The 144,179-nt window shown below is 37.0% G+C and overlaps 1 protein-coding gene across 1 annotated transcript; it reads right to left on the bottom strand.

Annotated features, from left to right (window-relative positions):
* Window positions 1-704: 704 nt before the first annotated feature.
* Window positions 705-98,122, bottom strand: LOC131151751 (7-hydroxymethyl chlorophyll a reductase, chloroplastic). The gene is made up of 19 exons (XM_058103153.1): window positions 97,825-98,122; window positions 97,649-97,751; window positions 97,364-97,448; window positions 89,200-89,311; window positions 67,110-67,194; window positions 66,982-67,023; window positions 66,779-66,857; window positions 51,912-51,963; window positions 51,756-51,818; window positions 48,591-48,688; window positions 38,312-38,347; window positions 38,174-38,235; window positions 30,811-30,838; window positions 2,704-2,783; window positions 2,430-2,499; window positions 2,287-2,344; window positions 1,240-1,304; window positions 1,058-1,152; window positions 705-978 (listed from the first exon to the last, which is right to left on the bottom strand). Exons 1-19 carry the CDS (start codon window positions 97,901-97,903, stop codon window positions 888-890), a joined length of 1,383 nt encoding a protein of 460 aa, XP_057959136.1. The 5' UTR covers window positions 97,904-98,122; the 3' UTR covers window positions 705-887.
* Window positions 98,123-144,179: the final 46,057 nt, after the last annotated feature.

The following is a 144,179-nucleotide window of genomic DNA, read 5'->3' on the forward strand; positions in this document are numbered from 1 at the left end:
ATATACACCACAAAGACTTGGCATGATCACATAAATACCAGATGTGCCGTCTGCCCCTTCTAGAAGGGACGCATGGAGAGCAAGTTCAGAGGTTGACAATTCACGAGGATCACAAGTGAAATTAAAGGTTTCCCCAAAGCACACGATATACACCTAATGCTGCATAATCTCTGGATGATCACGTTAAGTTGGTAATACATCCATGCTCGTATGGCATATCAACCACAGGCTAGTGCTGGGGTTGCTTGTTAGTACATATCAACCTCGCGAGGTTTAAAAATTGTTTAAGAGGATATTTCTTGAATTCAGGTTCAATGCTTGCAATTGAATGATGAACTTTCAAATTTATGTAAATTTTAAAGTATCAAACTCCATGCACATTATGAATAATTCTGATGGTATGTTACCCAAAATAGTGTAGCTTGCGAACAATCTTCAGATGGGGCATATCTACGTGCACAAAGTTGAGCAGGACTGCCAAGTGCTGATCCAAAAGAGTAGCAATTTGAACAATAGACCTAACTTGGTTATATCAGCTGGCTGGGTGGGAGTGGAATTTTTGAATTTTGTAATTTTAAGGTTTTTCTTTTCTTGAAATTTGAACACTTCGCAGTTTAACCTTTTTTGCCGATTGTCTTCTTCTTCATTGATCTAACAGATTTTCATTTTATATGAAAATATTACATATAATTTCAAGACAACAGTTAGTAAAAAACTAGTGGCAGATTAAGATATATTATATCACATTACAATATATAAATTCATACACAAACCAAACTCTGTCATAATCGGTGTTATGAAGACATGATTATTTGAACCATGAAGGAGAATATTCAAAATTTTACGTACATGACAACACCTTCCTGCATCTTTACCATACACTGTAATCACCTTCTGGATAGCATCTGATCAATTTTGCCATTTTTGTTGTACATGTCGACAATTTTCTTTGCATATGAAGGGATGTGCAAATCAGCTCTGTATTTACCAACATTTCAAATATTAAAAGCAACATCAAGTTCCATACTGAAAAGGGAGACTAGTTGTTGCAACATACCTTCGTTTTCCCCATGCGCGATTTACATGCAAATAGTTCCGGATGGTATGGTAATCTAGTGAATAACGGGCGAATTCTAAACCCTTCGGGCCAATCTGAGCAAAGAGAAATTCCAGTCAGAATGAAAAATCTGTCATTGGCTTTCTTTTCATCATCAAATGCATCATGAAGAGAAAACTCACCAAGTTTAACACAAAGGCTATCAAATTCCCAATAAATTTTGGGGCAGGCTGGGAAGTGCCGTTCCCTGGAGTGGAAAAAAAGAAGAGAAATTTTAGAACAGTGGGCTACTATGCAATATTGAGTTTCTATAGTATCTAGTCATTAACTAAAATGTAAGATGCTCCTAAGTTTAATATTTGAACAGTAAAAAAAATTTCCAATCCTATAAATAACATTTGTGGACACAGGGATATGGGATACACATATATAAACACAGGAACATATATCATTGAAAAATTAAGATACAATACAACAGGGATATATTTACACACGCATGCTTAAATAAAAGATGGAACATGACATTGTAGAGTAGCTAGCAGTGAAAATATGTTCTATTTCTTCTCCAAACCTCATATAGATTTCTTTAATTACCAGGAAAGTAAATAATTTCTCCTCGTGCAAAAGATGATGACATACTAATATATGTTGTTCACTGGATGCATCTCCATGAACATTTTGATGCATTCTTAAGTTGGAATATTCTATACAACTAGGAATTTTACATACACCCTTCGAATTTTCGGCCAACATGTGAAAGTATCTAGCATGGGAAATTAAGTCAGGTGGGGCAACTACAAACTAATCTCCCCCACTCCCAGGTGAGGCCTCGTAGTTACCCACCAGGTGATCGTTTGGTAGCATTTGTGCATTATTAACTCAACTCTAGGAGAATATATGTCTATACTAAAGAGATCAACAAGGTCAAAAATAAAATTGGAAAAAAGGAATATAGAATATAACAATAGCTCATTATTTTAAAGAGTGAAAATTTTAACAGAATAGTGCATAACAAAATAATCCAAACCTTCGGATAGAATGACAATATATTGTGATTTCTTTAGCACTGCATCTAGCTAGTAGACATCCAATACTATTAAACCACGTCTAATTAAGAAGCTGAATCCATGCTTAGAAACTGAGGCTTGCTATTCATAGATTTTAATATATATATATATATATATATATATATATATATATATATATATAAAGAATAGGACTTCACATACCCATCTTAGCATTATCATCTGCTTTAACTGTCTCCATAACAAAAGGATGTCGTTTACCCTGAAAGAAGAAAAGTCTTCAAGCTCAGATTATCTATTTAAGAAAATTTTCAAACACTCTGGAAGGATAGAGCTGTGGATTTTACACTACTAGTTGTCGGAGTAATCTCCAAAAGACTTTCTACCAGATTAAGCATTTCTCTTCCGCGCTCATTTCTATCATTTGAGGGGGCAAAAAGAACACAAATATTTTTGCTATTAAATATATGACAAGTGTCAGAATTAATGAAAAGAAAGCACAGCATGAATTTATATTTAAAAAAGATACTGGAAAAATTGGAGCATGTGAATTCTAACAATCCATCTGTACAGTACATATAATCCTAGTGGTGTAATAGATAATCTCAGTAGTGGAATTACCTGACTGTAACATATTGTGGATGTTGCGTCATGCTGAGTCCAGTATACTTTGGTACACCCATGTATCCCACCACCAAGTCCTAAAATTTCTCGGACAAAAAGGAAATGATTGTGTGAAGTGAAGCTACGTTGACAGTAAAGTTCCTATGTTTGACTCTAAAACTTCATTGCAGAAACTGGAAATCGAGGTACAAGGCTGCAAATGAACCAAGCTATTCATGAATGTATATGTGGCTCAGCTCAATAAAAGTTCATTTAAGCTCATTCAAGTCCATAAACAAGCAAGTCTAAAGTATGATTTTGAAAATCTTAATGAATGAAGCAGCCTTGAACAAGGTAGAACTCAGCTAGTTTCGACTCAAAAGCCAGCTTATTTAGCCCCATTCATGGGCTTGTTTATCAGCTCTTTGTGAGCTCATTTTTTGCTTGTAAAGGCATGAATTTTTTTTCTCTCTACTTTCTTTTCTTTTGCTTTTATTTATTTATTCTAAATTTCTCCCCTCTTACCTTCTTTCTAAAGCGTACAATGTGAATTAGGTCATTTGTCAAAAGCTTATGTTGGTTTGGTAAAGCTTGTTTATTTACATCAATGAGTTCCAAGCGTAATTTTAAAGCTCATTTAATAAATGATGAAAGGTAGGAAGTTTGAGCAAGATTGCATTTGGCTCAGATGAACATAAATAAGACTGAGCTTGACTCCTTTAGGCTCACTTAATAAAAGAATCAAGCTCAAGCTTAATTTTGAAGCAAATTTAATAAATGAGCAAAGTTTGAGCATGTTAAAATTCAACTTGGCTCAGTTCAGCTTGATTACAGTCCTATCAAGGTATCAACTAGCATTTTGATTTATTGGATGCACACAACTAGACAGAACCATAGAAACACAAAATGATAATGAAAGCAGTCAACTGTGACCCTTGACCATGTTTCTCATAGGTAATAGGAAGGGTACATAAAATCGGGTGAGAGAGAGCCAAAAAAAATGCATGAGGAAGATTAGGGAGGTAGGATACAAACCAGAAAAAGTTTAGAAAAGAAAGGCAGAATTCAGCAGAAAACAAGGATTGGCAAAACATACTAACACTAACCACGTTAGGTTTCTGAAAATATAGAGACCAAACCAACAACAAAAGTTGCAGAGTATAGATGCTCCAATTTACAATTTTACCCTAATCTCAAATTTATCCCATTAGGGCTCACATTCAAGTAATTATTGTGCAATTATCAATTATCCCATATATTACACTTTTGCATAAAGCCAGACACACCACATGCCCCCTGGGATTGGTCTTGGGATGAAGGGTAGAATCAATTCAGGGATTTTCTTTGGAACCACTTATGAAGAAGTGCTTTCCATAAAATGTGCTGAATTTAATAAGTGTTGATAAGATGTGTTGAACTGGAAAATTGCTGAAATGGGTGTTTGGTTGTGTTTAAAATAAGTGGTATTTGAATATTCACTTTTATTATGGACTCTATAAATTTATATTGTTATATTTCAGTTAATATGTTATAATATATAATAAAATAATATATAATAATTATATTTAAATTTAAAATTTTAAAAATTTTTTGCTAAACAATTTAAAAAATAATTATGTTAATTATTTTTAATTAAATTTTAAAATTCTATTAAGTAAAATAATATAAGATTAATATTTTTAGTTACTAATAATGTTATTATTAATGTATATTTATAACATATGACTATCATATTAATTTATGTTAAAAATAATATTAATAATTAAATTAAAAATTTTAATTTTTCAATGTTAATTTAAATTAAAATAATGTGATATTATATAATAAAATAACATATGATTATCTTTAAATATATTTTAAATAAAAGTATTAATATTTTATAATGAAAATTTTAATTGAAAATTATATTAATTATTTTTTAGTTAAAATTTCTATAAGACCCAATCATCTCAACACACCTTGAATAACTCCAAGGAAAGAAGTCTATATGGAGGTCCTCTGAAATGTTTCGGCAAGACACCACCAGACAGAGGAAGTAGGATAGTATATAACAGCTATCACCCCACATGTCCTTGTATAAGTGAAATCTAAATTCCTTTCCTTTAGACAGCATAGTCCAGTAGTTATCCCTTGGAATATAGATTGGTCCATGACCATGCCACAAATTTGTGTTGCCCTTTTGAGCTACAAGAAGGCAAGGCTCCGTGATGCATTTCATCCCAATAAATTTTGTCATCAACTATGAAAGAATTTCATGATACAAGTATAACCGATTCTATACAATCCCCAAATAGAAGGATCAAAGTGCATAAATGACCTTTTGCCTTCTCAATTGCAATGTGAGGACTCCTAGACTCACCCTTCAATATAGACACCCAAAATAACATAAAGGGAGAGATAATAAACTAGGAATCCCACCAACTTATGCTCTCCCCATACTCTAGCATACGGACTACTTGTCTTTCTTCTCGTCTTGCGACTTGTTGAAGAAAAATGCGAAGGTTAAATTTTGCCTTCATGTCATCAGTGGGCATTTTATTTATACGACTATTTAACGAAGCTTTGGAAAGAAGAGATTGTACCTAGTCCTCTCAACAAATACCTATCCATTCCGTACTCCTTGCTAAGCATTCACTTTGCCTAAAAGCTTATGCTTTTAGGTTGTGGGCAAACAATGTATATCAAGCCTTGACACTCGCCTGCACATGCAGCCCAATTGTGTGTGGAGAAATAAACAAACAATGAATAGAACCCACCATCACAAACAAAATACATTTTTTCTCACAAATATTTAGTAAATGAAGGCAACAAGAATAGTACATACAACCCAGGGCCTCAAGTTAACCAGGATATGATACTATGTCGTAAGCTTTTAGGTTATGGGTGAACAATGTATTATCAAACCTTAATGCTCCTGTCCCCTCTCAACATCTCCATGCTGCTAGATACCTTTCACAGTTTTAAATTTCAATAAAATTGTGGAAGTATTTTTTTTAAAATTTCAACTTTCCACTACCCTTGAAATTGAAATGATGGTCAATTTTCATCTTGCAGAATTTCCGTCAAAATTTTCATAAATCATAAAAACTGATTGAGATGTATTCCATAATAAATCTTCTTTCCTTATGGAAAATAAAGATTACTACATGATGGTATGAATGATAGCTTTCATACTTTTGAAATTTTATACAAAATTGAGCTTATAGCTACAACACTTTATCCTACCTGTCCAAATTAGTTATATTTGCCTAATATTAACTGATTCCAATTTTTTTTTATATTAATTGAACATGTTCACTATGGTTATTGCGTTATAGTTATTATGCCTTGCACACCATATAGCTGTCATTGATTATCTTATATAAATATTTTAGTTATAATATTGCATTGTAATGTCAATTTGCAATTTCTAAAGCTTCATTTAAAAAGAAAAAAACCCATGCTTTACTTCTAGTTTCATCATTGTTTAAAATAAATGTCAAAATCGACACAAACATTGAAATTTCCTTATATTTGTAGCCTTGGAATTTTAGTCAAAATTGAGATTTAAAACCTTGATGCATGCCATGCAATGTGATGCACCTAGCCTCTCTACCCAACAAATGTCAAGCCTGACATCCAAATTTAAGTGTGGAAAACTGGAAGGTTCTCTATCTCCATTCCTTTTTGAGAGTAAAAGAAAATTTATTAAAGAGGAGGAAAAGAGATTACAACTATTGAAAAGTCAGATACAGAATACAGAAGAACAAGAGAAGTGAAGAAGGGAAGAAAAGAAGAAGACAGCAAGAGAAAGAAGGTGGCAGTTTCATGAAAACTTGCATTTAGCTCTAAGTCTGCCCTTTAGACATTACTAATGAAAAGCATGAAAGGCAAAAATACCCCCAGTTACACCACATAATTACTTAAAAAACCTATATCTTCTAACACTCCCCCTCAAGTTGGAAGTGTATAAATATAACCTAACCTCAGCTTGTTACAACCACTAGACAAGGTAGGCTTCAATAAATCATTTGCAAAAACATCGCCTAACTGATCCACATGTCACAAATGCAGTCCTTATAACCTTCTTCAACACAAAATCCCTCTCAAAATGAGGGTCAACTTTAATGTTCTTTGTCCTTTCATGAAGCAGTGGGTTGCTCTTTATAAAAATGGCATCTTGATTATTACAAAAGAATGCACAATCAAAATACCATATCTTTGAGTGTAGCCCTTTGGCAACCAGTCAAGCCTTAAGTCGTTCAATAGACCAGTTAGGAAGCGATTTGACAGTGTAGACCCAATGACACCTAACAAACTCCTCACCGAGGAAGATCCATCAAATCTTATGTCCCTTGAGTGGTTAAGGCATCCATTTTTACACCCATTGCATGCTTCCACCCATGGTTAGAAAGTGCTTCAACATGTGAGGAAGGAATAGAGATTGAGGTCATTGACAAGACAAAAGAATGCATAAGACTAGGAATGTGTTGAAACAAACAAAATGAGCAATAATACAAGCAATTAATGACTACAGAGTACATGCTTGAGTATCTTTCTTATGTGCAATTAGAAAATCCAAGTCACATTGGTCTGGATCTTCAGACTGGAAGTCGAAACAGTGAAGGGCAGAAGAGGTGGTTACAGTGGTAGCAATGCTTAATTGTTTATTTGGGTCGATAATTATTGGATTTGGAGGAGCCAAAGTTTTCTTTAGAGGGATAAGGGGGTAGGGATAGGAGGATTAGCGTGTGATGGGGAGCTAAAAATCATATATGGACTCAATATTTTCATCCAATGAGGGCCCATCGCTAGAGAAATAAGGTGTCCCCTCAAAAAAGGTAAAATTTGCATTAACATATTTCCTGTAAGTGTGGGTATCATAACATCTACATCCTTTCTGAATTCTCAAGTAGCCAACAAAGACGCATTTAACAATAGAGATATTGTCCTGACCCATATGTGAGACATGAACAAAAAAATGTGCACCCAAATGCACAAGGCACAATAGAGAACATGGACGTTTATGGATACATGACAGCAACCCCCCGACACACTGGAGAGCATCCTATTAAGCAAAAACCAAGCTATAAGAAGAGCATTGGTCCAAAGGGTTTTAGGAACATGCATATGAAAGAGTAAAGACCGTCTTATTTCAAGTAAATGTCTATTTTTCTGTTCAGCTACTCTATTCTGCTGAGGGATGTGTAAACATGATGTTTGATGAATAATTCATTCAGCCATGCAAAAAGTTTGAAGCTCATTTTGAGCAAATTCAAGTGCATTATCAGATTGAAAATATTGAATACAAATACCAAACAGGGTTTTTATTTCCTCATAGAACTAAGTAAATAGATTAACCAAGGAAAATCATCCACAAAAGACACAATATTGATGACCAATCAAATTATTGACTCTACATGGACCCCAAGTATCTTAATGAATAAGAGAAACAATGATTTACTACAAGACACAACTCTAGATAGAAAAAAATTCCTAGTGTATTTTCCTAAATGACAAGCAAAAGGGAAAACACTCAAAACAAGAAATAAACTTGAATATAGGAAGCACTTGTTGCAATTTTTGAAGCAATGGACAACCCAAACGAGAAGAAACACCATGGGTAGAAATTAAAGAAGCCAAATGACAAGAATTGGATCTACCATCACCACGATCCAAATAGTAAAAACCATGCTTCTCAAGCCCACCACCAACCCTTTTCTTTGTCTGAAGATCCTTAATAACACAATAAGAAGGAAACGTCATAGAAAAATTATAAAAATTTTGTTAGCTGACTATTTGACAGGTTCAAGGGAACTTTAGGCATATATAACACAAAGAAAGAGGAATAGAAGGAAACAAAAGAATATTGACAAAATTAGAGACTAGTGTAACCGAACCATTAGCAAGAGTTACCTTGGAGTATAAAGTAGTTTTATGGAATGCAATAAATTAGGACTACTTGTCATATAGGAGGAGGCCTTAGAGTCAATAACCAAGGTGAGGAGGATGAAGTGGCAAAAAGCCCAGTTATACTTGAATAGGGCACAATATGAGTAGATGTAAAAGAATAGGTTTAAAGTTGTTGAACCATGAGGACAAGATTGTTATGCTCCTTGGGGACATTGGTAGATGATGTATTCAACTCCCCAGTAGAGTGGCCGCATGCAATTGATGTGTCAATGGTAGAATCACTCTTAGTAAGAGACTTAGTGGCCCAATTAGGTTTCCCATGAAGATCCCAATACCTCACCACAATGTGTGCAAATGCAAGAATTGCCATGACAAACTCCTAGTCCTGATACACTACTTTTGTCATGATCGCCGTCCAAACCTTGTCCTCATCCTCTTAACACTTCCTCGACCATGGTTTAACGTATTACTAACAATGGCTATCACATAAAGCTAAGAAGAAGATTGAGAGCCTGTAGAATAACAACACCAAGATTTGTTTTGAAGAAACAATTGACGAGATAACACAAAGTTTTATTACAACAATCGGATTACAACAATATGTCTAACCATGCACTCACTAAATCAGCTTCAATGGCAAAGGACAACAAATAGAAAAACAAAAGAGGACATGATCTTGTAGTTGAGATGCGTGTAGTGCTCTGGTGGGGGGGGGGGGTCTTATTTATAGCTTCTGGTCCGTGGAAGAAGCACATGGGTGGCTCACCTACCATGGCCAACTTTGACATTAGTGGCCGTCTTTGACACACCGTGCCCACCGTTCACACTGGATAGGTCATACCGTCTCGGGGTTCGTTGCCCTCATACCCCCCACCGGGGTGCTGCCCCCGGACCCCCATGTTTCAGAGGGGAACGTCTTCTTTCTTCGTAATACCATTGCGATCTACCACTTCGACCTCATCTGAACCATACGTCAGGTAAGTGTGCCAATTAACTCGTGGGAGGTGGGCATTGCACACATATAAACCAACACCCCCCCCCCCTCCTCAATGTCCACCTATGCTCTTGGACCAATACCAAGAGCATCCCAATGCTTGTGGAAGTCGGAACTACCCAATGCTTTGGTGAAGATATCTACATGATTATCTTCTTTTGAGCAATACTCCATCTCAACAACCTCATCCTTAATGAGCTCTCGTATGTAGTGATACTGAATCTTAATATGATTGGTTCTTGCATGGAATATTGGGTTCTTACTGATAGCTATGCAACTTTGATTGTTACAATGAATCAGAGTTGCGGCATTTATCGTTATCCCAATATCAGTAAGAAGTCTTCTTATCCAGACAACTTCACATGAGGTGAGACAAGCTGACTTGTACTCGGCTTCTGTGAATGACAGCGACACTGTTGGCTACTTTTTGCTTGTCCAAGAGATGATTCTATTCCCAAAGAGAAAAGAATATCCAGAAACCGACTTTCTGGAATCAATATCTCTGCCCAATCGGAGTCACAATATCCAATTAGGGAGTTCCCTAATGAGATGCCAAAATGAGGAGTCCCTTTTATATACTTAAGGACCCTCATTCCAACCTTCCAGTGAATTTCTCGTGGCTTATTTGCAAATATACTCAGAATACCAACTGCAAAACTGATATCAGGCCTTGTGTTGCACAAGTACACCAAACTCTCAATTAGGCTTCTGTACCTTTTAGTATCAACAAGTGGAGAGGGATCTTCAATGGAGAACTTAATGTTTACTTCCATTAGAGTAACCACTGGAGTGCATTCTACCACCCCAAATGCCTTCAATAACTCTTGAGCATATCGTTGCTGAGAAATAAAGATTTCTCCTGGATGCTGCCACACTTCAATGCCTAAGAAGAAGTGGAGTAGCCCCAAGTCTGTCATCTCAAATTCTGAGCATAGGCCTTCACGGATTTTGTTGATCTTCTCCTCATGGTCACCTGTAAGCACAAGATCATCTACATATAGTACAATTATTACATACATCCCATTCTCCTTCCGTACATATAAATTTGCATCAGAGGTACTTCTACAAAATCCATAATTGGTGAAGAAAGAATCAATCCTCTGGCACCAAGCTCTAGGGGCTTGTTTCAGCCCATACAAGGCTTTCTTCAACCTGCACACTTTGTTGTATGAATTTAGCTATTCAAATCCAAGTGGTTGCATCACATAAACCTCCTCTTTAAGATGACTATTGAGGAATGCAGACTTCACATCCATTTGAAATAGCATCCAACTTCTGTGTGCAATAGTAGCCAAAACCAGAAGGATTGCTTCCAGGCGTGCTGTTGGTGCAAAGGTTTCAGTAACATCAAAACCTTCCACCTGAGAAAATCCTTGTGCTACAAGGCGAGCTTTGTACTTCTCTAAAGTACCATCGGCTTTATATTTTACCTTCCATATCCACTTCGTTCCAATTACCTTCCTATGAGGGGGACGATCCACAATCTCCCAAGTATCATTTTTCATTATACTTTCACATTCAACTTCCATAGCCGTTCTCCACTTTGGATCAACAAGCACTTCATCTAGGCTACTTGGTTCCTTAACTGTACTGATTATATCAGCCATTAAGGCCATATTTACCAAGTGTTCTGCTGATCGATGTTGTTCCTCTATTCTCTTCGACCTTCAAGGCCCATTAGGTTGTGAACTTTGATTACAGGTTCTGGATTGCCTTCGTCAAAAAACTGTTATACCCACTTGGGGTGTGGCTTCTGAACAGGTGCTACTAGTATAACAAGCTGGTTTTGAATTTCTTCATCATTCACCTCAATCTGCTGCTCTGAGTGAGGCACATGATGGTTACTTTATCGGTTGATGATAAAGTGGGCCGATGTCTATCTCCCACTGAGTGTGGTCCTTCATCAAATACCACATCTCGTCTTGTGACGATCTTCTTTGCCTCTACATTATACAAACGATATACCTTCGATTCTGTACTGTATCCCAAAAAGATGCACTTGCGACTCTTGTCATCTAACTTCCTTCAACTGTCATCTAGAACATGCACAAAACATCTGCAACCAAATGTTCTAAGATGAGAAACGAAGGGTTTCTTACCAGAGTAAGCCTCGTGAGGTGTTTTGTTCCGCAAATCTTTAGTGAAGCATCAGTTGAGGATATACACAGTTGTATTAATAGCTTCTGCCCAAAACAATTTTGGAAGGTCTTGTGCCTTCATCATTGGTCTGGCCATCTCCATCACAGAACGATTTCGCTATTCCACAATGCCATTCTGTTGTGGAGTTTTTGGTGCCGACAATTGACGCATGATGCCAAATGCACTGCAATAATTGTTGAACTCCCCTAATGTGAACTCGCCTCCTCAATCTGTTTGAAGTTTCTTTAACTGCAAACTTGTCTCATTTTCAACAAGTTTATGCCACACTTTAAATTTTACAAAAGCCTCAACCTTACCACGAAGAAAGTACACCCACAGCTTTCTACAATAATTGTCAACTAACAGCATAAAATCGAAAGATCCTCCTAGTGCAGGAGTAGTCATTTTACCACAGAGATCTGCATGTACTAGCTCTAGAGGAAGCTTTGATTTTTTGTTGCTCTCTTGTAGAAATGACATACGATGTTGCTCTCCCAACATGCAAGCTTCACAAGGCTCTGTAGTATCAACTACTACAGGTAGATCAACCACCATTTCACCACCATTTCCTTTCTTTGCATCTCCTTCAAAACTGCATAGGAGATGTGTCCAAACCTTTCATGCCAAATTCTTCTTGTTGTATCTCTAGTTGTTGTGGCAAGTGTCACAAACTCATACAGGTTATTCTTTCGAATACCTTCGCCCACAATGCTGTCATTTCTATCAATGATCTTAGCTTTTGTTTTCATGAATCGTACTTAATAGTCACGGTCAGTGATAACAGCTATAGATAAAAATTCCTCTTAATTTGAGGAACATAAAGGACATCTAAAAGAGTTTTACCTTGGCCATTCGTGGTTTTTAAGTAAATGGATCTAGCGCCCTCTACTGGACACTTTGCATTATTTCCGAAAATCACATTCATAGGTTCATGTAAAGGCTTAAGGGAACCATAACAATCCTTTTTGCTGGTCATGTGTCGGGAAGCTCCACTGTCAAGTACCCATGAGCAATCTACTGGTACTGTTCGAGTAGTTGAGCACATTTCTTTTGTAACCCTGAAAAGATCTAATTTTGGTTCAGCACAATTTGCTACCTGTCTAACATTCCACGTAGGCTTCAACGTGCCGTTCTTTTCATCGTGGATACGTTTTCTGCAATCCTTAGCTGCATGCCCCTTTTTTTTATAGTAGTAGCACGTACCATAAAATCTCTTCTTATTCTTTCCCTTCTTCTTTTCAACAGTATTGTCCTTGCCTTTGATCTGCATGGTGAAAGCACAACTGCTTTCATTTTCTCTGGTTCTTAGCCTCATCTCCTCCTCAAGCAGTAAAGCACAGAATCCCTCAAAGGTTAGTGCAGGAGTTCTAATTTGCGTGTTAAGAGCAGTTACCAAACTGTCATATTTTGATGGCAACACTCGAATACATCTTCGAGCTAACTCCTCACTGGTCTTTGCTATGCCCACTGCCGCCATTTGATCACATAGATTTTTTATTTTGGTGATGAATACTTCTGCCAATTCTCCGTCATGTAGCTTTTCTGCAGCAAGTTGATTCTCCAAGTTCTGAATGCGTGTCTGGTTCCTTGTTTCATATTGATTCTTCGAACCATTCCAAGCATCTGTAGCCTTGGATGTATGCTAGATCAACGTAAGTATAGAATCGGATACATTTGTGACAATAGCACAAAGTACATCTGCATTCCGCTCCTTCCATGCTTTGACAAGGGCAACATCTCGAGGGATGATTACCTTAGGATTGGTGGGATCAGGCGTGCCAATCGGTTCCTGGATCCATACCTTGAGTTGTATCAAGTAGTTCATATGAATCCAGAATAGCACTCATCTTGAACTTCCACAAAGTGTAGTTCGTGCCGTCTAGCTTTCCTTCTGTGAATGCTGGTGGACGAATCCGAAGTGCTGGTGGAGATGCAGTAGCAGAAGATGAAGTTCCTTCCATTGCAACGTCTCAACAATTATAGTTGTTTCTTCTTAGTAGCCTTCAGCTCTGATGTAGAATAACAACACCAAGATCTGTTTTGAAGAAACGATTGAAGAGATAACACAAAGTTTTATTACAACAGTCGGATTACAACAATCTGTCCAACCATGCACTCACTAAATGAGCTTCAATGGCGAAAGGACAACAAATAGAAAAACAAAAGAGGACACAATCTTGTAGTCGAGATGTCAGTAGTGCTCCGGTGGGGGGGGGGGTCCTATTTATAGCCTTTGGTCCATGGAAGAAGCACATGGGTGGCTCACCTACCATGTAGGTGGTGGTAGCTCACCTACCATGGCCAACTTTGACATTAGTGATTGTCTTTGACATACAGTGCCCACCGTTCACACTGGATAGGTCATACCGTCTCAAGGGTTGTTGCCCCCATAACCCCCACCGGGGGCGCTGCCCCCGAACACCCGTGTCTCTCAGAGGGGAATGTCTTCTGTCATCGTAGTACCATTGTAGTCTACCGCTTTGACCTCATCTAAACCATACGTCAAGTAAGTGTACCAATTAACTCGTGGGAGGTGGGCATTGCACACATATACACCAATAGAGCCATCATTGGTGATCCAATAGATTATAGAAAATGCTTCATTCATAAATTAAATGGATTCACTTGTAAGAATCTTATTGTGGATGGATTAAACTCTAGACTCAACCTAGCCAGAAACTTGGCAGCCAAGAACTCTACCCTTTGCCCCTAAATCATCTCAATGTCGGAACTAACTAGATGATAAATAGTGTGTTCCTCCCATATACCCTTCAGAGAGCTATAATACTCACCAATAAATTTCCCTTCTTGGTTATATAGAAAAATTTCCCACATAGGTCAAAAACATGTTTGACTTTTATCTTGTGAAAAGCTTTGACAGAGATCATCCCATATGGCCTTGGCTATTGTATGAAACAACATGTTCGCAACAAGCCATGGCTCCATGCTATTCGACAACCACACAAGTTATATGTCATCTCTCTTTCATCGAATCTTCATAGTACTTGGAGTCCAGAGGCATAGGAAAATGCAACAAATATTTGGACTTTCCTTTCACGTTAATATACACATGCACTACTTGAGACCACAATGGATAGTTGGAGGATCCAACCAATTTGAAGATTGTGATTTGTACAATAACCGTATTAGTCAAAGCTCGCTGTAGAGGTCCCAAAAACCACCCCCAATACGCTAAAACAAGTACATGTCAGTACCAGAAATGAACAAAACAGCAACAAAGTGAAATCAGGCAGCACACACAAGCACAGAGCATAACTTCAGAATTTCAAGAGGGCTGCTCTGAGCATGGAACATAAATTAAAATATCCTATGAGTAATTACTTGACCATGCAAAAGTGGCACACCAGAACAAGCACCACAGGCACTTGATAAACAACCTGGCAGCAGCAGCGACAGGTGTATTGGCTGGCAGAAACTAGAACTGAATGCTGGCAAAAGCAGGAAATAACATCATTGAACATTAATCCTAAGCACCAGCAACTGATACAAGGTTGCAGCAATCAATCACAAATACACAGCATCATCATGCCACAATCAACCAGTGAACAGCAACACAGCAACAGCAAATATCAGAAACAAAACATCACTTCATATTAGCAAATCACCATGAGCACACAAAGCATCCTCCCAAGGATGCTGCACAAACTGAGATGAAAATGAGATCTGATAGCTGAGGGGAAATTAAGAAAAGAAACCAAAACACAATGTGCAGAAAAAAAAAAAAAATCAAAGAATCAAATTTAGAGGAAATTGATGCTCTGATGCCATGTTGTATAGTTTGAGATTGAGGAGAGAAGAAGAAAAGACGAGAAGAAAGGAAGAAGAAAGGCACTTGAAAGAAGGAAGAAGCAGTTTCCTGTAGGCTTGAGTTCAGCTCCAGGCCTGCCCTCTTATATATTAATAATAAAAATCTTGAAAGACAAAAATACCCCAACTTGCACCACATAATTATAGAAAAACCTATCTCTTCTAACAATAACTTCAGAGAGGAAATGAAATCCTAAAAAAAAAAAAAAATCAAAAAATAAAGAAAAAAAGTGAAATAAGAAGGAAAAATAACTAACAGAAACTAATTACGAGACCCCTGCCCTCATTCACATGACACTGCAAGTTTTCTAATTCTCGCTGGCCTTTCTTCACCTGGTAGCACAGCAGCGACAAGTATGATCACAGGCAGAAACTAGAACTGAATGCTGGCAAAAGCAGGAAATAACATCATTGAACATTAATCCTATTCACCAGCAACTGATACAACATTGCAGCAATCAATCACGAACACACAGCATCATCATGCCACAATCAACCAGTGAGCAGCTACAGCAAATACCAGAAAAAAAACATCACTTCATATTAGCACATCACCATGAGTACACACAGCATCCTCCCACGGATGCTGCACAAACTGAGATGAAAATCAGATCTGATAGCTGACTAGGGGAAGATAAGAAAAGAAATGATAAAAACAGAGTGCCAGGGAAAAAAAAAAAAAAAAACTCAAAAAATCAAATTTAGAGGAGATTGATGCTCTGATGCCATGTTGTAAAGTTCGAGATTGAGGAAAGAAGAAAGACGAGAAGAAAGGAAGAAGAAAACAAAGAAAGGAGGCAGCAGTTTCCTGTAGGCTTGAGTACAGCTCCAGGCCTGCCCTCTTAAATATTAATAATAAAAATTTTGAAAGACAAAAATACCCCAACTCGAACCACATAATTACTGGAAAAACCTATCTCTTCTAACAATAACTTCAGAGAGGAAATGAAATGCTAAAAGAAAAAAGTCCAAAAAGAAAGAAAAAAAGTGAAGAAAGAAGGAAAAGAACTAACAGAAACTAATTAAGAAAAAACCACACTTTAGACCCCTGCCATTGTAATTCACATGGCACTGCAAGTTTTCTAATTCTCGCTGGCCTTCTTCACCTTTCTTGTGCACCATCCAGATGAACTTTGTTTCCTCTAGGACCAGACAGCCATAAACCCATCTTATCCAATAGTTAGGCTTCTAAATCCTTCCCATTAATCTCTTCCGCTGAATAGGCAAAACCCCATTCACACATGGCTGCTCTTTACCCAACCCATCTTCCTCAACATTAGAACTCTCTCTAATCCTTTCATCAGATATAATGGCACATACAATAAATCTCCAAATAAATCAGAATATTTACACACATACCCATGTTGCTCCCGAAAATCATCCAATAACAAACCATCATCACTAGTATACTCACTAGCAACATCACTATCATCATCCAACATATCTCCCCATTGCTTTTCCTTCTTCCCCCACTAACTTTTTCATCAATATCCCCCTTTCAAACATTAACACCCAACTGCACCACTATCGGACAAGAATAAGCCTTACATGCCCCAAGCCTTATCACAACTATTTTCCACTGCCTCCCCTACAACACCATGCTTGCCCTGAACATCATCCCCACAAACCTTCACAGTCCTTTCCCCATCAATGGCCATCAAAGGATGCTCAATGGACAATCTCTCATCATGAACACAGTTCTCACCCATTAACAAATCAGATGCATCACCTAACTCCTAGAATTGCCTAAATCTTTTGTCTTTTATTGGAACTTGACATCCAAGCATCATGACCCATTATATCTCGCTTGCAATGAAGATGCAGCTGACCACTACTCCAATTGCGGAACAACTCTATTAGGGTGGCTGGAACTTCCAATCATCTGCAAGCCCTGAGGAGCTTGGCCTCATCCGATTACACAATCGTTTCGCATAGATAAACTCTTCTTTAGCTTGAAAGAGCAAACCTTGGGCCCAAAACCTTGAGTTAGTGACTTGGGCAGATTATGGGCCTGAATACTAGTCGAAACAATGGACTGCATGTGCTTTGGGCCTATAGAATGGACTAACTAAATCATAACTATTTATCTTTGTTGGATCTAACTTATGAATACCCAAGCGCTGGCCTAGATTGAGTGTTGTAATATTGAGAATACTTGGCCTAGCCAACTCCAAGCCCATTCCATTGATCCACCCCCCTTGGACTCATAGGCCTCATTGTTTGCACAACCCAGCCCATTTAACCCCATCTTCTACACACTATCATCCACCAGGAAAACCCTAGATGCATGTGAACTTATCACTATTTGCCAAACGTAGAAGATTAATGATCAATGATGCATGACCATGCATCACGACTGCATCACATCCCCTCATCGATTAGAAGTCTTGTTGCTCCCTACCGTGTCATGGTCCCACATCAGATGTGTACTATGGAGATCTTGAGTTTCTAATGATAGTTTGGGCTCCACCTATGTGAGGCGTCTTTTATAGGACAAAACTGTGAGTTCAGTGGGGCAAAGTAAACAATACACCACAAAGGAGTTGGGCTAAGACCTTTACATTTTGTATTAGAGCCACTGTGGGGGTATTATCATGTGGATGGATCCTACAAAAAGGTGTGGACCACTCTAATGGGGGCATCAAAGATCGGTCAGGGAAGCATGTCATAGTCTCACATTGGACTTACAGAGATCATGGGTTTATAAGGGTGCTTTGGGCTCTAAGACTAGAAGCGCCTTTTATAGGACAAAATCGTGAGGCTAGCGAACCAAAGTAGACAATGCCTCACCGGAGTTGGGTTGAGACCATTACAAAACGTCACGACTAAGGGTGCAATAGGATCTCATTGGTTAGGATATACACCCCAAATCGACAACCAAACCAAAATTATCAGTCTATAAATTTCCAAATAAATACCGAACTAATAATCGCGGTTCAATAATAAATAGTTAACTTGGTTTACCAGTTCAGTTTTTTTTTTTTTTTTTTTTTGCAAGTGGTTAAAAATTTTTTTTGAACTCATAGAAAAAAAATAACAATTTGGGCTTAAAGGGGAATTCAAACTTTCTCAAAGTGGGCTTAGGAAATCTCTACATTCTTTTTCTTCATTCTTTAGGGAAGATGTATACTCTTAGATTCTTTTCTCTGTATGACTCTTCCACTTGGTGAGGTAACCCGGCATATAACAAGCTCAAAAGGACTCTTCGTGGTTGTTGAGATCTTTTTGGCATTGAAACAAAAATAAAGTTGAATCAAAGATCTACGCCCATTATTCTAATCAAAATTGATGAAATGGATGAATTACTACTTTAGTAGCCCATTGAATGTCCACTTGGCCATCAATATGTGTGTGTGATAACTCAAGGAGATGTCAAGCTACGAATAAGGATTCTAAGAAGTTCTAATCAAAGGTTTCCAGTGGATCTTGTATTAAGATATGATGTCGAGAACACCGCAATATTCAACAATGTTCTTGAAAAGAGGTTGTGTTATCTCCTTGGCCAAGCAATAATTCAGCGCCAGTATAAACATCTTGTATTCCGAAAACCTATAGATAAGTGCAAGCATAGAATTGTATCTCTGATTGTAGGCAAGTTAATTATGAAGTCAATTAAGACACTCCCACGGTTTGATTGGCGCTTGAAGAGGCTTTAGGAGCTCTACTATCTTCTTTAGCTCGACTATGCCTTGCTAAGAGGTGAGATGTGTTTGGGTACACTCAACGAACTCATCTCGATGAACAATAGTCCTTCTGCTTCAACAATGCCAAAGTCCGACGTCATCCTGTGTGGCACAGGTCAAGCACTTCACATTGTGTGAAAGGTCGTGTGGCAATAGTTGTAGCAACACATAAATAAATTCCCAAGCATCGAATACAAATTTAATGGAAGCAAAAAGTAATCATCAAAGTAAACATGAGTGAAGTAGTGAACCATACAACAGCATAATTCATATTATCACACCTTTTTTGGCAACGTATGTTTTATGAGGAAGCCAAGTTACACATGTTTATAATAGTTGGTAATTTTTTTACAATATTGGTGAACACTCACCCTCCCCATAAAGAGCTTTTTATGAAAATCTAACTCTAGCAAGAGGAACGTTACTATGACTATGGAGTCATACTCCCTTTTAACATTAACGCATTATTTTACCAAAGAATAAAACCTACACTAGTATGCACATCATGCTTACCCACCCAAGATTCTTCTTAATGCACTCCTGTAGTGTCGTGGTAACCTTGCTTACTTTCAAGTGTGTTACCATTTGGAAGGCCACAAGCTCAACCTTCATGCTCAACGCTTAAGCAAATTGATTTGTTCACCTTACCTTATGCTCAAAGAAGAAATATAACTGCTCCAAAAATTCCTAGCCAGCTAGCCTACTTGGTGGATTGTCTAACGATGTGGCTAATAAAACAATTATCCATCTTTGCCACGAACTTCGACCCAAGAGGTAATGCCACCACACTTGAAGATATAAATCACAACTAAATCTCCTTTTGAGTTGTCTACTTTGTGCAGTCTCTTGTGTGCAACCAGGTGATGTTCTTTTAACAAGATACCACTATGGATAAGTAGTCAAGTTTTGAATATGGAAGAGAAAAGACTTCGAGGGTTTCATGATATATAGAAGAGTAAGTGTTGAATCCTTCATTGTGACTCCTTGGTACTCCCATGTCAAATTCCACCTATGACGCTTCTTTAGCAATTCAGTTAGTGAGGCAGTCCTCCTTGAGTACCCTAAGCAAATTTTGAGGGAGCAGTTGGCAATACAAGAAATGAATGCAGTTCCTTAAATCTCATTGAGATCTTCTAGTCTCAAATAGCTCTCACCTTCTCAATTTCAGTTTGTAGACCATATTTGCATGGCCAAGAAACTTGTCACTCTTTTGTGTAAAGAAGCATTTCTCCTTCTTGACATAAAGGTTGTCCTTTTCTACCCAATCAAACACCTTTTGTAGTTGCTTTGATGTTCTTCCAAAGAAGAACTGTAGACAACAATATCCTCGAGATATTTCACAACTCCATAGCAAACTTGTCTAGGAAGCCATCAAACACATTATTCATCAGCATACATAAAGTCACTATCGCATTCATTGATTCAAAGGGCGTCACCAAGAACTTGTAAGTCCCATACCATGTTACACGCATAGTGTTCGACCTGGCACCTTCTGTTATCCTAACAGGACTGCAAATTTATTATGGCGAAGTGCTTGGCATGACTAAGTTGATCACATCAATGAGAAGAATAGGATACTTGTTGCACACATTAGTTTTGTTGAGCGTAAGTTATCCACACATAACTGCATCTTTCCATCATGTTTCTTCTAAAACAATGTCAATGCTCCATATGGTTCTTTAGAGGATCGTATATAATCCGCTTCCAACAACTCATCAAGTTGCTTCCCTAGTTTTCTAAAGGCACCATCACCCTTTGATAGTGTGATTAACAATTCGATCTCATGCTCCATATTTTTGACACAAAGGTAAATTGCTTGGTAACTTATGTAGCATGACAAACTCCTTCAACACATCTTGGATGAGAGCATTCGTACGTCTTCCTCCATTAAGCAAGGCTGCAGCTGAATATAGTTAGATTGGTAGTAGCCACAATATTTATTCATTGTTCTTATCTAGGTGTCATAATTATGGTCTAGTCAAAGTGTTTCATTTCCAAGTCCAACTTCATTTACCAAGCTCATTTATGAGTCTAGTTTTAAAGCCATTTAACAATTTTTTGAATCTAGAGAAGTCAAGTCAACACTAGTCATTTTCTTAAAGTGCCTAGGTTGTCCTGTACTTATATTTATCCTAGTCCTATAATGAAAATATAGCACATAATTTTCCCTTTCTATTTGTCCTATCAATTTTGATCTGCTCAAAATTTTCTTGAGATATGGAAGTGTAGGTTGAGGATTCACCCAATGGGTCCTTCTATAGTTCTATAGCCTCCACCAATACATCTTCACATGAGAGGATCTCTCTTTTGCCACTATATAACCCCATTTTATCCTAATCTTCTGGATTCTTAATCAAACACATTCTACAGTTAGTGTTTCCAGCATGCAGCATCAAGTGTTGAAATATTGCATGATTGTCATGAGTGGTTTTAAATAGCAGTGGTGGGTACCGTAGCATAACAATAAGACGGGAGTATTGGATGTTACATAACAGGAAGCAGGTGCTACAGCCGTGATTTTTTTCAAGCATGCACAACCTTATGTGTATTGGTATATTTGCATGTTGTAAGCTCATAATCCTTCTCATAAAGAATTATTTTAGCATATTTTGGATCCTTTAGTTCAACTTACTAGAGAATAGTAAGGGCAACAAATTTTACATTTGTTCTAAACCAATATATATATATATATCCTTGGCACGCCCTCATGTTAGGCAAGCCTCAAGTGCAACAGCTACCACACAACCTCTTTTTCTATCATTTTCTTTTCAAAATTCAAATTGAATAGGAAATTCTTATGTTTTCTAAAGTAAAAAACAAAATATTTTGGCATAGAAAACACGAGCAATCATAGTTGTCAAATTGAGATTCCAATCATGAATCGAAGTTCCATATTTTTGGAATCGGGAATCAAGAATTGAATAAGCAAGGTGAAAAATATTAATTAAAAAAATGAGCTCAAGACAGGATGGATCTATTTCTTCTTTTATTGTGGAGCCGGGTGGTCATTTACCTTCTTAGGATTTTCACTTCAGGAGACCCTTGAATGAAAGGGAGATGGAGGAGTTATCCTCCTTGTTAGTCTTGTTGAATAATTGTCAAGCCTCTTTGGAAGCTGATAGCTGCTCTTGGCTTTGGATCCCTCAGTGTTTTATTGCTGCAAGTCTTTTTGTGAGTTATTGACTAGCTCTAATTTTTCTTTTCCTCTATAGATCTATTTGGAAGGCCAAATACCAATAACATGATACAGATTAGGTGATCGTTAAAGCTCTCTCCCCAGATGTATGTGTACTTTATTTTAATAGCCCTGAAACTGCTCTGCATCCTTTCATGCATTGTGATTTTTCTTGGAGGATTTGGAACAAGCTATTTGATTATTTTGGGGTATGATGGGCTCGTCCAGAGACAATGGAGGAGTTTTTGGGAATTCATTTTGTCGGTTTTGGCAGGAAAAAGAAAGGTAACAAGTTATTGAATTGCCCTATTTTCTGTATTTTGGGATCTGTGGATGGAACGAAACACGTGCATTTTCTTAGGGAAGAAGTCATTTTTGTTGGCTTGGGAGAAGATTCACTATTTAGTTTCTCTTTGGTGTGTGGGTAATGGGAACTTCAAGGGGATGTGCTTTTCGGATATTCAGCATGATTGGCTTTCCTCGTTGAATTGATAGGGCACACTGATTATTTTGGGTCGTTTCTAGTGCTTTTTGGTTTTCCCTTTTTACTTTTTCGGGGTTAAACCAGAGTTTCAAAAGGATATGTCTTATTCTCCCATTTATACATTGCTATTCTATCAATGAATTTCTTTTGTTCTCAAAATATATATATTAATAAAAAATGAACTTTATGCTGTTTAAGAGAAGGAATCAAGAAAAATAAAAATAAAAAAAAGCTAAACTTTTGGTGTTTACCAACAATTAAAAACTTAATATTTCATGCACATTCCTTCTTGACTTTAGCCGACAAGTGTTTTGTGCCTTTTCAATGGCAGAACACTACAATCCCTCAAAGAGTGAAGAATGGTTTTGTGAAGGCAACATAAGATCTAAAGTGCTATTTTTAGCACAAAACTAACGTAAACAAGGAATGGGAGGTAATTGTGTAAAAATAAAAGCAATAAAAAAAAGTTTGTTGTTTTTGGGGTTTTAAACCAATTGGATCTGCTAGGATATGAATCATCTGAATCAGAGGATTCAGGTCAAATCATTAGACTTACGAGGTCAATCGATAGAATTGGCAATGATTCAATTGCTTTTAGATTTGTTAGAAAGATTCAAATCAATTTGGTGTGGAATTGATATGAATCGTATGAATTGAGTCGCAAATCATAAGATTCTAACAACTATGCATGCAATTAGTATGCAATTGAATAAAAAATAATTTATTTTTTTTCTATGGATACCTTAACACAAGAATCGAATGCGGGTTTGAATCTCCTCTCCCCATATACAGTTTTATTTGTCCATGAAGTTCTTACTCCCTTAATATATAGAATTTCGGTAAGTACTTGGAGATTAAGATTGGAGATTCATCTCCTTTTTTCTCTTTTCTCTTTTAAATACATTTACTTTATCACCTGATTATACCATAATATCCAAGTTGGTATTGCCTGAAAAATGCTGCTTTTTGCAGATTTGAATTTAATTCCCTATAGGAAAAATATGGGATACTTTACATTTTGGCCAACTCTTTGGAAATCTATTCTCAAACTTTGTTCTGCTACAATTAATACTTTTAATGCATGCAAACTCCTTATTCAACCAAATGCCCATGCACAGGTCAAATGTGGATGCTTCAATTTACAATTTTCTAAATCTTGAATTTATCCCAACTTGGGCTTGCATTCAAAGTTTCAAAGTAATTATTGTGTGATTGTTGATTCTCATTTTTTACACTTTTGCAGAAGGCAGCCGCAGCATGCCTAGCATGGCCATGGGACATGCGAGATGGTCTATGGTCAATCATGCCTCTTCAAATGTTCTAAAAAGTTTTCACCTGATAGGATTGAATCAATTCCATTAAAAAGGCTCAGGCCCTTAATCCATCCTTAGTTTTCATAGTGTGCGCCACATATCATCTAGTGTCAATGGAACAGCAAACAGCAAAGCAAAAGATTTCTTTCCTTACTTCAGCCCACATTTATTTCCTTATATTTCAATTCATTATTTTGTACAGTTAGCATATATTTAGTTTACATGTATATGGCTTGACAGATTATAGTTTACTTGTATAGGACTAGAATCATACTAGACCTTATTCCCTTTCCACGTATAGCATTCTTGTAAACTCTATATATAATATACAGAACTCAAGGCCAATTCATTCGGCCATTCACAAAATATTTGACATGGTATCAGAGCCAACTGACTACTAGGTTTTTTTTCCCCTTCGATTGTCTGTCTTCTTGGTTTCGTGGCTGTTGGGGTTTTGTTTTCTCTTATGGAATTTTTTCTCTGTTCTTTCGGTACTTATATGGCTGCGTGGTTGTTGGCACAGCAGGTTTCTGGGTTGCCATATATTCCTCCAGTTTATGTCCTTGAGATTCTCGGCAAGCAGGCAACAGTTTTTTGCTACTGTTTGTGACTTTCGGCAAGCAGGGACAGCAGGTTTCTGGTTTGCCACTTAGTTCTCCAATTTCTGTTGCTGTTTGTGACTCTCGGCAAGCAGGTTTGTGACTATCGGCAAGCAGGCACAGCAGGTTTCTGGTTTGCCACTTATTTCTCTAGTTTCTGTTTCTGTTTGTGACTCTCGGTAAGCAGGCAACATCTATTTGTTGCTGTTTCTGGCACTTCTCTTCTCGGCACATCAAGTTTTTGGTTCAAGATTTAATTTTTAGTGTAGGGAGGTTGTTCTTGGGTTTTTTTTTTTTTTTTTTGTACCTGCATTGTTTATTTTGGGCTTCTAGATTTTCTGGTGGCCTGTTTCTTTGGGCACAGTCTGTTTTTTTGGGTCTTCTCGATTTTCTCCATTATTTAGCATGGACTCCGCACCTATATGAGCCAAGTTTACGGGCACCAATTATTCTATGTGGGCTTTTCAGTTTGAACTTTTCCTGAAGGGAAAAGATCATTGGGGTCATATTGATGGCACGGATTGTGCACCCAATCCTAATAAATCCAAGGAGTCTGCAACTTGTCCTTCATGGACTGTGCTTGATGCTCAGATTATGTCTTGGCTTCTTGACTCGATTGAGCCACATATTATCCCCAACTTGCGACGTTGTCGCACCGCTCAATCCATGTGGACTTATTTAAAAACAGTATATCATCAATATAACGGTGCCTGTCGTTTCAGTTAGAGCATGTGATTGCCATGTTTCAACATGACAATCGTTCCATCCAAGACTATTATTTGGGGTTTTAGACTCTTTGGAATGACTATCTGATCTTGTTACTGCAGATGTTCCTATGGCTTCTCTTCCCATTATTCAACGTATTCACGAGACTAGTCGTCGTGATCAATTTCTTATGAAACTCCGCCCCGAGTATGAATCTATTCGCTCGTCTCCGCTAAATTGCTCTCCTGTTCCTTCTCTGGATGTTTTTTTTGGTGAGTTACTTCATGAAGAACAATGGCTTAGTACTCAAGTTACTATGGCACAATCTCATGGTAGTTTCGGGTCTGTCCCTGTGGTTTATGCTGCCTGCACATTCTAGCACTTTGCAGTGTTTTTTGCTGCAAAGAATTTGGACATATCGCTGCTAATTGTTTCAAGAAATTCTGCTCTTATTGCAAGAAAAAGGGTCACATTATCAATGAATGTCGTATCCACCTGCAGAAACGTCAGACCCAGGCATTCCAGACTTCTGTTGGTGTACCCCCACAATGACGTTTGCGGCTCCTAGCTCTTCTTCAGGTGACTTCTTTGTTCCTGCACCTCCTCCAACGAATTTCTACACACCCGAAATGGTGCAACAAATGCTAATTTCAGCATTATTAGCAATGGGGCTCCAAGGTAACAATTCTACTATGTCTCTGGTAAGTGGACTCGGGTGCCTTGAATCACATGACGAATAATCCCACTACCTTGTGTCATGTTCGGCCCTACGCTGGTCAATCTACTATTCATATTGCCAATGGTAGTTCTTTGCCAATAGCTGCTGTCGGAGATGCCTCTTCTAAGTTCACTAATGTGTTTCTTGCTCCTCAACTTTCCACAAATCTTATTTTTGTTGGTCAATTAGTTGATAACAATTGTGCTGTTAATTTTTCTGGTAATGGTTGTGTTGTGCAGGACTAGGTAATGGGGGAGCCAATCGCAAAGGGACCTAAAGTGGGGCGCTTGTTTCCACTACTTTTGCCTGCTCCAGCACGTTCTCTAGTTTCTTCTATTAGGTCTTTTGCTTGTAATAATGTTTCAGATCTTAGTATGGTGTGGCATCGTCGTTTAGGCCATCCCAATACTCAGATCTTATCTCATGTATTGAACTCTAGTTTACTTGGTAATAAAGAACGTTCTTCTTTATCTCTTGAGTGTGCCTCTTACAAACTTGGTAAAAGAAAAACTCTTCCCTTCCCTTTGCATGCTAGTAAAACTTCTCAGTGTTTTGAGCTTATCCATAGTGATGTTTGGGGACCTTACCTAGTTAGTTCACTTGAAAAATTTAAATACTGTGACTTTCATTGATGAATCATAGTAGATTTACTTGGGTCTACTTTCTTCGCTCTAAATTTGAGGTTTTTCGTACTTTCACTGAGTATTTAGCATATGTTGACAATATTTTTTCTGCTTCTATTAAGACATTATGCACAAATTGTGGTGGTGAATATGTGTCTATTGAGTTTCAGGCATTTTTTGGCTTCTAAAGGCATTATTCATCAATGTCCATGTCCTCCTTTTCCCTAACAGAGTGGAGTAGCCGAACATAAAAATCGTCATCTCCTAGATGAGGTCCGTACTCACTTGCTGGAATCCTCTGTTCCATGCTTGTTCTAGGTTGAGGCTCTAAAAACTGTTACTTACTTGATTAATCGTTTACCTTCTCAAGTCCTACTCATGGAGTCTCCCTATTCCCGTTTAGTTACTAAGCAACCTAGTTACGATAACCTTCGTACCTTTGGTTGTGCATGTTTTTTTCATTTACCTCCTCATGAGCGACATAAATTATCTGCTCAATCTATTCGATGTGCATTCTTGGGATACAATGTGTGTCAAAAGGGATTTGTTTGCTATGATCCCACATTACATCGTACACACATTTCTAGGAATGTTATTTTCTTTGAAAATCAACATTTCTTTCTTGTGTCCTCTGTACCCTCCTCTCCTACTGTGATTCTCCCCTCCTTTAAGGAGTCGTTGTCAGATCCTCATCCAATCAGTTCTCGTTTTAAACCAGGCATTGTGTATACGCGGAGCCCCGCCCACAGTCTCTTCCGGTAGCTCATCCAATATTTGATCCTACCATGCTCCAGATACAGTTAGTTGCAGCACCTACAGAGCCTTTGGTACAGCGCTCTTCTCAAGTGTCTATACAACTAGACAGGTATGGGTTTCCCTCTTCAAGTTCTGGTACCTCTGTTTCAGCTCTTACTACTACATTGTCCACTTTAGATATTCCCACTTCCTACTCACACATTGCGAAGCATGATTGTTGGCGACAAGCTATGCAGAAAGAAATTGCCGCTCTAGAGGCCAATCACACATGGGACATTAAGCCTTGTCCTCCCACCATTGTTCCTCTGGGTTGTAAATGGGTTTACTCAGTCAAGGTCCGATCTAATGGAAGTCTGAATCGTTACAAAGCTCGCCTTGTTGCACTTGGGAAATCAGGAAAATGGTGTCAATTATGAAGAGACCTTTGCTCATGTGGCTAAGACAACTACTGTTCATAAGATTCTGACTATTGCTGCTTCTAGTGAGTGGCCACTACATCAGATGGATGTCAAGAATGCTTTTCTTCACGGGGATCTTAAAGAGTGTATTTATATAAAGCCACCCCCGGGTTTGTTTCCCTCTCTGACTTCACATGTGTGTAAGCTTCGTTGTTCTTTTTATGGTCTCAAACAAGCTCTAAGGGCCTAGTTTGATAAATTCCGCACCACTTTATTACAATTTTCATTCAAGCAGAGCAAGTACGACACTTCATTGTTTCTTCGTAAATCAGACATGGGTATTGTTGTTCTTTTGGTTTATGTTGATGATATTGTGATTATTAGTTCCGATTTTGCTTTACTTGCTCAGCTCATGACTCATCTCTTAGAGTCTTTTCATATGAAAGATCTTGGGTCTCTCACATATTTTCTTGGTCTTGAGGTAAATCGTAGTCCCTTAGGTATTTCACTTAATCAACATAAGTATGCTAGTGACTTGGTGGCCACAGCTGGCCTTTAGAAGGGTACTTCTGTTGATACTCCCATGGAATTAAATGTCAAGCTTTGCAAAGAGGAGGGTAATTTACTCGCTGATCCCAGTTTATACCGGAAGTTGGTGGGTAGTCTTGTCTATCTCACCATTACTAGACTAGACATTTCTTTTGTTGTACAGCAAGTCAGCCAGTTGCATCATACTCCTCATCATCTTCATTTGGCTGCTGTCCATAGGATCATATGCTGTGTTCAGGGCACTGCTGCCCATGGTTTATTCTTCCCTGCAGACAATTCTACTCGCTTTGCTTCTTATAGCGATGCTGATTGAGCTGGTTGTGCAGATACACATCGCTCCATCACTGATTGGTGTGTGTTCTTAGGTGATGCATTGATCTCTTGGAAGAGTAAAAAGCAAGATAGAGTTTCCAAGTCATCGACGGAATTTGAATACCGCGTGATGTCTCTTGCTTGTTCTGAAATTATATGGCTTTGAGGCTTGCTTGTTGAGCTAGATTTTTCTGAGACCGATCCTACACCTCTACATGCCGATAATACAAGTGTTATCCAGATCACGGCCAATCCTATCTATCATGAGCGCACGAAGCATATTGAAGTCGATTGTCACTTTATCTGTGAAGGATTTGAAGTTCGTGTTATCATTCTTCACACATTTCCACTGAATTACAAACTGCAAATATCTTCACCAAGGCTCTCACTCGTCATCGACATTGCTTCCTAAGTAGCAAATTGATGCTTGTTGATCAATTTGCATCAATTTGAGGGGGGCTGTCAATGGAACAGCAAACAGCAAAGCAAAAGATTTCTTTCCTTACTTCAGCCCACATTTATTTCCTTATATTTCAATTCATTATTTTGTACAATTGGCATATATTTAGTTTGCATGTATAGGGCTTGACAAATTATAGTTTACTTGTATAGGGCTAGAATCATACTAGACCTTATTTACTTTCCATGTATAGCATTCTTGTAAATTCTATATATAATATACAGAACTCAAGGCCAATTCATTTGGCCATTCACAAAATATTTGACATCTAGTTTGTGCCTTCTTGCTCTCCCTCAATTTGGCCTTGTCTTATTACTTTATTTGACCTACAATCATTCCTTTTCCTTTTGACCATTACATAATAGGCATACTTCTCTCCTATTGGAGGATGACAGCACACATCTAGCACTATAAATACCCATTTTCTCATTCCACTTAGGGGCTTTTGAAAACTTAAGAGCTGATTACAACTTGTCCCCTCTAGAAATCGCACACACTTTCTACAATCCCCCTAAATTTGCATTTCCATGGCGTCCAGAATCCCTTCAGGCTTCAGCAATCATTGGTTTGAACTTCTGAAAGATTACTTGATTCTCCTTTTTGACCCTCTCTATCTCACCCTTTTACTTGAGCATAACACGATATCTCCACCAAAATCCAAAAACCCTTTTACAAAAGAAACCAAAAAAAGAGATGGTTGATAAATTTCTACAGAAAAAAAATCCACTTTGAAAAGGGATTTGTGCATATAAACAGGGGAACCAAGTACAGCAGAATACTACTAAAATGATATGTGGATTCAACACCACTAGAAAGGTATGTTATGTACTATGTTCAGTTGGTAAGGCAAGTTCATTAAACATGAATTTTGATGTCTATATGGCCAGATGTGCATTTACTTATTTTTTATTTCCTACAAATAAATAAATACAAATCTATTGTGTATATATATGTTTCTATTTGTATATATATAAAACAGAAATTTCCTCGCATATTTTGCTTTTGTATCCAAAATCAGCTAGTGCATTTATAAATAGCTAATGTCCAAATTCTTCATAATTAAACATTCAACGCAAAAGATGCCTGAAATCTGCTTGCATTTAAAATCATCAGCATTTTAAAATTTTACACAACAATCAACTTTTGACATTCAACACTGTTACTTTAATCAGGTTCTTTGGAAAAAGATTGCATAGTCTAGCAGGCGTGTCAATATATGAAAACAACTAAATAGGTAAATATTAAAGTATCACAAACACATAAATGGGGCATAGTCATTGACCCGTAAAATTTCTTTTTAAATTTCCCCCTCAAGTTTGTTTTTTCTTTTACTCAACACCTATCAGTAAAAGACAAACCAACTTAATATTTTAAGAAATGTAATAAGTAACTCTCCGCCCACAACACATAAAGAAAAAGGTGATAAATGAAAAAGGAAAATAGTCCTTGAAAATTATGATATGACATACTAGTTTACTCAAAGAAGATGGAACTCACCGCCAATGCATTTGTGTAGTCAAAACAGCTGTAGAAGTTTTAAAAAAAGAAAAAGAAAAATGTAAGAACAAGATTTTAAAGCAAACAAACACAGCACATGGTTCCAGATATATCCCAAAGATGCAGAATTACTACTTGAACCAATCTATGGAAATTAACAAGATGGATAAACACAACAATAATAAACAGTGACAAAACAGGTACTTTGAGGATTAAGTTGTTGTGACTAGAAATTGTCTTATTTGCTGAACTGAAATTCACAGCAGTCATCTCTTTATTATTGTTGAAATGTGGAAAAGAAAACTGAATATTCTACTCACTATGAAAAAGATTACATTCCTTAAAATAGATGATAATTCTCATCTAATTACTAGGGATATTTACAACCTACTGAAAATAGAATATCCTATTTAAAATGGAAAGCAGTAAAACTGGAAAGACTATCTACAGAATCCGGTAACATGCTACCCAAATCCCCTAGGATCGTGGAACCAAAAATAGCTAACAAATCAACAAATTTGTTAGCTGTAAATCTCCTAAAGATCAGCCTTTAATAAAGGCTGACAGATATCTAATAATTCTACACTCCCCATCAAGTTGGGCTGTAAATATTGATTAGGCCTAGCTTGGAACTCAGATCATCAAAAATCTTTCTTGGCAGAGCCTTAGTAAGGATATCGGCTGTTTGGAGACATGTAGACACATACAACATCTTGATTATTCCTTCCTCTATTTTTTCTTTCATGAAATGTCGATCAATCTCCACGTGTTTTGTTCAATCATGATGCACTGGGATATTTGCAATGCTGATGGCTAACTGATTGTCACAGAACATCTTCATGGGTTCTTCACCTGAAATCTTTAATTCCTTTAGAAGCCTTCTTAGTCATATTCCTTTAAAGATGCCGTGTGCCATTGCCCTGAATTCACCTTCTACACTGCTTCTTGACACAACTGATTGCTTCCTACTTCACCATGTAACCAAGTTTCCCCACACATATGTGCAGTACCCAAAAGTTGACCTTCGATCATGTATTGATCCTGCCCAATCTGCTTCACTAAATACTTCAATATCTCTTCTTTGATTCTTCTCAAAAAATACCTGGTGTTAGCTTCAGATATCGTACGATTCTATAAACTGCCTCCATATGTTCTTCAATGGGATTGTTCATGAATTGACTCACCATACTAATAAAGAAGCATTATCAAGTCAGGTGTGAGACAAATATATAAGTTTTCCAACTAGTCTTTGATATATGCCTTTATCCACTGATGCACTGTCTTCCTTGGCTCCTAGTTTGGTTGTTGAATCCATAGGAGTATCTGCTAGCTTGCTTCCGAGCATCCCAGTCTCTTTCAAAGGATCTAGAACATATTTCCTTTGGGAAACAAAGATTCCCTTCCTTGAGCATGCCACTTCCATGCCTAGGGAGTATTTAAGATTCCCAAGGTCCTTGATTTCGAATTCTTTAGCTAGAAGACTTTTGAGTCTACTCATTTCCTCATAATCTCCCATTAGAATGATGTGGTCCACATATACAATGAGGATAGAAATTTTTCCTTCAGGATAGTATTTAACAAATAGTGTATGATCTGATTGACATTGAGAATAGCCATAGTGCCATACCTCCTGACTACCTTTGTGAATCTCTCGAACCAGGCTCTTGGGGATTGCTTGAGCCCATATAAAGATCTTTTGAGTTTGCAGACTTTTTTGTGTGTAGCTTATGTCTTGAATCCAGGAGGAATTTCCATTTAAACTTCTTCAGCTAGGTCTCCATTGAGGAAGGCATTCTTGACATCTAGTTGGTGAAGAGGTCAGTCTAAATTTGTTGCCAAAGATAAGAGGACCCGCACTGTATTTAACTTAGCTACAGGGGCAAATGTCTCTTCGTAGTCGATTCCATATGATTAAGTGAGTCCCTCTGCTACCAGCCGAGCTTTGAATCGGTTAACACTTCCATCTTCATTGTCTTTCATAGTGAATATCCATTTGCAACCTACTGGACGTTTTCCAGTTGGTAATTTTGTGATCTACCATGTTCCCATTCTTTTCTAGTGCACTGATTTCTTCCCAGATAGCTGACTTCCATTCAGGTGTACCAAGAGCCTCTTGTATGTTATTAGGAACCTAGATTTTGCCAAGGTTGGCAACAAAAGATCTAAAATTCGATGACAGCCCCTGATATGACACAAAAGTGTTTATTGGGTGTTTTGTGCATGATCTCACACATTTTCTCACAGCAATAGGGCAATCACTATCATCATTAGTTAACTCATCATGGGAAGTCTCGAGATTAGAGTTACCTAGTGGATTTTCACTTGATCTAGGGCTCATATCAGACTTGGATTTGCTCAAGGGATGCTTGCTGTTCTATCTCCTTTTGGTTCCTTCTCCTTCGCGAATATGTAATCAGCTCATCATTTTCTATTGGTTGAATAGTGTCCAGATGCTGATGTTTCACAGGATATTCTAAGAAGGGATGTGAAGGAGAAATGGAGTCAGTAGTTGGAATAGATTCAGAAATTTGTGATAAGTGAGAAGGGCTAGAATCAGAAGAAGGGTGAGATAACTATTAAATATCCCAAAGAAAATTCTTGATCCTAGATGGCCCCCACACAACACTATGAATCATTGAAAAGGGTTGGGAAGCTTTGTAGGGTCAGTTGGGATAAGAGTTGCAAACATGTTTTGAAAATTGACACATCTCACACTGAAATCATTGGGATTTTTATAATTGAATAATGAAGGAAAGAGTTTCTTGAGATACAAGAAATTTGGATGTCCTAACCTATAGTGCCACAAAATAATTGCACTATCATTATTAGAACGAATGACAAAAAAATAACTTTGGCTTCTAGACACTAAACAATCGGATTTGTGAGTTGTTCCTCGAGGAGGATCATTAACCTCGAGAAGATAGAGCCCCGAACACGTCTTAGCACTGCCAATCATCTTTCGTGAATCCAAGGCCTGAAATTCACAAATATTTGGGAAAAATTTAGTAACACAAGTGAGATCTCGAGTGAGTTTACTAATAGATAGTAAATTGCAATCCAAATTTTGCACTAATAGAATTGAGTTGAGTGTAAGGTTCTCTGAAATTTTAATAGAACCTGTACTAGCCACTTTTGAGAGTGAACCATTTGCTATCCTGACTGTTAAAATTTCATAACAAGGACTGTAAGTAGAAAAAAAATTTCTACCTCTAGTCATATGGTCAAATGTTTTTGAGTCTATAATCCATGGACCTAGCTTCTCCTTTTTAACATTAAGAGCACTTAAAAAATTACCTTTGTGTGCCAAAGAACCGATACCGACCACAGTAGTAGGGGCTACTGAAGATTGGCTGAACATTTTCTACAATAATTCTAGTTGCTCCTTGCCGAAAAAGACTAGGCTCTGATGGTGCTGGTTTTTCATCTACCGAGATGAAATTTCCCCGTACTTCTCTGTCGTTGGCAAAGCGGGAAGGTTTCCAATCTGCGGGTTCACCATGGATTTTCCAACAGGTGTCCTTGGTGTGACCAAGACGTCGACAATGGTCACACCACGGTCTCCCTTTCTTCGGTCTACTGTCACTGTTGTTATATGGATTTCCTTGAACCGCAAGGGCCGAACTCTCCAGGTTTGTTGCAGATTCTCAAGGGCCCACCATTATCTTCTTTTGACTCTCCTCTCGGCGAACTTCTGAAAATGCTTCTCAGATGTTTGGCATTGGTTTGGATCCTAGGATTCTTCCTAGTACTTCATCAAGATTTTTATTTAATCCAATCATAAATTTGTATATTCTTTTGTTTCCAACAATTTGTTTATACTTGATTCCATCTTCAGGAGAGCTCCAATAGTGCTCCTCGAATAAGTCCATTTATTGCTAGTAGCGGTTGAGGGTGTTGAAGTATTGGGTCACTATCAAATCTTCTTGGCGTAAGTTATGGAGAACACTTTCCACCTCAAATAATTCAGAAGTATTCTCATTGTTAGAATACGTTTCCTTGGTAGCTTCTCAAATCTCCTTCGTTGTTCCGAAGAGAAGAAAATTTTCTCCAATGTTGTCATGGAATTAATGAGCCATGACATGACCATGTTATGTTCCTATTTCCATGTTTAGAACTCCGCATCATACTTGCTTGGTTGGGCTGCAACTCCTGAGAGATAATCATCCTTTCCCTTTCCGCATCTCCAAGTTTGTTGCAGAGTCTTGACAGCCCACCATTATCTTCTTTGGACTCTTCTCTCAGTTAACATCTGAAAATGCTTCTCAGATGTTTGGCATTGGTTTGGATCCTAGGATTCTTCCTCATACTTCATCAAGATTTTTATTTAATCCAATCAAAAATTTGTATATTCTTTTCTTTCCAACAATTTGTTTATACCTGATTCCATCTTCGGGAGAGCTCCAATAGTGCTCCTCGAATAAGTCCATTTATTGCCAGTAGAGGTTGAGAGTGTTGAAGTATTGGGTCACTATCAAATCTTCTTGGCGTAAGTTATGGAGAACACTTTCCACCTCAAATAATTCAGATGTATTCTCATTGTTAGAATACGTTTCCTTGGTAGCCTCCCAAATCTCCTTTGTTGTTCCGTAGAGAAGAAAATTTTCTCCAATGTTGTCATGGAATTAATGAGCCATGACATGACCATGTTATGTTCCGATTTCCATGTTTAGAACTTCGCATCATACTTGCTTGGTTGGGCTGCAATTCCTGAGAGATAATCATCCTTTCCCTTTCCGCATCTCCAGGTTTGTTGCAAAGTCTTGAGGGCCCACCATTATCTTCTTTTGACTCTCCTCTCGGCGAACTTTTGAAAATGCTTATCAAATGTTTGGCATTGGTTTGGATCCTAGGATTCTTCCTCGTACTTCATCGATATTTTTATTTAATCCAATTAGGAATTCGTATATTCTTTTCTTTCCAATAATTTGTTTATACCTAATTCCATATTCGGGAGAGCTCCAATAGTGCTCCTCGAATAAGTCCATTTATTGCCAGTAGCGGTTGAGGGTGTTGTAGTATTGGGTCACTATCAAATCTTCTTGGCATAAGTTATGGAGAACACTTTCCACCTCAAATAATTCAGATGTATTCTCATTGTTAGAATATGTATCCTTGGTAGCTTCCCAAATCTCCTTCGTTGTTCCGTAGAGAAGAAAATTTTCTCCAATGTTGTCATGGAATTAATGAGCCATGACATGACCATGTTATGTTCCGATTTCCATGTTTAGAACTCCGCATCATACTTGCTTGGTTGGGCTGCAACTCTTGAGAGATAATCATCCTTTCCCTTTCCGCATCTCCAGGTTTGTTGCAGAGTCTTGAGGGCCCACCATTATCTTCTTTTGACTCTCCTCTCAGCGAACTTTTGAAAATGCTTCTCAGATGTTTGGCATTGGTTTGGATCCTAGGATTCTTCCTCGTACTTCATCAAGATTTTTATTTAATCCAATCAAAAATTTGTATATTCTTTTCTTTCCAACAATTTGTTTATACCTGATTCCATCTTCAGGAGAGCTCCAATAGTGCTCCTCGAATAAGTCCATTTATTGCCAGTAGCGGTTGAGGGTGTTGAAGTATTGGGTCACTATCAAATCTTCTTGGCGTAAGTTATGGAGAACACTTTCCACCTCAAATAATTCAGATGTATTCTCATTGTTAGAATACGTTTCCTTGGTAGCTTCCCAAATCTCCTTCGTTGTTCCGTAGAGAAGAAAATTTTCTCCAATGTTGTCATGGAATTAATGAGCTATGACATGACCATGTTATATTCCATTTCCATGTTTAGAACTTCGCATCATACTTGCTTGGTTGGGCTGCAACTCCTGAGAGATAATCATCCTTTCCCTTTCTGCATATAAACTCATTGTTAGAATACGTTTCCTTGGTAGCTTCCCAAATCTCCTTCGTTGTTCCGTAGAGAAGAAAATTTTCTCCAATGTTGTCATGGAATTAATGAGCCATGACATGACCATGTTATATTCCGATTTCCATGTTTAGAACTTCGCATCATACTTGCTTGGTTGGGCTGCAACTCCTGAGAGATAATCATCCTTTCCCTTTCCGCAAATAAACATCATCACGGAATGGGACCATTGGAGTTATTCCCATTAATTTTGTGTCTTTTAGTGGGCATGAGGCAGCTATTTGAACTGCTGCTGTTGCCTAAGACCATGGCTTCCTAATTGGTGGTGACGTCTGAGATTGAAGAGGTGGAGTCGCGTCTCCCAGTGGCCATACTGTATTTGGTCATATGGGAAGATTAGGGTTCAGAGGATGCTCTGATACCATGTTGAAATGTGGAAAAGAAAACTGAATATTCCACTCACTATAAAAAAGATTACATTCCCTTTAAATAGATGATAATTCTCATCTAATTACTAGGGATATTTACAACTTACTAAAAATAGAATATCCTATTTAAAATGGAAAGTAGTAAAATAGGAAAGACTATCTACAGAATCAGATAACATGATACCCAAATCCCCTAGGATCGTGGAACCAAAAATAGCTAACAAATCAGTACAAATCAACTGGTTTGTTAGCTGTAAATCTCCTAAAGATCAGCCTTTAATAAAGGCTGACAAATATCTAATAATTCTACAATTATTTTACAGATTTACTAGTTATTTGAATCCAAAAAGGTCGCAAAAACACTATCCTGAAATCTCATTCTTTATCTCCGAATTTCTTGTTTTATTTCTACACCTATTTGCATCATATATGTGCTAGGGCATGACAGAAAAATCTCTTAGAACGTCCGCAATCTGGACAAGAAGGAGAAATGAGAATTTGTTGTTAGAAATAATGGGCCTCCTTAATAAAATCTCTTCTTTTTTATCAAAAAAATAGCAATGGGAATGGTACTGTGATGGTTTTGGGCTGAAATATTTATAATTTTTGAATTAAACTATGACTATGAAAGAGCTGGTTTTGGGTAGAAAGTGGGCAGAGCACCGTTGGAAATAAAGGAAGGTAGCCTACAGTATAAACTAAGTATAAAATAGGGCTATCTTATCTCACTCTTGATGTAATTTACACAATAGCTGATTTTTTAAGAGCAGAAAACATAATAACATAAAAATTTTCATCATGAATGGAATTATTGGCAAAACCAGTCACCATTTTTAGTGGTCTACCAACAGTAACATTTCGGCATTTTTGTTAATCCTAAAAAGAAAGGAAAAAGAAAATCATGTGATCAATCTTTCTGGCACTAGAGCAGGAAGGACTTGGATAAACAGCATGAGCAAATGATGGAATTTTATACATTTTCTATGTAAACTAGATTTTCTCATTTGCGGTGTGTAGCCTAATTAATCACTGGACAGAATGCACGGTAAAAAACTAAAGAGGAACCAAGTACCTATAGCAAGATGGTGCAATAACATCAACTAACTCATTTGCTGGTAGACAGAAATAGGGGACCTGCTTTGATAAAGTTAAATTAGAAGCATCATGCTAGTGTGACAAAAAGGAATGGAAAATCCAGCAATCATGTCACCTCTTCAATATGGCCATCCAAATGCTTCAAGTGTACCTATAAAAAAAATACATAACGTTTGATCATTAGAATACATAAATTATACACATATATATACATGCTATAATATATACATACATACATACATATATATATATATATATATATAAAAATACACAACATCGTGATCATTAGAATGCATAAATACACATCTATGTACATGCTATATAATATATGTACACACACACACACACACACACATATATATATATATATGATACAATCAGAAGAAATATCACACTCACTAACATTAGAAGTTATCAAATCCCACATTGCGTGCATAATTGGAAAAAGTTTAGCCATGTAATGATGGTCTAGGTTTCAACATTGTGAGGTGCCTTTTATGGGACAAAACTGCGAGGCTCAATAGGTCAAAGTGAATAATATCTCACCAAAGTTGGACGATGACCATTACGATTGATATTAAAACCACCCTATGGTACTGCCATAGGAAGAGACCGACAAAAAGGTGTGGGGCACTATGATAATGATGTTAGAAAATCACTGGGGGTGCCTGTCATGGTCCCACACTAGGTCTGTGGCATGTGCCAAAGAGGTCTTCCTAGGGAGATATTGTTCATATAATGATGGTTTAGGCTTCAACCATTTGAGGCACCTTTTATGGAATAATCATGAGGTTCAATGGGCTAAAGCAGACATTACTTTGCTAGAGTTGGGCCAAGATTGTTACATATGCATCAAAGCTTGCTAGCAGATATCTGAACATGCAAAATTTATGAAGGCCAGGAATTAGTAAATAAAAAGGCATCCAATTTTTACAATAGAAGTAATAGTGCACCATGGCTTGAAGGCATAGACCACAATTCACGCTAATCATACATTTTCCACACCTGCCCATAAATGAATAGCAACTTATTTCTCAGCTTGTACATCATCACTGAGAAAAAGAACATTGACCATGAGACTGCCACATTCTCGCTTTCGCCCTCACTCTTCCTTTCATTCTCACTCTCTCATCCAGGTTTTGTTGTTCGTTCTAATGGAGTCCCTCATTAATAGGTATGAAAAATGTGATAACCATACCCTTTAGACCACGGAAAGTTTAAATTACTTTCATAAATTTGCATGGCGGTTGAATATCATGGCATCGAAGAAGCAACCTGGGAATTAAAAATCAACATGGCTGAAAGATATCCTCATTTGTTTGCAGCCTAAGGTCATATGAAATTTCAAGGACAAAATTTTTTGAGAGGATAGAGCTGTGATAACCATACCATTTAGGCCACAATAAATTAGCATGACTTTGCTTTGTTTTCATTAAAAAAGTTCATACTAGCCATGTTATTCATTAATTGAGTTGTGTTAACTGATATTGGGAATTCCATTTGACTTATTAGTGGTAGGAGGGGCTTAGATGAAAGGAAATTATAAGGTATATGCTAAAACATAAACAACATAAGAGTTAAAAGAATGGGGCCTGCTGAAACCAGGTGCACCTGGCAGCACTACAAACCAGCAGCAGCCACCTGGCAGCTCTGAAGACCAGCAGCCAACACCTAGCACACGGATGGCAGAACTGCAGGGCCCTTGTTGCCATCAGCTGCCGCATCTGCCATGTTTCCAGCCTGGAAGGAGACACTTGGCAACCAGCTGGCAGCAAGTAGCTGCTGTCAGAACAACCTCAACACAGGAAGAAAAAAAAAAATACCGCAAACTCTAGCCCAGGAGAGAGAGAGAGAGAGAGAGAGAGAGATAACTGCAGAAAATAAGGAAAATTCAGATAAAATCAGGAGAAAATACATGAAATTGAGAGGGAAATTTAACCCTAGGTTTGAAGAAGCTAAAAATTAAGGTAGGCTTTCTTAATTTTCATTTATGCACCTACGGATTTGGGTATTCAAAGGAAATAGAGGTAAAATCATGCATGGAATTGAATTACTAGCTAGAAAGATTTAAACTTGTTATTTCTAATTACTTGATATAGCTACATATATGTTCTCTTTGGACACAACTTATAATAGCTACATATTTTCTTTAGTTGGGAAAATTCATGTGATACATATTCATCTTGTGCGGATGATGGTCTTACTTGCTATGGCATAGCTTGTTGTGTATCCAATGAATTGCTATTAAGTAAAATAGCTAGCACTTTGTGCATGGCTTGTGGCTGTGAGTTTGTGGGATTTGAGCAAGTAGGGATCGTGTCTCCTTTGGGTGAAAGGCCCTAAAAACCTTCAGAGGGTATTTCCACATTAAGCGGTGGTCGATCAAGCTAAAATTTGGCACTTGTTTGAGATAAAATATGCACTTATTGGGACAGTGCTGCTATGTTGAAAAAAAAAATTGTAAATGCATGCTATTTGGATGTTTTGTGATGATAATTTTAGAGGAGGAGATTGCTTAGAATAAAGAGTGTTTGTGCATATAACCTAGAATAAAGAGTGTATTCCTGCACCTCATGATACGTGTTAAGTATTGAAATCCTTGTTTGAATAAGGGGGGAATTACGAATGTCTATTGAGCTTGTGGTTGCACACCCTATTCCTTAATTTCAGGTTTGAACTGAAGGAGAGCTCCACTTGTTAAGTTCTCCAGGAGACTGCCATTTTTTACACATATTACAGATTGGCATGAAGACGATAGGGATGCTAAGCATGTATTCAGTTGGTGTTTATGTATGTAGACTAAGAAGTGTGAAAATGTTGTATGTAAAGTACAACTCAATGCAAAAAATCTTGTCACTGAAATTAAAACGTTTTTAGTTGCTTTATGAAATATATGTATGTATCTTGTGTTTTCAACAAATATTCACTCTTAACTGGTTTCTAACTTGTTTTCAAATGACAGTTTCGCAAAACAAATTCTTGCCTAGGCCTAGTGACTCCATTGGATTCTAGATGGAGTCATGGCCAGTCATGAACCAAAAATAGGGACGTGATGGTATCAGAGCCATGGTTGATGGGAGGTCCTGCGTTCTAGACTTGTTGCCTGCATTTTTTGTTTGTTAGTTAGGTATTATCTTATGCCCTGTGACGAATTTCCAAACTGTTTTCCTAAGGACTCATGAAACTCCCCACTTGCTTCCTCACAGAAACACAAGATTTTCTTCCCACCGCTCTACAACTTCAATTTTTTTTTTCCTTTTCTACTGCTTCAACTTTTCTTTTTGCAGCAGAAAGACTATTTTTTAGTTCTTGTGAATGCAGATGAAGGATGGTCCAGGGGGAAGATGCAATGACAGGTAATGATGGTGCAGCAACAGCAGCAGTAATGATTTCTGATCAGAATCTTCTCGGATACCAAAACCGATGTAGGGTATGCACTAGACTCAACCAGAGGCAACAGAATTAAATTGGTGCTGCTAAATCAACATTAAAGAGCCCAGTGCTTGATTAGAAGGGAATGAGTACAAATAAATTTAATTTGAAAATCAACTTCATCCTCAAGATAATACACAACAGGAAACCCTTAGAAGCTTACAATGCTTGGAGAACAAGTAAAATAATCCAATAAACACACATAAACTAAAACATTTTTTCTAAATAATAAAATCCTCAAATCTAGAAGACATTACCCAAACAAAGCATCCCTAAATAGATAAACAAAATAGTCAAAAATACAAAGATAGTTCTGCTTGCCTTTTGCATCTAGTTCTCAGTAAAGCAACATGAAATACATTTGACGTAACGCTTATATGTTTACTGATTACAAACTCCGAAAAAATTTTCTTTGCCAGTTTATAATAGGTAGACTAAATTGCCAGCACCTTTTTGTCCATAATACATACGCTAGTTACTCTCTTCACTAAGTCAATTTTTTTCAATGTTTTTTTACACACTTTTGATTTTTTCTTGCCTCAAGAATTTTCTTCAGTTCATTACTATCCTATATCACAGTTTATCATCATTGTGCAAGCTTGCACTGCCAATACCAAGTCATATTTAAGCCTGCTTATGGTGAGATAGATAACAAGACTGTGAACTAAAGATATCGCCAAACTGATGTACGATACAAATAGCTTCCTTCTTCATTGTTTTAATTAATATAGATCCCAGAAATATCAATTTCATCATTATACTCTATCTATAGACCTAGCCAATTAACATGAATGCCATAAAATCATCTCCAACAATATTAAACGAGGTGATTTCTGTAGTTTTTCCACTTTAGAATGCTGAAATTTTTGTAGTAGTTCCCCTGAAGCTTCGTCTTTCATTTTTGGAGTTATCCCACTCAAATTTAGCCATTAAATCTCCATTAAGCTTCAAAATCTTGCTTCCTTCTCTCGGTATAGCAGATTTAACCGAACCATTTTCCCCCAAATCATGCCTAGAACAAAGATGAGGGCAAACAGGAGTCAAACCTCAGGTAAAGATGATTCCAAGGCTATTCAAAGGTGGCTTGTCTCTTCGGCGGCAAAGAAAATGTAAACCGAGCATATAAGATCTACCGAACCAATCCTTGGTAAGATTTTGGATCTTTCATTTATGCAAGGGAGTTTCCCCAACATCCTTCATATGTTTAATGTTTTAGGATGGGATATATTTATTTCATATCAGCCAAGGGGAATTTATCCAAACTTGGTTAAATTGTTTTATCCAAACATGGAAAGGGGTGAAAACAGGTATACAACCACAGTCATGGACAAAGCCTTTGCACTCACCCAACAAACTATTGCCACTAGATTTAGGATTCAAGTTGGTAAATTTAAATCTCCTAACCTAGGACACTCTTGGATTATGGCACATGACTTTACCCCACAAGAGTTTTTACCTCTAATCATGATTGAGTAACCTGTACATTTTGGCCACCCACCTTTATAGAGGAAATTGAAACTTGAAGCTAAGATAATTCATCTCCTCATTACATATAACATTCTACCTAGGGTTGGGTCTCGTGACCATATGTCTTATTTAGACTGTTTTGTAATGTGGTGCTTATACAAGGGGAGACACCTGGATCTATCTACCCTAATCCTAAAATGGATGATTTCAAAAGAAGAAGCGAGGCAATTAATTCTTCCATATGGAGGAATCTTGAACCTCATTTTTTATCATCTTGGGGATGCCAACTCATCCACCTTTTTCATTAAACGTACATCCTATGATCTCTTTTCATCCACTATGGTGAAACTCATGGGATACGAGCTATACCGAGAACATGGAGGGGTACCTAAGCCTAGTAGGCTCCTCGAGGTGATGTAGGATTACACGCAGATCAGCCTCGTGGTCAAGATCCACATCAGGATGCACCACCTGCTCTAGCAGTTCCAGATACTGATGCTCCTTCATAGTTCATAGATTATCGTCAACATATGGACTCCCAACTGAGTGCTTTTCGTAGCGATACGAATACCAATTATAATGCACTCCAGTCCAGTATTAAGTCGTTCGATTAGAGACTTGCACGTATTGAGAGCCATATGGGCAATTCTTCCTCTTCGAAAGGAAAGGCTCCCATGGAGGCGAGCTTGGGCAAGGAGGACGATGATGATGATGAGGAGGATGAGACATCTTCCGGTGGTGATGATCACGATGAGGACTAGTTGTTTGTTTGAATTTACTTGATGAAAAAAATTTGGGTTGTAATATTGTGACATTTTATCTTTTCTTTGGTTCTTTTTTAAACTCTTAGTAATTTTTTTATCAATGCTAAATCCTTATGCTATGTTCTCCTGCTTACTATGTTCAAAACTTTGAGAAATGCATGCTGGAAAATGATTATATTGATTATATATTGCATGATGAGTCAATGGACATATTGCCGGATCTATTGTTTTGAGAATTGCATACGGACTATTGGACCTATTGCTTGTGAACTGAATGCTGGCTAATTGTCCTACTGCAAACTGCATGCTAAATTTTCTGTTGTATTCCTTTTTGTTGATGTCAAAAGGGGGAGAAGTTATAGAAAAATGAGAATATTGAAAGTCATATTGATTGAATGTTGAATGATATGTTGATTGAATGTAGAATGATATCTCTTTATCTCTATTGAAATTCTGAAATCATTTTTGTTAATATCAAGGGGAAGATTTGATATATGTTGAGAATAAACTATTGCGAGTAACTTATGATTATGCTGAATACAAATTGATCTTATACTTGCACGTTGAATTTTGTCATTCATGTCATACATGACTTGTTGAGGATAATTTTTCTGAAAAGGAGAAACACTAAATCACGGTTAAGCTTGAACAAATATGTGTATATTGGTTATGTTTTTGTGTTTCATGCTTATTGTGAGGGGGAGCCTTATCAAGGCAACCTCATTTTGCTCCTTTTTTGTTATATCATCGAAAAGGGGGAGATTATTGGCCTGGTTAAACCTGATGAAGATTGACTAAAGCTCACCTTAACGTTACAAGTCATGAAGAATACAAGCTTACTGAAGTATTGATCAAGCTTTGGACAACGTTAAAGCTATACGATATGAAGACTTTAAATGTATTCAATTTTTCTTAGTCTCATGTAAGTATTTTTAATCTTCAAATTTGTGACTGAAGCTCTTAGGAATTAATACTGGACTTAGAGACCTACTTAAGAATCTAGAAAATATTTTTATAAAGTCCAAAATACTTTTCAAAGTAAATACAAACAAGTTTTGGAATCAAAATATGAAAACACTGAGTTACATCAGGCGACTAATATGCTACTGCCAGTGTAAAAAGAAATTAGAACAGGGTCAGGAGACTGAACTGCAACTGCCTGTTCTTGAGCGCTTATTTTAAATGGTTCAAGCGACTGAACGTATGGTTCAGGCGATTGAAGTCTGCGTTTTAAACTTTCGAACAGCACTGCTTTCTTTCCAAAATTGAAAGATATGATTTCCAAACGTGGGGAAAACGGTAAGATTTCTTCCTAAACTATATAAGGGTTATTATCTTTGCATTAGGGCAACCAATACGCACATATACACAATCATACTTACGATTATACTTCAAATTCCTTCTTGAAAAGCTGCTGTGCGATTTTCTCAAAGTCCTAATTGTTTTTCAGATTTCTCTTCTGAATTTCACATACTACGAATCAGAAACCCTTTGTTCTTATTGAGCTTCAATTGCAATTTGTTGATTAAGGGTGCATAATGTTTATTATTGTACAAAATCTGCTCTGCTGTGAGAGTATTCGAATTGCACAAACGAATTGATTTGCTGGTTTTGCAATCGGACAACTCGGGGTTAGAGTTGTTGCCTAGAGAGAGGGTGTTCTCGCTAGAGAGGGCTCTCCACCTTCCAACAGAGAGAGGATGCTCCACCTATTGAATGGAGTGGATAAAGGAAAATCCTCACAGCAAGTTGCTTGGGGCAAGGATGTAGGCAATAAGCCGAACCTTGTAAAAAATCGTGTTCAATCTTCTTTCTCTAACTCTTTTTAATTTCTGCAATTATAAACTGCTGTGTATGTTTTAAAGTTATTGGGAAAATCTGTTGAATGCTGAGATTTGATTGAGTTTAATTTGAGCAATTAAATTAATTTGTTATTGTTGTTTATTGTTTGTATGCATTAAGTTTCCAGCTGAAATTCAGACAAGTGCTGAAAAACTGAGTTAAGTTTTGGTTGGTTGAGGTAAAGCTATTTTGGTGGGTTGTTTGTTTAAACACAAGAAGCTTGCTTGCTTGAGTTATATTATTAAATCTTGCCTTAAATACATACTTGCTCATTGTTTAAATTCAAGGTTGATTGTTGAACTTGCTGAAGGTAAAATTCAGATTGTGTTTTTGAATTTCATATATACCTAGGATTGTCTATTGATATAGTACCGTTTGCTGCTTAGTTGATTGTGTTGTGATTGATATTGTTGAAAGGTTTAAAATAAACCAATCTTCTGCGTAATAATTTTAAAATACCCAATTCACCCCCCTCTTGGGACTACATCGTTACTTTCAGGTGGGATGCCAATTTCTACTTAAGTTCTTCAGGGAGTCCTGGGAGGTTCATTTCACAGGTTTATCTTGCTTTTCTTCCTTTAAAAAATTTCCCAATTGTGTTGAGGTAGTCATATTAAAATCAGGGAAGATATACGGATGGGGTGCAACTGCATTATCCTATTCCGTCAGTCATTTCTATCTTCTTTCTTCTCATCACATTGATGTGATTTCCTCCTTTCTTATTCTTGAGAAGGATTACTTTTCTTGGGACATTCATTTCAGAAGAGATTTAAATGATAGAGAGGAGGAAGAACTGTCTTCTTTGCTCATTGTGCTGGGGAGTTGCCATAGGAGTGATGGTACAGTTAGGTCTTTGGATTCACCCTTCGTGCAAATATTCTTTCTTCACCTTTACAAGGTTGTTGTCGTTTTTCCTCTCCATCAAGGTACATAGGAGGCCAAAGTTCCTTGTAAAAAAAATGCATCTATATGGCTGGTGGCACTTAATATAGTTAACAATAACAATCTAGTGCAGAGTAGGAGGATTTTTAAAGCTTTTGTCTTCCGATATCTTTCTCATGTGTGGAAACAGTTCTGAAGATGTGCCTCATTTATTTCTACATGGTTCATTTGCATGGGATTTGTGGAATACTCTTTCTGGAGTTCTTGGTGAAGTGTGAGCTCGTCCAAAGTTGGTGGAGGAGCTCTTGACTATTTCTTTTACTGGTTTTGTAAAAGATTAAGGATGTTATGAGGTTGTGGATGCATGCTTTTTGCACTGTTGTATGGGGAATTTGGTTGGAAAAGAATGCTAGAGTTTTTTCTCGACAAAGATTAACAATGGGGCTTCTTTTGGAATAGAGTGTGGTATTTGGCTTCTCTTTGGGCTAGTGCAGGCTGTCTTAAGGGATGTTGTTTTCAAGATGTCAGTTGAGATTGACTAGCTGGCTTTTCTGGATTGATGTTTTTCCTTTCTGTTTTTGTAAGTGAGAGCTTCTTGTTCTACTTTATTATATCTGTTTTTCCATCCTAATTCCAGTAAAACTTCTCGTTCTGTAAAAAAATAAAATAAAACAACAACCTTCATAAAAATTTCAATGCAAACTTTGAAAAGGAAAAAATTCTGAAAGGCAGAATCTAAACTGCTTATCCAAAAAAAGTTCACTGACATTTGCCAAATTTACTAGGATAAATATTTCCAAGGGTGCCAACGATGCCTTTGGAAATAACACAAAACCATTATCTAATCACCAGAAAATAATATAGAACTATTAACGTAACAGAAAATTTTTTTTGTTTTTGTTCTTTTTTTTACAATGTGATTTTACATTCAAGTTCAAGAATAACTTTCTAAAGAAATAAAATAACAGGGACGCATTACCAGGATATGTTATCACTCACAACAGCAAGTAGAAGGAACAGACAATTTTTATCCCAATAAATAGTAATGGTCGAGCAATAAGCAATTAAGATCTCTTTCCAGCATACAATATTCAATATCCATATTGCCACATTGTACATCTTATTTTGCCATCTTTCACATGTGTCAGCATGTATGCAAGTACGCATGTGCATGGTAACTTTCTTAACATTTTGGTTTACTAAGGCCATTGCGTCGAACAATGAACATCCATTCTGCCATTTGGACCAGACAAATAAAAGCCACAACTTCTATCCGAGCTGCACTCTAGGCCAATTTACAGTTCAACATCATTTATTCCCCTTCATGCACTTACGACCCTATGGGTCAGATTCCATTAGCATCTGACAGATTCCCACGGCCAATACATATTTTTATGCAAGAACAAGCAGGAACAGTAGTAACTTCTATCTTAGGGTTGCAGGCAAGTTGAAATTCCAGGTCACCAGTTTTACTTCTAAACAAGAAACAAAAAATCTTGGTTGACACAGGCATGTACATAAGCGCACACACAGTAGGAGATCTCCTTCAACTCTCACTTCCTTGTCACAATATTTAGCTGTTTGGCATTAACATTATTGCTATTACCTTATTTTTTTTCTTAAATTATTTTGAAAAATACATCCACAGCATAACTCCTAAGGGGAGTCAAACCCTAGCTGCCCTATGGGAGGCAAGAAGGTGAGACATCGGGCCAAATGTGCTGACCTGATTATTAACTGAAACAAGTATGAATGAGGTTTACAAGGTCAGCTCCATGCTTGTCCTACCTATTGCAGGGTAGGAAAGTGGATGGAAAGGAGCCTTACCTCCATTTTTATGAAGAGGCCAAACCTATGGCACTGATCTAAGCAGATGAGCACTAACCTTCATGTGCTCAAGAGATTTACAAAGGCAAATCTTTGATTATATACGTGGTTCAAAAAATAAAATTCCGTGTAGGCAGCAGAAATATTGAAGACAAACAGAAAGGATTATTCAGTTAAGACCTTGTAATCTTGCATAAACTCATAATGAAGAACTGTTTCTGGTTCACTGCTTGCAGCCCTAAGAAACTTATCAAGTCCTTCCCGAGTACCGTTGTCCACTGTCAAGAAAGAGGCGTTAGCACAAGTCCAAAGCATATGTCAAATATACCCAACGATTTAAAAATAACAACCATAGCCATGTATTATTTGACCATTAATGGCTTAAATTGAGAAGCATTGGAACATTGAGAGTGTACCATGCACCTGAATTTTTTAGAAAGCAAAAAACGATTCATCCAGAAAGACAAAAAGGAATACAAGGAGAACAATGCATTCTCCAAAGAAAAAAAAATTAAAAAATAAATAAATAAATAAATAAAATGAGTCGAAGGAAGACTTTCAAAACAATTCTTCTTTCAAAACAATGGAAGAATAAGGGCCAAGGAAAGCCAAGAAAATAACTTAAGCCAAAGCAAAACAGGAGCAGTAAAAGATCCCAAAAAATAATTTCATTCCTTCCAATCCATAATATCAAGCACAACCACAAAAAGAGACTTTTCTTTATTGTTTTACCATAAGGCCAAGACTTTATCATCATAAAGTCTCCCCAGTCACCATAGAAACCCACAACTCTCCAAAAACATCTAATGGTTAAATCCGCAACTGCCGAGCAATCTGATAATGAAGAAGGCAAGCAATAGCATCGACAGAACACTTCAGCATTACATAATATCAAGGTTAAATGCCCAAAAAATCATTTCATTCCTTCCAATCCACAACATCAAAAGACTTGAAAAACAAGCATAACCCCACGGAGATTTTTCTTTGTTGTTTTTACCACAGGCCCAAGATCTTATCATCATAAAGTCTCCCCAGTATCCAGAGAAATCCATAACTCTTCAAAAACATCGAACAGGTAAACCCGCAACTGCCTGGCAGATTGAAAACCAAGAAGGTGAGCAATAGTACCCACAGAAGAATTCCATATTACATAATTATCAAGACTAAGTGCCTTATAAGGCCTCCTTATCTAAAAATCATCCTTGTTAACTTTGTTAGGAACTTGAATAGAAGAAAAGATTTTCACTTTTCTGGTAACTTAACTTTCCAAAAATTACTATATCAAAAGGAATGAAGGAAAGAGAAAATATTCCAATAAATGCAACAAGAAATATTATCAAGAGAAGTAAGCAGAACTGTCAACTTTCCAGTTCTAACATCAGACTCAGACTGAGGCACAAAAGATGCAACAGCTTCCACCAAATCCATAAGCTCATCAATTTCCCTCTCATCAGGATTCCTCAGAGTGGAAGCCCAAACAAACAGATCCCCCACCAAGAAGCAGGAGAGAGGGGGGGGGGGCAGAGAGAGAGAGAGAGAGAGAGAGATAACTATGAACATAGGAAAGTCTATGAAGCTAAGGAGAGACAGAAAGTAGCATTCCAAATCCTTTTCTTTTCTTTTTTCAAGTGTGGAGGGGTTTCCAGGATTCATTTTTGGAAAGACCCATATCTCAGGAACATTTTTTCTTCCACTTATTTTCTTCGTCTTTTTACACTATGCTCTGAGCAAAATAGAGTTATTTCCTTTTTTGTGGACAATGTGAGTAGCTCTCTAGTCTCTTCGAATCTTCATTCCAGGAGACCTCTAAATGATAGGGACATGGTGGAGTTGTCTTCCTTGTTGACCATATTGAGCAATTGCAACCTGCCTTTGAGAAGGTATGTTCATCCTTGGTGTCTGGATCAATAGGGGATGTTTACCTGTAAATCATTCTATGAATTTTTAGCCTCCTCAAACTCTCCTTTTCCTCTTTATCATGTTATTTGGAAGGTTAAAGCTCCCCAAAAAATAAAAGTGTTTACTGGGTTGGTTGTGTTTAACAAAATTGACACCAATAACTTGCAGATTAAAAGACCTTTGACAGCTCTCTCTCTCCAAATGTTCGCATGCTATTATAGGAATTTCGAAACAGCCTCCCATCTTTTTTTGCATTGTGACTTTAAATGGAAGATATGAAATAAACTGTGTGGTTTTATAGAAGAGAGTTGGGTTTGCCCCTCTTCAGTGGAAGACTAGTTCGTCATCTCTTTCGCTGGATTTGGAAGAAGGAAGGACAGGGCAGCCCTGTGGAATTGTAGCAAGTATAAAGTTTTATGGGGTTTATGGTTAGAACGTAACGTGCAATTTTTTCCTGGGATGAAGTTGAATTCGTCATTGGAGCTGGAAAAGATTCCAGTTTTTGACTTCTTTATGGGGTGCTGGGTAAGGAATTTTCAGGGAACCTAGTTTTCAGGGTTTAAAAAGGTATTGAGGAACTGGTTAACTTGATTTTTGTTGTTTTATTTTTTTCCTGGTTTGAACCAGAGTTTTCTTGGGATATTTCTTATTCTCCCTCCTTGTAAATCCTGTCCCTATTAATGAAATGCCTTTTTCAATCCAAATCCAAATATCTTCCCAAATACGAACAGAGACCCATCCACAATCTTATAAGCTGTAAGAGAAAGAAATAAATGAGACACCTAAGAAATGAATTTTAGGGACTCATTCATGTAGCATAAAAATATTGTCTAGCGCTCCACCTATTCGGTTGAAGATCAAACCAGCTCCAAATGTTCTGCTAGAGAATTAGCCTCCAAAGGATGGTCACATTCATGTCTTACCAAAATAACATGACGTGGTCTTCGCAGATCCAGGGTAGCCCACTTTTCACCACCATACAAGGATCAAGGTCAAATGACATTCTCATTCTGTCAAACCGAGATATAAGTAATATATAACTAATGATCGAATGAGAGATAATTTCATTAGATCGTATCTTTCTTTTAAAAGAAAATGGGACTCCTGATAGAAGGATCATCCTCTTATATATTTGACCCAATTAGAGGCACAATCACAAACCTATAGAGTAAGATTATAGATTTACATTACATTGCAAGGCAAATTAAGTAGACACTAGCATCTCAAGGTACATATGGCCATGCTTGTATGATTAATTATCAACTTTAGATAGTTTTACTGCAATTTATTTATTTTTTAATAAAGATGATATGTTCATGCATAAAGTTGGAACAATGGCAAATCATATACAACTACATCCCAATATCCACATCGTCGGCAGAACTTTGAGTAGTATTTATCATAAGCTTGAAAACAATAATGAACTAATATGAAGTTCTAAATTACCACAATTAGTGCCTAGTACATAAAGTTTGTCCAAATTCAAATGCTGCTCCACAGATCTTAATGCTGCAGTTTAAAAAATTACTCTGCATTAGATACTAAATCACAATTGTGAAAACAACTGTAAGTAGAAAATGCCAGATCATAGACTAAATCTACCTTGCACCTGGCAACCCACACCACAGAAAAGAAGACGCTTTACGCCTGCAGCCTGTTGCAGGTTGAAAAATGAATATAATTCAGTCATATTTAAGTAAAAAATGGTGGGACTCTAAAAGGAATCGCAGCAGATTACTTCTTAAATATGTTAATACCAACAACTGTAATGCTCAAATCTGATAAAAAAATAACGACGACAAATATTATACTCCCAATTATTATATTCCCATGGCAGCAGCACCAATGCCAGAAACATTGACATTCATTGACAAACTAAACCCACACAAGCAAACCAAAAAGTTTGATATGAATATAGAGACATTAATTTATAGCAAATGGAGAAGCCATGAAAGAGAAGGCAAAATAAAAATTTTTAAGGGGTATAATATCTCATATAAGGAGTAAAGGTAAAGTGCGGAGCCCAAGCATAAGGCCATGGCACATACTACCTATGAGTTGATTTGGTTAAAGAATATGTTGGAAGAGCTTCGGTTTTAATATTCAGAGCCTGAGTTTGATGTGTGACAATCATGCAGCTGTTCATATTGCTTCAAATCCAGTTTTTCATAAGAGGACAAAACACATTGAAATTCATTGTCATTTTGTTGAAAAAACTGGTGTAAAAGACTAAAAGTTCATCACAGCCACTCATGAAATCCAAATATCACTTGGCTGATCTATTAACCAAGTCTTTGGGTCATACTCAAGTCAAGTTCATTTTTAAGAAGCTACGAATATCTGATATATAGGAGGCAAGAAGCCCAATTGTACCTCAATAGGCCACAATAGCATTGGACATAGAAGAATGAGTTTGGAGTTGTTGAACCTTGCGGACAAAATTGTTATACTCTTCTCGGAACATGGAAGATGATGTACTCAACTCCCTAGTGAAGTGGCTAGGTGCACTTGAACTTTCAACAATGGAGTCACCCTCAGCAACAGAATTATTTGCTCAAGTTGGTTTTCTGTGCAGATCCTAGCAACAATCAACAGTATGGTTTTGCTTGCCACAATGTGTACAAATGCAAGAATTTCCATGATAGGCTCCTTAGCTAGAGTCACTACCTTTCCCTTCCAAATCCCTTACTTGTCTGCCAACACTTCCCTTATTTAGGGTGGAGGTGGTGCTAAACATGGCTGAATTATTATAAGAAGAAGCTTGAGGAGAAGATTGGGAGCAATCTTTAGTGATCCGTTAGATTCTAGCATATGCTTCATTCATGGATGGTATGGATACACTGGCAAGAATCTGATCGCAGATGGGTTGAAGCTTAGAACTCAACCCAAACAAAAACTTGGCAGCTAAAGATTCTTCCCTTTGCCTCTTAATCATCTCAATGTCAGAACTAACTGGCTGATAGATGCTTCATTTCTCCAACATACCCTTCACAAAGTGCTATAATACTCACTGATGGACCTACATTCTTGGTCATATTTGAAAAACTTCTCATATATCATAAAATATGAATTTAATTTTTATCTTGGGAGAAGCTTCATGAAGATCATCCCATACAGCCTAGGCTGTTCTATGAAACATCACATTTGCAGCAATTCATGGCTCCACAGTGTTCCACAACCACACAAGAAATATATCATTCTCTTTCATCCAATCTTCATAATCCTTTTGAGTCTGGAGACAGGAGAATGCAACAAATACTTGGACTTCCCTTTTGCGTTAATATACACACACACACAGCCTGAGAACACAATCGGTAGTTGGAGGGTCAAACCAATTTGATGGCTGTGATCTGTACACTGACAGTATCAGCTCTGTAGAGGCCATCAAAAACACCCCTATACACTACAATCAGCACACACCAGTATCAGGAATGAATAACGCAGCAACTATGGAGAATCAGGCAGCAAACACAAGCACAACGAGCACTTAATTAACTATAATGGCGGTAACTAGAAGAAAGTGCAAAGTCATTGAACATCAATTGAAACCACCATCAACAATATTGTGAGCAAGCAAGCAATCACAAACACCAAAAATTAAAATGGTTTCATCATGCCAACAGCGTCCAGAACAGAAAAACAGCACAGGCAATATACCCTAAACAGAGCATAACCGTTTCACATCAGCAAACCACCACAAACAGACAGCATCCTACCAAGGATGCTGCACAGACAAACCAAAATGAAAAAGGGTCCCTAAGAGGCTCTCAAACCAGCCAGAAAATCAGATTTGATAATTAGTTAGAGAAAGATAAAGAGGGAAAAAAAAAAAAAAACGGAAAACAGAGTATCTAAAGAGACGACTGTGATAAATCAGATTTAGAGCTTATTAATGCTCTGATACCATGTTGCAAGTTACAGATGGAGAGAGGAAGAAAAGAAGAGAAGAAGAGCAGAAAAGAAGAAGAAAGAAAGAGAGACTGAGGCAGCATTTTCCTTGAGACTAATGTACAGATCCAGGTCTGCCCTCTTATATATTAATAATAATAAAAATGTAAGGGACAAAAATACCCACACTCACACAGCCTAATTGCTGAAATAACCTATTACGTTCTAACAGCTTGATTTATATTGTAATTTGAATAACTAAAAATCAAAGATATTGCTATCTAATATTTCAGTTTTAAAAAAATTTAGAGCATCAAAAAATTGTATTGAGGTTTTCAATTTTAAAGAGACCAGGCCACTCTTTAAATATAGCATAGAAAAGGAAATCACTGAATTCTTGCAGCTGAGACTGAAACTTAATCAAACATTAAGAAATTTAATGAGAAGCATCATTAGGCTCAGAAGCACAAATTCCAAAAGCAATTATGAGAGTAGGATTACAAGGAACTTAGACACCCTAGAATATTTAGGCCATTGTCATAAACACATAACATTGTGCTCTGAGTCAAAACATTAACTCATTTTAGCACATATACGCCCGTGGTTGACCTTAACAAAAGAAGATTTCATTAATAGATAAAGAATTTACAAGAGGGAGACTGAAATATCTCCTGAGACAAACTGGGACAATCTAGAAATAGAAAAATAAAAACATCCAAGAGAAAAGAGATCATCAAGTCAGGATGTTCCTCCAATCTCTTTGAAACTCCTGAAAGCCTGCCCCTTTGAAAAATCCATAACCAACACACCACAGTGAGGCCAAGTACTGAATTTTTTCCAAACCAACATCCAATTTAATTTTTTCTCAAAAAATATCTGAGCATTAAGCTCCATCCATATTCCCCATAAAACCGCAAAAAAACCACACTTCCATAAAGCTGCCCTATCCTTCCTTCTACCAAAGCCTATGAAGGAGATATCTAACAAGTCTTCCACCAAAGGAGGACATACCCAGCTCTCTCCCATAATACCAAAAAAGCATATTCCAAATCCTCCAAAAAAAAATCACATTCAAAAGAAGATGAGAAGCTGTCTCAGAGTTTCTGAACAGAGCACATGTACATCGGGACAGATAGCCTTCAAAGGTCTCCTAATTTGCAAAAAGTTATTAGTTTTTATCTTGTTAAGCACAACCAACCAAGTGAAGCCTTTATTTTTGGAGGAACCTTGGCCTTCCAAATAGTAGAATAGAACAGGAAAGAAGAATTGGAACAGATCAAAATTTCAAAAAAAGGATTTGCAAGAATACACACTGACTAGTCCAAAGACCAAGAACAAACATCCCTCCCCAAAGAAAGGTTGCTCCCATTTAATAAAGATAACAAGAATGGCAATTCCACCATCTCCTTATCATTAAGAGGTCTCCTATAGTGGAGATACCAGGAAAATGAAGGACTGCTCAAGTCACAAAAAAAGAAAGATTTGGATTCAATTTGCTCAGAGATTAGATGAAAGAGACGAGGGAAAGAAGTGGAAAAAGGTGTGTTTCCCAGCCAAGGGTCTTTCCGAAAACAGATATGAGAACCCCACCCCACCTCAAGTTTAGTGTGAGGGGTGAAAGAAGGATATAACCAAGAAAAGGACCCCCATGGGATCCCCAAAGAACATCTTAAATTAACATTGGTATCCCACCCGTTTCTCATCCATCCCAAACTTACTTCTTACGCAATTGCCAGTTACCTAAAAGAGCAATGTTTTTAAACACTTGCTTACCAAGACCCAAACCCCCCCCCCCCCCTTTTTTTTTCCATTTTTAGACCTAAAAACCTCATCCCAATTCACTAGATAGTCCTTATGACTCCCCCCACCATACCACAAAATGTCTCTCATAATCCTCCCAAGCTTGCTAGCAATCCCCACTAGAATCTTAAACACAGATAGAAAGTATAACTGGATGCTAGCAAGACAAACCTAGATCAAAATATTCTACCCCCAAGGGAGAAAAGGGCTCCCTCCCAATCATCTAATCTCTTCATCACCCTTTCCACTACCAGATTCCTAAAATCTGTAGCTCTAGAGGCCACCCCCAAAGTGATACCTAAGTAAGTCAAAGGCCAATCCACAATACCACACCCCACTTCAGTAGCCAGCTCTCTGACACACTTGACTAGCACATTCAAATCCGCTAAACCACTCTTCCCTATATTAATTTTTAAGCCCGGACACCCTCTTGAAAATATTAAGAGTACCCAAGATTCTTCTCAAATAAAAGATAATGATCATCTAAAAATAAAATGGTGTCATCAGTAAATTGGAGATGAGAGACCACCACTCTCTCTCACCCCACTAACCAACCCTCTCTCCACCATCCTACTCAAAACATCTGCTACAAGGACAATCAAAAAGGTGATAGAGGGTCTCCTTGTCTAATGCCCCTCGAAGCACTAAACTTTAGGCTCACCATTCACAATCACCGAAACTCACACATTAGACAAACAACCCCTAATTCAACGATGCCACCACTCACCAAAGCCCTTTCTCACAAAGACTCTATCCAAGAAACTCCTACTCACTCTATCTAGTTTAAAAACGAAACCGTTCTTCTTATTCCTATGAATATCCTCCACCACCCATTCACAACTAAAATAGCATCCACTATCCACCTCCCCACCACAAATGCACTTTGAGTGCTAGAGGATAGTTATTAGCTAAGACTTTAGTAATAATCTTATATAGGCTAGATACAAGACTAATAGGTGTAAAATCTTCAACCTTAACAGATTTTGACTTTTTAGGCACCAAGCCTATAAAAGGGGAATTAATGCTCTTGCTCAAAAATCCATTATCAAAGAACTCAGGAAAAACTTTCAACTTTAATTTCATCAAGTTTCATTTTTTTTTTTTTTTTTGGTTTTATTTCTTTTTTTTATTTTTTCAGATGGATCTCTTGTCTTCTTAGGTTGTAACTTCTCTTTCTCAATCTAATAGACCTTTTTTATTATCAAAAAAAAAAAAACTTTCAGCAAATCATCCTTTACTACTTCCCAACAATCTTAGAAGAAAGCAATTTTAATTCCATCCAAATCTAGAGCTTTATCCCTCTCCATCCCAAAGACCACCCCCCCCCCCCCCCCAAAAAAAATAACTTCCTCCTCATCAAAAGGTGTCCCTAACCAATACATCTTATCACAAATATAGGGGTCCGCTCTAAACCCTCTATCATCGATTTGCAATGATACTCCTCCGAATACAAACTCTAGAAAAAATTAATAATAAAGAAAAAAATCTACATTGGTCATTAATAACTCTCCCACCCCCCACATCTAATTCCCTAATCAAATTCTTACTCAATTTCCCATTAGCTAGGTTGTGAAAGAAAGAAGAGTTGAAATCATCATCCTTACCCCATTTGAATTTAGTCTTTTGTCTCCAACTCCTCATTTCCTGGAAAACCAACTCCTTTTGCTCATTTTTCAAAGAAACTCTTCTTATCTCCTCATCCTCTGTAAGATTAATGTCCTGCTCCTTCATATCCAAAGAAGTTAACTCACTTAAAATGTTAGATTTTCTAATTCTGACATCGCTAAATACCTCCTTATTCCAAACTTTCATCTTTTTATTCAAGCGTTCAGTTTTCTTATGAATCTGAATCCTCCACAACCACAACCCCTATCCAACTCCTCTCCCCAAGAATCCCTAACCAAAGACTTGATGGTTGCAGTCCAACCACATATTCTCAAACCTAACAAGCGTAGGACCCCATGACACCTCACTAGACTCCAACAAGATTGCAAAATGGTCAAATGTAGTCCTAGGGAGAATACTTTGATTAAGGTTCAAAATTCATCCTCTTCCTCACTGCAAAAATAGAAATCTATCTAGTCTACTACTACACCTTCAGCACCCCCCGGCCCCCGAAACAGACCAAGTTAACAAAGCATTCCCCAAAGGAAGATCTCTCAAGCCACAATCCCTAATTGACAAATCAAAATTTTGCCTGCTAGCTGTAACTCCCCCCCCCCCCCCAAAAAAAAAACCCTTTCTTCTCTCTTGGAAATGTCACTACATCAAAGTCACCTCCCACAATCCACATTGGGGAACAAAAGCCAAAAATATACTAAAGATAGTCCCCAAAAAAGCTCTTAAGGGTTGGTTTAGTAGGCCCATACATAAAAGAAACCCACCACTAACCCCTCCTTCTCACTTCAAGTAACACAGAGAGGGAAAACAAACCAAGTATCCAATTTGGAGATAGACCAAGAATCCCATATGACAAGCATACCACCTGAAGTACTGCGTGAGGGTAAGAATTCCCACTCCCTGCAGTGACCGCCCCAAATACTTCTAACAACCCACACCACCCCCCAAAAAAATCAACCTCTTCCATTCTAGTCTTCTAGATAAGGACAATATCAATGAGTATTTGTCCAAGACTTCCTTTAGCAAGATCCTCTTCCTAATCCCCCCTAACCCTCTAACGTTCCAACTAACTAGCTTCATAACTCAATTCGCTTAACCCTCCTCCTTTCCCTCCCCATTTTCCGCACTCTTAATTAGTCGATAAAACTAGATTTTTAGGATCTTCTGAAACTTTCTTTTTGCTCCTCTTATACGTCCTATGACTTAAGCCCACCTTCACCAAATTCCCCACAAGATCTAATAGTTCCAAACCCAGGTCCCCAAGGAGTTTTTGTGGGTCTAGGTTGTCTCTTTCATCACCATCAAAACCAAACCCACAACCCTTCCTCCTATTAGAGTCCTCCCTTAGGAATAAAGCTTTCAAAGAAAGAATGGATTGGGTGGAATAGGAAGAATACCTTTTCTAATTCTAAATGGAAATGCGTCTTCCGAGGGAAGATCCCCCTCCCCAAAAGTATCCCCCCAACATCACAAGAATAGTAGAATTAACTAAAGGAGAAAGATTGAGCCCAAGGCCAGAATTAGAAGACACAAGCCCCTCAGCATTTAAAATTTTTAGGTGGTCAAAATCATAATTAATAAGATTTATACCTTCTTGAGCAAGCATTTTCAAGATACAGTTGAAGGCAATCTCTATCCGACTACTGAAATTGTCGAAATTTTACGATTTCTATCACCCTCAAAATCAAAATGGCAGTTGATTTCCACCTTGCATAATTTCATTCCAAATCTCAATGAATCATCGAAAATTTATCAAAATCTCAAAATTTTAGTGAAACTTATCAAAATTTTAACTATAGAATGAAATTTCCTTGGAATTCAAATAAGAGATTTAGGAGTGAAGTAAAATTTCTCGCAATTTATCTTTTATTATTCTTATCGAAACAAAAGATTTACAAGGGCTTTTGAAATTATATGGAAAAATAAACTCATAACAACATTTTATTTAACCACTCATGTCTATATTATCATTATTTGTATAATACAACAACAACAAAACCAAGCCTTAGCCCACTAAGTGGGGTCGGCTATATGAATCCTTTTCCGCCAATTTATTCGATCATGAATCATTTCTTTTGATAGATTCAAGGATATTAAATCCTTACTCACTATCTCCTCCCAAGTTATTTATGAATTTCATTTGTATTAATTGAATATCTTTAATCTGCATTATCGTCCATTCGAAGAGACTGTGGGTAGACAAAGAATGTACAGAAAGATTACAGGAGTGTCAACGTGTCAACAATGTTCAAACCTATTGAAATAGACCCAAAAAAAAAAAAATATAACTATTCTCTTTTGAACCGATAGCATCCTCAGGAGCTCTTAGATTTTCTGAGCAATCAGGGAGCAAGTAGTCTCATTCTCATTGTTTTTTGGTAGTTAATGAGGTTCAATGGACCCAGGAACAGTTGTCGAAGTTGTGGGCATAGAACACAAAATTTCCATGTTTAAATCAGAAGAAATTCCCAGGAGGATTTTTTATCGTATAGTTGTGTTAAATAAATACGGAAGGATGATCATTACCAAGAAACTACTGTATTCTAGGGGAAGAGTTCTGTTGAGAGTTCGAGAGGGAAGGGAAGCCTCAGGTTGTTGGAATTTTTGCAAATAAATGAAAGGGGGTGGAGACAGAATGCAAGCGAATAATCGAAAAATACTAGTTAGGTCATGTAGACATAACAACAACAACAAACATTAAAACCAAGTCTTAGTCCCACTAAGTGGGGTCGGCTATACGAATCATTTTCTCCCAATTTATGCGATCATGGACCATTTCTTTTAATAGATTCAAGGATATTAAATCCTTACTCACCATCTCCTCCCACATTATTTTAGGTCTACCCCTACCCCTTCTACTGCCCCCTACAGTAACTAAGTCACTCTTCCTCACAGGTGCACTATAAGGCCTACATTGTAAGTGTCCATACCATATAAGTCGTCCCTCCCTTATTTTATCTTCTATAGGAGCTACACCTAACTTACAACGAATATGTTCATTCCTTAATTTATCTTTCAATGTTATACCACTCATCCATCCAAGCATTCTCATCTTGGCAACTTTTACTTTTTGGATATTATGTTTCTTCGTCGCCCAACATTCTAATCCATATAGCATAGCTGGTCTTATAGCTGTCCTATAAAACTTCCCTTTCAATTTTAAGGGTATTCTACAATCACATAGAACACTTGAAGCACTTCTCCATTTTACCCAACCTGCTTTAACTCTATGCATTACATCATCTTCAATTTCTCCTTCAGTTTGCATAATAGATCCAAGGTATCGAAATCTACAAGTGCTATTTATTTATTTCTTCACCATCAAGTTTAACTTTTTCTCGAATATTCCTCCTATCATTACTAAAATTACATTTCATATATTCTATTTTATTTCTACTTATCCTAAAGCCACTAGATTTCAAAACTTCTCTCCATAATTCTAACTCAGCCTCTACTCCGTCCCTAGTTTCGTCAATTAATACAATATCATCTGCAAACAACATACACCATGAAACCTCCTTTTGAATACTCTTAGTCAATTGGTCCATCACTAAAGCAACAAGATAAGGACTCAAAGCAGATACTTGATGTACACCTATGGTAATTGGAAATTCTCTAGTTTCTCCATCTATAGTCCTTACATTAGTCATTACTCCATCGTACATGTCATGTAGACATGAGTAGAAAATATATGATGTATAAGGGGCTGCCCAGCGAGCCCAGCTATGCAGAGATGGTAAAGAATGGAGCTGCATATGATTGTAGATGGAGTTATTCCGGCGGAACTAGTCAAAAAATTCAAAAAGGCAATACCTTGAATTTGGAAAGAGAAAATTTGGGGAGAGATTTTTTAGCATTAAAGACCCAAATCTGAAGCAAAATTTGAAAAGTTTCTTCCCAAAATAACAGGACCAAAAATTGGGCTGAAAATTTTTGAAGTGGATAATCAATTATGTCACACATTTTGGATCTAGAGGCTTTGTTTTGAAGCCTGCTTTCCCAGTAGGCACTAGAAACTCTAAATGGGCTGGATCAGTGGGCTTAGCTTGGGTGGAAAAAGAAAATTCTAGTTCATGTAAGAACCTAGGTATGACTAAGGGACTTTGCTTAACTGGTGGGGGCTTGGGAGTTTTGTTCCCAGGCGAGATGGAGCCTAAGGGCTTGCCGAAGTCTCTAAGGAAGATGGAGGAATAAAGTGCGTAGATGGAAAGTTGCAACAGTCTGACCAGTTTGGGTAAGTTACAGATTATAGAGCCACCTATGAATGGGAAATCTGATGTTAACCTGCCGAAGACATCAGTTATTTCAAGAGGGCATGCGGAGATGCTAGAATGCGCAGAGGCAGAGGTTAAACACAACATGATGGAAACTTGTAGTCCTTTGTACAACAAGGGAGACTTGAAGATAGTATTGTTAGTAAAAGTTAAATCTGACACTAACCTCTCACATTGCAATGATGAAGAGAGGTTGCTAGAAGAAGATCCAGAATTTTCAGTCAAGGAAGCTACTGTAAAAAAGAGTGAGATCCTTCAGAATATTGAAAATACAACAGAACTTTATGATGTCAAATAGAGTTGTAATTTGCAGAATTTGACACTGAATTGGAATACTGGAATGATGAAGATAATAATTTTCTTTTGGAACAGAATATGGAATTCGAGGATGTGTGTTTGAGCTTTGCTCAGCTGAAAGTTCTGGAAAAGTCAGAGTTTCCCAAGTGTTTGGTTGTTATGGAAGCGAAACCTCAATGCAGGAGGTAACTTCTAAGGAGGTAGAGGCTTTTAATAGATCTAGTTATTTAGGACAATCAACAAGCTATAGTAAAGAGATTGAGCGGGAGAAGCTGGCTAAAGCGTCAAGTCTGTAATGATATATAAGGTCTTAAATTTCGATTTCGACTCAAATTTTGAAACTTCAAAATTATGGAAATTTCAATTTCGATGCCATTTTCGATTTCGATTTGAAAAAATAATAGAAATCAGCAGTAAAGCATGGAGTTCTTTTGTGAAACTTTAGAAATGGTTAACAGACATAATAATGTGTTTGTAGGACTAATATATTACAAGTTAAATACATCTATGTTGTGTATGAGGTGGAAACATTGTAATATAATATGCGTATCAAACATAAGTATCTAGTGGAAAGACCAATTTTCTGCTGGCCAATGAAGTACCGGATAATCTGAATGGTCAAGGGTGAGATTCTGGTGAAAATCAAGTCCTCTAATTTCCAGCAAAACTTTCAGATGGGAAAGGCTTCGAAATTTCTGGTGAATAGCGAGGGGTTGCAGAAACGATCAGTGAGACCTGAAAGCGGCTAGTTTGATATCTAAGAGTAAGATGTAGAAAGATGGGCTTTCAGGAGGGGGAGAAAAATTCCCTGGGATAAAAGGTTTAGAAAAGGGTCAAGAGGAGCAATCGCCATAATTTCCTTCTCAAAGGGTGGAGACACGAAGAAAAGAGCATCACAAAGACAACCCATCCACCAAAGTATCCACTTCATCTGTCTAGCCCCACCACAAAATCTTGTCCTCTTCTATTTCCCAAAACCAACAAAATCAGTCAACAAGACATCATCCGAAAAATGAGGACATATCCTACACTCTAATAAACAAAAAACACTTAATCAAAAGCACTGAGCCACAAGGCAATGATGAAATAAATGAGCACGATCCTAAGTTCCTAACCACTAGAATAACACATAATAAATGTCAGCTAAAGGGCCATATATGGTCTACAAATGTCTTGCTTCTCCTCGTCACTTCCACTATCCAAACAGAATCAAAAGTGAATTACCTATCTTGCCAAAGAGATTTAGATTCTACAAGGAGCTTAACCCTTGACCCATTGGTAGGTGAGAGGAGCAGCCGAGACCCACAGGAACTTCTAGGTAGAATGGGGTGCTCTATAGTTAATCCTTTAGGCTATGCTGTTAAGGTCGTTGTCTTCCCTAGAACTTATGAAAAGAAAAAAGGAAAAAATAAAAGTAAAAATAAAAATAAAAAGGAGTGGAGAAAGAATTGCAAAAATTGGCCTATAATATAAACTACCGTGAGGACAAGGTTAGAAGATTAGGGCAACAAGGCAATAGAATTAAGATCTAGAGCCAAAACGTTAGAGGTTTGGGTTGCCACGGTAAACATTGCCAAATTAAGGATATTATAGTTAAAGTTGCCCCAAACGGTGTTATGCTTCAAGAATCTAAATTGGAGGTGATGGATGATTTCCTTGTTAGGAGCATTTGGGAATCTAGATTCAAAGATTGGGTTTGGTTAGCAGCTATCGCGTCATCGGGTGGTATCGTGATCATTTGAGATACCAGATTTGGCAGCAAAATTGATGTTCTTATAGGTTCCTTTTCTGTTTCTTCATTTAGATGTCATAGGTAAGGGCCAGTGGTGGTTCACCTCAATCTATGGATCAAATGACCCTTGGTTATGCGTGGGATGAATTAGCTGCACTTTATGGCATGTGTTTCCTCATTGGTGTTAGGGGGGATGATTTCGATGTCATTAGATCCATTAAGGAGAAACTGTGAAGCCAGATTCTCTTTTGGATAAGCCCTAAAAGGAGAATCCATCATTCAGCAAGTCCATCGTTTGCAGGAGGCCCATCATTCTCAGCAGCAGGTCCATCATTCGCAGCAGCAGGTCCATCAATTGGGAGTCATGGCTGTCAAACTCTAACCTAAAAAACTGTATTTTTTAATTGATTTCTTATGTTTAGATTATATTATTAATATAAAATACGGCTGTGGGCAGAGTGGCGAAGTGCTTACGGCAGGGGAGGGACATAGGGTTGAAAAGAGTTACAATAAATATAAAATAACATATTATAAAAAAAATATTATTCATTGCAGGAGAGTAGGGCCTAGGGAGTAAGGATACCGGGCGAAGAGTCAAAAAGACGTCTGAAGTCTTTTATTTCACTGCTGCAGTACCGTGCAAAAGCTAATAAAACAATATATATTCTGAAAGTGCTTCTATTCTTTCACCAAAACAGCACAATGCAAAAGCCTGCTGCACAAGGAAACATTTTATAGTTATATTCCGTAAGTACTGGGCATTCTTTCACCAAGACAACACAGCAGAACACACAAGGAAGAAACCTAACATAATACAATATATTATAAATTTTATTTAAATATTAATAACAAAAAGGTATGAACCTAATAAAATATAATATATTAAAAATTAAAGAATTCTTTGACCAAGACAACACATGTTGCACAAAGAAAAATCTAATGTAACATCTCTATTACTAAAAAATTACTTTCTATCTTAAAATTTAAATAATTATGTATACCTTCCAACTATTTCTTAGCTCCACATTATACCTTAAAAAGAATAAATTTTGAAAAAATCTTTTTTTTTATGTAACAAAAAAAGAGATGTCACTGATAAGAGGAAAATTTACTAAAAGGAGAAAAAGATTTCTCATGTCAAAATTCTGGAATAATCCAGAAAAATCAAACTAATAAAACAAAAACTGGAAAAAAAATAGTATTCAGAACAGAAGATTCCTCCATTCTCGCTGAACCTCCAAAAAACTAACTCCCTTAAAGAAATCATTATGATTTATATTCTTAACTCCTTTCCAACCAATAACAAAAAAAAAAGTATGAAAAAAAAAATTAAAATGTTAAAATCTATGAAGTTACATATGGGAGAGATTCTTCATGAGCCGCGCTGCGCAAGGCTCCAAACAACAACAAGCCTTAAGTCCCACTAGGTGGGGTCAGCTGCATGAATCCTTTTCCGCCAATTCACCCTATCCAAAGCATTTTCCTCTATTAGATTAAAGGCTGTTAGAAAATATCAAAAAAAAAAAGTCATTTTATTAAGTTAGAGCCCTTTAGTCCTCTACCTAGCTCTACTGCCTTCCCATAACCACCCCTTTTGCTCCATCGTTTATTGCTGCACTTTCAATCTTAACTTCCACATTCTACAACCTATTTTTCATAATAGTTTTCGGAAAATACTTAAGAGAAGAAGATACTCCAATAGGAGATTTTGATGATGAAGACATTGAATGGAAGAAAGAAATAACTTTCATGATGATGAACATGATGAAGAAATTGAAGTTATTGATGATAATCACATGATTCCTTCAAAGACAAAGGAAAAGGTGATTGTGAAGCCTTTATTGGATGAAGTATTTCTAAAAGGTGTTGCCAGCAGCAGGAATCTTGGGGGAGCCAAACAAGCTGCCAATTCAATTTTTTTTTTCTCCCTCCAAAAAGATCTGTGCATTATGGCGATTTGGATAGCAGTGGTGGTAACTCGGTGGAAGATAGCAAATGGCAAATGCTTGAAAGCTGAGGGCTTTGAAGAGCTCATTGTGCAACCCAATCATCCACTTCTTTGAGTTTGAAATTTGATCGGAGGTGATGCTGGCTATGTTGGACTTTAAGAGAACTACAAATCAGGCCAGTCCACAAACCAAATTAATTCTTTTCTGAAAGTGAAATTTGGTAGAGCCATGCTTTCAGCCTCTTTAAGAAGGGAGGATTCCTTCACTTTAACAATTGTTCCTAATACCCTTCTTCTATGAGTTTATAATTTGAAAAAAAAAAAAAAACAAAGAAAACAAAAAACAAAAAACGAACAAAAAAAAAAAAAAAAACTAAATTAATAGGTATTTTAGTAAATAAATATTTCTCACAGAATTACCCATAAGTTCATAACTCTCCCATTCCCTCATTTTTTTCCCCCCTAAATCTAGGGCCGTAGTGTCTGCCCACAGCTAGCTAGTAACAAAATAAAGTATATTTACCTCCACATTTCCTTAGAAATTTCTCTGTTTTCCTCTTAGAAATGAAATTGTTTGTCATCAAAAACAATTTCCATTATCTTTTAAACCTAGAAATTTTACTCGAATCTTGCTAAGGTTTCTCCTTTAGCATAATAAATAAATTAATGACCTCAATTCAGGAAAATCAAGTTTCAACACCCAACACATTTACATACTTTTGACACCTTTGGCCAGGCATACTCAAGCTCTGCAAGTATAGAATTTTAACTACACTTTAGATAGCAGGATTCATGCAACATGCTCTGCTCCAATTTCAATAAATAACAAAGCATACAGTTAATAATTTAACAGAATAAAAGGAAAAAGAAAGCAAGTCATTTCTATGCTACTGAATAAATAAGATACCACCTCAACTAGAGCAAGCGTATTTAGATTTGGAGACAATGTCGGCTTAACACCTTTAGCTGCCAGAACTTCATCTGGTGTTCTATTAGAAAAAAGAAAAATATGGATTACAGAAGGGAGGATAAACAAACAACCAAAAGAATTGGCATTCATACTTCAGAGATTTTAAACTTCAGGATTCAGGCACAGAAACTTAGTTCACAAACCTGGCCAGAACAGGCCTTGGGCTCAGTCTGTCATTTGGATCGCTGAAATAAATTATTAAAACACCTTTCAAAAGTCAATAAATGGCCAGTTCTTTTTATTATATACTATTATAAATTTGTTCTACTACCTCTGCACGCAAACAACAGCCTCCACCATGCCTGCTTTTAGCATTTCAATTGCAATAGTTGTTACTATTCCTGTCCACTGAGCTCCTACCATCAAATAAGTACTGTAAAGTTATTCAAAACAATCCAAAGAGACCACATATCATTATTTGCTCCAATGCCTGTTGGCAAACACTTTACCTAAAATCTTAAGCTGTTAGGTTTTGGGCCAACAATGTACATCAAGCTTTTAACACTCCCCAAACATGCAGCTCGATTGCACTTGGAGAGATAAACAAACAATAAATAGCACCCACTACAGGGAACAATATAATTTTTAACCACCACATAATACATGGGCAACAAAAAGGACCTCTTGGCAACCATAGTTTGATACCATGTTTAGCAACCACTTCACCTAAAGGCTGTTAGGTACCTGGGCAACAATGTATAAAGAGCTTTGACCAAGACTTTCAAAAATAGAATCTACAGAATATAGTTTAATTACAAGTTGATATTGTATTTTTCTATTCATCTAAATGAATCTAAATGGAAACAAATCCAAGTGTCAATGTGTAGCTCAAGTATTTTGCATAATAAACTAAAGGAAGCAATTAAATTAATTGTAAGTTTCTTTCAGAATTAGGACCATTTTGAAATTAGAAGCAGAAGAATTGGAGAAACTGGTTTGGCACATTAGCTGGAAAAATTGAAAAAAGAGTAAATTATATAGACCCACCCATGGGAGTGAATATCTGATATTACAGCAGCCTTCCAGAAGGTTTGTATCATAATCTAATTCCAGCAATCACTTTGAACTGTCAAGTTATAGTTTTTCAGGCTGAACTAGAGCAGTTCTACCTCTTAGTTAACAAGTTTTAGAACAATGTTTTCTTTAGACGAAGGTAAGAAGAAATATATTAGCTCAAAGCGGAACAGTACAGCCAACAACTTAGAATCTTCTATATCTCCTAACACTAGTAATCCTACACTTAACATCCTCCACCATATAGAAAACAACAGTATCACAAATTTGGCAGAGCCCAGAAAGCCAGAGTAGAAATCAACCAACTCCTTTTCCTTATTTCTGGAAATGAATCAATTTTAGAGCAATCAGCCTTAATAAGAACTCTGATTTGCGTGTTAGATCTCCATCCTTTGACAGCATAAGATAAAAACTTATTATTTTTGTTCCCCAGTTTAAGCCAATTCACTTTTGATCTTTGCTTAAGGATACTTTCCTCATCAAGCCTGATATATCTATCCTGAAGACAATTAGCTTCATTAAGAATACTAGTGCCAGGATTAGTAAGCATAGAGGCCTGTATAGCATCCAAATTTTCTTTAGTGTGCTGGATATTTGATTTCAGATTAGTAAAATACTGCTGGTGAAAGCTTCGACGATGAGACTTCAGGCTCTTAAGATTTTGACAGAACCTGTACATTGGAGTACCAACAGGATGGCAAGAAATCCTCTTAACAGTTTCAAAAGCAGAATGCCAAGTCCAGCAATCAAGAAAGTTAAAAGGGAATTTTCTTCCTTGCTTTTGCATACCAAATTGCAGGATCCCACGAGAATGGTCAGATATTCCAGGGGGAAGAAATTAAGCCTGAAGATCAAAGAAGGAATTTTTCCAATAAACCATTATTTTATCAAGTTTCCTTGCCAAGAAATTCATCTCTCTTTTATTTGACCAAGAAACAAGGGACCAATGGAAGTAGAATTAGAACTCTCCAAGACATCGCTGACTGTGTTAAAGTCATCAAGAACAAACCAAAGGGAACCATTAAGCTTCCTTGAGAAGTCCTCTATCTATTTCCATAAGAAACATCTTTCATGAATACAGTTAGAAGCATATACAGATGTTACCAAAAAAACAAGGGCAATTCTGGATAGAGACCAAAATACTGATAAACAGGGAGTGATCATGCATAGCTAGAACATTGAAAACTTTAGGATTATCACCTACCCAAATCCTTCCTTGAGAATTGTGCAAAAACATCCAGCTCTTATTAATAGAAGAGGTAAACTTTGCCAAATTGACTGGCACTTTTTTTACATTTAAACCAATCATAGCAAGATTATTTATCTGATAAGATTTGCACTTTTCTCTGCTTTAGGGATTCATTCAGACCCCTAAATGTTCCAATTTCCTAGATTCAGTAACATGGAGGAGGATCAGATACACTAACTCCAGGTTTTTCCCCAAGAAGACTCTGATCACAACTGTCATTGGAAGAGAACTTTTGCTTAGCATTTGTCATCTCACCCTTAGAATAGGCTATTGTCATAATTTTGACTTTTACCTCCCCTTTTTGATTGATAACTTCCTTAGGGGTAGGAGATTTGGCTATATTAGCCAGAGAACAATTGTTTTTACAACTAGATCCTGAAGGATCAGCAATAGATTTTCCCATATCAGCAATTGAAATAAAGAGTTTAGGCACATTGGCAGAACCTGTAGGAGTTGTGACAACAGCCAATGACACAGATTCCCCCTCAATACCCTCCTCCCTTTTTTAAAAAATTACATGGACCATATGTTCAATCTCTGGATCCTCATCTTCTTTTATCACACTGAGCATAGGATTAGAAGTCACGGGATGGGAATCTTTTTGCTTTTAGAGCATAACCTTCCGGACCTTCTTTTCTCTACAATTTGCTTCATTATGATCAAATTTTGAACACCTGGCAATTTTAATAATTTCCACGCAAATTATAATTCGACAGTAACATAATACCCCCCAGGGATCAAAACCTCAATCTGATCAGGAAGATCAGCTTCAATATCAATCCCCACAGATTCTTGCACAGGACAAATTTCTCATTTTCTTCATGAAAGAATCAAGATAGAGAGGCTTACCTACAGAGGTTCAACATGACTCAATCCCATAATTTTCCAGTAAATGGGGCGGACACCATAAAATTTTACTGAATTAAGTACACTCTACATTTGAAGCATCTTACCTTCAGTCCCAGAAGACCATTGAGATAGAAAGATTGGATTGGAGAGTTACCCATGAACCATGAGCCATTTCAAATTCATCATCCACATCTTTCCCAAATTGTAAGAATATAAGAGCCACCATATAGAGTTGAAATCTTGACATGTGTTACCCCAGATTTTATCAACAATGATCTCCACATAAGAGTAAGGGGGAGGCTTACTAAGAAATAGACCACTAAACACTCCCTTCCATTTCTCTTCCCCCAATTGAAAAACACTAATACGGGGACTAACAACGATCCGTCCATCCAAACCATGTTTTAAAGCCCGACCAGTGGTCAAGGTACTGGGTCGGTCAGATCAGTTGGACCTGCGGTTGAACCGTTGATTCAGCAGGATAAAATAATAAATATTAATATATTATTTATATGTATGCATAATTCTATATTTAATAATATTTGTCACAATTAAGAATAAATATTACAGATTCCATTCTTATATAATATTTTACAAAAATATTTGATTAAAATCTCATATTTAAAGCACAAAAAAAATCATATATATTTCAAATTCATCTAAATCGAACTTGAAGCTTGAAGCCCTTTTTCTTATTTTTATAAAATAAATATTTTGAGGTCTCTTGAGTTTGGGTGTTTGTAATTTGTATGTAGCGTGTACAGTACAATTATTAGATATAATATGTGTTCCGTATATAAGCATAAACTAATAATCAGTGCTGTGGTAGACTGCAGGAGGCAAATCCTGAAAGATCCTGGGTTTAATTTCCAGTGTTAATACCTTCTCCCATGCATTTCTTTTAAAAAGATAAATAGTTGGGTCAACCCAGGTTCAGATCAGTTCGTCCTGGTTCAGACCAGGTTGGCCAGGTCAACACTGGGGTTACATCAAATCTGGTTGACCAGTGCGGTTGAACCTGATCAGACTGGCAGGTCCATTCCAGGTTTTAAAACTATGATCCAAACGAACTGGCTCAAAGAAACTCAATTCATATTCATTTTCATCAGAGCTGAACAACTTCCTCCATGAAGAAGAGATTTCCTTCCCCAAATCTTTTACTTCTCTCACATTTCTATTCCCAATTGCAGGCTAGTTTTAGTAAAAATCTCACCCAGAAGCAGATAAGTTGAGTTCTTGGAAGCCTGTGATGAATTCCTAAGAAGCTCCATCAACCAAAACAGTAAAGAAGACCACAATTGCACCAAAAACAAATCAGAAGATTAGAGCAGCACACCACAAATCAACAATCCAAATGCTGTTCTCCAATCCAATCAAGCAATCACAGCAAGAAACAGTCAATCAGATCAAAGGAAAAGTCAAAAGAAAGCATTCAGAGATCAAGCATTGCAAGAATCAATGCAGGTTAGCAGACAGCTGTTATCCTGCTCCAAGAGAAACATGAAAAATTCCCGCCTCTAGTTTTTTCAGATATGTCCTAGCTTTAGACAGAGTTGATTGCACTAAAACGATGTCAGCAGTGAATAATAATGACTTAAAAACACCTATTCAATTTGAAATAAAATTATCATAGAAGTATTTAAAAATTTTGCTAGACAAATATAATATTAGAAAAGTTATACGCACAACAGCCATAATTTTCCTTCGCACTTGCATATACAACAATTCTTGAGCACCATTACAGTACCAGTAAGATTAATAGCAATAAAAAATGGGCCTCCCATTCGCAACTATAAAAGAAGTATAATATATTTAAACCAAATGACAAAACTATAAAGGTATTAAAATTAAGAGTAGTGCTCTTTATATGAAACTCGTCTAAGTTACTAAAATTGCCAAGATTAGCACGATAAATATCTTAAAGCTTGATATACATTGTTGGCCAACAACCTAACAGCTTAAGATTTTAGGTAAAGTGATAATCTAACATGGTATCAGAGCTGGTTACCATGAGGTCCTGGGTTCTAGTCTCGTCGCCCGCATTTATTCTATGGTATTTAAAAATTTATTGTGCGTTTATCTCTCCACTTGCTGTCGGACTGCACGTGCGGGGGAGTGTTAAAGCTTGATATACATTGTTGGCCCACAACATAGGTAAAGTGGTAATCTAACAAATCTCATTGACTAGTATCAAAATTGTGCCATATGAATGTCAAACGAGAGGTGAAACACAGAACAGAACCTAATGGCAGAGGGTACCAGGGTAATTTTAAAAACCACAGGGAAAATCAATACTCTGTAATTTCAAAAACTGGAGGAAACGCCATTACCCATTTTCAAACTTTTACAATGGTCCAAGAAAATTTATGTAAGAATAAAAACCTACAATCATTTTAAAAGTGAATGAGATGTCAAATGATCAATGATGATCAGTCAACAACTCTTAATCTCAACCAACCACTTCAAAATGCCAATCCATAACCTAAAAGTACAGAGAGAAAAAAAGATTTTTGCAAAAATTAAAAGAAAGGGGAAAAAAAAAAGAACGAAAAAGCATAAAACTTAATTCAAAAACTTTAAATAACATTTAAGAAAAAAAAATAGAAGAAAAAATGATAACATAAGAGAGTTAAATGAAAGTTGTCAGCACAATCAAAACAAGGGCAGGTTCACAGTTATAGTTCCACCAGCAAATCTGATTATCAGTTTTCAAGAGTAGAGAACTCTTCCGAAGTTTGTATTATCAATGTCATTTCCTAGAAGTCACACAAATGAAGTGCTAATCACTGTTAGACATATAGATGATGAAATAACTAACGTCAAGAAATGAACTCAACCTTCCTCCCCAAAATGCATCAAAACAAATAAACAAATAAACAAAACATAATGTTCCTTAAAGATACTGTTGACACCAAAGGGAATGATTTTGATGATAAGAAAGCTCAGGGCCTGATTAGTTTTGGAAAACAGTTTTCATTTTCCATTTTAGTTTTCCAACAAATTACAAAAAAGTTGGCTAATTTTTCATTTTTACAACATTTGTATGGAATAAATGAAAAGTAATAAACAGTTTTGGAACTATTTGCTCGTGAAAATAGTTCTATTTTTCATTTTTAATTTTTCAAATAATTACAAAAATGCCACCTTGTTTTCCAATTATCCAAATTTCTATAGAAAAGTTGGAAAACATATTTTCATTATTTTTCTAGATTTCCAACTCTTACTTTGCATATGGGAGCATGGGAGTCGGATTTTGGACTTTAATTTATATGGATTATGTATAGAATTTCTTATAAATCCAAAAAAAAAATCCAAAATCCATGATTCCAAATATTACCTTATATAAAATTTGGAAAATTGGAAAACAAATTGTCTTTTTTGTAATTATTTTAAAATCTAAAAATGAAAAAATGTTTTGTACGTTTAAAAAAATTCTTTATTTTCTACCTTTTTAATATGAATCTTAAAAATTTTCAAAAATAAACTAAAATTTTTATAATTCTTTGGAAAACAGAAAATGTTTTCCAAAACTAAACGGGTCCTTAATGAATGTAATTGCAAGCTTAGGGCTAAAGTCCCTACCTACTAACAACAAAGTCCTTGGAAAATGGCTTTGGAGGTTGGTGAAGGAGAATGACAACTTTTGGAGAAACCATTGCTTCAATATCGCCATTACCACAATGGTTTGGTCCCCAAGTAAGTCAGAGGATCATATGATGTTAGAGTTTGGAGATTCAGCAGGAGAGCTAGAAAAATTTTTTCCTCCCTTATTAAGTTCAAAATTGAAATGGGGATAATGTTTTCTTTAGGCATGATAGTTGGCGGCCTTTTCCCCTATGCACAACTTTTCCTTTTAAATTCAGTCTGGCGAGTGATAGAGAAGCTCTAATTGGTAATCCACCTCCAACTTTCAGCCAACAGGATTTCCTAGAATATCCACTTGGTGAAGAATGCCTATGCGCTTGTACAAAGTTCCCTTTTGAGACATCCCTGATGAACCAAAGTGGACCTTAGAAAAAAGCGAAAACTTTGCGGTCAGCTCCTGTAGCAGCCAGCAGCAGGCCCCCCTTGATGCCTATTTGAGAAGCCACTGCCCCCACAAAGGTAGCTTTCTTTTGTGTGGGAAGCAACTTTCAGGAAGATTCTTACAATAGACAATCTGCAGAAAAGGGGCTGCCTCTTACAAAAATAAATGTTTTGTGCATGGAAAATTCAGTGACAATTGAGCATCCTCTTGCATTATTCTTGGACCAGAAATTTTTGGGATCTGGACACTGCACTAATCAGGCAGCAGTGCATTACTGCCAGAACATTCAAGAACTTGGAAGAAGTGTGGGCTTGAAAAGGCATTCGCTCGAGTAAGAAAAGAAGGAAAGCTTTGACTCTTATTCCCTTACCACTTTTCATATTGTGGGGAGGGAAAGAAAGAAGAGTATTTGAAGCATGGTTTTAAATAACGGTAACAGTCCACATAACGGTAACGGTCGCACGTCACAGACATTACGCAATGGGTAATGGTCAATGCATCTATGAATTCATTTTTTGCATCAGCAAACTTCTTAAAAACATACAGATTCACATGTTTTGATCCTAAAATCCTATATGCTGATGCTCTAAATGGTTTTTAGTAAATTTTAATTAATTTAAATGTAGCATACACTACAAGTATTGGATGCCATCTCGGTTTCTTTAATAAATATTGGCGAGAAGAAGCATGCATTTGCTAGTTTTCACTACTTTATTGATTATAAGTGAAATTCAAACTAAGAAATCGCAATATAAAGAAATATAAAATATAGAATGTCATCTTTTGTACTCTTTTAGTCTTTCATAGAACTTTTGTTATCCAAAAAACAAAAAATATAGAATGTTCGTATTCTAAACAAGAACAAAAATATATACAATAGAACGTATTTAGTTTCCAAAGTGTAAGAAAAACAAGAAAAAAAAAATCAAATTGAAAGAATTTAGAATATGAACATATGTAATTTAATGATAGAAATGTTGGGTTTCTTTTAATGGTAGTTATTGAAAAAACGTATACTAAATATCAAAGAAAATAAAGACAAAAAATGATTTTTTTTAAATAAAAAATACCAACTAAATAAATCAACTTAAACTTGAGTTTCTAAGCTTCAATAAAGGGAAAAGAGAGGGGAAAATGCAAAAAAGGGACTCAAAAACTTATTTTAGTCATTCGCATCTAGTCTGCCACTGTAACAGCCTGTAGCGATTGTAACAGACATTATAATCCGTTATTGTTAAGATTGTGATTTGACATACGTCTGAGATATTGCTCCATAATGGTCTCAAAACCCACCGATACTATTAGTTAACATTCATAAAGGCTGTTATGAGCTGATTTTTAATACTATGGTTCGAAGGATCATAGGCCCTTACACATTATTAGAGAAACAAGGACTACTACTTTAACTAGTTGTTATAGAGGCTTGTTCATGATAGACATACTATTCTTGATCTATTACAAGTGATTTTTTTGTCATTGTTTAAAGACAAATGGCACCCACTTGGTGCCCTATAATGAATTTTAACTTTGTTGATTAAAAAAATGATTTTTGAACTCTGCTCATGTTTCTTAAATGAGTTGTCCCTCACTTTAGTTTGAGATGCCCCATGCAAGCAATACATGCAGCTTGCAGAAACTCAATTTTTTAATTTCTGTCTCAAGTGGTAGATTGAAGCATCCCATTTTAATATGAAGTGTCTAACTGGTGATGAAATTTCTAGGTACTATCTTATGATTGCTCAAAACTACGTTTAATTAATCATTTCAGCTTTAGGAGTTCTTTTTGGGATGAACTTTATAATGTGTTTGGCTTCTGCATTCCAAATTGGATAATGGAAGGTGATTTTAATGTTGTGAGGTTTCCTCGAGAAAAAAAAAGGGGGGGTGATAGGGTCCCTGTTACTATGCCGAGTTTTGATTTTCCTATTAGGGATTGTTGTTTGAGAGATCTTCCCCTAGATAATGTTAACTTTACGTGGTCAGAAGGAGGTGCTAGAGTCGTGGCAAGCAGGCTCGACAGATTCTTGTTTTTCATGGAGTGGGAGGATAAGTTCCCTAATCTCTCTCAATCTATTTTACCTAGGCCTAATTCTGACCACTTTCCTATGATGTTAGAATCAAGGAAGGTTTCTTGGGGTCCCACTCCTTTCAAGTTTGAAAATATGTGGTCGGATCATGATTCCTTGCAGCCCTTGGTGAGGAATTCTTGGATGATAGTAGAGTAGTGGTTGAAGGTTTAGATTTTGGGACCCTTCATTTAGTGATAAGGTAGCATGGTAGGGGAGATCTTTTGAGGAAGAGGAAGTGAGGGTCATCGTTTTTGGGGTGGAGAGGGATAAAGCTACAAGGTCTCACAAGTTTAATTTGGCTTTCTTTCAAGATTGTTGGGATATGGTTAAGGATGACTTGCTTAAGGTTTTTAAAATATTTTACAGGAATGGGATTTTAAGCAAGATTATTAATTCCACTTTCATAATTTTGGTGCCAAAGAAGAGTAAATCCATCAAGTTGTCAGATTATACACCTATTAGCTTAGTTTCTAGTGTTTATAAAATCATCACTAAAGTTTTAGCTAACAAGTTGAGTGCTGAAGGTTTTTTGAGAAGAAGAATAACCATTCTTATTAAATTTCAAGAGACACGATTACAAGATAAATAGTAGAGGAAGGCCACCAAATTAAGAAGACCACAAAATGAGCAAATCAAATCACCGCAAAATCAGCAAATCAAATCAGCAGATCTCTTGGCTAGAAAACAGGGGAAAAAAACTACAAGAATCTGAAATAGTATTTTCAGATTTTATTTGCAAAACATAAAATTCCCTAATTTATTCCCTAGAAATCCGACACCCCCCTCAAGTTGGACCGTAGATATCTATCATGCCCAACTTGCTTACAAAGAGCTCAAAACTAGGCCTGAAAAGTCCTTTGGTAAAGATATCGGTTATTTGTTGAGTAGTAGGAACAAAAGGCATGCAAACAGCTCCACTATCAATCTTCTCTTTTATGAAGTGTCTATCAATCTCTACATGCTTCGTGCGATCATGTTGTACTAGATTTTGAGCAATACTTATGGCAGCTTTGTTGTCACAATACAACTTCATTGACATGTTCACCGGCATCCGCAGCTCTTCAAGAATTCTCTTCAACCATAGCATCTCACAAACTCTGTTAGCCATAGCCCTATATTCTGCCTCGGCACTGCTCCTTGCAACCACATTCTACTTCTTGCTTTGCCATGTGACCATATTTCTCCAAACATAAGTACAGTATCCTGACGTGGATCTCTTGTCAATAACTGAGCCTACCCAATCTACATCAGTGTATGCCTCTATGTTCTGCTATGTGATCTTCTGGAAGAGTAAACCCTTGCCTGGATGTTTCTCGTAGGGTGAATGCATAAACTGGCTTACCAAACTCACAAGAAAAGTAATATCGGGCCGTGAATGTGATAAGTAAATTAACTTTCCCACCAACTTTTAATACCGAGTTGTATTCACTAGATCACCTTCCTTGTCATCTCCAAGATTCTAATTGGGATCCATTGGAGTGTCTACTGGCCAACAACCGCTCATCCCAGTCTAATTAAGGAGGTCAAGGACATACTTCCGTTGGGAAACAACAATCCCTTTCTTCGACTGAGCAACCTCCATTCCAAGGAAATACCTTAGAGATCCTAAGTCCTTGATCTCAAATGTTGATGAGAGGGAAGTCTTCAATCGGTTCATCTCAAGTACATCATCCCCAGTGATATTTATATTGTCTACATACACAATCAGTATCGCTATCTTCCCATCCTATGAATGTCTTATAAACATCATATGATCACCTTGCCCTTGAGTTTACCCCTGACTTTTAACAAACTGAGTGAATTTCTCAAACTAGGCTCTTGGTGACTGTTTTAACCCATATACAGACTTCTTCAGTTTACACACCTTTGTGCCAAACTTTTCACCAAATCCAAGAGGTGCATCCCCGTACACTTCTTCCTCCGGGTCTCCATTGAGAAATGCATTTTTTACGTCCAACTGATGCAGAGGCCAGTCATGATTAGTTGCAAGTGACAAAAGAACTCTTACAGAGTTTAGCTTTGCGACTAGGGCGAATGTTTCCAAGTAATCAATGCCATAGGTCTGAGTGGATCCCTTGGCGACCAATCGAGCTTTATACCATTCTAGAGAACCATCAGATTTATACTTGACTATAAGCACCCATTTGCACCCTACAGTTGTCTTTCCACTTGGTAGATCAACTAACTCCCACGTGCCATTTTTTTCAAGAGCTTTCATCTCCTCGAAGACAACCTCCATCCACTCAGGAACTTTCAGAGCATCCTGCACAATATTAGGAATCTCCATACAAGACAATTGTGAGGTACAAGCACAAAAAACGGGTGAGAGATTTTCATATGACACATAATTGGACAATGGATGTTGGGTGCAAGACCTCACTCTTCCGGACAGCAATGGGTAGTTTAGAATCATCGAACTCAGGATTGGAACCAAACTCGGGTTCAGAACTAGAGGACTCAAAACTCGAAGATGAAATGGACTAAACATGAGGTAAAGGCTCGGTGAGGACATTACCTGGAAGGACATTACCTGGAAGGTCTACGGATTTTGGACAGTGTAAAGGATTGGAAGACCCTTTCCTTCGAGTTGTCCTCTGTCGCAAGTAAACAATGTCAAATGGTACCAACGTTGTGGTGTTTTTTTTCTATTTCTCCTTTGTTAGTCATTATAGGATCATGAACATTATGAGATAGCACTGTAGGAAGACCTGCCTTTTCAGTATCTAAAAAACTCGACTCACTTTCTTCTAGTATAATAAAGTTTGGGTTTTCAAGTTGAATAATCAAAGTTGGAGAAGGATCATTTTGCGAGTCTTTAGTTTGGAGAAAATCATGAAACACAGCCGAATCTTTGTTTTGGTTCCCGCCCCCGCCCCCCTCTTTCTAAAGATGAGGTGTAAAATAGGGTTGTAATTCAAAGAATGTAACATCCATGGTAACAAACATTTTTTTGGAAAATGGGTTCAAAACATTCATACCCCTTTTGAGTGGGAGCATAACCAACAAACACACATTTTGTGGCTCGGGGTTCAAGTTTTCCTCGATTATGACTATGAATATGAACAAAATCGGTACAACCAAATATCTTTAGTGGTAAAGAAGAAGACGCCAATTTGTTGGATAAAACTTATGAAAAACATCAAAAGCTTTTTAGATGTTCTATTTATGAGATATGTAGCAGTAAGAACAGCTTCACCGCAAAGATATTTAGGTACCTGAAGAACAGCTTCACCGCAAAGATATTTAGGTACCTGATTGGTAAAAAGCAATTCCGAGCTACTTCAAATAAGTGTTTGTTTTTTCTTTCAGCCAAACCATTTTGTTGCGCGGAGTGTTGACACAAGAGCTTTGATAATTCCTTTTTTAAGAAAAAATTGGCCCAAAATGTTTTTGAAATATTCATGACCATTATCACTCCGCAATATTTGAATATTTTTTTGAAATTGTGTGTACCATGGTGAAAAAATTTTTGAAAAATATTTCCACTTCAAATTTTTCCTTTATCAAATAAACCCAACTTAATCTCATGTGATCATCAATAAAGTCACAAACCATTTTTTGCCAGAATACGTAGATGTTCTACATGGGCCCCAGATATCACTATGAATCATGGTAAATGATATAGTTGGTTTGTAGCGTTGGGTGGAAAAGGATGCACGATGATGTTTGGCAAACTGAGAAACTTCACATTGAAAAGAAGATGGACTTCTATTCCAAAATAAATTGGGAAACAAGTATTTTAAATATTGAAAACTAGGATGGCCTAACCTATAATGACATAACATGATATCATTATCTTTGAAAACAGAAACAGAATTTAAGCAAGTACTTTGACATTGTCTACTCAAGTTAGGTCCATCGTCAAAATAATAGAGTCCATCTTTTTCCTTAGCACTACCAATCATCCTCCTCGTGATCAATTCCTGAAACTCACAATAAGAATAGTAGAAATTAGCTTGACATTGATGATCAGAGGTAATTTTACTGATGGACAACAAATTGCAAGACAAATTGGCAACATGGAGCACATCATGGAGAGTTAACAATGAAGTGAGTTTGATAGTTCCTATACCGGCAATTACCGAGAGTGAACCATCTGCAATTTGACCTTTTTATTGCCTACACACCGACTATAGGATGAGAACAATTTGGAGCAACCAGTCATATGATCAGTTGCACCATAATCAATTATCCAAGAATGAACAGAGTTAGGAATAACACCTAAAAATGCACTAGCAAGAGAGTTACCCTTTTGTACCAAAGAACAAGACAGAGTTAAGGGTAGTTTTGGAGATTGAAATAATTTGTACAGGTGCTGTAATTGCTCCTTGGTAAAAGGGACTGCATCCAAGTTGTTAGAAGACACCTGAGTCTCTTAAGCAATGGCTTGGTAGGCGTGACTGTCACGTTTGGATTTTGGCTTCCAATTTGCTAGTTTACCATGAAGCTTCCAACACGTCTCCTTCATATACCATGGTTTTTTTCAATGCTCACACCACGGTTTCTCACATGCATCGTCGTCAAAATCAACACCTTTTGACACAAGAGCAGAGCTCTCAGGTTCTAGGTTGAAACCAGGTTCGGTGTTGCGCAGCATGATTTTTCTCCTTGACTCCTCACATCTAACTTTAGAAAAAACTTCTCAAATAGAGGGCAGTGGCTTCCTTCCGAGAATGCGGCCTTCGACCTCGTCCAAACTCCGATTAAGGCCGGCTAAAAATATGTAACCATGTCGCTTTCCTCTCTCTTCTTGTGGTGGGCGTGGTCGTTCGAATTCTCCCAAACATCATCATTGCACTGATCAAGTTCCTACCATAACGTTACCAATTCGTTGTAATAAGTAGTAACATCGCAATCATTCTTCTTGGATCTCCAAAGTAGAGTTTTCAACTCAAATATTTGAGAAGAATTCTCCAAGTCCGAATAAAGATCTCGAACAGCCTCCTAGACACCTTTAGCAATGGGAAGAAATAGGTAAGGTTTTCCAATGGCAGGTCCCATGGAATTGATGAGCCAAGCAATAATAAGAATTTTCGAGCTGCCATTTTTTTAGATTAGGGTCACCAGCAGCAGGTTTCGATATTTCGCCAATCAAATGTCCCATTTTGCCTCTGCCATCAATCGCCAATTTTACGAACTGAGCCCACTCGAGATAGTTGTGCCCATTAAGTTTCGTAACCGTAAGATAAAGGGCTGAATTCTGGGAATAGTAATCGGCAGATACAGGCTTGGGAGGAATAGTGGGATTGGGTGGAATGGTTTCAGATGTACCGGAAGAGCCGATAGGATTTCTTTGGGCGCCGGTCATCGCCGACTTATACGACATCATCAGAAGAAAGAACAAAATAGATAAAGAGCACGAGGGTCTGATACCATGAAGGTTTTTTTTAGAGGAAGAATAACCATTCTTATTAAATTTCAGGGGACACGATTACAAGATAAAGAGTAGAGGATGGCCACCAAATTAGGAAGGCCACAAAATCAGAAAAACAAATCACCACAAAATCAACAAATCAAATCAGTAGATCTTTAGGCTAGAAAACAGGAAACAGAAACTACTAGAATCTAAAATAGTAATTTCATATTTTATTTGCAAAAAATAGAATTTCCTATTTCCTAATTTATTCCCTAGAAATGCACTTGATAAGACTATCTCTAAGTCTCAGAGTGCATTTGTGGCCGCGCGGGGGGGGGTGGTGTTGGGGGGTTGGTGTTGGTAGGCAAACTGTGGATGCCATTTTGGTTGCCAATGAGATTGGTTAGGATATTCGGGGAAGGAAGGAGAAGGGACTCATTTAAGTTAGATTTTGAGAAAGCTTATGATAAAGTGAATAGGAATTTCTTGAATAAGATTTTTGTGAGAAAGGGGTTTGGTGAGACATGGCGGCGTTGGATGCTACTTGCATAATGTGAGCTACTCGGTTTTAGTGAATGGTGAGCCTAAATCTTAGTTTAAGGCTACAAGAGGGATTAGGCAAGGTGACACTCTTTCCCTATTTTTGGTTGTTTTAGTGGCTGATATTTTGAGTAGGATGGTGGAAAGAGGTTTAGTGACAGGGTTGGAGGTGGGGAGAGAGGGGGTCAGGGTCTTGCACCTTTTGTTTGCTGATGATACTATCTTCTTTTTAGAGGATCATAGACCCTCCTTTTTTATTATTCTAGGTCTTCTCTATGTTTTCAAGAAGGTTTCTGGGCTTAAGATTAATATGGGATAGTGCAGAATCATGGCTATCAATATGCCTGACAAGAGTTTTAGGGACTTGTCTGCAGAGGTGGGTTGTATTGCAAGGGATTGGTCATGGTCCTATCTAGGGGTTCCTTTGTTGGATAACCCTTGATCTGGATCCTAACATGGAAAGGGTTTCTAAGAGACTAGACGGGTGGAAAGGTGCTTTTTTTCTCTTGGTGGTAGAATTACTTTCATCCAGGTTTGTGTTTCAAAAATCCCTTTATACTTCCATTCCACCTTTAAGATTCCAGTGGGGGTTGCTAGCAAGATTGAGAAGATAATGAGGGACTTCATGTGGTCGGGGGTAGGGGACTTTAGGGATGATTTGGTAAGTGGGGAAATGGTGGGCAGGTCTAAATTGAAAGATGGTTTGGGTATTGGAAATTTGGTGTCTAGAAACACAACTCTTCCAGCTAAATGGCTTTGGTGGCCTCCACTAGAGAATTATTCCTTGTGACTAGAGTTGTAAAAAGTAAGTATGAACTAGAAAAGAATGGGTGGGATACTAATTTGAGATTTAGATGTTCTTCAAAGAGTCCATGAAAACCTACCTCTCATATTTATCCCCTTTTCATTCCCCATATTAAATTCTTGGTGGGAAGGAATACTATAAAAGCTTTTTGAAAGATTCTTGGTTGGGGAATGTAGTTTTGTACACCTCTTTTCCTTTGAGCTCAGGACAAGATGGTTCCATTTCCTCCTTTGTTGTTGATCTAGGTGGTCCTTTACCTTCTTGGGATTTTCATTTTCATCGATTGCTGAATGATAGGGAGTTTGTAGAGCTATCCTCTTTGCTCCTTTTTCTGAATAACTGTCGGTTTTCTTTGGAGGAGGATAGTTGGTCATGGTCTTTAGATAATTCGGGGGGTTTATTCTTGCAAATCTTTTTATGATTTTCTGACTAGATCTAATTCCTCTTTTCCTCTATATAAATACATTTGTAAGGCCAAAGTCCCCTCTAAAATTAAGGCTTTTATTTGGTTGCTTGCTCCTGATAGAAATAATACCAATAACTTGCTGCAAGTCAGGAGACCTTTGAAGGCTCTCTCCTAGTCATCTGTGTTCTTTGTTTTAATTGTTCAGAATCTGCAAAGCATCTTTTTATACATTGTGATAATACTTGGAGGGTAAGGAATAAGTTATTGGGTTATCTAGGCAAATGTTGGGTGAGTCCAGACGCAAAGGACTTTTTAGCAGTTTCTTTTGTTGGTTTTTTTCGGGAAATGTGCATTCTTTGCAGCATTTTGGGGGCTGTGGATGGAGCGTAATGCACGTATTTTTTCAGGGAAAAAGTCATCACATTTTCTGGTTTAGGAAAAGATACATTATTTGGCTTCTCTTTGGAGTGTGGGGCATTATGGTGGTGAGCTTTTTTGATATTCAGTGCGAATGACATTATGTGTATGATTGTTAGTTTGTGCTGGTTTTATTTGGTATTTTTAGCTTGTTGGTTTTTTCTATGTTTTTTGGCTGGATTTATCCCGACTTTGTTAAAGAGATGTCTTATACTCCTGGTTTTTTTTTTTTTATAACAAAAGAATTTCATTGATAGAATAGGAATGTACTAGCAGGATGGGGCATTATGGTAGTGAGTTTTTTTTCTGTTCAGTGTGATTGGCATTATGAGTAGGATTGTTAGTTTGTGCTGGTTTTATTTGGTATTTTTAGCTTTTCAGTTTTTTCTATGTTTTTCGTCTGGATTTTTCCCGGACTTCATTAAAGAGATGTATTTTATTCGCCTGGTTGTATTTTTTTTTATAACAAAAGTACTTCATTGATAGAATAGGAATGTACAAGCAGGAGAGTAAGGCATCTCCTTTCAAAACTCTGGGTTACCCCAGAAAAATTAAAAATGAAAAACAAAAAAGAACACTAGAAACAACCCAAAATGATCAGCAAGCCCTATCAATTCAACAAGGAAAGCCAATCACGCTGAATATCCGAAAAACACATCCCCCTGAAAAAAATGTGTGTTTCCTTCCATTCACAAAGGCCAGTATACAGCAAATAAGGCACAATTCCCTAACAACTTACCCTCCTTTTTCCTGCCAAAACCAACAAAATGAATAGCAAAAAACTCCAGTCTTTGGGCAAACCAATCATTCCCCAAAATCATTAAATAGCTTGTCCAAATCCTCCAGGCAAAATCACAATGTAAGAAATGATGCAGAGCAGTTTTAGAGCAATTAAAACAAAGCACGCATGTGACTGGAGAGAAAGCCTCCAACGGTCTTCTAATCTGTAGCAAGTTATTGGTGTTGATCCCATTTAGCACAACCAGCCAGAGAAAAGCTTTGATTTTAGAGGGGACTTTGACATTCCAAATAGTTTTATAGAGAGGAAAAGAAACAGCAGAGCTAGTCAAGAACTCACAAAATGATTTTCAGGAGTAAAACCCCGAGGGATCCAAAGACCAAGAACGGCTATCAGCTTCCAATGAGACTTGACAATTATTCAACAAGACTAACAAGGAGAATAGATCCTCCATCTCCCTGCCATTCAAGAGTCTCCTAAAGTGAAAATCCCAAGAAAGTAAAGGACCACCCAGCTCCACAATGAAAGAAGAAATAGATCCATCCTGTCCTGAGCTCAAGCAAAATTGGTGAGGAAAATAGGCGGAGAAAACAACATTCCGCAACCATAGATCTTTCCAAAAGTGAATATTGCAACCCCTACCCAATATAAATTTAGTATGGGCAATAAAGAGCAAATAAATCTGAGAGATAGATTTCCACGAACTTTCTGAAGAACATCTAAGATCTGAATTGGTATCCCACCTGTTCCCATCAAGTCCAATTCACTTTTTATAACTTTATGCCACAAGGACGAGAGCTCTAAAGGGAACCACCAAAGCCATTTGGCCAAGAGATCCATGTTTTGCTGCCTTCCTGTCTAGGCCTACAAACCACCTCCCAACTCACCAAATGATCCCTAACACTCCCCACCCACACAAAGGAAATCTCTCATGATTCTCTTGGTCCTACTAGCCACTCCCACAGGAATTTTGAAAATAGACAGAAAATAGAGAGGGATACTAGAAAGACAAGCTTGAATGAGAGTAATCCTACCTCCTAAAGAAAAAAGAGCACCCTTCCAACCATCTAATCACTTAAGACACTCTCAACAACAAGGTCCCAAAAACTAGCGGATCTAGGATCAACTCCCAAAGGAACTCCTAAATAAGATAACAGCAAATCCAAAGCGACGCAACCTACCTCCGAGGCTAACTCCTTATCATGCTCCTCCAACAAATTAATAGTGGCAATACCACTCTTCCCCAAATTGATCTTAAGCCATAAAACCCTTTCAAATATATGAAGCCCCAGAATATTCAAAAAAGATGACCTATGATCCTCTAAGAAGAAGAAAGTATCGTCAACAAACAAAAGATGTGAATCCATTACCTCCTCCCTGCCCACTTGCAAGCCTTTCCCTAAACCTCTAACCACAGCTCAATCAACCATCCTACTCAAGGCATCTGCCACTTAAATAGACAAAAAAGGGGAAAGAGGGTCTCATTGTCTACTCCCCCTGCAAGCTTTTAGGCTCCCCGTTCACTACAACCGAATAAAACAAATTAGGCATACAACCTTTCATCCTCCTTCACCATCTCTCTCTAGAACCCTTCATAAAAATCTTATCCAGAAAATTCCAACTCACCGTATCATAAGCTTTCTCAAAATCCAACTTAAAATGAGCCCCTCTTCTTCCTTCTCCTAATATCCTCAACGACTTCATTTGCGATCAAAGCTGCGTCCACTATCTGTCTACACCCCACCAAAGCACTCTAGGCCTTAGTAATAGACTTATCAAGAACCACACCCAACCTTCTCGCTAGTACTTCAGTGATTATTTTTTAAATGTTGGGTACTAGACTAATAGATCTATAATCAGATATCTTGATAGACTTGCTTTTCATAGGCACCAAAGTTAAGAAGGTAGAGTTAATACTCTTACATAAAATCCCAATCCAATAAAATTCATTAGAAACCTTCACCAAGTCATCCTTAACCACCGCCCAACAATCTTGAAAAAAAAGCCAAATTAAATCCATATAGCCTTGGATCTTTATCCCTATCCATTGCAAAGACGGTAGATCTCACGTCCTCTTCCTCAAAAGGTCTCTCTAGCCAAGTTACATTATCACTAGGAAAAAGGTCCTATTCTAAACCTTCCACCATCGGTGTATATTCATCTTCCTCAAAAAACATATTACAATAAAAATCAGTGATCTCCAAAGCTATCCTACTATTCTTCAAGATAATTTCCCCCCATCCAATTCCAACTCCCTAATCAAATTTTCCCTCAATTTCCCGCTTGCTAGGCTATATAAAAGTCTAGTATTACAATAACGTTCTCTTACCCATTTAAACTTCATCTTCTACCTCCAATTTCTCATTTCCTTAAAAATCATCTCTTCCAATTTCTTCATTGAAGATATTCTTTTCATCTACCCCTCCCTCGAGAGAATAGTAACATTTTCCCTACTATCTAGTTCAGCCAACTCACCTAGAATTTCAAGCCTAATGTCCCCAAACACCTCCCTGATCCACTCCTTCAATTTTTCTTTCAGCCTCTTCAATTTCTTCATGAATCTAAAACCTTTCCAGCCCCTATCCATATCCTCACTCCAAGACTCCTTCACCAAAGACTGAAAGGATTCGTGTTCCAGCCACATATTTTTTTCAAATCTAAAGGGGGGAGGACCCCAAGACACCTTCCTAGATTCTAGCAAAATATGAAAGTGGTTAGAAGTGGCTCTAGAAAGAGTGACTTGAAAAATACTAGGGAACTCATCCTTCCACTCGATAGAGAAAAGGAATCTATCAAATCTACTAGCTATAGCCTAAGCCCCGCCCACCAACCAAGAAAAGTTTGCATTACTCAAAGGAATATCCCTTAAACCACTCTCCCTAATAAATAAATCAAATTTCTGCATTGTTGGGGTTACCCTGCCTCCCCCCTTCTTTTCCAAGGAAAACTCACTGCATGAAAGTCAACCCCTACTATCCACTTAGGGGAACAAAAGCCAGAGACAAAGTATAGCTTGTCCCAAAAGGAACTTGTCCCGAAAGGAGCTCCTTAGAGAAAGCCTAGAAGGACCATAAACTGAAGAAACCCACCATTAACGCCGGTCTTTCACCTCTAACAAGGCAGAAATGGAAAAGAAATGTACTAGGTTGTCCACTATGGATATGGTATAGGAGTTGTGGAACACAAGAATGCCCCCCGTTGACCCTTAAGAGGGTACAAAGACCCGGATCTTGTTTCACCCTTCCCAAATCCCCCTAACGATCTCCCCATCAACTGATTCAAGCTTAGCCTATTGAATCAAAACAATGTCAAGAGAACTCCTACCCAAAACCTCCCTAACCAAGCTTCTCCTCCTAATGTCCCCAAGACCCCTTATGTTCCAACTTACAATCTTCATAATCTAACTCGTTTACTCCCTCTCCCTGTTCCTTTTCCACCCCCATAATTGATGGAAGAAATCAGATTTTTTAATTCTTTCTTAACCTTTTTCTTTCTCCTTTCATATGTTCTAGGACTCAATCCCAATCTAACCTCAGTTCTAGCAGGATTCACAAGTTTCAAACCCAGGTCATTGAGGAGTTTGTTTGGATTTGCGCAGTCACTCTCACTACCCTCTAGACAAAAAGCAAAGGCACTGCCCCTAGCAAAACCTTCCTTCTAGCACACAAGATCAAAAGAAAGAGGGGACTGAGAGGGAAGAGGAAGGATACCTTTTCCAGATTTGGATGAGTTCTGATAGGTCAAAGGAATAGCTGTCTCTTCATCAATACCCCTCCCAGAATTATGAAGATTTTCAGCAAGGTCCACCTTTACAAGAGTACGCTCAGGAACAGGGGACAAAAGCCCCTTTTCACTCAATTCTATGCTCTAGTCTGAGTTGTGCTTTGTAGTACCATCATCCTCATGCTCAGTGATAGAAGACAAATGAAAAGTCTCATCTCCTAGATGCTGAATGTCTTGCAAGGGAAAGAAGCTCTTCTTTGGTATCTCCTCCTCTGAGAATTGATCCCAATCACACTCTCCTTCCATGACTAAATCGGCCTGCAGCTGGTCGACCAACAAATCATTTTCAAAGTCACAGAAACTGCTTAGATCATCTTCCAAATATGAGATCTTTTCCTCAACTTCATCACCCCCATGGTGAGGTACTAGGCAAAGCACATAATGTAATTTGGATTGTTGGAGAAGCAGAATACCACCTTGCTTATCCCACTATCATACCCAGAGAAATGTTGAAAAGAATGTAAAGCAGTAATAAGCAAGATGAGTTCATTAGCCTCTCCATTGTTGGATCCCTAAAGAAATGAAAGTTCCATGAGATACTTCCCCCTCAACAACCAAGAAATTTACAATCAGAGCATCATGAACACTGGAGAAGCTATAAATATGAGGTATAGAAAAAGGCACATTGCTGCTCCTAAGTACTCCCAAAACTGAACTTAATTTTGGATTTATCTAACCAAAGGGAAAAAAAATAGTAAAAGTATAAGAAATGAATTTGCATTGGCTTCTAGGCAACATTATCTCCTAATTTAGCACCCCAACGGGGTGTCCATTGGCCAATTGGGTAACAAGATTCACAATCCCTTTCGGTGCAAAAGTGGTCCAACAAGTACAAATGAACAAACATTATCAAATTACTCCAACAAAATGTGACAAATCTCTTGAAGCATAAAAATCCTACAGAAAGTTAACTCATAAAATCAATGCACTTGAAAGAGCCCCAGACAATGAGCATTAAAAAAAAAGTCCAATTGCAAAAGGTAACTAGAACCCCCTCCCCCCACTCCCAAACAGCAGACTCCTGTGGAGGCCTAAAGGCTTTAGGTTTGTTGGCAAGGGTAAAAGACAAATAGGTGATTGTTAAATTTATATTTTAGAATGACATACCTTCTATAGGCTTAGTCCTACGAGCATATAACAACTCCTTATGTACCCCTAAGTATGTTTCGTCAAAGGAATTTATATTCCTCCCTCTACCATGGACAGCAGGTTCCAAGTCCTGATATAAAGAAGGAAAACAAATTAGAACATAGTTAGGGAAATTAGAAAAGAATACATGACACACAACACAAGAACAAGCATCTCAGATATTGGTTGTAACATAAACTAGCATACTAAAACTATTTACTGAGCTTCAAATAAGACTTCCTCATAAATACTACAATCAAAGTCCTACCAGTGGTTTATAGGACATGATGCATTACAAGAACAGCCCATGCATGACTTGGAATCTTGGATGTTTGCTATAACACAAACTAATCAATCTATTAAGCTTCAGACATGGCTTCCTTATTGTTAAGGCTTCATATGTGTTAGATGTTATTTATGTCTTTTAGTATTATCATTAAGTGTGTTTGTATGTTAATTAATGAGAGTTATAAAGAGTATTATTGTCATTGGAATATATTTGATTTGTATTATATACAGAGGGAGACAACTATCTTCAAGTTAGGTCATTCATCAAAATCTCAACATGGTATCAGAGCGTGATCCAACCTAAACCCTATCATACCCAGCCATCGCTGGAAAACACATTCCCGTTGCTGCCCTTCTCCGATCCACATCCACCCTTCATTATTTCACAAAAACCAACCATATAGCCAAAAACAAAACCCTCCAAAGCCTACCCCTCTCCCCCCCAAACAAAACCCCAACGCCAAAGACAGCCCCATGCGCTGCCATGCGCCGGCCAACTGCTGACAGTGCCGACCCCACACGCTGGCGCATGAGAGAGTTTCCAACTACCTTTTTCTTTTTTCCTCTGCCATGTTCTGATTCCTTCTCTAGACAATATAATCAAGCTGATGGGCATGTTTTTTGCTCAAAAATCCAACCTTTTTCGACCATGCACTTGTGGTAATCTGTTAATTTCTGTTCGATGTTTGTAAAAGCTTCTTTTTGAGTTTCTTGGAGCAATGGCAATGTTCATAAGTTAAGTTGTGAGGCTGTGGCAGTGCTATATCAGTAGGTGAGTTGTTCACCTCATCCATGGTTGTGTCAGTGCTTCACATAGTTTGTGATTGTGCAGATTAGTTTTGATTGTTCTTCTTGTTTGACATTGGTGTGGCTGCCAATTTGTGAGTGTTGGTAAGGAGTCTACAAATCCCAAAAATATGTTTCACAATGGAGTCTATAAATCCCAAAAATATGTTTCCTACATTGCTGCCACAGACAATAACTCAAAAGTTGGATGGAAAGAATTATGTTCAATGGTCTAAAGTTGTTAGGGTTTATCTAGCAAGATTAGGAAAATCCAACCACATGGTCCAATATGATCCTTCTAATGAGAAGAGAAAAGAAGTGTGGACTCAAGAAGATGCCTTAATTGTTTCCCTTTCATGGAATTCGATGGAGCCACAGATTGTTGAATGTGTATGCTTCTATATATGTGCAAGGAGATTTGGGATTATGCCAAGCTTCTATACTCTAGCAACATCACATGTATGTATGATTTATCCCAAGAGTAATTTCGGTTACAACAAGGAGATAAGAGCATTGCAAATTATTTTGAAGAGATGAGGTGTATTCATGAGGAGCTTAACGTCGTGCAACCTATAACTTCTGACGTTCGTGAGATGAAAAAGCAGAGGGAGCAGATAACAGTCCTTCGAGTTCTAATGGGCTTAAGACCCGAGTTTGAGGTTGTCCGGTCCCAAATACTTCGTAGTTCCGAGTTGCCATCATTTAGCAATGTTTATTCTCAAGTCCTTTGTGCTTTCTTTAGCACACATTATCCTGCTTTCATCTAGCTCTAAGAGGACAGCCTTTGCTACACTAGGTGATTCTAGTTCTCTACCAAATAACCACAAATGTTATCAAGGAGGTTTGAGTGGTCGTGCTAGTAGAGATGGACAACGTAGAGGCACTCCTCACAAGTGTACTCATTGTAGACAGAGTAATCATACTATTGAGTAGTGTTGGGATCTCCACAGTAGACCTTCACATGTTGCCAATTCAACCACCACCGACTCCAAACCTTTGGGACTGAGTGGGAGGCAACGAACTATATTCATGTCAGAGGGAGAGTATTCCAAGTTCCAGCAATATCAAGCGTCACAACAAGCTTCTGTTCCCATTGCATCTCTTGCCCAAACAGGTAATTCCATAGTATGACTGTCATTCAGTACTTCTCGTCCTAGTCCTTGGGTCATAGACTCCGCTGCCACTAATCATGTCATAGGTATACCTAATTTCTTCTCTACTCTTCAATATCTTGCAAATTTACCTTGTGTTACTCTTGCTGATAGATCCACCATTGCAGTCAAGGGAATTGTGACTGCAAATCTCACTTCTTCTACTTCTCTTCCTTCGATTTTGTATCTTCCCAAGTTTCCTTTTAATCTTATGTCCATTAGCAAGATTACTAAATCCATGAATTGTTCAGTAACATTCTTTCTTGATTTTGTGGTTATTCAGGATTTGAAGACGAGAAAGACAATTAGAAAAAGGCGTGAAACTAGTGGACTTCATCACTTTGAGCTACTATCTCCTTCTACTGCCCACCCTGCTGCTACCACACCTCTCCAAATTCATTGTCGTCTTGTTCATCCTTCACTGGACAAGTTGAAACATCTTGTTCCTTATTTGAATTTTATGTCTAGTCTTGATTGTGAGTCTTGTCATTTGGGAAAGCACCATCGTGTCCCTTTCACTTCTCGAGTCAATAAATGGGTTGCAAGCCCTTTCATGTTAGTCCATTCTAATGTTTGGGGTCCTAGTAGAGTTGTGTCCAAGTTGGGTTTCCTGTACTTTGTAACCTTTGTGGATGATTATTCAAGAATGACTCAACTATATTTAACAAAAGATCATTCTAATTTATTTCATATATTTTGTGCCTTTTGCTATAAAATAAAACTCAATTTGGTTTTCCAGTTCGAATACTTCGAAGTGATAATGCTAAAGAGTATTTCAGTTCACAATTTTCTACTTATTACTCATTTTGGTATTATCCATCAATCATCCTGTGCCCACACTCAACAAAATGGGATTGTAAAGAGGAAAATAAGGCATATCCTTGAAATCACTCGCTCCTTAATTTATCAAATGCATGTACCTAAAGTGTTTTGGAGTGATGTTGTACTTACTATTTTCTATTTGATCAACAGGATGCCATCCTCTGTTCTTAGTGGTAAAATTCCCTACTCCATTCTCTTTCCTAATTCACCATTATTCCCTCTCCCACCTCACATAATCAAGTGTGTCTCCTTTGTTCATCAACAACTCCTAGGGTGGATAAGTTGGATCCTCGTGCTATAAAGTGTCTTTTTGGGCTACTCATATATTCAAAAGGGATATTGTTGTTATAGTCTTGTGTTGCATTGCTTCTTTGCTTCTGTAAATGTTACCTTTTTTGAGTCTACACCTTACTACACCCAGTCCCTGAGTGCTTCTAAGCTCAATGAGTCTCTTCCTCTACCTAATCTTCTAGATTCTACTTTTTTTTCCTTGGCCAACCGACCACCTAAGTCTCCAAGTAGTTCAAGTTCTTCTCATCATCTAGATCATCCTAATTAGCAGGTGTATTCACGATGGTGACTCCAAGGAAGAGAGTCCCCTTTAGCTTCTGCTACCACGCCTTTGGTTTCCTCGTCTGATAATCATATTTCTCATGATGTTGATCCTCCCATTGTTGTTCGAAAGGTAAATATACATGTAGCCAACATCCCATTTCAACAATGTTTGTTATGACTTCATATCACCCTCCTATTATTGTTTTAACTATGTGTGTTATGACTTCTTATCACCCTCCTATTATTGTTTTGTTACTGCTCTATCATTTACTATCCTTCCTAAATCTGTTTCCAAGGCCTTATAGCCCACTCTAGGTGGAGGAATGCTATGGTTAAACAGATGAATGCTTTACAGGACAATGGCACTTAGGACTTGGTATCTCTTCCTCCTAACAAGTCTGCGGTTGGTTGTCGCCGGGTATATATTGTGAAAGTCAACCTTGATGATTCTGTGGCTCGTCTAAAGGTCCGTCTTGCTGCTAAGGGGTATACTCAATTGTATGGTTTGGATTATTCCAGCACCTTTTCTCCAGTTGCCAAACTTACATCTGTTCATCTCCTTGGCTACTACTTGTCAGTGACCTTTGCATCAATTAAATGTGAAGAATGCCTTCTTGCATGGTGACCTTAAGGAGGAGGTCTATATGGAGCAACCACCTGGGTTGTTGCTCAAGCGGAGTCAGGTTTATTGTGTCTGCTCAAGAAGGCACAATTTAAAACAGTCTCCCAAACCATGGCTTGGTTGTATCAGTGTTGCAGTACTTGAGTTTGGTCTTCAACGTGTGCAGTGGATCATTCTGTGTTTCATCTTCATACTTCATCAAGTCCTTCTTGTTGTATTTGTGAATGATATTGTTATTATAGGTGATGATGATAAAGGTATTCAAAGTCTCAAGCTTTTTCTAAAGACTATGTTTCAAACTAAAGATTTGGGACTGCTGAAATATTTCTTGGGTATAGAATTATCCAAATCTCATGCGGGAACTGTTTTGTTATAGAGGAAGTATGTTCTTGATCTGTTAACAGATCCTTTGGATCCAAACCGACTAACACACCCATGGATCCTAACAGCAAGTTAATGTTGAATATGGGTGATTTGCTGCCTAATCTTGGACAATACCAAAGACTTGTTGGAAAATTGAATTAGCTCACAGTCACTCGATCAGATATATTTTTTGCAACAAATGTTGTGAGTCAATTTCTAGATTCTCCAAGGACAAGCCATTGGGACACAGTCATTCGCATCTTGAGATATCTCAAAGGTGCACCTGGGAAAGGTCTTTTATATCGTGATCAAGGTCACACTTATATTCATGGATACACAGATGCAGATTGGGCTAGATCGCCTTCCAACCGGACATTCACAACCAGGTACTGTATCTTGATTGCAGGTAATTAGGCTTCTTGGAAGAGTAAGAAACAAATTGTGGTGGCGAGGTCAAGTTCTAAATCAGAATATAGAGCTATGACTTACACTACTTCTAAACTTGTTTAGTTGAAGAACATGTTGGAAGAATTGGGCTTTTCACATTCTCATCCTAATTTGTAGGTGTATTCACGACGGCAGCTCCAAGGAAGAGAGTCACCTCTAGCTTCTTCTACCAGGCCTTTGGTTTCTTCATCCGATGATCATACTTCCCATGATGTTGATCCTCCTATTGCTGTTTGGAAAGGTAAATGCACATGTACTCAACACCCCATTTCCAACTATGTTTCTTATGACTCCTTATCACCCTCCTATTATTGTTTTGTCACTACTCTGTCATCTACTACCCTTCCTAAATCTGTTTCGTAAGCCTTAGCCCATTCAGGGTGGAGGGATGTTATGGTTGACGAGATGAATGTTTTACATGACAATGGTACTTGGGACTTGTTACCTCTTCCTCCTGACAAGTCTATGGTTGGTTGTCGCTAGGTTTACATTGTGAAAGTCAACCCTGATGGTTCTATGGCTCATCTAAGGGCTCGTCTAGTTGCTAAGAGATACACTTAGGTGTATGGTCTAGATTATTCTGATACTTTTTCTCTTGTTGCCAAACTTACATCAATTCATCTATTCATCTCCTTGGCTAGTACTTGTCACTAGCCATTGCATCGGTTGGATGTAAAAAATTCCTTCTTGCATGGTGACCTTGAGGAGAAGGTTTGTATTGAGCAACCACCTGGGTTTGTTGCTCAAGGGGAGTCAAGCTTAGTGTCTCGGTTCAAGAAGGTTTTATATGGTTTAAAACGGTCTCCCAGATCACGTATTTGGTCGTTTCAATGTTGTAGTACTTGAGTTTGGTCTTTGATGGTGTTTTGTGAATCATTCCGTGTTTTATCGTCATACTTCATCGAGTAGGATTCTCCTCGTTGTTTATGTGGATGATATTGTTATTATAGGTGATGATGATAAAGGTATTCAGTCTCAAACTTTTTCTACATACCAAGTTTCAGACCAAAGATTTGGGACCATTGAAATACTTCTTGGGCATAGCAGTATCGAGATCTCATATCGAAACTGTTGTGTCTCACAGGAAGTATGTTCTTGATCTGTTAGATGAAACTGGCTTGTTAGGATCTAAATCGGTTGATATACCCATGGATCCTAACAGCAAGTTAATGCCAGATAGGGGTGATTTGCTACCTAATCCTCGACAATACCAGAGGCTTGTTAGAAATTTGAATTATCTCACAATTACTAGGCCGGATATATCTTTTGCAACAAGTGTTGTGAGTCAATTTCTAGATTCTCTGAGGACAAGTCATTGGGACGCAGCAATGCATCTTGAGATCTCAAAGGTGCGCCTAGGAAAGGTCATTTAAATCGTGATCAGGTTACCCTTATATCCATGGATATACTAATGTAGATTAGGCTGGATCGCCTTCCGATCGAATATGGACCACCAAGTACTATATCTTGGTTGGTGGTAATTTAGTTTCTTGGAAAAGTAAGAAACAAACTGTGGTAGCAAAGTGCTAAATCAGAATATAAAGCTATGACTCACACTATCTATGAACTTGTCTGGTTGAAGAACATGCTAGAAGAATTGGGTTTTCCGCCTTCTCAGCCTATGATGTTGATGTGTGATAATCAAGTTGCTCTTCATATTGCCTCTAACCCGGTCTTTCATGAGTGGGCAAAGCACATTGAAGTTGATTGCTACTTTGTTCGGGAGAAACTAGTGCAAAAGCTCGTTACAACCGCTTATGTGAAGCCGAACATGCAGCTTGCTGATTTGTTTACCAAAGCATTGGGGGTGCTCGTATTAGATTCATTTGTAACAAGCTAGGAGCTTATGACATTTATGCTCCAGCTTGAGGAGGAGTGTTAGATGTTATATATGTCTTTTAGTATTATTATTATTGAGTGTGTTAGTATATTAATTAGTGAGAGTTGGCAAGAGTATTATTGTCATTAGAATGTATTTAAAATTGTGTTATATATAGAGGGAGAGACCTATCTTCAAGTTAGATCATTCATTTTAATCAAATCTTAACAATTATTATTATATTATATCAACATTTCATTAAATTATATTACAATGTATTGTATTATTTCAACAGACTATTGTGTTTATTATAATTTATTGGCTTATAACATATTATTATCACACATTATTATGATTTTCATAATAATAAACTTTTATAATATTGAAAATATAGAGCAATATTATACGATGTTATATATAACAATACAATATCATCATATTAAAATATAATAACATACTTGATTACAATATCATAGAATATTATGATACTATAATATTATAATAAAATAATAGAATATTATAATATTTAAAAAAACATATTTTTGTATTATCAAATTATATTTTAGAATATTGTAATACAAATTATTAAAATTATATATATACATACAATATATGATAACATATGATATATTACAACATGATATTATTTTATTATATGTATAACATTTTTTTTTTTTTCCTGAAAAGATGGTATCTAAGACCCTTTGAAAACTAATTAATCCACCAAGATAACGGAAAGTCGTAACCCCCAAGACTTCATCCTTGACATTTTAACCAAAAGGGTCTCAAGTTTACCATATTATCACATTCTTGGGAGCATGTTTTCTAATACTACCAAACACTCTTTTAACTTCCAATACTAAAAACAAACAGTAGTCGTTAAGTTCAGCACTTTTTTTCCCTAATTCAGTACTGATCAAATAAAGAACAATTATTGGTAGGATTTGAAATCCACCAATCCCAAGATGCTATATTGATAGCTGAACCCATTAAAATAATGTGGGACCCATATTATCAAACCCACACTAACCATACCTCTTAATTGTGCAGGTCCAAATATCTTGTAATTGGTAGGTCCTAAACCTCGCATGGAGTAATCATTCCTAACAAGTCTTTCTCACTTTTCTAACTCTTGAATCACCCTCACATAAATGCTAAATAGGCACAAAGAACACAGCCGGAGAAGAGAGACAAGCATGAATGAGAATAATCCAAATTAGCAATTTCAAACACTGAAAATTAAATTTTCAGAGGAAATTCAAGATTAATTTGAGAAGTGTAAGAACTTACTTCAATTTTAGACATGCCATCTCCTAAGAAAGCACATGCATCCTTCACGTGCGCAATGTAATACGTATCGCACAGTCCGCATCGACTTCAAAATAACTCCCAAAAAAAAAAAAATTAAAAAGAAAAAAGAATAAAATAACTTAATTAGGACCCCTAAATATAAACTGTAAAACCCTCAAATATACATCAAAGGAATTCGAGAAAGCCGAAAAAATATCAAATTTAACGGAAAGAGAAAGAGAGAAAGAATGGACGAGTATGGAAGAAAATGGAGCTGGACGAAACCTGCAATGGTCCTTAGCAGGGTAAGTGCCTCCCGGAGGAATGGGTCTGGATCGTTTTCTCCAGTCATCTCTCAACTTTACCGATTTTGAGGTCGAGTTCGCACCTGTCCGAAAGACGTAAGAATGGCAATGATTTCGGATACACCAACAGTAGCTACAGAGAGGTAGAGAGAGAACCTTCGGTAGTTGAAGAAGATGAAGACAGGACACAGAGTGAGACTGGAGAGGAAGAGAAATTGGAGAAGAGCGAACACATTTGCAGCAGAGAGTGAAACGGGGGTAAGGTCCTTCTTCGCTTCTGTTATACACCCACCACAAACGTAATACGTTTAACGGTAGCGTGGGCCTGAGAACTTTATTTAATTATCATCAAGGACAGTGGATAGGAGAGCTCTCCACACTGACTCGAGCAAAATTTTAGGAGGCAAGAGTACAAAATGGAGGATAAAAGAATTCCAATGGTATTGTTGGAGTTGAATGTTACGTTACAACTAAATATTTTATAGTTTATTTGAACAATTCAAGAATTGAATTAAAATAAAGAGAAAAATAAATTTATGTAGGAGGATGGATTGGTTATTTAATGGCGGTCAATCGATCCTTATTTTTTCTGCTTTTTTTGCAGATGCACAAAAAGTTTTTTGACACCACCCAATAACGGTGGATTGGTCCCATAAGCGATCAACAATTTTAGACAATTTGTAAAATTTTGAATTTTTTATTTGATTACTATTAAATCGTGGTCGCCGGTAACCTCACGTAACGGTCTCAAGTGTCGCAAGACACGGAAGATGCAGGTGTTACGTAACAGGAAGAGAGCCTAATGGTCGTAAATTTTTTTTACGCATGCACAACCATGCCAAAATTGAAAATAAGCATGAAATCCATTAATACATAATTTTAAATGAATTTTGACTACTTTTATTCAACATACAAATGCTTTTTAATAGGTAATATGATTTTATATTAATTTTAGTATGATATATATATATATATATATATATATTATAGTTGCATTACTTTAATGGGTAAAAAAATGTAAAAATGAAATTAAAATGAAGAATTATTTAATTAAAGACATAAAATTGCTAGAAATGAGTCAATACTCAATATACACACACATAAATTTGAAAAATAATTGGTATCAATAGTTGAATATATGAATACAATATTACAAATTTATAACATGTCTCATGTTATCACAAAAAAGAATGACGTAGAGAGTTTTCATAATATACATCTCTATCCTGAGATTGGGATTGGGAATTATCCCCCCACTCTTGTGGAAATACATAGTTGAATATACCTATGTTTATGTTATTTCGTTGTTGCTCCTGAAAATCTACTTGTGAAAATCCAATTGATATAGGAGATACATAATCTCCTTCTTGACCATATCTTGAATAATATCCATAAGTTGGGGTTGGAGCTACCTCTAGGTAGTGTGTAGAAGAAGATTCACTAGATCGTGACCCACTAGGATAAAGATGAGACGCATAATATGGATCATAATGTTGAGGTGGTTTATATGCTGGATAAGGTCCATATGATTGTGATGATGAATCATCTAAACCAAAGACGCCAAAACTATAAACCACACCATATGAAACTTCAGAAGAATCACTATCTTGGTGTCGGTGAGTTCTTCTTGTTTTTGCACCATGACTCCCATTGGGGCCACTACTAGTAGCACTCCTCCTCTTGGGTTGTAAAGATTGATACTCTGGAGGAATACCCATGTCATGACCCAAAAATTTCACTCTATATATATTTGTTTTAAAATAATATGATATGTCTGCTCTGATACCAAATATAATACACACATAATCAACCCGGACCAAAGTGAGGTACCAAGGATATACCTATCCATAAATGCTTACTATCTAGGCAGCAGAAAATATAAAAATACCCAAACCTTATATATACAATACCAGAGTGATATAACCTCTATACATATACAAATACATCCCCAATAATCCATGAAATACCCTAGGGATTATACAAAAACATATCTCCCAAGTCAACGAGAAGATACCAAGAGGGGATTTTTGGAAGTCTGAAATTCGTCGACGATGGGTGCAGGTTCGTCGACGAACTTTCTTCAGGATTCGTCTCGTTCGTCGACGAGATGACGTGTCTCGTCAACGAATCCAGACCTATAAGTACTTCTAAAATTGGATTTTGACAGAATTTTTCAGCGCAAAATCACCCTCTCTCTCTCTCTCTCTCTCTCTCTCTCTCTCTCTAAAATGCTTCCCTCCCCTTCTCTCTTCGATCCCGGCTAGGTTTCTCACCGGATCGAAGATCTGAGGCAACCATGACGCTCCTAGTGAAGTTCTCTGCAAGTATACCGGAGCTGATCGTTGGTGGAGTTGGTTTGAAATTCATCCCAATTTCAGGATAAGACAATTTATTCAGTATTAGCTTTCCCTATAGTTATAATAAGTGTTGTATGCAAAGAAATACTGATATTTTGTTTTGGGAGATGTTGTTTTCAGGATGTTGAGCAGGGAACCCTACGGGTATAGGGCCTGAATTTAGTAGGGGTTTTTTAGAATCTAGGTAAGGGAAATATGTTATGCTATAGATTTCTAATAAGTATATCAGAGGATTTTGAAAGTGTATTTACAAGCATGTAGATCAGATTATTTTTCCATAATATCATGAATACTATTTTTACAGTAGAATGACAGAAACGAAGCATAAGATTTTAATTATACAGTCGTGTGGCCTAAGTTTATTATAGTTTAATATGTTGATTGCGAAATTTTACAGATATCTAGATATACAGTTTATTAAAAGAAATCATGATTTACAGTATTATTTAGAGTAACATGATTCTAAACCATAACACTCAGACAGATATTTCAGATACTATACACAGATATTACATATAAATATTACAAATAGTACAAACAGATATTACAGACAGTTTATACAGATAGATTATATAGTCAGATATACAGTTATAGCATAAAGATGCTATAGTTATGTTATTTAGATATTTCAATATTTATAGTACAGAATTATAGTATTATAGTTGTTTTGAAATCATGTTAAAAGCAACAAGATAAGTATATTTGTATATATAGTATTACACAGTATCAAATCCCTGTGGATATTATAGATAGATACAGACAGCAAAGCACGGTACCGTTGCTATTTCAGACACGTGCAACCACATAACTTAGATAGTATGTGGATTTCTTCTAACCGTGCGAGGAGAGATTGCAGTCTCCCCAACATGCTAGGTTGAGGTAGCCCGTTAGAAGAGATAGAGGTATGATTGGTCTGGAGTGATTGCAGCGAGCCAGATTTATACAAATTGGCGGATGTTAGAGATACAGATTGACTTGCCTCGTAGGCCAGCCAGAGTAAGTCTAGCCTACGGGCCACACAACCCTATCATGAGGGAATATATCATGATATATAGATCCCAAGGTATAGCAGAAGTTCCTATGTACAGATATATCACACATCAGTAGTTATATTATTATATTTGCAGTATGCACAGATAGCAAGTTCAGATACACAGATATATTTTAAACTACATTACATGTGTTTTGTATAGTATACCAGCCTATTCATTTTTACAGTATCAGTGTTATTTCAGTTATTATATGTACAACTCAGCCACCACACACTAGTGATAACATATTTCCTCTTATTGAGTGTTGTCTCATCCCAGTGACTTATTATTTTTTAGGAGATCCAGCTAGGCGAGCAGATCAGGCTTGCGGGTAGAGGTTGCTTTGGTGTTGCCCTTGCTGAGAAGGTAGGTGTGTTTTTGGTACCGGTGAGTTGGGGTAGATCCCAAGTTTTTGATGTTGTCACTGGGTATTACGTGCTGTAAATATACTCTAGAATATTATAGTTTTCTACTATTGTATATAGTAGTTCCTAGTTTATGTATACCGCTGCTTAGATATGTACGATGTATAGAGTTTCCTTGGTGCATCTTTGAGCCTGAGGTATTATCAGTAGAATTTCAGACAGATGATATTTATGATATACAGGAAAAAAAATGTTAAATAAATAGAAGGTTGTTACAGTTTGGTATCAGAGTTTAGGTTGCTAGGTCCTATAGACTCTAGAATGCAGTGGAAACAATACCAGAATATAAGAAAAGAATTCAAGATTTTGTTCAGTGATCTGAATACAGGATTTTCGTGGTGGTTTTTGTGTTTTTCATGGGGTGACGATTTTAGGAAAACCTTAGTAAACTACTGACGAGTCATGTGTTTGGGTTGCAAGATTGGATTTTAGGTTAGGAACAAGGAAGTTGATAAAAGAGAAATTGAAGTTTTAGTTGAATGAATAGATTAGATTTGTGCTGGAGATAGGGTTTTGAAATGGTGTTTTGTATTTTTAGGATGGATCCAGGGAGTAATGGTACAGATGTTGGAGGTGATAGACCAGGACCCTCTAGTATGGGAGGTGGAGATACAGATGTCGTATTATGCAGTGTCACTCAGCAGGTGATGGCTGAGATGGCTAGGAGCGGAGGAGAGCATGGCTGCACGATCGAGTAGTTTACGTTGATGAAGCCTCCTTCTTTTGTTGGAGGACCTGACCCGATTGTAGTTGAGAATTGGGTTCAGAATGTTAAGGAGATTTTAGCAGTACCGACAAGTATAGACGAACAGAAAGTGGCATTTGCGACTTTTAAACTGACAGGAGAAGTAAAGTGCTGGTGGAGATCAGCGTAATTTATTGAGGAGCAGAGGCCAGATCCAGTGTCAGTGTCATGGAGTAGATTCAAGGAATTATTCTTCGAGCAATATTTCCCTACTATCGTTCGGAGCATGAAGGTAGTAGAATTCTTGTATTTGACTCAGGGTTTGATGACAGTGACACAGTCTGCTACACGATTTGTTGAGTTGTACCGTTTCACCCCATATTTGGCACCAAACGAAGAGAAAAAAGCAAGAAAGTTTGAAGAAGGTCTAAAGCAGAGTTTGTTTGAGTAAGTTATCGGCTTTCGAGCTCAGACGTTTGCAGAGGTGGTGGATAGAGCTGCTATTATTGAGAGTGGTATGCAAAGGAGTGCTGCAGCTCAGAGTTAGAAGAAGAGGTCCACACCTCAGGATTTTTAGTTGAGCTCTAGCCGAGGGCCATGGAGAGGAGATCGTTATGGAGGTGGTCAGGGATGGATGACGGGTTGCAGTGCTTCTCAGGGTGGACTAGCTATTCCTACCTGTGCTAAATGTGGCCGTACACATCCAGGTGAATGTAGGATGGGTAAGGATGTCTGCTACAGATGCAGGAGACTCGAGCATAGATCTTAGTCGTGTCAGTGATTTCCAACACAAGCACTAGCTCCCACACCGTATTGGGGTGATTATCAAGCACCCCATGGGGGCCAATAGAGGAATACTGCATCGACAAGAGTGTACGCGTTGACACCGGGTGATGCCGATGCAACTAGAGACATAGTGACAGGTATCCTTATTGCTTTTTCATATAAATTTGTTGTTTTATTTGATACAGATGCCACCCACTCTTTTATTTCATCGGTATATGCAAAATTAACGGGGTATGAGGGACAATTGTTGGATATTAAGTTAGTTGTAGCTACGCCGACTGGGTCAGTGGTGAGATGCAGGAGGGTACTTAGGGACTTTCCAGTGACTATTCAGGAGAAAATATTATCAGCTAATTTGGTGATATTAGATATGCGGGGTTTGATATAATTTTGGGTATGGATTGGTTGGCAGTTAATCACGCTAGTATTGACTGTCATTTGAAAGAAGTGATTTTTAGACCTCCAGGCGAGCAAGAATACATGTTTCTTGGTTCATGGGTTCGTTCTTCACCACAACTTACTTCAGCTATTCAGGTGAGGAAATTGAATCAAGAAGGCTTCCAGGGATTTTTCGCCTACATAAAGGAGTTTCCAAAAGAAGAACTGACACAAGCTGACATCCCTGTGGTTAGAGAATTTTCAGACTTATTTCTAGAAGAATTACCTAATTTTCCACTAGACCGTGAAGTTGAGTTTACTGTGGATCTCCTACCGGGGTCAGCACCAGTGTCTAAAGTACCTTACCGAATGGCCCCAACTGAGTTCAAAGAATTGAAAGATCAATTGCAGAAATTTCTGGATAAGGGATTTATCAAACCCAGCGTGTCACCCTGGGAAGCACCGGTTTTAATTGTGAAAAAGAAGGATGGGACCATGAGGATGTGTATAGATTACAAAGAGATAAATAAACTGACAATTAAGAATAAATATCCTCTTCCCAGGTCGGGTTATCATTAAGTGAAAGTGAGGGCAGAAGACGTCTCCAAAACAGCGTTTTGAACGAGATATGGGCATTACGAGTTCTTGGTGATGCCATTAGGATTGACTAATGCGCCAATGGTATTCATTGATTTAATGAACCGAGTGTTCCATTAGTATTTAGACCACTTTGTGGTTGTGTTCATTGATGATATACTAGTCTACTCGAGGAGTTTTGAGGAGCACGAACATCATTTGAGGCTAGTATTGCAAACATTGAGAGAGAGAAAGTTATATGCGAAGTTCAAGAAATGTGAATTCTGGCTGAGGCAGGTTTCTTTTCTTGGTCATGTGATCTCTAAGGTAGGCGTATCTATTGATCTGAGTAAGATAGAGGCAGTGGTAAATTGGGTAAGGCCTGGAAATGTTCAAGAGGTTAGGAGTTTTTTGGGTTTAGCAGGCTATTATCGGCGTTTTGTGGATGGTTTCTCCAGTTTATCAGGTTCGTTGACGCGACTAATAAGGAAACATGTAAGATTTGAATGGACTGGTGATTATGAATCGAGCTTTCAGGAATTGAAACAGAGGTTGGTTACTACTCTAATGCTGGCTATCCCATCAGGGGAGGGCGGGTTTGTGATATAGAGTGATGCATCGTTGGAGGGACTTGGGTGCGTATTGATGCCGCACGGTAGGGTCATTGCATATGCTTCTAAACTGCTTAAATAATATGAGAAGAATTACCCTGTGCATGATCAAGAGTTAGCTGCAGTGGTATACGCTCTTAAAATCTTGAGACATTATCTCTATAGTGGAAAGTGCAAAATATTCACGTGTCACAAGAGTTTGAAATATTTCTTTACCCAGAAAGAGTTGAATATGAGGCAAAGAAGGTGGCTAGAACTTATTAAAGATTATGACTGCACTATTAGTTACCACCCTAGGAAAGCAAATGTGTTAGCAGATGCTCCGAGCAAGAAATCAGTGGGACCAGCACTGGCAGCTATAGAGATTCAGCACTCGTTCCTGATGGATTTTGAGAGACTTAGCATAGAATTAGTAGAAGATAGTCCTCACATATTTGTTGCCAACCTGGTTGTACAACCTACACTATATGAGAAGATTAAGGCCGCTTAGGGTGATGACACAGAATTGGCAGAGGTAATGGTTAGAGTACGGGATGGTCAGGGAGAGGAGTTCAGCATATCAGAAGACGGAGCCTTGCGATTTTGTACTAGGCTATGTGTTCCTGCAGATACCGAGATTAGGAGAACTATATAGGAGGAGGCTCACAAATCCCTATACACAGTCCATCACGACAGTACTAAAATGTATCGAAATCTGAGAGAGTATTTCCAGTGGAGTGGAATGAAGAGGGAAATAGTTGAATTTGTACAGCAGTGTTTGACATGCCAGTAGGTTAAGGCTGAGCACCAGAGACCAGCAGGACAATTGCAGCCACTTTTCATTCTAAAGTAGAAGTGGGATCACATTTACATGGATTTTGTTATAGGATTACCATCAGTGCGACAGAGATTGACTGTAATTTGGGTGATTGTTGATCGTTTGATGAAGACCGCCCATTTCTTCCCTATTAAAGTCGGCTATTCCATGGACAGACTGGAAGAATATATGTTCAGTAGATAGTTCGCATCCATGGTGTACTGGTATCCATAGTCTTAGACCGGGATCCTCGGTTTACTTCACGATTCTGGAAAAGTTTTTAGGGGGCTATGGGTACACAGTTGGCATTTAGTACTGCATTCCACCCCCAGATAGATGGTCAAACTGAGAGGATGATCCAGACATTAGAAGATATGCTCCGTGCATGTGTGCTAGATTTTGGAGGTAGCTGGACTCAGTTTATGACACTAGTTGAATTTGCTTATAATAACAGCTATCAGGCTAGTATCGGTATGGCACCTTATGAGGCATTGTATGGTAGGAGATGTTGTTCTCCTCTTTCTAGGATGAAGTAGGTGAAAGGTGAGTTTTGGGTCCAGAGATTGTTCAATGGGCGTATGAAAAGGTCCAACTAATTAGAGAAATAATCAGTGCCACGCAGAGTCGGCGAAAAGTTATGTAGACACTCAACGCTGAGAGTTGGAGTTTGACGTGAGGGATCGAGTATTCCTGAGGGTAGCTTCTCTGAGAGGAATTATGAGGTTTGGAAATAAGAGCAAGTTGAGCCCTAGGTATATTGGCTCTTTTGAGATACTAGGAAGAATAGGGTCAGTTGCCTACAGGCTAGCTCTGCCGCCAGTTTTATCTATAATACACGACGTGTTTCATGTTACTATGTTGAGGAAATACATCTCAGATCCATCCCACATAATTAGCTATGTGGAAATAGAGCTTAAAGATTCATTAGCTTATGAGGAAATACCAGTATAGATCTTGGACAGAAAGACACAAACACTACGCACTAAAGAAATTCAATTAGTAAAAGTTTTGTGCAGTAATCATGCTAAAAAGGAAGCTTCTTGGGAACTCGAGGAGAAAATAAAATAGAGATACCCGCAGTTTTTCCAAGAGGTTTAGTGGTAAACAGGTAAAGTATAATAGTTAGATAATGTTTCTTTTGCAGGTACATGTATTAATTTAGTTAATAGGTAGTCTTTTAGTTTTATATGTGTAATCTCCCATAATATAGAATGTAACCACGGTATTCCTTCGCCATAAGTGCGCGTAAGTAATAAAATAAGTAGACCATTTTTCTCAGAGAATGATGTATCATATAAATAGTAAATTTCAAGAACGAAATTTTATAAGGAGGATAGAATGTAATAACCTGAGAAATTAATCAGGGCCTCGTCGACGAACACAAGGGATTCGTCGATGAGGATATATGAGGATATCTCGACGAAGACACGTTTCGTCGACGAGAAGATACCGATGGGGGATTTTTGGAAGTCTGAAATTCATCCACGATGGGTGTAGGTTTGTCGATGAACTTTCTTTAGGACTCGTTGACGAGATGACGTTTCTCATCGATGAATCCGGGCTTATAAGTACTTCTAAAATCAGATTTTGACAAAAATTTTCAGCGCAATATCACCCTCTCTCTCTCTCTCTTTCTAAAGTGCTTCCCTCCCCTTCTCTATTCGATCTTGGCTCCGTTTCTTGCCAAATTGAAGATCTGAGGCCACCACGACGCTCCTGGTGAAGTTCTTTACACGTCTGCCGGAGTTAATCATTGGTGGAGTTGGTTTGAAATTCATCCCAATTTCAGGGTAAGACAATTTATTCAGTATTAGCTTTCCTTATAGTTATAATAAGTGTTGTATGCAAAGAAAAACTGATATTTTGTTCTGGGAGATGTTGTTTTCAAGATGTTGAGCAGGTAACCCTGCGGGCATAGGGCCAGAATTCAATAGGGGTTTTTCAGAATCTAGGTAAGGGAAATATGCTATGCTATAGATTTCTAATATGTATATCAGAGGATTTTGAATGTGTATTTACAAGCATGTAGATCAGATTATTTTTCCAGAATATCATGAATACTATTTTTACGGTAGAATTATAGAAATGAAGCATGAGATTTTAATTATACAGTCATGTGGCCTGAGTTTATTATAGTTTAATATGTTGATTGCAAAATTTTACAGATATCTAGATATAAAGTTTATTAACAGAAATCATGATTTACTGTATTATTCAGAATAACATAATTCTAAACCATAACACTCAGACAGATATTTCAGATACTATACATAGATATTACATGTAAATATTATAGTTAGTACAAACAGATATTACAGATATTATACACAGATATTACAGATAGTTTATACAGATAGATTATATAGTCAGATATACACTTATAGCATCAAGATGCTACAATTATGTTATTCAGATATTACAGTATTTATAGTACAGAATTATAGTGTTATGGTTTTTTGAAATCATGTTAAAAGCAGCAAGATTTGTATATATAGTATTACAAAGTATTAGATCCCTGTGGATATTACAGATAGATACAGACAGCAGAGTACGGTGCTGTTGCTCTTTCAGTCACGTGCAACCACATAACTTAGATAGTATGTGGATTCCGTAGAAACGTGCGAAAGAGATTGCAGTCTCCCTAGCATGCTGGGTTGAGATAGCTAGTTAGACGGGATAGAGGTACGATTGGGTCGGAGTGATTGCAGTGGGCTAGAATTATACAGATTGGCGTAAAGTGTGGCTGCACTAGTATAACTGTATAGCAACGGTACCGCGTTCTCTGTAAATCTCTAGTCCATCAGGGTTCTAATACTATATAATACTATTTATAAATATTACTATGTTACCATGATTCTACATAAACTGTAATACCATGATTATGTTTCAATTATAATGTCATGATTCTATATAAACTGTAATATTATGAATTTGTATAAAACTGTAGATCATGGTTCATTATAAATCTGTAATATCATGGTTCTGTAAAATCTATAATACTATGGTTCTGTAAAATCTATAATACTATGAATCATTATAAAACCGTAGATCATGATTCTGTATAAATTTGTAATATCATGGTTTTGTAAAATCTATAATACTATGAATCTGTATAAAACCGTATATCATGGTTATGTATAGTAGTGTATATAAACTCTATATTTAAAACTATCATTTCTCATGCCACACAATTTGAGCGGTATTCATAACATAATAATTTGTATGAGAAAAACTGCATTTTCCCTACTGTATGGGACAAACTATAATTCTCTACTGTAAAATAATAATATACTCATCTTTGGGGTTTATCGGAATCCCAAATACTAGGCTTTTCCCAAAATATATACATATACGTAAAACTATAATTTTCATACCCATAACTTTCATACACTATAATCCTGTAATCACATGCTATACTTTAATCAGTTCAATTTTCTAAATTAACTGACGTAACTTATTCCCCTTACCTATTTCCTATAGCTAAGCCTATAGGGAACCCAAAACTATGCCTGCAGCGCTTGCACAAACCTGTATCCATATACCCTAACTCAATCAGTTCAACCCCATAATATTTACTTTTTAATACTCTTAAGCCCATATTCTTTCAATAATTAATTAAGCCTAAAAAAAACTTCCTTACCCCAGGTTTGGAGTGGTGCCTGGGAAGCTTGAACAGTAAAATCACTCTAGCTAAACAACGGAGAATCGTAGCAGGGATCCTGAAATCACATTAATCCTTCCATTCGGGCTGAATCTGGGCGAAAATCGAAGAGAGAGACTATGGAGGCCACAACCCTAAGAGAGAGAAAGGAGAGAGTTTAATTTTAACAATTAAAAATGACTTAAATCCCTTTATATAAGGTTGCTGGTGCAGGGAAAACCGTTGACGGTTTTGTCTACGATTTGGCCTTTTAACCAAACCATTTCTACTGTTTTACCTTTAACTGGCCGCAATAACTCAAAACCATCAACAGTTTTCTTGGGCTTGACAAAACCGTCGACGGTTTGGCATTTAAAATACTCCCTGTAGTTGTAATCGTTGACGGTTTTCTAAGATAGCTTTAAACCGTCGACAGTTTGGACTTGTGCCAAACCAACTCCTTCCTTTCCTTTATTATTTCATTAATTACTATTTTCCAACTCTCTACAGCCCAATTCATATTTTTCGGGTATATCATGTAGTCCATAACGACTTGGAGGATATGTATCCCCTACAAATAATGTCCCTATGTCATACCCATAATCATATTCTACATCGTTGCCGCCACCACCAGCCCCAACCCCAGCCTCAACACCAACACCACTACCACCATTGTCATCAAGGTGGGCTCAAACCAAGATTGTCATCACTTTTTGTACATTTAGGGCTTGAACTTAAATCGTGCATGTTTATTGGTGATTAATCACCTCCTTTTACAATACCACCAATCTTCATCTAACCAATTTGAGTTGTCTTGACCGTTAAGTAATGTCGCCTCTCTCTCCTCTAACCATGGACTCAAAGGTTCATCTTCTTCGAAAATATAGTCAAAATTGATAGGGTTGAAACTATCTTCAATTTCCTATTAGCTTATTCTCATTGCATGTCTTAACTTTAACCTCATGTTATAATGCATGAAAACAAGATTTTGTAGTCTCATGTACTTTATTCTATTTCTTATTTTCGTATGGATGAGGCTAAAGGTGTTCCAATTATGCTCATAGTTTGAAGTTGATATGGTTTAAGTTAGAACTATGATTGCTATTGTTTGGACCTCAAGAGCACACATGTCATAATGAATCCCCTATTAAGTTGCATGAGTAATTAAAGAGAGTTTTATGTGAGTATTGCGCATTTTTAAAAAGTCAAATTTGAACATAAAAATGACAAAATAGATCCATTCATCCATTATTTAGCTATATTTACTAGGATTTATTTGTTTCACTGCCCTTTGAGCCAACGAGGTTCCAAATGTCTGTTGCCTATCTTGATATAGCAACAACTAAAAGAGGAAGATTGTGAAGTATAATTAATTAACCAAATATATTAATATATATTCTAGAAAGTATTATAGAGTACTGAAATAATTCAATATAATCAATACTTACTTGATTAATAGCCCGAATTTGAGTATCTATATCGGGTATCTACTTGATTATCACTTTTTAAATGCCATCCATGACTTCTCTAGCAACTTTAGGAGAGGGTGGGGCACCATAAAGAAATTGGGGGTTCAAAAAATATCCTAAAATTAAATTTACATACATATTAATCAATAATAGTGTTTTAATGCAACTATATATAATTTAAAAGTTAAAATAATAAGAACTTGTATTTTATTTACACTTACCAACAACGTGCAAATCTTGGTGCAATTGAAAACTCCACCGGTTGTCAATAATTTTTCAATATTCTTTGTAGAACCGACAATCTTTTTCAATGGTAAACTTCGCCCTATCAATTGCCTCGTATATGAAACTCATGGTTGGTTTTTCATCACCATCAACCAATTTAAGAACTTTCACTAAGGGTTCATGTACTTTAATTATATCAGAGACCTTTTACCAAAACTCTTTCCCTAAGATAATCTTCTTTGCATCATATGTTGGGCCTGATTTTACCATCCCAAACCTTGACCGTTTCTAAGCATCAGATGTAAACATTTCCCTCAATGCTTGTTTATGCTTAACAGCAATCTCCAAGGCAATAAAGTTAGTGAGAACTCGAGTGATTGCAGGGCGAAACAACTCTCTATTATTTGGAACGTGTTGACAAGTAGAATAATGCCTTAGCTAAAAGGGTAGTATAAATCCTTAGTCATATGATGTTTTCTAGTGCTATAGTGGTAATAGCATAAAAATCTCTTTAAGGGAGGTTAAGTGTTAAAGATTATCATTATATAATTCAGTAGCTTTTATTAACATGTTTATCCTATTGGCCTCTTTTGCTAAACACATCTTGCCAACGAAGTCGTGATTAATAAGCTACGTTAATTTGTAGGTTTCCACTTGACTTGTGTTTACTTTCATATTTGCTATGGCTTCCACTTCATTTTGTATTCAAGTTGCAAATTTGTTCATGTGGTGAAATCAATATTTACTTTCAATTGATTAGTTAAGCTTGTGTGCTACAACTAGTGCTACAGAGCCATTCAAACAATATGAAGTGTTTGACCTGTGACACTTAATGTGGTTATATAATGAAAAAAAGAGTCTAGTCCCTTGAGGCGTGCTTGTTTCGTAGGCACAATCCCAAATCAAATCCATACTAGGGAACTTTTGGGTTTATAACGGAGATCTTAGAAGAGGCTCATTGTTCTCCTTACTTGATTCATCTAGGTAGTACCAAGATGTATAGGCAATTATGAGAGCATTATTGGAGGTTAGGTACAAAAAATGATATTTTTGAATTTTGTGCTAGATGTTTAGTTTGTCAAAAAGTTAAGGAAGAGCATCAATGATCAGCAGGGACTCTCCAACTGCTTTCTATTTCAATTGGAAGTGGGAAGAGGTTATGATGAACTTTGTTCTATGATTACCTCATACCGAGCATGGGTATGATGCTATTTTGGTGATAGTGGATCAAAGGATGAAGTCTGCACATTTTCTTCTTATCAAGAAGACTTTCTCACTCGTTAAACTAACAAAGTTGTATACAAATGAGATTGTGAGACTCCATGGTATACTTATCCACATCATGTCGGATTGAGACCATCATTTTACTTCTTGATTTTGGCCTAGTTTGCATGCAACTTTGGGTACAAAGTTGAAGTTTAGCATGCCCTGTCGCGCCCAAATAGATAGGCGATCAAAGTGGATCATTTAGACTTCCAAAGACTTGTTGTGAGTATATGTTATGGATTTCATCAATAGTTGAAATGTCCATCTACCTCTTATAAATTTTGCATGTAATAATAGTTATTAATCTAGTATAGGGATGTAGTCGTTTGAAGCCTTGTATGGATGAAAAAGTAGATTACCTCTATGTTAAGATGAAGTAGGATAGAAGATATTAATGGAGGTAGAGATAATCCAAATGACAATAGACGAAGTCCTTGCCATTAACAAAGGTTAAAGGTTGCGCAAAGTAAATATAAAGCTTACCTAATTGTTGATGCCAAGAACCAAAGTTCAAGATCAAAGATAAGGTGTTCCTACATATGTCACCTTGGAAAGATGTAATAAGGTTTGGGAAGCATGGGAAGTTGAGCCCATGTATGTTGGTCCTTATGAGATCATCTAGAGGGTTGGTTTGATAGCATATAGACTAGCTTTAGCTCTAGAATTGTCAAAGATGCACAATGTAATGCCCCAAACCTAAAACCCGGTCTAGTGCGTTAAACCTGAATAGACCGTGCCTCATGGCACCCTGAACCTGCCTTGTGGGACCCGGGTGCCACGTTATTCACTTCCTATACTTGATATTCCACTAATAAATACACAGCGAAAAACATAACTACAATACTTAATCAATATAATACCAGAGTTTTCTACCTCTTTCTACATTCCAAATAATTCATTTTATAACCTGTATCCTTATATACACATATCTCCAAAAACATGTTTCACAACTTCCAGTATTCACAACCAACCATTTTCTCAGAAGACTTAAAACATAAAACATAAAACATAAATTTTATACATCCCAAAATATCATCAACATTATACCCTTCATTTCTATAACTCAAAAATATTGTAATAACCTCGAGCTCTCTAAGCTCAATCTCATGAAGGTCTTGAAAAAGATAGATTTGCATTCGGATGAGACACATCTCAATAAGGGAAGAAACAATATATTAAATCAACATATGGTCAACATGAGGTTTGTATATAACATATTATTCATCATTTGCAAATCATTAGCATAATTTCTGAAATCATTTCCTATTCCTAATCATACATATGGAAAACATTTTACCCATGAGATTACCTAAGGATAGGGGTGATTACTATCCCATACAAGTAGCACCCCTCTGCTATGATACATTAAGCAACCTAAAAGTCATAGCTAAAGCATACCAGAGCACTCACCTTACTCAGTAAGCCCTTAGGTAGTGATGTAATCTCATACTCACACAATTCATACAAAGGTTTACCAGCGAAGGCCCCGAGAATAAGGAAATCTACCCGCCTAACTCACTCGAAAAATTAGCAGCTCGGAAGCTATCTCAAGTATAGGAGTTATGTCATGTAATAAATAGCCCAAGTGCCAAATCGTCTCCTCAAGGAATGCAGTTTAGTTCAAAATTTTGCGTAATTTCAATCAGAAAATAAGAAACAAAAAGGGTACTGAACACAGTTCAGATTCGGGTTTTCTAGATTGTTTTATATTTTCTTTTGATGAATTAAAATAACATGCAATTTAAATTCTAAATCCTAACACGCACTAAAATAACACTGAGAAACAGAAATCCTTTGTCTAATAACTAAGCAAGAATCGAATCCTACATTGAACTTCATACAAGGATTAAAGACGATGACTTTCCTACGTAATTAGAACATGCAATCGAAAAAAAACCTCAATCAATCACAAATTAAAAAAAAAAAAACCAATTTTAACGCAATTAAGAACTTAAACAAAATTTAGAACTTTAACAATTAAACAGTAAACAGGAACACGATAAAAAAAATTTGAACTTTAATAAGATTAAGCTTAAACTAAATCGAACTCAACAAACAAAATTTAAATTTTAGAGAAACCAATTGATTTAATTTCTAAAGAGGATTTTTTTTTTCTTTTTGTATTTTTCTCTTTTTTTTCAAGAAACTAAACCAAATGCTGATCAATTAAACAATTAACGCAAGCAAAAAGTAAATCCAAAACTAATAATTAAGGGAGGAGAAAGTAATACATTTAATAAAAAACCCAACCAATACTTAAAAAAAATAAAACTTTAAAGCTAACTCTAATGAACTAACAATATTCAGCAAATAATTAAACTATTTAAAAGAAATAATAAAAATAAAAAAAGAGGAAGAGAGGAGTGTTGCTGGCCCGTGGGAGAGTTGGAGAGTAGCAGCAGCTATGGTGGCCGTGGGCAGTAGGAAGGCAGGGGAGCAGTAGCAGGCCGTGGGGGTCTTCCTTCAGCACAACAACACAGTGGCTTTAGCAAGGTGCTTTAGGTTCAGCTACACAACAGGAGAGGGCTTTAGTTTCTCTTGATTGGCAGAACACAAGCCACACGGCAGTAGGAGAGCTTGAGTGCAGCAATGGAGGAATGGTTGCAGTAGTAAGATATAAGAGAGGAGAGGAGGAAGAAGAAGGGCAGTAGTATGGGAGGGCTTCGGAACAACAGCACAGAGAGGACTGAGCCGAAAGGGAAAGAAGGAGAGATAAAAGAGAAGAAGAGATGATAAGAGAGGGGAGAAAAGAGTTCAGCTAAGGAAAATGGGAGAGAAAACAAAGATGAAAAGTGATGGAGAGAGGAGAGAGGAGAAAGGGAAAGAAAGGAGAGAAAGGAAGAGGGTGCTGGCTTGCTAAAGAGAAAAGAAGAAATAAATAAAGGAAGAGAAGGGGGGAAGTGAATGCTTTACACCTAGTTCATGGAGGACTCAGACTCGGATGCATGGTCGGGTCACATTAGCATATTGTATTTATTTATTTTTTCTTTTTTTTTTCCCTTATTTCTTCTTTTGTTTCCCAGCAAACAAGGGCAATGTTGATCATCTTAGAGCTCATATCTCTGAAAGCTTTAAACACAAAAGTTGTAGATAATCTTCTCATATTTTCACAACATTTTGAATCGTCTTGATCGGAACTCGAACGTGAAAATTATGCAATTATACGAAGTAGTGTCGATTTTAGCTTCTAGTAATTGCCCTGTGATAAAAAAACAAAAATTCATAATTTACTCAATAAAACCCAAATATTATAAATAAGACACAATGTTAAAATATTGAGAGTAATTAGGTATTTAATTAAAAATATAAGGCTCAATGCATAAATTAAAGTACCTAATTACGTAATTTAAGCACGCAATCACATCCCCCAAAACATTTTGCTAGTCTCTGGCAAATAACGTGAATGAATTTCGGGGTGGTATCCATAAACACTAACTCCAACAAACATGAAATGAATGCACATGTGACACAATCATACCATTGCACTTATAGGGATATAATCGAATTTCACACAAGCTCATCATATACAATGCACACAACTCCAAAGTAAGTCATTCATGCAAGTTTCATCGTTATATAGTTGTTAAGGACTGTATATTCACATGAAGTTAACCATCAATACAATTCAGAGTTAATGTAGTCATATAAATCTGAGTATAAATAGGTGAAATCTTAAGGTATGTGTAATGTGTATGACACGTCACACCTAGGATACCAGTGGACACCTATCAGAACGGTCGTTTTGATTCGACCTAACTGGTATACCATCAAGAACACTAAAAGAAAAATGGATTCACTCGTCATATGTGAGGAGGAGTGTTGTGATCAAACATCCCACATATTGCAAGGAACAAACGCTAAATATATGGAGTGAAATAGTTTGAAAAGGATCTAACCTATCTATAAGGTGTCGGGTCCTTCACCCTATCATCTTCTCACCTACTTGCCATATCCAACCAAAACCACCCTATATCAACTTATTAACAAACTAGACATGAATACGTCTGAGGCATTAAGCGGTTGAAGAGTCTTCATATGTGGAGAACATGTGTCATGTCCCTAACTTTTTGTGATATTTATGTGGAGCAGATATTAACCTTTCATTTCATGTGCATTTCTATTTTTCTTATTCTTTCTTCTGCTCATTCTTCAATTTTTATCTTTTCTTGGTCAATTAGGACAATCATTACACTTCTTTTATTGTCTTCATACCACCAATGGGAATTAAGCTTGAACAGTAGTCCATGAACTAAGTCTATCTCTAGGGGTGACTCAGCCTTCATATCTTGAGTAGGCTACAAGACCTAGGTTTCTATCTCCCCACCAGATGCCACCTCTAGGCTAGCAAGTAAAGAACCGAGACTAGTATGCAAAGAGTATCCAGAAAAAAAAGAAAGTTGAGTTTCATAAACTCCGAGTTGACGTAAAAAACTCAAAAGAACGTTAAATAGCTCAAGGATCCCTCACAAGGTGTCATAGTCTCCATGGGTGTTCTCTCAGTGCTCACAAGGAACCTTAAGTGTAATGAATCACGTGAATATGTCAATTCAGTCTCATGAAATACCATGTAAATACAAGAGTTTATATAGCCAAATTAACACGAGTGTACTACGAATCAATCTTCATGGAGTTACAAAGTCATATAAAGAGAAACTACACATAAATGACTAAAGTGTGTAATTCTTATGTTATATGCAAGTATGTGAAGGGTATAAGTCAGTGTTAATCATGACATAAGTTATTGTAATTCGTCAATACTCTTTCTTTTCTTTTCTTTTTTTAATTAATACAAAACCCAACAAGTTGAATGAACGAACTACTTCGATTCAGGAGTCAACGCAATGTAGAAATAGTTGATCAGGCGCCATGATTCAAATCCATGGCGGGGGCATATATTAACCAGATCTCTAAATCTCTCCTAACTTTCATGAAATGTCTCATCAACTCTTTGCATGAATTGACTGATTTGTTCCTGCAAAAATTGAGTTCTCCGTACGGGAAAAAATTTATGCAAAAGTTCGTTTTGCATATCAGCCAAACTAGAGATGGAATTAGGCCTAAGAAAATTAAAGCACGTCTTAGCCTTGTCTTTCAATGAAAAGGGAAATAGACGCAATCTAATTGCGTGATTAGTAGCAGTCCCATCTATGAATGTAACACATGTAAGCTTAAAATCAGTTAAATGCTAATACGGATGTTCACACTCGATCCTATAAAATTGAGGTATCATAAATATCATTCCATGCTTGATGTTAAAGTTCTACGCATTCTCAGGCAATATGATGCAAGATGGTTGTGTGGTTCGTGTGGGCTGCAAAAAATTCATAAGCGTGCGTAGTGCAGGTGCATGCATATTTTCTTCAAAACTCTAATTTATTTATTTATTATTTTTATTTTTTTTTATTTTTCACGAGAAAAATTAAAATAACCAAAAAAACACTAGTTTGAAACTAAAACTAACATTCCCCGGCAACGGTGCCAAAAACTTGACTTACTCAAAAGTATAGGAGTTACGTCGTGTAATAAATAGCCCAAGGGCCAGATCATCTCCTCAGGGAATGCAATTTAGTTCCAAATTTTGCGTAATTCCAATCATAAAATAAGAAACAAAAGGGGTACTGAACATAGTTCAGATTTGGGTTTTCTAGATTGTTTGAGATTTTCTTTTGACGAATTAAAATAACATGCAATTTAAATTCTAAATCCTAACATGCACTAAACTAACACTAAGAAACGGAAATCCTTTGTCTAATAACTAAGCAAGAATCGAATCCTACGTTGAACTTCAGACATGGATTAAGGACGATGACTTTCCTAGGTAATTAAAACATGCAATCCTTAAAAAACTCAATCAATCACAAATTTAAACAAAAACCAATTTCAACACGATTAAGAACTTAAACAAAATTTAGAACTTTAACAACTAAACAGTAAATGGAAACACGATAAAAAAAATTCGAACTTTAATAAGATTAAGGTTAAACTAAATCGAACTCAACAAAAAAAATTTAAATTTTAAAGAAACCAACTGATTTAATTCTAAAGAGGATTTTTTTCTTTTTGTATTTTTCTTTTTTTTTTCAAGAAACCAAACCAAATGTTGATCAATTAAACAATTAACCCAAGAAAAAAGTAAATCCAATACTAATATTAATTAAGGGAGGAGAAAGTAATAAACTTTAATAAAAACACCCAACCAACGCTTAAAAAAAAAACTTTAAAGGTAACTCTAACAAACTACCAATATTCAACAAATAATTTAACTACTTAAAAGAAATAATAAAAAGAAAAAGAGAGGAAGAGAGGAGTGTTGTTGGCCCGTGGGAGAGTTGGAGAGTAGTAGTAGCTATGGTAGCCATGGACAAGAGGGAGCCAGAGGAGCAACAGCAGACCGTGGGGGTCTTCCTTCAGCACAACAGCACAGTGGCTTCAGCAAGGTGCTTAGGGTTCAGCTACACAGCAAGAGAGGGCTTCGGTTTCTCTTGATTGGTGAAACACAACAACACAACAGTATGAGAGCTCGAGTGCAGCAATGGAGGAAGGGGAGTAGTAGTAAGACAAAAGAGAGGAGAGGAGGAAGAAGAAGGGCATTAGTATGGGAGGGCTTCGGAACAGCGGCACAAAGAGGACTGAGCCGAAAGGGAAAGAAGGACAGATAGAAGAGAAGAAGAGATGATAAGAAAGGGGAGAAAAGAGTTTAGCCAAGGAAAAAGGGAGAGAAAACAAAGATGAAAAGAGATGGAGAGAGGAGAGAGGAGAGAGGGAAATAAAGGAGAGCAAGGAAGAGGGTGCTGGCTTGCCCTAGAGAAAAGAAGAAATAAATAATGGAAGAGAAGGAGGAAGTGAATGCCCTACGCCTAGTTCATGGAGGACCCGGACCCAGATACATGGCTGGGTCACATTAGCATATTATATTTATTTATTTTTTTCTTTTTTTTTCTTTATTTCTTTATTTTTTTATTTCCCAGCAAACAAGGGCAATTTTGATCATCTTAGAGCTCGTATCTCTCAAAACTTAAAACACACAAGTTGTAGATAATCTTCTCATATTTTCACAAAATTTCGAATCGTCTCGATCAAAACTCGGACGTGAAAATTACGCACATATTACGAAGTAGCATCGATTTTAGCTTCTAGTAAATAGTAATTGCCCTGTGATAAAAAAACAAAAATTCATAATTTACTCAATAAAACCCAATTATTATAAATAAGACACAATGTTAAAATATTGAGAGTAATTAGGTATTTATTAAAAATATAAGCCTCAATACTAACGTTTTGCTAGTCTCTAGCAAGTAAAGTGAATAAATTTCAGGGAGGTATCCACAAACACTAACTTCAACAAACATGAAATGAATGCACATGTGACACAACCATACCATTGCATATACAGGGATATTACCAAATTTCACACAAGCTCATTATATGTAATGCACACAACTCTGAAGTAAGTCATTCATGCAAGTTTCATCGTTATATAGCTCTCAAGGGTTGTATATTCACATGAAGTTAACCATCAATACAATTTAGAGTTAATGTAGTCATATAAATCCGAGTATAAATAGGTGAAATATCAAGGTATGTGTAATGTGTATGACACGTCACACCTAGGATACCAGTGGACACCTATAGAACCGTCATTTTGACTCAACCTAACTGGTATACCATCAAGAACACTCAAAAAGAATGGGTTCACTCGTCATATGTGAGGAGGAGTGTCGCGGTCAAACATCCCACATATTGCAAGGAACAAACTCTAAATATATGCAGTAGACTGGTCTGAAGAGGTTCTAACCTATCTGTAAGGTGTCAAGTCTTTCACCCAAGCATCTTCTCACCTACTTGCCATATCCAACCAAAACCACCCAAAATCAACTTATTCCCAAACCAGATGAGAATACATCTGAGGCATTAAGCGGTTGAAGAGTTTTCATATGTGGAGAATATGTGCCGTGTCCCTAACTTTTTGTGATATTTATGTGGAGCAGATATTAACCTTTCATTTCATGTGCATTTCTATTTTTCTTATGATATTTATGTGGAGCAGATATTAACCTTTCATTTCATGTGCATTTCTATTTTTCTTATTCTTTCTTCTGCTCATTCTTCAATTTCTATCTTTTCTTGGTCAATTAGGACAATCATTACACTTCTTTTATTGTCTTCATACCACCAATGGGAATTAAGCTCGAATAGTAGTCCATGAACTAAGTCTATCTCTAGGGGTGACTCAACCTTCATATCTTGAGTACGCTACAAGACCTATGTTTCTATCTCCCCACTAGATGCCACCTCTAGGCTAGTAAGTAAAAAACCGAGACTAGTATGCAAAGAGTATCCAGAAAAAAAAAAAAAGGAAAGTTGAGTTTCATAAATTCTGAGCTGACGTAAAAAACTCAAAAGAACGTTAAATAACTCAAGGATCCCTCACAAGGTGTCATAGTCACCATGTGTGTTCTCTCAGTGCTCACAAGGAACCCTAAGTGTAATGAATCACGTGAATATGTCTATTTAGTCTCATGAGATACCATGTAAATACAAGAGTTTATATAGCCAAATTAACACGAGTGTACTACCAATCAATCTTCATGGAGTTACAAAGTCATATAAAGAGAAACTACACATAAATGACTCAAGTGTGTAATTATTATGTTATATGCAAGTATATGAAGGGTATAAGTCTGTGTTATTCATAGCATAAGTTAGTGTAACTCCTCAATACTCTTTCTTTTCTTTTCTTTTCTTTTAATTAATTCAAAACCCAAGTAGACATACGCAGTGTCACATGTACATTCTCTCCCCCCCCCCCAACTAAAGTGGAACATTGTCCTCAATGTGAAAGCATAGGGGAAATATAAAAATTGTGCACGAGAGAAGTAAGGCGTACCTGGGTGGAGAAGTAATGGAAAATAAAAACTAAACTATCGGAAAATGTACCTAAAAATTAACTAAAAATAAAATAAGGTAAAACAAAATGAAAAGAAGGGAAAGAAAACATCACTATCTATCTGGCGGAGGCTCTGTAGGAATTTCATCTAGTGGGTGTAGGTCTACAAATTGAATCGGTGAGTCTTCAAATTTGAGTCAACACAACGAATCTGTCTTGTTACCTGCATAGAAGTTAGTCTCAAATAAATCAATATGTTCTATGGTACCAAGAAAAATATATGCAAATTGTCTTCTTTGTTTTAACAAGAAGGGATTGTTATTCAGTATATTTTTCTGGGATTTCACTTCTTTAAGAACCGGTCTTTGAGGCACTAGTGTCAGAATAGTTACCTATGGTTCATCAGAAGCATTAACATTAAAAGTTTTACCTGGTTCCTTGAAGGAATGAGAGCAGTTGCAAAACAGATGAGAAATAAAGAGAGATAGAAAGAAGAAGAGATGAGAAGAGAGGGGAGAAAAGAGTTTGGCCAAGAAAAAAGGGAAAGAAAATAAGATGAAAAGAGATGGTGAGAGGAGAGAGGAGAAAGGGAAAGAAAGGTGAGCAAGGAAGAGGGTGTTGGATTGCTAGAGAGAAAAGAAGAAATAAATAATGGAAGAGAGGGAGAAAGTGAATGCCCTACACCCAACTCATGAAGGACCTAGACCCGGATGCATAGCCAGGTCACATCAGCATATTATATTTATTTATTTTTTCTTTTTGTTTTCCTTATTTCTTCTTTTTGTTTTCTAGCAAACAAAGGCAATTTTTACCATCTTAGAGCCCATATCTCTCAAATCTTAAACCACAAAAGTTGTAGATAATCTTCTCATTTTTCATAGCATTTCAAATCGTCTCGATCGGAACTTGGACATGAAAATTACTCATAATTTACGAAATAGAATTGGTTTTAGCTTTCAGTAATTGCCCTGCAATAAAAAAATAAAAATTTATAATATACTCAATAAAGGACAAATATTATAAATAAGACACAGTGTTAAAATATTGAGAGTAATTAGGTATTTAATTAAAAATATAAGCCTCAATGCATGAATTAACTACCTAATTACGCAATTTAACCGCCCATACAAATAATTTCCCTCTGCCCTAACATATTATGCAGCCTAGTGCTACATCTGATACTTACCAGGGCACTCGCCTTTCTCAACAAGCCCTCGGGCGAAGAGTTTGTCCCGCCCAAACATAACATGTTCTTCTAGCATACATACTGATAATAGCATAATACATTATTTTTCCTGTCGTTATCTTGTAATTCTTAACTGTTCATGTTCTTAGCTTTACCATTTCGTAGCATTTCACTTTACGTGGCTCATTCCATTTCACATTGTTCGCATTTCATATTTCTTTATCATTCTCATTGTCTTTTAATTAAAACAACTCCCTTTTGGCTGTTATTTCTACAGCTCTCTTTTGGCTATCATTAACATTATCTACAACTCCCTTTTGGCTGTCATGAGCATAATCCACAACACTCTTTTGGCTGTCATAAGCATAATCTACAACACCCTTTTGGCTGCCATAAACGTGATCCACAGCTCCCTTTTGGCTGTCGTAAACATAATTACATTAACAAACACATGCAGCATATTCCATATAACATTTCATTTTAGTGCATTTCCTGCATAACATGCATCTCATACATAGAACATAGTCCCATACAATGTTCAATTTACTCATGCCACACTATTTAGTAGTAAAATTCATATATATATATATATATATATATATATATATATATGTATTCCCCATAAAATAAGCCAACCTACATTTAACATTCATATACTCAAAATATACCATTCTTATCTTATATAATTATCCTGAAAATATCTTTCACTTTCATCAGTTCATTTTCCCATATACGTATCTAATAAACAACCCTAATCTCGGAAAACATAATTTAAATGGTTGACATTTTAAATTCATACCGAAACATATACACGAATATATAACACAATTCATTTTCCATTAAATTCATAAAAATTCTGGTTTAATATATATTTTTTCCCTTACTTGGTTTCTTGATCTACACCAACAGGGACCCCGAAACAATACCTGCAGCGCTCATCCAGATCCTGAATCAAAAACCCTAGTTCCATTAAATCAACCATAAATAAAATAATATTTTAATATTTCCTTGGCTCATAAATTTCAAATAAATAATTATACCCTCAAATATAACCAATTCACTTATTTCCTCAAATCCCACTCTTGCTTTGGAGTGGTGCCTAGGATACCCAAATTGAAAATTTACTCCAGCCAAAATGTCAACGATCGTGACTAGGACCCCATAATGGTGTTTGATCGTTGATTTAATGGTAGATTTAAGGATAAATTAAGGATTTAGAGGGAATATACCTTTCCCCAGGAGTGGTGCTTACGCTGCTCCCACGACAAATCCACTCTAGTAGAAATGTCGGTGGCGGAACTAGGAACCCAACGGTACCTTCCGTTTCCCGATCGACTGAATATCTATCGAGAAATTGAGGAGAGAGGGAGAGGAGACGAAGAAGGCGTGAGAGAGAGACGCCAGATAGAGATAGAGATTGAGAGGCGCTGCAGAAAGCTTCTCAGGTAAGCTTTCTAACTTTCTTTATTTATTTTAACTTTTTTTTCTTTTACTTTATTCATTAACATAATATCATATTATATATATATATATATATATATATATATATATATATATAACCACCATTTTCCTTAACTAAATTAATTCAATTTAATAATATTTAATTAATTACTAATAAATAATTCTAATTTAATTTTTTTACTATTCCTTTTATTTGTTTATTTCATTAATTAATTTAATAATTTCTAATTAATTAATTGATGAATAATATATATATATATATATATTTTATTATTATTTTTTTCTGGGTTACTACACACGATGTTCTTTATGTCTCCATGTTGCGGAAGTACATTCTAGACCCAACTCACATATTAGAAGTTCAACTTATTCAATTAAGGAAAGATTTGTCTTATGTGGAGGAGTCAGTCGAATACTTGGTCGTTGAGATCAAGTATTACATAATAAGACCATTTTCTTAGTGAAGGTGCTTTGGCACAATCATTACAACGAAGAGGCAACTTGAAAGCATGAGAGTTATATGAAAACTTCTCTATCCATATCCTTTTTTATAGGACGAAATTTTCTTAAGGGGTAGACTATGTAGCACCTACATACACACATGTTATCACTATACTTCTATTTTATCTATTCATTAAATTAATTTTAGGCATTTGTTAAATTTAAAACTATTGGAAACATAATTTAAGAACTTTTAAAATTTAAAATTAAACAAAAATTTAAGTTTAACTAATTAGTTATAAACCTTTAATAAAGTAAACAAATAGAACTAATATAAATGATAATAATAAATTATTACGATAACTTTTGAATCATTTTATTTGTATTAGAAAATAAATTATTAATTTAATTACTTGTTAGTATATATGTTGACTTTGGTGTATTCCCAAGAGGGAGGGTGAATTGGAAATTTAAAAATTATTCCTAGGTTCAACTAATCTGGCAATAGTATATACACAACATTGGGTCTGTTTATGTAATTTCAAATGCGCAGATAAATATAATAGGCGGAAATTAAATCATGCACAACATTCATAATATGACATACACTTGCAGTAAATAAATTATGGAAATATAAAGTGCACACACGATATGTTATTGGGGTTCGGCCAATTGTGCCTACGTCCCCACCTTAACTCGCAAGCCAGAGGATTCCACTAATGCTTACTTAATGGGTGGAGCGACACTATTTACAACCAGGTCAGTTAACGAGGCTAACCTCAACCTACAACTGCACTTTACCAGGATGGTGCACCTAACTTCTCAATCGGGTTTAAGAAAATTCGAAACTATTCAATAGGGCTAGTCTCCCTTTTCAAGCCCACGCTTGGAATACAACAGATATAAAAATTTTACGTACAAACAAATGCTTCTTACACAAGTAGATATGTACCACTACGCACAATATAATCAATGCACCTCAAATAGATAGAAACTATAAGCTACATGTTATACGTGTGCTAAACACTCAATCTTATGTCAATATTCAATCAAGCACAAGAGTGTATAATCTAAGCAGTCCTTGAAACAAATAATCAATGTAAATCAATCACCCCAAGTTTCAAAGTGTTTTAACAAGATTATTCAAGATATCTTAAATATGATTTTCTCACAAATAATAGCTCAAGAGATATTTAAGAATATGTAAGCTTGTGAAAAATATTTTTGGAAAAAAAAAAAACATACAAGCTTGATGAGTCTTGTAATGATGATGCAAAGACTCACTAGTTATAAAGATTTTCCCCACACAAAGATTTATTAAATAAAACCGGAGGAAAAATCTTTTCTTAACCCTTAAAAGAAAATCACATACACAAAAGCAAGTGAGGGTTTCTAGCAATATAGGACAATTAACAAACACTCACAAGACTTTGATTTCTCAAGAGAATGGAAGTATTAGAGTGTATGAGGTTTGTATAAGAAAATGGGGCTTACGATTTTTCAAAGAATTTTTCTTAATCTATTTTTCTAATCCTTGCAAATGCGCCCCTATATATAGAAGAGGGCTAAATTATGATCGTTGAGGACATATGAGTCATTATTAAATTTTTTTAAAATTTGTTTAGAAAAATTAACCCCATTTCAATCCTCTTAACCGCAGTGAAAAATAAAACAAACCGAGAGTTTTGAGTGCCTGACTTGAGGTTCGGTGTCCTGAACAGACACATGAGAAAAAGTACATTTTTGAAGTTCGGGTGCCTGTGAAAGAGGAGAGTTTGCTAAACCTAGGCGATTTTCCAAAAGACCGTGGTTCGGTCACCCAGCCTAAATTTCAGTATGCTGAACTTGAACTTTCAGTTGCCCAAGGCATACTTGAACATGGGAGTTTGGGCTGCCGAGTTGTTGGGAAAAGTCAGAATGGTGGTTCAGTCACCCGTGGACGCTATGGTTATTTAGGTTCGGTCGCTCGAAACTCGGTCAACATTCTGACTGGTCAAGGGTTCGGTCGCCTGAAGTGTTTTGAACACAATTCATTTAGCCCTTTACATCCTATTTCAATTCAATTTCTTCTCGTGATAGTATATGTGATATTAAGGACTATCTTAAGTGCAAGTGCTGGGACTTAGAGTTTTTCTAAGGTCGTTTTACTTGCTGAAAAAATCAGGCATTGGTCGACTAATCCCTAAGGTATTTCTAAGGTCTTGAGCTTATAGTCCTATATGCATGATATGCAGATTATTATAGACCTTGGATGATTATTATTACACACTCGAAAAAATGAAATATAGATTACAACAATTAAAAAAAATATTCCAGGTCTTCATTTTCCTTCGGGTCTCTGAGTGCCATCATATGATATTGTCAAGATAAACCTGCATAACAACTCGATAGACATTAAATACCTTAGTATTTGTCATAATCAAAATAGGGTATGACCTGTAGGGTCAACAATATAATGACCTAAAAAATTATACCATTTTTTTTACCTATTTACTTTGATACCCCTGAATTATCTGCTATAACCTCCCAAGCCCCAAGTGAGCACTGAGGAAACCCTGGTTATATTACATACCTAAGCAATGGAAAACACAAAAACATACATCCATATTGACAATACCAGAACCCAGTTTTTCCCCAAAACATAATTACATAATTACACATCATCCCAATATCATATACCCAAAACTCCTGGTTACTACTAAAAAATACAATCTCCAATTAAAACTTACCCTACAGATAGGGTAGTGTACTCGCCCTCTCTATCTGTGAGCCTGATCCGCTCACTTAACTGGATCACCTGAAAATATTAAATCATTGGGATGAGACAACACTCAGTAAGAGGAAATATGCTATTACTAGTGTGTGGCAACTGAGCTTACAAACATGTTATACTGATAAATAATCGAAACTAAATTTAGTTGGCAAAACATCTTATAGTACATCGTACACTCATATAGTTTAAAATACAACTGATATCTCTGAGTACTATTTATTCATAATTCTAGTACTATAGAATATATGTTGTTGTTTTGTAAATCTATATACATAAAAGTAACTGTGGTAATACTCTAGATAACTGTACATCATGATTTAACCTCTACCACTTCTCAACCCGGCCTTGACACAAACTCCATGGCATGTTAGCCGGTAAACTGCACTCCATCAATCCTCAGCTTGGCCCTGACACAAACTCTGTGGCATGGTAGTTGGTAAACTGATTTGAAGTAGCAACGGTACGATGCTCTGCTGATAACTAATCTAATTCATTAGGGTCTAATACTGTATATATGTATTATCTTACTGTTTCATCATGATTTCAAAATAACCATAACACCGTAAACTAATATGAAAATACTATAATAACTGAATTGAAATATTTACAATAATTGGCTTGTAATATCTGAACTGTATGAACTTTAATATCATAGTGTTATGACTTTAAAGTTCTTGAAATCATGGTAATATGTTAATATTGTAAATCATGATAGTCTAAAAACTATATAATGATATTTCTGCTAATATACTGTAAAACATGATATCTGAAAGCTATATAAATTTTGTTCAAATCTGTTAAGAGCTCATGCCACATAACTAATTAAATATATTCCCATGCTATAAAATCTATATTTTTTGATATATTAATAATTTTTGTACTGAATAATAATCTGATAAAACATATAATTTACTGACAACCATATTAAAATTCCCAACATAGCATATTTCCCTTACCTAACTGGTTGGGAGGCTCGCCTCCAACTCTATCTTCACGCTCACAATGCACTATCCTCAAAATCCTGAAATAACACATTTATACAAATTCCTCAATAAATACTAAATTTCCCAAAAAGATCATCTCACTCATATTTCCTAAACCTGCCTATTCACAATTTCTTAAACTTTAATATACCTGACTCCTAGAAAAATATCTATTAGGGTTCTCAACCTATGCTTGCAGGGTCCCAAAAACACACTAACCCCTAAAATATAACACCCTAATTTTATTCCACAAAGCACCAGTATATACCCTTACAACACAAAATCTGAACTTAGATAAAATTGGTAATACTGGAAAATACCTAAAAATCCACTTACCCTAATTTTTGGATGGTTCCCAAACTTCCCAAATCAAATTTCTTCTCTGTCTAGGTTGTAAAGAATCTCCCCAAGATCACTGTAGTGGCTTTTGATCATCGAAGCGGGGAGAGACGAAGTCGAATTTGTATAGAGAAGTGAGAGAAACTGAGTTAGAGAGAGAAAGAAAATTGATAAAATGATTTTTTTCCGTTGAAAATCGGTTTTGGGGCTATATATAGAGTGCTATCCACGTGGCCTCGTCAATGAGCCACATCATGTCGTCGACAAGTCCAAGAAGAAAGTTTGTCGACGAACACCTAACCTTCATCGATGAGTTTCTGTCCCTGACATAGCCCTTTGGTAAACTCTCGTTGACGAAACACACGTCCACATCGATGAGCCCAAGAAGATTGTTCGTCAATGAGGCTCTGTTGAAACCCCCTTGAAAAATTTCTCTTCTCTCTCTTTTCTTAATTATTTAATTCCTATAATTATCCGAGTTACTACATTTTCCCCTCCTTATAAAATTTCGTCCTCAAAATTTTCTATCTATATTGAACACCATCCATTAAGAAAAATGAGCTGCTTATTTTATTAATTACCTTCACTTGTGGCGGAAGAATACTGTGGTTACATAAGCAGTTCTGGGAGATTACCAATTTACTCATAAAAAAAAAAAACTCTCCCAAGACCAAAACACTACCTATCCGTGATGTAAAATACAACTATAGATTTATCATTCTGTACTGAATAAACAAAATTAACTTTATCTGAATAATACTAACTAATACTGTACTCCATTAAATAGGTGTGGGTATTTCTGTCTGATTTCTTCCTCAAGCTCCCACGAAGCTTCATCTATGTCATGATTCCTCCACAGGACTTTTACTAACTGGATTTTCTTGGTACGCAATTCTTGTTCCTTCCTATCTAAGATCTGTACTGGTGCTTCCTCATACGCCAGTGAATCCCTAAGCTTTATCTCTGCATAACTGATCACATGAGATGGGTCTAGGATGTATTTCCTTACTATGGAAATATGAAATACGTCGTGTATTCTAGATAGAGCTAGTGGTAGAGTTAGCCTGTAGGCAACTGACCTTACTCTCTCAAGTATCTCAAATTGGCCAATGTACCTAGGGCTCAACTTGCCCTTCTTCCCAAACCTCATAACTCCTGTCAGTGGAGCTACCCTCAAGAATACCCGATCTCCCACATCAAACTCTAACTCCTGACGGCGAGTATTTGCCTTACTCTTCTGCCGACTCTGAGCTGTACTAAGTTTTTATTTTATTAGTTGGACTTTATCGTACGCCTGCTGGACTAATTTTGGTCCCAAAACTCACATTTCACCCACTTCATCCCAATACAGTGGAGAACGACACCTCCTACCATATAACGCCTCATATGGTGCCATGCTGATGCTAGCCTAATGGCTATTATTATATGCAAGCTCAACTAGCGGTAGATACTGGGTCCAACTGCTCCCAAAATCTAGCACACAACTTCGTGGCATGTCCTCAAGTATTTGAATTGTCCTCTCTGTTTACCCATCAATTCGAGGATGAAAAGTCGTGCTAAATGCTAATTGTGACCCTATAGCCTCCTAAAAGCTCCTCCAAAATCGTGAAGTAAATCGGGGGGTCTCAGTCTGAGATTATAGATATCGGTACACCATGGGAGTGAACTATCTCCTAAATATACAATTTTACTAGCCTGCCCATGGAATAGTTGATTTTGATGGGGATGAAGTGAGCGGTCTTCATCAATCGATCTATGACCATCCAAATAGCATTTTGTCCCTGTCGCGTTGGTGGTGGCCCTATTACAAAATCCATAGAGATGTGATCCCATTTCCACTCAAGAATGTAGAGTGGCTGCAACTGCCCCGCGGGTCTCTGGTGCTTAGCCTTTATCTGCTGGCACATCAAGCATTGCTTTACAAATTTAGCAATCTCCTTCTTCATGCCGCTCTACCAGAAGGATTCCTGTAGATCCCGATACATTTTAGTACTATCTGGAGGCACGGTGTATAGGGATCTATGAGTCTTCTCCAAGATAACTCTCGTGATCTGAGCATCTACAATAACACATAATCTGGTAGGAAACCATTGGGCTCCGTCATCTGATATGATGAACTCTTCTTCCTACCCGTCTTGCACTTTCTCTATTAATTCTGCCAGTTCTGGATTAGTTCTCTGGGTAGGTTTAATCCTTTCTTGCAATGTAGGCTATAGCACCAAGTTGGCAATGAATGCCTGGCGATCAACCTTTTCAATCTTTACTCCAAGTCTCTCTAGATCCATCTGGGTAGGGCGCTGAATCTCAACTGCTGACACCGTTGCTCCTGCTTTTTTCCTACTCAGTGCATCAACCACCACATTTGCTTCCCGTAGGTGGTAGCTGATAGTACAATCATAATCCTTGATAAGCTCCAACCATCTTCTCTGTTGTATATTCAAATCTTTTTGGGTGAAGAAATACTTTAAGCTTTTATGATCGGTGAAAATCTCGCATTTCCCACCATAAAGATAGTGCCTTTAGATCTTCAGAGCATACACCACTGCAGCTAATTCCAAATCATGCACATGATAGTTTTTCTCATATTCTTTAAGCTTCCTAGAAGAGTATGCAATAACTCTGCAGTGCTGCATCAACACGCACCCAAGTCCCTTCTAGGACGCATTACTGTATATAACGAATCCATCCTCTCCTGATGTAATAGCCTATACCGGGGCGGTGACCAACCGTTGATTCAACTCCTAAAAGCTCTACTCGTAATCATCGGTCCAATCAAACCTCACATTTTTACTCGTGTGTCGTGTTAATGGACTCCACAATCTGGAAAAACCAACTACAGAGCGTTAGCAGTAGCCTGCCAAACCCAGTAAACTCCTAACTGCTAGGACATTTCTTGGCCTCACTCAACTCACTACTGCCTCCATCTTACTCTGGTCAGCCGACATGCTGTCCCTAGAAATCACATTCTTGAGGAAAGTAACCTACCTCAACTAGAATTCACATTTCTTGAATTTGACATATAATTTATTTTCCCTTAACACTTGTAACACAAGCCTTAGATGATCCTCATGCTCCTCAAAACTCTTTGAGTATGTAACGACTTGCTTATTTTACCATTTTTTTCCATAATAATATCCAATATAATAATTCTAGCATATCATAATCAACTTGGACCCCTGAGTACCAAGGAAATACCTGAAACAAACATAGATTCCTAAGAAGCAGGAAACGTAAAATCATATACATATCAAATTGTCCAATCAACATAATACCAGAGTCTTTCTACAACTTTCATATACATACACATATCCCAAAACATCCAAAAGTAGCCTAGGGTCGCTATCCAAAAATCCGTCTGACCCTAGCAAAATGACTTACTCTTCAGGTAGGGTAGGACTATCGAACTCTAGTGCTACGGAACTTTATCAGCACTCCTATCTAGGGCTCCTGAAATGTTTATATAATTTGGGGTGAGACACTTCTTAGTAAGGGAAATAAACTAATATCAGTATGTGGCAACATGAGTATTTTCGTGTTATACATATAATAGTATAAAAACATACATGATAAAACTATTAGTATCATATCTAGAAAAACATATATTATCATATCATGGTAGAACATACTGAGTTTCTATACCCGTAAATTATCTCATATAACAATACATAGAAAACATCCTAGAAGGTTAGCTGGCTGGTGTCATGTCTTACCCCCACATAACTGGCTTGTGCGGCCCGAAGGCGGGACCCAACAATGGCTAGTCGACCACTGGCGCGTCAAATAAAAGTCTGTAAGTACGATGGGTTCGCCCCTTTTGGTCCGAAGACCAGAGGGACGCCTGCACTACAATAAACCACATCGACTGCTAATCTCCCACTGCCCCGTATGGCAAACGGTAGCACTAACATAATTATAATCGTAATAATATAGTTATGGTACCGTGCTTCGTGAAAGCCTAAACCAAACCAACTAGGTTCTAATAACATATAACATATTTCCAAATAATGATACATGGCTATTCCATAATCATATTTGTTATGTTAATATTTTCATACATCTTCGCATAACATATCATATAAAATTTACGGCCCTTACGTCGTTATTTTGTATTTTATAAATCATGGCTTGTACGCCAATATTGCATATCATAAAACCTTCGGCCCATATGCCGGTATTTTGTATAAAACCCTTGGCCCGTACGTCGACTTATCTTATAAAAACCTTGGCCCGTACTTCGACATATCATATAAAAATCTCGGTCCATATGCCAATATACCATATAAAATCCTCATCCCGTGCATCGATATACCATATAAAATCCTTATATCATTTAACATTTTCATGGAAGCAGTAAAAAGATACTTATTTTGTAAACAGAATATTTCATGGTAAATTTTACTCATGCCACACAAAATAGGTATTAACCATATTTTTGATCAACCGGATTATTTCGAACATAGTTCTACAATATACATATTTATCTAAAATTAATTCCTGCAAAATAATAAGTACATTTTCATGAAATTCTGACTTAGTTTATCCCCTTACCTGATTTTTGGAAAGCCTCTAAAATAACCAATCCTACACCCATAGGGTTTCCCGTTCAACACCTTGTAAACCACATCTCCCTGAACAAAACTTCAGTATTTCTTCGAGTACTACATTTCTTACAACTATAGGAAAGCTAAATATTGAATAAGAAGCCTTACCTTGAATTTGGGATGAAGTCCAAGTTAATCTTGGCAATGATCCACTCTAGTAGACTTGAAGAGCACTTTCCTAGGAGTGTCGTGGTGGCCTCGGATCATCGAACCGACAAGAATCTGGCCCAGAATCTTAGAGAGAAGGGGGAAGGGAAGAACAGGAGAGAGGGAGAGAGAGAGAGAGAGAGAGAGAGAGAGAGAGAGAGAGAGAGAGAGAGAGAGTGTGTGTGTGTGTGTGTGTGTTCTTCATGTGATTTCTGATGAAAAATTCGAGTTTAGGTTATTTATACACCTGCACTCGTCGACGAGGCCATGAAGGAAGTTCGTCGATGAATGCTTATTTCTTATTGATGAAATTCAAAGCTGAAAATAGCCTCTCAGTAACTTCTCGTCGACGAGACACATGTCCCCGTCGACGATCCCGATAAGCCACTTCGTCTCTGAATGCTTCACATTCATCAACGAGGACCTATTGTGACCCCCTCTAAAATTTCCCTTTTCTCCCTCTTTTATTATTTAAATGCCATATTTCATCGGGTTTCTACATTCTTCCCTCCTTATAAAAATTTTGTCCTCAAGATTTACTATCCATACGATTCATCATCCCCTAAAGAAAATAATCTACTTATCTTATTACTTACCCTCACTTCTGGCGGAGGAATACTGTGGTTACATTCAAAATTCTGGGATATTACATATATAAAATAAAATTCTCCCAAAACTAAAATATTACCTACTAACTAAACTAATACATACACTGACTAACCTGCAAAAGAAACATTGTATAACTATTTACACTTTACTTGGTTATAACTGAACCTCTTGGAACAATTGTGGGTATTTCTACCTTATTTGTTCCTCGAGATCCCAAGAAACTTCTTCTATTGCGTGATTTCTCCACAGAACTTTTACTAAAGGAATCTTCTTATTACGTAATTCCTGCTCTTTCCTATCCAGAATCTGTATTGGTACGTCCTTATAAGATAGTGAATCATTGAGCTCTAATTCACCATAACTGATCACATAAGAAGGGTTTGGGACGTATTTCCACAACATGGAAATGAGGACTCCTAGACAACACATGTGGTAAAGTTAGCTTGTAGGCAACCAGCCACACTTTCTCTAGAATCTTGAACAGGCCAATGAACCTAGGGCTAAGTTTACCTTTCTTCCCAAATCTCATAACCCCTTTTAACGAAGCTATCTTAAAAAACACATGGTCACCGATATCGAACTCCAACTTCCTACGGCGGTTAGCGACGTAGCTTTTCTATCGGCTTTGAGCTGCACTGATTCTATTTCTGATGAGCCGAACCTTATCATATAATTGCTGTGCTAAATCTGGCCCCACAACTTGCCACTCACCCATTTCATCCCAATATAAAGGAGAATGACATCTCCTACCATAGAACGCCTCAAACGGTGCCATGCCAATGCTAGCCCAATAACTGTTATTGTACGCAAACTCCACCAGTGGCATAAACTGGGTCCAACTACCCCCAAAATCTGGTACGTATACTCGAAGCATATCTTCTAATATCTGAATCGTCCTCTTAGTCTTCCCACTTGACTAAGGATGGAATGCTGTGCTAAAAGATAACTGAGATCCTAGAACTTCCGGTAAGCTTCTCCAAAATCATGACGTGAAACGCGAGTCCCAATCTAACACTATAGACACAGGAACACCGTAAGAACGGACTATCTCCTATATATAAATCTCTGCCAGTCTGTTAATGGAGTAGTTGATCTTAATGGAAAGATAATGGGCGGTCCTAGTCAAATAATCTACAATCACCCATATTGCATTATGGTCATTGAATGTTGACGGCAGCCTCGAAACAAAATCCATAGATATATGATCCCATTTCCACTCTGGGGTAAAAAGTGGTTGCAGCTAGCCTGTCGACCTCTAGTGTAACACCCCAACCCCGAAGGGGCCTGGGATATTAACTTTTTACTATTGATTTACAGCGGAAGCAAAATAAACTCAATTATTATTAAACCAAAGCACTAATTATCCATATTACAATCATTTATTTCAAAGGAAAAAAAATTACACGAACATAAATATCTGAAATCATACTAATATTTCTAATCAATCTTTATTTTTCTAATCCCCACCCGCATGCTTGCTAAGCTTGATTTCCAATATGCCATTTAGAATTATCTGAAATAAAAATATGATTGGAGTGAGACGACGCTGAGTAAGTAAATAAGATTATTATTAGTGTGTGGCCAAAATGAGCTTTTTTAAAAATTTCGTAAAACAATATTTAAAATATAAAACTTAAAAATTTCTTTTAGAATAAATATAAATTTAAAAATTTCTGCATAAAACTTTTGTCATCAATTTCAACACTAAATTTTATAATCATATACTATAATTGTTAAATTAAACTTTCAATTTTAAAATTGTAAAAATATTTAATGATAAACATACATATACTTTTCCTTATACGTTTTCCTTAAATCGTCATTTAAGCACCAAAATGATTCTTTTCACGTAAATTTACACTTTTTCTTCAAATCATCAGTAACTTTGTACATGTAATTAAATATGTATAAACATATATTATAAAAAAAACCACCCTTAGGCCTATTTGCCGTAAGTCATGTTTACCCCCATGATTGGGTTGTGTGGTCCGAAGACTGGACTTAGCTGGCTGGCCGACCAAACTAAATCAACGTATGTAAACTTTAAGTGAGATTTTTCTTATTAAGTCCTAGTCCGGAACCAGGTGTGCAATCAAGAGAAATCCACTAACATAAATAACCACTCTGTAAACAGTGTGGGTGCACTCTGATCCGTATAAACTTTAAGCTGCGGTACTGAGCATCTGTAACTTTAAACTTTCGTTGCCATAAGGGGTTTTAAAATCATCTTATTATAATTTATGTAATTTAAAATACTATTGTGAAAATCTCATCTTTACTCATATTTTCATAAAAAAATGTAACATAGAAATAAACTCATGCCACACAATTTTTGTGTTAAAAATATATATAATTTTATTTTTGAATAGAAATGAATGCTGAAAATTTACCCGAGGGGATTAAAGCATTTCTTAACCCAAAAATAGATGCAAGTATATTAAAGATAGAACTAGTATAATTAAATATGCGTAAAAATAAACTCATGAAAATTTTGTGGAACTAATTAACATAATTGAAATTTACTTATAAAATAAATTCGGGTATAAATTTTAAATAAAAAAAAAACTAACATAATCAAAATTTACTTACCTTCTTCCTTACGAACACTGTAACTATCTCTAAGAAATGAGATCGGAAAGAGTGGGTGATTGAGAATTTATTCAAAAATTCTCTCTCCACCACAAATTCTTTCACTCACTAATCCTTCTCTTCCTTGAAAAATTGTTGTGAAAAATGAAGGTTGATGGCTCCCTATTTATATGAAAATTTTGGGGAATACTTGAAATTTATAAAAGTGTGAGGAGATGGGTGAAATTATAATTTTTAAAAATTAAAGAATGGGAAAGGGATGGGCAAGGTATGGGTTGAGTATGGGATGGGGATGGATGCCATGTGGGAGTGCTTGCCACCATTCCCTTTAAATAGATTTTTAATTAACCACTTATCTAATTAATTAATCAATTAGTTAATTAATTATTTTATTATTTTATTATTTTTCTTAATCATTATTATCATTATTATTATCATTGTTATTAATTTTGAACCATTTTTAGTATTTATTTATTTTATTATTTATTTTTGAATAAGAATTAAATTTGAATTTTGAAAACTCATGTGGGCCCCACACCACTTCGAGACCCAAATGGATCCTACGTAACTCTAATAATTCTCATACGATTTTATGAGCCCTACATAGTTTCGAGACTCGTGTAAACCTCCACATGGCTTCGGGACTCATGTGGGCCACACACAGTCTTGTGGGCCCCGCCTAGGATACCTATATTATTATTATTTTATCATATATTTCTGCAAATTATGTCAGTCAAAACATTATTTTATGTACTTATTTATGTGTACAAACAGTGTCTATCCTGTTTATCCTATGAAATTCCATTTTGACCAGGCCGACCTCCAGGGAGCGACTGAGCCGCAATGGTCTCTGAGCACTTGCTAAGACAAGGTCTTTCTTAGGTATCAAACATGGAATCAAGGATCCTACAGAAAAACACTTCTGTATTGATATTAATTTAATGACCATTTTTATTATTTTATTATTATTATGTTTTAATCATATATATATATATATATATATATATATATATATTTGGGTCATCACATCTAGTGCTCAGCTTTTACCTGCTGGCACGTCAAACACTATGCTACATATTCAGCAATCTCTTTCTTTATACCACTCCACCAGTAAAACTCTTGCAGATCCTTATACATTTTCGTGCTGCTGGGATGAACTGTGTATAAAGATCTGTGAGCCTCTTCAAAATGGTCTTTTAGATATCAACATCAGCAGGAACACATAATCTAGAATGGAACTGCGAAGCCCCGTCATTTGTGATACTAAACTCCTCTCCTTGACTACTCTGTACTTTGACCATTATCTCTGCTAATTCTGGATCATCTTTTTGAGCATCTTTAATCCTCTCCTATAAAGTAGGCTACACCACTAAACTGGAAATACATACCTGAGGACCACTCTCAACCAACTCTATGCCAATTCTCTCCAAATCCATCATGATCGGATATTGAATCTCCATAGCTGCTAACACTGGTCCCACAGACTTCCTGCTTAACGCATCAGCTACCACGTTTGCATTTCCTGGGTGATAACTAATAATATAATCAAAATCTTTAATGAGCTCCAACCACCTTCTCTGCCTCATATTCAGCTCCTTCTGAGTGAAAAAGTACTTTAAACTCTTATGGTCGGAGAAGATTTCGCATCGCTCACTATACAGGTAATGCCTCCAAATCTTCAATGCATATACTACTGCAGCCAATACAAGATAATGGGTAGGGTAGTTCTTTTCATACTCTTTCAATTGCTTGGAAGCATACGCTACCACCATGCCATGCTGCATCAATACACAGACAAGTCCTTTAAGGACGCATCACTATAGATAACATAACCCTTTCCTCCTCATGGGATGATTAGCACTGGTGCCTTGACAAGCCTTTGCTTCAATTCCTGGAAACTCTGTTCACAGCTGTCATCCCATTCAAATATGGTATTCTCTATAGTTAGTTGTGTCAAAAGCCCTAATAACGCTGAGAATCCCTCAACAAAACAATAATAATACCCAGCTAGCCCCAAGAAACTCCAGATTTCCTGAACGTTCCTCGGTCTAGCCCAATTCACTACTGCGTCAATTTTACTAGGATATACAGAAATTCCATCCCCTGAGATAACATTTTCCAAAAACACAACCTTCTCGAGCCAAAATTCACATTTGCTGAACTTGGTATATAACTTCTTTTCCCTGAGCATCTGTAAGACTTGCCTCAAATGTGTCTCATGCTCCTCATTACTCCTCGAATAAACCAGTACATCATTAATAAAAATAACAACAAACTGGTTTAAATATTGGTGGAAGATTCTATTCAACAATTCCATGAATATCGTAGGAGCATTCTTCAGACCAAACGACATAACGAAGAATTTATAATGCTCATATCTGGTCTTGAAAGCTGTTTTCGAGACGTCTTCTGCCCTTACCTTTACTTGATGATAACCTGATCTAAGATTAATCTTAGAATTCACCCGTGTACCCTGGAGCTAGTAAAATAAATCATCTATATGAAGTAAAGGATACTTGTTCTTGATTGTCACCTTATTAATTTCCTTATAATATATACACATCCTCATAGTCTCGTATTTCTTCTTCACAAATAATACTAGAGCTCCCCACGAAAATACACTGGGCTGTATAAAACCCTTATCAAGCAAATCTTGCAACTAATTCTTTAAATCTGCCAATTCTACTAGCGCCATTTGGTAAGGTGCTTTAGAGATCGGAACTATACCTGGGAGCAGATCAATAGGAAAATCTACCTCACGATTAGGTGGCAAGCCTGGTAGTTCATCTGGAAAAACATTTGAAAACTCCTTTACCACTGGCGTACTAGTGAGCTTCAATACATTTCCTAACATTTCCTTCACAAAGGCCACGAACCCCTGACAACCACTCAAGAGCAGTCTCCTCGCCTGAATAGTTGAAACTAACTGAAGTGGGGATTGCACTCACGACCCTATGAACCAGAATTCTGGTCTTCCTACAGGTCTGAATATTACTTCTTTCAAACGGCAGTCCATACTGGCATAATTGGTTGCTAACCAGTCCATACCAAAAATTACATCAAACCTATGCATATTTAATACTATCAAATCAGTTAGCAAGATTTTTCCCTGAATATCAATTGGACAGCCTCATAGCACTCTACTACACCTTACTACAGACCCTGTCGGTGTAATGACTAACACTTTGGTGTCTAACAACTGTGTTTCTGCCCCACAAAATTTGATACATCCCATAGACACAAACGAATGTGTGGCCCCTAAATCAAATAATACAATAACTTTAAAGGTAAAAATGCTAACCATACCTGTCACCACATCATTGGCTGTCTCAGCATCCCCATGCGTCAAAGCAAAAACTCTAGCTAGAGTCATATTCCTCTACTGGCCTCCACGTGGCACTTGATAGCCTCCTTGGTACGGTCTGGGAGTAGGAGCGATATCTGGTGGTGTAGGGCAGTCTCACACCAGATGTCCCTGTCTACTGTAGTGATAGCAGATAGCTCTCCCCACTAGACACTCTCCCCAGTGTCTCTTCACGACCTCCAGTCTCCTGCCTCTATCCTCTGCCATAGTTTCCTCTCCTCCACTGAACCTGCCTAGATCCCTACTAGAAACATGAAGGCACAGATCTCTTCTTTTGTCCCATCTCCTCTGTGTCCATAGGCTCTCTAACCTCAACCAAGGCTGCTCTGTTGCCTAACTCAGCAAAATCATGTATCTTTAGCACTACCACCTGCTTGTATATGCCTCACCTCAATCCTCTTTCAAACTGTCTCACCTTCTTTACTTCATCAGGAACAATATACAAAGCAAAGCGAGATAGCTCTATAAACCACGCTGCATACTGCTAGACCGACTGCTATCCCTGCTTCAGATTCAGGAACCCTGCCACTTTAGCTTCCCTGACAGTGGCTGAGAAATAGCTATCAAAGAATAATTATTTAAATTGGTACCATGTCATAGCTATCGGCGTCGTCCTCTGCTACTCTAGAAGTCTCACAGTAGTCCACCACCTCTCGGTCTCCTTTGTCAGTTTATAGGTGGTGAAGAGGACCTTCTGTTCCTCCGTATACTGTAATACAGCCAATACTTTCTTGATCTCCTGCATCCAGTTTTTAGCGGCTGCAGGATCAACTCCTCTTGAAAACACCGGAGGATTCATCTTGGCAAACTTCTCTATCGTGCACCTATGGTCTGTAGATGGGCCTCCCTGCTCTCTGGAGCTCCTAGCAATCTCAGCCATAACTTGCTGAGCCACGTTGCGTAGTACCGCATCAAAATCAGTTCCGCCTGCACTCAAGGGCCCTGCACCATCACTTCCGCTCGCATGGGCACTACCTCCTCTAGGCTCTATCCTGAAAAACAATAAACGTGATTTAGAAACCATATCCTTATAATTTACTCACCTAACATAGTCCCTTATCCTCATATCCTCATCTTATTTCTATATCCAGTCCTACATTCTAGGAACATAACCCGACAATAGTTTACTATGATTTTCCTGAAATCATCACCCCAGGAAAAACAAAGAAACCACTATGGAAGTCCTGCCTCTAAACTGTAGAATAAAACCTTAAATTCTTTTCCTATGCTCTGGTATCGTTTCCGTTGCACTCTAAAGTCTACAGAACCTAGCAACCTAGGTTCTGATACCAAACTGTAACGACCTGCTTATTTTACCATATTTTTTTTCCATAATAATATCCAATATAATAGTTATGACAAATCATAATCAACCTGGACCCATGAGTACCAAGGAAACACCTGAAACACAATACAAATTCCTAAGCAGTAGGAAACTTAAAATCATGTACATATAAAATTGCCCAACAAACACAATAGCAGAGTCTTTCTACAACTATCATATACATACACATATCCCAAAACATCCAAAAGTAGCCTAGGGCCTCTACCAAAAAATCCTTTTGAGCCTAGAAAAATGACTTACCCTTCAGGTAGGGTAAGACTATCGAACTCTAGTGCTGCGGAGCTTTATTCGCTCTCAAATCTAAGGCTCCTAAAATGTTTATATAATTTGGGGTGAGACACCTCTCAGTAAGGGAAATAAACTAATATCAGTGTGTGACAACATGAGTATTTTCGTGTTATACGTATAACAATACATAAACATACTTGATAAAACTGTCTATATCATATATGGGAAAACATATATTATCATATCATTATAGAACATACTGAATTTCTATACCCATAAATCATCTCATATAATAATACATAGAAAACATCCTGGAAGGTTAGCTGGCTGGTGTCATGTCTTACCCCCACACGACAAGGTTGTGTGGCCCGAGGGCGGGACCCGACAATGGCTGGACAACCACTGCTGAGTCAAATAAAAGAGGGACGCCTGTGCTACAATAAACCACATCGAGTGCCAATCTTCCACTGCCCCATATTGCAAGCGGTAGCACTAACATAATCATGATCGTAATCATATAGCTATGGTACCGTGCTTCATGATAGCCTAAACCAAGCCAACTAGGTTCTGATAACATATAACATATTTCCAAATAATGATACATGGATATTACATGATCATATCTGTCTTGTTAATATTTTCATACATCTTTGCATAACATATCATATAAAATTTACGGTCCTTACGCCATTATTTTGTATTTTATAAATCATGACTCGTACGCTGGTATTTTGAACAAAACCCTTGTCTCGTACGTTGACACATCATATAAAAACCTCAGCCTGTACGCCGACATATCATATAAAATCCTTGGCCCGTACGCCGATATACCATATAAAATCCTCGGCCCGTTCACCGATATACCATATAAAACCTTCGTATCATTTAACATTTTCGTGGAAGTAGTAAAAACATACTTATTTTGTAAACATAATATTCCATGGTAAATTTTACTCATGCCATACAAAATAGTTATTAACCATATTTCTGATCAACCGCATTATTTCGAACATAGTTCTACAATATATATATATATATATATATATCTGAAATTAATTGCTGTAAAATAATAAGTACATTTTCATGAAATCCTGACTTAGTTTATCCCCTTACCTGATTTCTGGAAAGTCCCTAAAATAGTCAATCCTACACCTGTTGGGTTCCCTGTTCAACACCCTGTAAACAACATCCTCGTGAATAAAACTTCAGTATTTCTTCGAGTACTACATTTCTAACAACTGTAGGAAACCCAAATATTGAATAAAAAGCCTTACCTTGAATTTAGGATGAAGTCCAAGTTAATCTTACCAATGATCCACTCTAACAGACTTGAAGAGAACTTTCCCAAGAGTGTCGTGGTGGCCTTGGATCGTCGAACCAGTAAGAATCCGGCCCAGAATCTTAGAGAGAAGGGGGAAAGGACGAACAGGAGAGAGAGAGAGAGAGAGAGAGAGAGAGAGAGAGAGAGAGAGAGAGAGAGAGAGAGAGAGAGAGAGTGTGTGTGTGTGTGTGTGTGTGTGTGTTCTTTATATGGGAGAGTTCTAGGACGTATTTCTTCAACATAGAAACATGAAACAAGTATTGTATTCTGGATAAAACTGGTGGTAAGGCTAGCCGGTAGGCAATCGACCCCACTTTCTTAAGTATCTTAAAAGGGTCAATAAACCTAGGGCTTAGCTTACCCTTCCTTGCAAACCTCATAGTCTCCTACTTCGAATTCCAATTCCTGGTGGCGATTATGTGCATAGCTTTTCTGCTGATTTTGAGTTGCACAGATTCTTCCTCTAATAAGTCAGACTTTATCATATTCCTGCTACACTATTTTTGGTCCCAAAACATGCCTCTCACCTACCTTATCCCAGTATAGAGGAGAACGACATCTCCCACCATATAGCGGCTCGTAAGGTGTTATGTCGATTGTGGTCTGATAGTTATTATTGTATGCAAACTCTACCAGTGGTAGATACTGGGTCCAACTACCCCCAAAATCCAGCACATATGCCTGTAACATATCTTCTAATATTTGAATCTTCCTCTCTATTTGCCCGTACGTCTTAAGATGAAATGTCGTGTTGAATGACAATTAAGACCCCAAAGCCTCCTACAAGCTCCTCAAAAATCGTGAAGGGAAATGCGGGTCTCATTTTGATACTATAGACACTGATACACCATGTGATCGTACCATCTTTTTTAATATATATTTCTGCCAGTTTGTCCGTAGAATAGTTAATTTTGATAGGGATAAAGTAAGCAATCTTCGTCAGTCGATCTACGACCACCCAAATAGCATTTTTCCCCTTTCGACTAGTGGTAAACCCATCGCATAGTCCATAGAAATGTGATCTCATTTCCACTCCGGGATATAAAGTGGCTGTAGTTGGCCCACCAGCCTTTGGTGCTTAGCCTTAACCTGCTGGCACGTCAAACACTGTTGCACAAACTCAACAATCTCTCTCTTCATACCGCTCCACCAGAAATACTCTCGTAGATCCCTATACATTTTAGTGTTGCCTAGATGAACAGTGTATAAGGATCTATGAGCCTCCTCAAGGATCGTCCTTCTAATATCCACATCTACAGACACACATAGCCTGGTACGAAACCTCAGAGCTCCATCATCAGAAATACTGAACTCGCCTCCCTGTCTGTCCTACACCTTCCCTATCAACTTCGTTAACTCTACATCATTCTTCTAGGCTGCTTTATTCTTTTTATATAGCGTAGGCTGCACTGGCATGTTGGCAATAAATTCTTGGTGATCACTCTCTACTAACTCCACGCCAAGCCTCTCCAAGTCCATCTAGAGCGGGCGCTGAATTTCTACTGCTAACAATGCTACTATCATGGACTTTCGGCTCAATGCATCAGCTACCACATTTTCTTTACCTGGATGGTAGCTGATGGTACAATCATAATCCTTGATGAGCTCTAATCATCTTATTTGCCGCATATTCAACTCCTTCTGCATGAAAAAGTACTTTAAGCTTTTATGGTCTGAAAATATTTCACATCTCTCTCCATACAGATAATGCCTCCAAATCTTCAATGCATGAACCACTGCAGCCAATTCTAGATCATGAATGGGATAATTCTTTTCATATTTTTTAAGTGTATGGAGGCATATGCTACCACTCTGCCCTGATGCATCAATACACATCCGAGCCCCCTCAAAGATGCATCACAGTAGATCACGTAATCATCACCTCCTGATGAAATAGTCAATATTGGTGTTGTGACGAGCCTCTACTTCAATTCTTGAAAACTATGCTCATAACTATCGTCCCATTCAAACCTGACATTATTTGTAGTTAGT

This window comes from Malania oleifera, chromosome 3 (assembly GCF_029873635.1).
Source record: "Malania oleifera isolate guangnan ecotype guangnan chromosome 3, ASM2987363v1, whole genome shotgun sequence".
Taxonomy (NCBI): Eukaryota; Viridiplantae; Streptophyta; class Magnoliopsida; order Santalales; family Ximeniaceae; genus Malania; species Malania oleifera.

What these genes read in the sequence shown, in the direction of transcription:
- LOC131151751 (XM_058103153.1), bottom strand. Translation starts at nt 97,903, where the DNA reads ATGTGTTCGCTCTTCTCCAATTTCTCTTCCTCTCCAGTCTCACTCTGT. An exon ending in TGTACTAGGCACTAATTGTG is followed by an intron (nt 48,689 to 51,755) that starts GTAATTTAGAAC and finishes CTTTCTTGACAG; the next exon opens with TGGACAACGGTACTCGGGAA. An exon ending in TTACTCCGACAACTAGTAGT is followed by an intron (nt 2,345 to 2,429) that starts GTAAAATCCACA and finishes TTCTTCTTTCAG; the next exon opens with GGTAAACGACATCCTTTTGT.